We start from the raw sequence: 117183 nt of genomic DNA, 5'->3' as shown, positions 1-117183 counted from the left end.
AGGTTTGTTCCAACACGACCCAGAAACCGTCCATGAACGATCACCGTCCTGCGCAATACCATGGAACGTATTAATTCGTTCCCATGTAACCCATGGAACTGAATATTCTTAAGGTTTGTTCCAACACGACCGAGAACCGTCAGGAAACGGTAACGATCCTGCGCAGTAAAGAAAATCCGTTCCAACAAAAATATGATCGTCATCGGATCGTCCTTCCCACTGTTCCAACAAAAATTGTGATCTTTCGGTGACGATTTCGTGATGATCATTTCAGTAATCGGGCAAATGCATAATGTGCTGGTTGGACTGATTTGAGCACTAGGATTTAATTCTTTAAATTTTTTGAGCCTTTGATCGACTAAAAGCACACAAGCTGTCACCAACAAAAATGACAAATATATGATTACCGTCATGGGACGATAACTGGGCGATACAATTACGAACATGCGCACAACAAACGGTACAAGCAGTTTCGTGACGGTTTTTGGGCCGTCCAAAAGTTCATGTTGGAACAAACCTTTAATAACTTAATTATCTTGTAACGAAACGGTAATCTGACGGTTCTTGGTCGTGTTGGAACAAACCTGATATAACGATAAACTTGACACAATAATGAAAAAACATAGACAAACATATTTACACAACGATGTGTTGATAAATAAGGGAACTTGAATATATTGGGGTGTTATTTGAGTTTGGGGGTTGCTACCGTTTAGAGCAAAATGATATAATCATCTATCAGCTGAGTACACTTATATTAGGTTTGTTCCAACATGAACTTTTGGACGGTCAAGAAACCATTACGAAATTACTTGTACCGTTTGTTGTGCGCATGTTCGTAATTGTATCGCCCAGTTATAGTCCCATGACGGTAATTTGGAAACCGATGTTGGAACGGTTACCTGACTGATAACTGATTTATCTATCAATATGTATATTGTTGTTGGTATATCCTAGATAAAAACCAATGACGTATGCCGTAGATATATTAATATTATGTGACACATGACAGAAGCTCGAAACAAATGAAAATCAATTGAAAAACCCTATTGCCCGATTACTGAAATGATCATCACGAAGCCGTCACTAAAAGATCACAATTCTTGTTGGAACAGTGGAAAGGACGATCCGATGACGATCATATTTTTGTTGGAACGGATTTTGTTTACTGCGCAGGAGCGTTACCGTTTCGTGACGGTTCTCGGTCGTGTTGGAACAAACCTATTGTATTTGTTAACTTAAAAAACAAGATATGAGTATTTGAGTATATTCCTGCTATCCAATCCCATACCAAGAGTAATTCACACTTATTTCTTTATAGAGGTTGGCTATGAAAATTGCAAACTCTTCTCTGTCTTCAGCTGTTTTTATTAGCTGTTCAAAATTTAGCCCATGCCCCGCGCACTCTAATAAAAAACATGTAATCGTATTTATTTTCCTTCCATTTTGTCAGAGGCGCTGATGTCTGCATTGTGATTGGTGGAACATGACTTTTGACAAATCCTACGCTATCTGTGAATCTGTGTTCAGTGTTCGTGTTCGTTCGTTCGTTGTCGTTCAGTTATTTTATATGATCGGTTATGTGATGTGTTTTTTGTGTCACCATAGAAAGCTGATATTCAGTCGTGTTTTTTGATATTTTTGTTATTTTGTAATCGAGTACCTTTTTAAAGGTAAGTTTTTCTGATTGTAAGGTAGAGATTTTCTGATTGTAGGTACTGTTTATCCAACAGTTTTAAAATCCACATTTTATTTCGCGTTTTGTTGTTAGGTCTAATGGCTCCCATCAGGTGTTGTGTGCAGACGGTGGAAAATTCAACGAGTAAACAAATATATTTAATCCAAATTAAATACTCATATTTCTATGTAAAATGTCACATTATTGTATAAATAAATAATTAAGAAACAAAAGTTGTTTGTGTTGTACCTTTATTGTCCACTTGAATAAAATATTGGAAGTACCCTATGGAGGCTATGATGTACCTAGCATTGAGGCTAGATTACGCCACTCTTCCTATCCAATCAACAACAAGAACGTTTAAAATTTCACACCGTTATCATGTCGAAGCTACAGACCACTTATGTGGAGGCCAGATTTATAGTACCCTTCCATTTAACCAGGTGCTGAGATGGCGCTGAAATACGTGACATATTTTTTAAAGAGTAAGATCGCATTCTACCAAATCACACAACACTTTTTTCTATGATTTAGCCCTGTCCATTGTCGGATGTTTCTGAGCCACGATAGTCTTTTCCTTACTAGTTCTCTCTTTCCCTCGATCTTTCCTTTTACTATTAGTTGAGCATATTGGCACTTAAAAGCATTTTCAGTAAGTGATTTATTGCATATGTAAATCGTTTTATTTGGCATAAACGGCAAATTACTATTCAACCTTACCCGGTATACCAGTAAAAACTTGGATAATTACTATTACATGATTACTTCTAATCCGGTGTGAGTTGAAGATAATTTAGTATGGAAATTGACCAGAGAGGGAATTTCCTGTAATCCAAAATTGCTGTTACCAAATTATTCATCAAATCTAAATTGTATATTGGTAAAATTGAGTGAATAAATAAGTAATTAGTAAAATTATTGGGCGAATAAACAGCTAGAGAGTGTTGAATGAATATTTCGTTAATTTTAAATTAGAATATGTAATAGCTTTAGGAAGTTGTGGTTTTTAAACAGGTTGTTAAAGTTACAAAATTTAAATATACAAATTTTAGAAAAGGGAATGGGATACATTTTCACGAGAAAAAGGACGATATGTAAAGTTAGCATGGATTATAAACCAGGAACTGTAAACTTTAAACCTTCATTGCATGACTGAGAAGATAAATGTTGGGGAAGGGGTGCGGCAGGGAGATACTTTGTCTCCAAAACTAATTATAATAATCATGGGCTACACATTTAATCCGTTAGAGTGGGACTCAAAGGATATTAACATCTATGGAAAGATGTTAAATCATCTCCGAAAAAACGAAAGGAGATAAATGCAGTAAGAGATAGATCAATGCAAATTCAAATAAACCCAGAACAAATAGCTAAATACATGGGAGAAGAGGAAATAAATTGGCTATGACAATATATAAAGAAGCGTGGGAAAAACAAGCAATCCCTAGAGACTGGCAGAATAACATAATCGTACCAATATACAAAAAAGAAGAACATATAGACTGCGAAAACTACCAAGCTATATGTCTGTCATCGGTATGCTTTAAAATGTAGGTATACGAAAATAATAGAGAAGGGACTAAGGTAAGAAATATAAATGAAATTGGGAGAAGAACAAGCTGCCTTTAGACCAGGAAGACAAACAAATGACAACATATATATAATCAGGAACCTAATCGAAAGAAGCTTAGACAAGGGGGAAAACTGGTATTAGCATTCATAGACCTAAGAGCAGCATTTGAAACTATAGAAAGACAAATTATAGGGGAATGCTTGAGGAAAATAAATGTACCGAACAGATTGATACAAATTATAGAAAGTACTTACAAAGAGGTTAAAGGAAGAGTACAAATAACAGGGGAACGATCAGAAGAATTTAATTGGAAGAGAGGTATTAAACGAGGAGATAGTCTAAGCCCTCTGCTATTCATAATCGTAATGAACGAATTAATAAGAAAAACTAAAGCAAGAACCAACCTACTACAGACAATAATAGGATACCCTAGATTGCAACGGATAACAATAGAGTCCTTAATGTATGCGGACGACACAGTACTAATAGTAGATTCCGAGAACAAAATGCAGAAACTAATGGATATATGGGTAGAGGAAATAGAAGAACTAAAATGGAAATAAACGAGGGAAAAAGTAAGATAACGACAAAGAAGATAATGAAATAAAGATAAAATGCAAAAACTCAGAACTGGAAATAGTTGCAACTTACGAATACCTGGGAAGTATCATTACTAACGACGGAAAATAGACTGGGAAATAACAAATAGAGCAAAGAAATCAAACAAGTTATACTATGCCTTAGCCCCAATACAGGGAAAAAGAGAACTTGCAAGAGAGGCAAAAATAAACACATATATTATAACACAATAGTGATACCGACTGTGCTCTATGCAAGTGAAAACTGAACAATTCTGGAAAAACATAAGAGAAGAATAAATGCAATGGAGATGAGACATTTAAGAAGGATAGTTGGAAAGACAAAATGGGATAGATTAAGCAACGAGACTATTAGGAGAATGGCCAACCAAGAACCAATAATGAATAAACTGAAAAAGAGACAAATTAATTGGTATGGGCATTTGATGAGGATATAATTACAAGAAAGGTACACGAAGCAAAGAACATCGTAAAAAGAAAAAGAGGCAGACCAAGAAAAAAATAAATACCTACAGCAAGTAGTAGAGGCGGGAAAAGTTAAAAAAAATCACTCGAGGAATTGAAAATAATGGCAGAAAACAGAAAAGAATGGAAGAGATGGGTGAATGTAAATTAAAATAGCGATCCCAAATCCGACACCCTGATAGGGTACAATGAAGGGGAGAAAGAAAGAATTGGTTTGAACATATATAACTAGAATGAACGAGAACAGACTAGTAAAGAAGGTGACAGATGCCAACAACAGGGGAAAAGAAGAAAAGGCAGACCTAAAAAGGGGAGGATGGAAAAAATCCAGGAAATCGGAACCAAGAGAGGAAAAACAGTGCAAAAGATGAAAGATAAGGCAGGAGACCGGAAGGCGTGTAAGAAATGGGTAAAAGATGGATAGGTGATATCAAAGTCCGACGCTCTTATAGGGTATAAGGACAACGAGAAGAAGAAGAAGATTAATATTTCGATTTTTAAATGCTACGTTTTCTGGGGCATTACTTGATTATTGAAATCACTCGGCCCTGTAGATAGCTGCAAATGCTTTTCTTTGGTACCTTTAGCAACGTAAAATCTATAAATAATTGAAAACCTTTCGACATCCTAAATTACTAAACTATTTAAATAATAGGTAAATTAATGGGTAATGCATAGCCAATGATGCAAATTGTCTAACTTTCGACATATTTAATGTACCGTTTATAAATAGAAAAACCAAGCACAAAATCATTTTATTTGGATGAAACTTCACGATTACTAAATGTTGGAATAAATGAATATTAATATAATTGACGAAATCGACCGTTACTTGATGGAAATATATTTTGAATAACAATAAAACACTGAATTCCACAACATTTATTATAAAATTGATTCACTACAGCTGTTTCGGCAGAGTGCCTTTCTCAAGTGATATGTGTTTTTACTATGCGTCTACACTTTAAAGTCTCTAAATGAATAGGTTGAGGAGTGGGGAGCTGTTTGTCTTAAGTTCTCTCTCTCTTGTCGTTTTCCCATTACTGAGGATCGTGATTTCTTCCAATATTCCTAACAATGTTTCTCCATTGGTCTCTATCTTCAGCTGCTCTAAGAGCTTCGCATAATGAGTATCCAGCTGAATTCTTAATTTGGTCAGACCATCTGGTTGATGATCGTCCTCTTGATCATCTCCCCGGAACGTTTCCAGAAACAATTAATCTCTCCAAACTGTCGTCACCTCTGCGAAGCACGTAACCGAAGAATTACAGAATTCCTTGCAGATATATTGTGGACAACCTTTTTTTAGTATTGAGTTGGTTTAGAATGGAAACGTTTATCCTATGATCTGTCCAAGGTATGCGCAGCATTCTTCTCCAGCGCCACATCTCAAAGGCATCAACTTTGTGGCGCTCGCATGCGCGAAGAGTCCAAGTCTCTGCTCCGTATAGAAATATTGAGAATACAAGGGCATTCACCAGTCTCATCTTGATATTTTGAGAGATAGATCTGTCTTTCCAAACTTTAGTTAGGCGACTCATCCCATTTTTTCCATACCAATACGTCTCCGAACTTCTGCTTCACAGTTACCATCGTTAGTTATAATAGACCCGAGATAGACAAAGGTGTTTACTATCTGGTATTCCTGTAACAAGTTAGTCGGTTGAATAATGTCGAATCTGTAGACCACCATTATTTTTGTCTTAGCTTTATTGATTTTCAGACCAACTTTATTGCTTTCGTACTCAACTCTTCGCAGAAGATCAAACATTTCTTGCTCATTTGCTGCTATAAGTGTAGTGTCATCAGCAAATCTTAAATTGGAGATTTTCCTACCAGCTACTGTTACTCCACCGGCCCATCCTTCTAAAACCATCCTCATGACATGTTCACCATAAATGTTCAATAAGTCAGGTGACAACACCCATCCTTGTCTAACACCTCTCACGGTCTTAATTGGTTTGAGAACTTACGACTGTCGCTATATTGGACTGGTACAGATTTTTAATAAGTGTCATCAGGTGCATTGGTGCCCCCATTTCTATTAAAATTAACCACATATTTATCCAGCTTACACAATCAAATGCCTTTTGGTAGTCAACGAAGCATATAATCATAGGTACTTGAAATTCTCTAGACTTTTCAATGAGTTGTCTCAGGTTCAGGATTTGTTCCCTTGTACCTTTACCCTTTACAAACCCCGCTTGTTCCTGAGGTATTTGGTAATGTAGATAAGTTTTTAATCTGTTTTTGAGTTTGATAATTGGTCAAGTTGGTCATTCAGAATTATATCTGTATTTTTAATTTATTAATTTTTATAGATTCCAATAAAGATAAATTAATGCCTTTATTTTGAATATGAAGAATTTGATACTGTTCAATAACAGAATGATTATGATCTAGAAGGTTCTTCTTCTTCTTCAGGTGCCATCTCCGCTACGGAGGTTGGCAATCATCATAGCTATTTTACTTTTTGATGTTGTTCTGAAGCTATTTCCTTGTGGCATTTTTATGATTAATTATTTATATGGGAAATAAGCCACAATTAAAATGAAAAAAATAATTTTATTAACGTTTCGACGCCCAAATCGGGTGCCGTTGTCAAAATACAAAATACTACTAATGGAAACAAATTTTTGTTTCCATTAGTAGTATTTTGTATTTTGACAACGGCACCCGATTTGGGCGTCGAAACGTTAATAAAATTATTTTTTTCATTTTAATTGTGGCTTATTTACTTTTTGTGTCAGTAGCTCTAAATAGTTGTTTTGACCTGCATCCAAACCATTCTCTCAGGTTCTTCAGCCATGAAATTCGTCTTCTTCCGATGCTTCTTCTACCATCTATCTTTCCTTGCATTATGAGTCGCAGGGTGCCATACTTCTCGCCCCGCATCACATGCCCGAAATACTGTAGTTTTCTTTCTTTAATTGTAAGTTCAACTTCCTTCTCTTTACCTATTCTTCTCAGTACTTCGTTGTTCGTAACTCTATCTACCCAGGAAACCCTCATAATTCTTCTATATGTCCACATTTCAAAGGCGTTAAGTCGTCTCATTGTCTCTACATTTAACGTCCATGATTCCACTCCATAGTATAGTACACTGTAGACGTAACATTTTGTTAGGCGTACTTTAAGAGCTAATGTTAAATCTTTGCTGCATAGGACCTTTTTCATTTTCATAAAATTAGAACGTGTTTTTTCAAATCTGACTTTGATTTCTAGAAGGTTAAATGTCTACAAAGAATCTGTTTTTCTATTATTGAAAGTCCTTTTCTGTTCTACTATGCGTTTGTTATAGGTTATAGGTGTGGTGTCCACATCTAAGAATATTAAACAATTTAGACGGCATGAAAACCTTTATTCATTATACTAAATGAACATATGCTAATATCTGAATTACATATTGTAGGTTATCTGTGAAGTTGGTCATAGATAGATTTGTAGAGGTGGGAAGTAACATAACTGTTACAGGTAGCATACATTACATCCCTCCACACCAAGATCCGAATATAAAAACCACATTGTCATAGTCTTAATTATAAATCTAAACGATCAGGCGGTCTGATGGTTCTTCTCAATCTTTCCTTAATATTAGGTGACTGCAACCCAACGGTTGATTGTGATGCACTGTCTTTAATTGACGAAGGAACCGCACTGATATCTTCACTCGAAAATTCGGTTTCAACACTACCGGACACTCCTTGGGTCTCACTGGTATTTTTTAAGGTTACCAAAGCTTCAGTTTCACTTATTAAAGGTAATGGCAAACTTACAGAAGTACTTGGAACTGAACTTAGCGGATCACACGTATCTCTATCCTTGTCATCAGAAATTTTAGATATTTCTTCATCGTAAAAATGACCACATTTAACAATTTGGTCCAAATGTCTTTTCCATTCAAGACTTGGATTATCTAAAGGCTGACATAGAAATGTTTGATGTCCTAATTTTCTAACTATTTTACTCTTTGCCCATTTAGGCTTTTGTGCATTTACCCTGTAATCCCTAACATAAACATCTTCTCCTTCTATAAATTCTACCACCCTATTACCTTTATGGTATTTTATCTGTTGTTCTCTAGCTCTCAATGTCTTATCGTTAAATGTCAAAAAGTCAAATCTGGTTTTAATTTTACGCCTAAACATGAGATAGGCAGGAGTTTGAAATGTCACTGAATGAGGGGTAGTTCTGTAAGAAAATAAATATTTTGAAATCAACTCAGATATACTCTTGCTCTGGGAGCCTGTTAACATTTTGTTTATTGCATATTTTAGGGTTTTAACTGAGTTTTCGGCCGCTCCGTTTGTCGCTGGATGATAAGGAGCTGAAGTTTTATGAATAATGCCATTATTTTTACAAAATCGCTGAAACTCCTCTGAATTAAACTGTGGACCATTATCTGAAATAATTTGATTTGGCAACCCAAATCGGGCAAAACAGTCTCGAAGTTTACCGATGGTATGTTCTGAGTCAGTCTTTGACATCTCATATACCTCGGGCCACTTCGAGTATGCATCTGTAATAACAAGATAGTTCTTCCCATGATACGGTCCTAAAAAATCAATGTAAATTCTATCAAACACATGAGCTCCTTCTTGGAACTTAATTAAATAACCGTAAATAAATTTCTAATTGATGTCAAGCATCCATTGCCAAGAGTGGAGGAGTTATTTGCAGCCCTCCAGGGTGGGCACCTTTTTACAAAACTTGATTTCAAAAATGCTTACAACCAATTGGAGCTAACGGAGGAGACAAAAAAACTTTTAAGTTGGAGCACACACAGAGGTATTTATCAGGTAAACAGGCTACCATATGGTACAAGACCGGCCTGTAGCATTTTTCAAAAAATTGTAGAAAAAGTTTTGTTAGGTATTCCAAATGTTATTAATTTCTTAGATGATATTGTGGTAACAGGTCCTAATAGAGAGGAGCATCTAAAAAATTTGGAAAATGTCTTTAATAGACTTCAGAAGGCAGGCTTTAAATTAAATTTAGATAAGTGCATGTTTTTCCGGCCTGAAATAAGGTATCTGGGGCATATTATTGATAAGGAAGGGTTACATAAAGATCCAGGAAAAATTAAAGCCATTATTGAGTGCCCCAGACCCCAAAATATCTCTGAAGTTAGGGCATATGTCGGGATGATCAATTATTATGGTCGTTTTGTGGCCAACTTATCAACAGTACTGGAGCCATTGTATAGGTTATTAAGAAGAGATGAACGTTTTAAGTGGACTTCAGAGTGTGAGAATGCATTTTTAAAGGCAAAGAGGGAAATTTCTTCAGGTGCGGGCCTTGCACACTATGATCCACAGATGGACTTAAAATTGGTTTGTGATGCTTCCAGCGTGGGCTTAGGTGCTGTTTTAATGCATGTGTATCCAGATGGGTCAGAGAAGCCAATCAGTTTTGCTTCAAGAGTGTTAAGCAAACATGAAACTAAGTATTCCGTTATACACCAAGAGGCTTTGGCAATATATTGGGGTGTACAAAAATTTTATCAATATTTATTAGGGAAGCATTTCTTTTTATGTTCTGATCACAAACCACTGATGGCCATATTCGGAGAGATAAAGGGCATTCCGCAAATGGCAGCAGGGAGACTGCAGAGGTGGGCACTATTTTTAAGTGGATTTCATTACACCTTTAAACATATTAAGGGAGTAGAGAATAAAACAGCTGATGGACTTTCACGCTTGCCTCTTTCCATACCTAAGGAGGTACAAAGTGATGTTGAGTTTGATTATTTTAATTTTCTGGTAGAGGATAAATTACCAGTTACCGCTGTAGAAATAATTAAAGGAATACGGTCAGACATCTGTTTGAGCAAAGTTTTTAAGTATGTAAGAGATGGCTGGCCAAAAACAGTTCCAGATGAATTGAAAGCATATGCTAACAGGGCTAATGAGCTTACCATTGATAATAATTTAATTATGTGGGGGTATAGGGTAGTGGTACCTTCCAAGTTTCATAAACAAATCTTACAGGAATTGCATAGTACTCATAGCGGAATAGTTCGAATGAAGACAGTAGCAAGGCAATATTTTTGGTGGCCTGGCTTAGATGGAGATATTGAATTGTTTGTAAAATCTTGTGAAGCATGTTTAAAGAATACTACAACTCCACGGAAGGCACCTTTAATTAAGTTCCAAGAAGGAGCTCATGTGTTTGATAGAATTCACATTGATTTTTTAGGACCGTATCATGGGAAGAATTATCTTGTTATTACAGATGCATACTCGAAGTGGCCCGAGGTATATGAGATGTCAAAGACTGACTCAGAACATACCATCGGTAAACTTCGAGTATGCATCTGTAATAACAAGATAATTCTTCCCATGATACGGACCTAAAAAATCCATGTGAATTCTATCAAACACATGAGCTCCTTCTCGTGCTTCTCTATTTCTGCCTTGGTTAACACTGGTGCTTGATATCTTATTTACTGGAACTGAAGTGTTGGCTTCTACTGCTGCAGCTTCTTTTCTCAACGCCAACTCATATAGATGTTCTAAGGTTGTTTTATGATCCTCCTCACATAAGCGATCCAGGACTGGTCCCTTTCTCACACCACAAACGAATTTGTCTTTTAAAACATTGTTTAATGTAGTCCCAAACTTGCAATCTATTGCTTTATTTTTAATTCTTACGTAAAAGTCTGCCACGGACTCCTTTTCAGCTTGTCTCAAAGAATAAAATTCTATTCGTTCCTTAAAAACAGAAACTTTTTTAGTGAATTGCTTTTGTAGAAGGATACATAGTTCATCGAAAGTCTTATTCTTAGGTAAAACTGGGTCACACAATCCTTTTAATATTTCATAGGCCTTATCACCAATTATTGTCAATAATACTGGAACCATTCTATCATTCTCTACATAATTTGCAATAAAATATTGCTCTAACCTCTCCTGGTATATATTCCAATCAGTACCTATCCGGTACTCTTGTAAGATGCCCATTGCGCCCCTTAGAACACTCACTTGAGTTGAAGGAAATACTGCACCTTCCATTTTGCACCTTGCAAATACTAAATAAAACGTTTATTCAAGCGCCTTGCTTGTAAAATTGTCTACTGCTTATTTATCCTCGTCGCCATATTATGTGGTGTCCACATCTAAGAATATTAAACAATTTAGACGGCATGAAAACCTTTATTCATTATACTAAATGAACATATGCTAATATCTGAATTACATATTGTAGGTTATCTGTGAAGTTGGTCATAGATAGATTTGTAGAGGTGGGAAGTAACATAACTGTTACAGGTAGCATACATTACAATAGGTTCTGCCAGTTTGACAAATGTAAGTTTTTGAACAGTCACCACATTTCAGTTTGTATACATCACTCTGTAGTTGCTTTCAACTACAACACCAGCTTTCAGAACTAACAACAACTTAGGTAAATAAGTACAAAAGAAAAAACAGAAGAGAGATACAGCGATAACGTTATGTAAGACAGTTACACTAATCACACAAAATATCTCATAATTTTTTAAACAGAAAAAAAGTTTAAAAATAATTTTTAATTTTTAGCAGAATGTTATAATACTCGTCTATCGTCTTCTTTCTTCTTCTTCTTCACGTGCCATCTCCGCGACGGAGGTTGGCAATCATCATGGCTATTCTGATTTTAGATGCTGCTGCTCTGAATAGTTCGGTTGATGTGCATTCGTACCATTCCCTCAAGTTACGCAACCACGAGTTTCGTCTCCTTCCTACAGACACTTCTCTTGCCCTGGATTTTCCCCTGTATAATTAACTGAAGTATGTTGTATCTCTCATTACGCATAACATACCCCAGGTACTGCAGCTTTCGTGTCTTGATGGTTTCCAATATTTCCAGTCTTTTGTTGACTCTTCTTATGACTTCGTTGTTTGTTATATGCTCGGTCCATGATATCTTCAGGATTCTTCTATACACCCACAGGTCAAATGCTTCCAACTTTTTAGTAGTCGATGCGTTAAGTGTCCATGCTTCTATCCCGTAAAGCAGAGTCGAGAAAATATAACACCTTGCCAGCCTAACTCTCAAGTCTAATTTAATTTCTCTTGCACAAAGTACCTTTCTCATTTTATTGAAGTTTGTTCTTGCTTTCTCTAATCGAACTTTGATTTCTTTGGAGTAATCGTTTGTGTGATTAATTATTGTGCCAAGATAGTTGTAGTTTTCTACTTGTTCTAAAGTTTTACCTTTAATTGTCAGGTTTTCATCATTATTTTGGCTTTTTGATATCCTCATAAATTTAGTTTTCTTGATGTTTATTGATAATCCATATTCTTCTCCATACTCAACTATCTTGTTCATTAGCTTTTGGAGGTCTTTAAGGTTGTCTGTTATTATGATAGTATCGTCCGCATATCTAATGTTGTTAATTGGCGTTCCATTTACCTTTATTCCTGCTGTTTCTCCCTCAAGAGCTCTTTTCATAATTTCTTCAGAGTATGCATTGAATAGTAGTGGTGATAATACACACCCCTCTCGCACTCCTCTTTTAATTTCGAACTCTTCTGATGTGTGTTCGTTAATGCGTATGTGTGCTTGCTGTTTATAATATCATCATCCAACCAACCAATTCACGTCCACTGCTGGACATAGGTCTCCCCCAATTGTTTCCACACTTCACGGTTTTGTGCTGATTTTTGCCAGTTTTTACTAATCCGCCTGATATCATATGTCCATCGTGTAGGCGGCCTTCCTCTACTTCGTTTATCTTCTCTTGGTCTCCACTCCATCAGCTTTCGTGCCCATCTTGAATCTTTCAGCCTGGCGACGTGTCCTGCCCAGTTCCATTTGAGCCTGGTAATACGTTCTACAACATCTGCGATACCGGTTGTTTGTCTGAGATCTTCATTTCTTATTTTATCCCGTAGAGTTACGCTCAGCATGGATCTTTCCATGCGCCTTTGAGCAACCCGCATTTTCGACGCTGTTGCCTTGGTTAGAGTCAGTGTCTCTGCTCCATATGTCATTACCGGTAGCACACATTGGTCAAACACTTGTCTTTTTAAACCGATCGGTATACTGCTCCTAAATATGTCTCTCAGAGCTCCGTAGGCTGCCCAAGCAAGAGTTAATCTTCTAAGATATAGATAGCTAAGAGTTAGTAAGAGTTAATAAGCCAAGAGTTTATAATATAGATTTGTTATAATTCGAAGGTCATTGTATTGTAATTGTTTTGCTTTGAGGACGTCCATTAGCTGTTTGTGGCGGACTTTATCGAAAGCCTTGTTGTAATCTATGAAACAGACGTACATATCTTGGTTCACGTCCAAGCATCCAAGGATTAGTACGTTGAATGCAAAGAGAGCTTCACGGGTATCTACGCCTCTACGGAATCCAAATTGGGTTTCTTCAATATCCATATCAAGTGTTTGGTAAATGCGTTTATGAATGATCTTTAAAAACATTTCTTTACATTTTTCCTCATAGTAAGTTTGTTTTGTCTCTCGTATCTTTTTTCTGATTTCATTGTTAATTATTTTGTAATTGTGATTGTCTTTGTTCTTGGCTTGTCTTCGTTGGTCCATCATGCCGAGTATCTCGTTGGTCATCCAGTTGTCTCTCTTTCTTATCGGTTCTTTTAATATGCATGGAACAAGTAGGCAGTTTTTTAGTGTTTCCCGTTGATGGTTTATCTCATAGGTGTTATAGTATCTAATTTATCAAAGTTTTCGCATATTTTCTGTTGAAGTTTGTTTTTATATCAACTTCTTTCAGTTTTCCTTTATATCAACTTCTATCGTCTTCTTTAGGTGTCTACAAATTCAGAACATTTCAAGTTGAAGCGTGTTTTTGCAGAAAAAAAAACAGTAAACAAAACGTTGTTAAAAAGAGAATATTTCTTTTGGACAATTGTGCTCGAGAATTTGATCTGTGCGCTATGTCTGCTTGATTTTGTCAATGAGGAGGTGCGATCTTACAAAAAATGTGTAATATAACGCCAGAACAAGCAGCCCAAATTGTAGGTTTAAATGGGGATGGCTGATAGCAGCAATATTTTGCTGATATTATGGGAATCTACCAATCCAGCGTTTCAAGAGCTTTAAAAAGGTGCACTTCCCAGGTGCACGAACGTCACGGATGAACGTTATTTACATCTGCAGACTTTGCCTATAACATCATGTTGCAGCTACACAACTGCGCAATGATCTTTCCACAGCCCGTGGAACGAGGCAAAGTTGCAAGAAGTGGCTGTCGACACTCTCGTACTTGCTTAACTTTGATCGACTTCGTTGAGAGTGTAGACGGAGTTTAAAAATTAAAAATTATCTTTACACTTTTTTTTTGTTTCAATAATTATGCGATACCTACTTTTTGTGATTAGTGTTCCTAAAACTTGGCAGCAGAAAAGAAAAATAGTATCTATAATAGACTAAGAGCCGCTATAGGTGAAATTTCTTAATCATTTTAGGCACGATGGGACCCTATAAATTAAATAGTAGAACCTAAAAGAAAACGTTTGAACACTGTGCCGTCACTTTTCAGTGGCACATGCGTCGACAGTGGCGCATCAAACTTTCCACTTATGGACGGGATAAATAAATTAAAAGTTACCCTCCATTACTAACAGAATTAATTTTTTTTTATTTTTTTTAAGTTTTATGTGATTAACACATACGATTCAGCGTAATTTTAACCCACCACCCCCTTCCTCCTGCCCCCACCATCAAAAACTTCATTTTTCGTTTTTATTTTTTTTTGGTGGCATGCAATCAATTTTAAAATTTCAAAAAATTCACACGCATAGCTGCGGCTTTTATAAAACATGCCTATTTTTTATAGACCCATAAGTAGAGTGTACATAACCTCAAAAAATTAAAAGAAATTTATTTTTTCAAAAAAGCGTATAACTTTTTTTGAGGAATAGTTGCAGGTCTAATTTTTTCTTAATCTTATGTGTTTTATAAAACACTATATTTTTAATTTTTTTCAGATTTTTCCGTAAGGCTCCCCACCTTAAAAAATCCGTAAAACTGTTTTTGGGGGGGTTTTGAGGGATTTTCCCTATTTTATAGACTTCATAATATATCAAATCAATTTTGTTTTTATAGAATATATGTAACTTGAAGTAACTGAGTCCTTTAGAATATTTAGAAATCAGAAAAACACGTTCAAACCCCCCAAACCCCCTTAAAAAACAGTTTTTTGAATTTTTTAAGGTGACCAGCGTTACAGAAAAATCTGAAAAAAATCAGAAATATAGTGTTTGATAAAATACATAAGACTAAGAAAAAATTAGATCTGCAGCAATCCCCAAAAAAAAGTTATACACTCTTTTCCAAAAAACAAATTTTAAAAATTTTTTGAGGTTATGTACATTCAACCTACAGGTCTATAAAAAATAGACGTGTTTTATAAAAGCCTTAAATATGCGTGTGAATTTTTTGAAATTTTAAAATTGATTGCATCCCACCAAAAAAAATAAAATCGAAAAATAAAGTTTTTGATGGTGGGGGCAGGGAGAAGGGGGTGGTGGGTTAAAATTACGACGAATTACGATGTCTTAATCACATAGAACTTAAAAAAATGAAAAAAATTAAATTCTGGTAATGAGGGAGGGTATTTTTTAATTTATGTATCCCGTCCATAAGTGGAAAGTTTGATGCGCCACTGTAGACGCATGTGGCACTGAAAAGTGACGGCACAGTGCTCAAACGTTTTCTTTTAGGTTCTACTATTTAAGCTATAGGGTCCCGTCGTGCCTAAAATGATTAAGAAATTTCACCTATAGCGGCTCTTAGTCTATAATAATTTAATAATAATACGTAAAGATCTAGATAGAAGAATTTCTAATATATATTTCTGTTTTATATAAAAATGATTTGCTACCTAGTTGTGTTGTCATTGAAGCGTTCATTATTTCTTTCTAGTAAAAGATCAATGTATCTCGGTAGATATCATAATAGAATAATTTGTTGAATCATTTATGGGCCAGTGATTCGAGATGAAAAACGATCAATTTCCTTTTTTATTGTAAAATTATAATATACAGAGTGAAAAATACAGGAATAAAGAAACAAATGCTCATATGGTATTAATTTGCCTTGACAAAGCATGTGATAGAGTTCCACGAGATATTATGTGGTGGGCACTCAATAAGAAAGGAATCCCTGGCGACTATGTAAAGATTGTGAGAGATATGTATGAGGGAGTGACGATTAGTGTTAGGACAGGTGTGGGACAGACTGATAAATTTCATTTGAAAGTGGGAATGCACCAAGGATCGGTGCTTAGTCCAACAGCGAAACTACAGGGTGACATTCCATGGTGCTTAATGTATGCTGATGATGTCGTGTTAGTAGGAAATAGTGAAAGAAACTTAGAACAAAAACTGGAACAGTGGAGGCAAGCTCTGTAGGAGAAAGGTTTAAAACTTTGTAGGATAAAAACGGAGTATTTGGAATGTTAATTTAAAGATGGTGTTACTACAAATAAAATTGTAAGTATCTTTGGATGGTGAAATAATTGTGAAAAGCAATAGTTTTAAGTACCTAGGATCGGTATTACAGAGTAATGAAGAAATAGATAGAGATGCATGCAGTAGAATTAGGGCTGGATGGATGAAGTGGAAGGAACCGAGTGGTGTGTTGTGTGACAGAAAAATTTCAATGAAGCTAAAGGGAAAATTCTATAAAACAGCTATAAGACCTATGATGTACGAAACTGAATGTTGGGCAGTGAAAAAGAAGGAGAAACAACGAATACATGTGGCGGAAATGAGAATGCTTAGATGGATGAGTGGAGTGACAAATAAAGATAAAATTAAAAATGAATATATTAAGGGAATCTAGGTGTGGCACCAAATGATACCAAAATGAGAGAGAATGGGTTAAGATGGTTTGGTCATGTTTAACGTCGAGACGCTAATCACACAATACGAAGAATAGCTGAAGTGCAGATTCCTGGAAGTAGTAGGAGGGGAAGATCAGGCATAGGCGTAACCAGGGGGGGTTTTGGGGGTTGTAACCGCCCCCCATTGGGATGTACTTTGAGCTCTCTACGCTTAACACCATAGCCCTCAGAGACCTTCCAGTAGTTGTAACCCCCCCCTTTCAGGTAGTTGTAACCCCCCCCTTAGGATCATCCTGGTTACGCCTATGAGATCAGGAGACCTGGGGAGAGTCGATTAGGCAGGACATGTTGGTAAAGGGGATTAATATTGATATGACTCATGATAGAATTGTGTGAAGAAATGCAATTAGGGTAGCCCGCATAGGGATAAGGCAAAGAGAATGATGATGATATAATATACAGAGTGAATTTTATATGAAACGCCTCAATTATCTTGGAGACGGCTTTATATTTTAAACTAACATTCCAAATATTCCGAATTTGTCCTACTAAGTTTTAAACCTTTTTCCTCAAGAGTTTGTCTACAATATTCCAGTTTTTGTTCTAAGTCGCCTTCACTATTTCCCACCTATACATTAAGCACCAGGGGATGTTATGCTTCTTTTCATGAGCATTTTTCAGTGCGTCACAAATGATAGAAAAAAAGGTAAGTCCGTGATAATACCAGAAACATGTTAAAGATAGACTTGGTTAGGGATATGCCACTCAATGCATCGGGGTGTAACGTCGACATAGGATTGAGTGGTCTAGTCATCTTTGTCGGTCACATGCGCGGGGATCATTTCGTTAAAAGAGATAGATAGATCACTGATCGACTGTTTCCGCGTTACGCTTCTTTGGTGAGTATGCCGAGTCTACGTTTAATATGTCAATGGATAATACACATTTATAACATTTATTTTATGACATTTTAGTTAAATCTCACAGTTGTCACATTTTATTTGCAATTTGGCATAAAAACAAATCAATTGTGTTTATTGCATTTATAAAATGGTATTATCTTTGATTTGTATAGTCTTATAAATTGTACAGATTATATTCGTAGATATATTATATAATTCGTAAATAATTTTTTCAATTATAGCGCCATCTATCGACAACTAGAATAAATGTTATAAATGTCTGTAATCACAGACGTGCCTTTTTTCTGTCACATACAATCTAATACGTTAGAAAGAAATCGAACAACTGTGACGCACTGACTGAAAGATGTCTATGAGAAAAAGTTTACCTTGTAGTTTCGCTGTTATCTAATCTAAAACTAATGAGAGTAAATAAGGACTAAGCAACGAGCCTTGGTGCAATCCTACTTTCACATGAAATTTATCAGTCTCTCCCACACCTGTCCTAACACTAGTCGTTACTGCCTCATACATATCCCTCACAATCTTTACATATTCATCAGGGACTCCTTTCTTATTGAGTGCCCACCACAGAATCTGTCGAGGAACTCTATCATACGCTTTCTCAAGATCAATAATACCATATGAGCGTTTGTTTCTTTATTCCTGTATTTTTCCATCAGTTGCCTTACAATGAAAATTGCATCTGTTGTTGATCTGCCCTGCATAAAGCCAAATTGATTATCGGATATTTCAGTTTCTTCACGTATCGACTTCAATGTTTTGTGTATTCAATGCAATCGCTGATTGTAGATCCTTGGGAGTGTATTAGTTGCCTACCTTCCGTGGATACTTCCTTAATTCTCGCGTATTTAACCCTATGGGAGAGTTGGTGTAGAAGTGAAAACAAAAACACTTTTTATTTAAGGATATATATTTCCAAATTAAAAATAACAAAAAAAAACATTATAACATCTACTCCGTAGTCTTAAAAATACATAACATTAAATGAAACCTTGACGATATAAAAATAAATAAATGTTTAATTTCCAATGAATACTAAATTACCCTTTAAAATGAAGTACATTTTTAAAACAAAATATACAACAACGCTGCCTTAAGTCAGTAATCGGGGTTCAGACAAATAATACTGGACAAAAAATCCCCACAAATTATCCCTGGACAAAAAATTTCGGACAAATAATCCTCATAAGTTTTTTTGGACAAAATATCCCTAAGAAATATTTGCTGCCGAGTAGTTCTCTAAAAGTTTTCCAATCGCCATGAAACCTGTTTTCGTCACGCAAATAATGATTAGCAATTAAGATTAAGCATGAATTGTAATTTCGAGTTCCAATTCCATGCCGAAAACTTCAAATTTTACATGACAAAAAAGTGGGAATTTTTTCAAAAATCGTGGAATGTGCCAAGGCATTGGAAGATATGGGGAATGTGCAAGGAATCATGCTGTAATTATTCGCGTAAATCTTTTGCTCACTCTGTTTTGAAGAACTATCTTCAAAACAATGCCTATTTGTGATGATAACTACTAGTCCTGAAAACGATAATCTTGATTGTAATGCAAAAAAACCTCTTCCGTTTTGTAAATTTAACGTCAAAAATATTTAGTCATCATCATCATCAATGACGTTATAACTCTTCGAGAGTCTTTGCCGCGTTTACTATTGCCTTCCATGTTTGTCGGTCCTGCACCACTATTTCCCATTGTCTCACTCCCATTTTCTCTAGATCTTCTCTGACTGCCTCTTTCCACCTTTTGCTAGGCCGTCCTACAGACCTTCTCCCATCTGGCCTCTCCCTGAGCAGCTATGTCCGGTTTGATTTAGGGATAAATTTGATAATGAATAATTACAACATGATTCCCACAGCCTTATAGCCCGGGAGGTAGTGTCAAATTTGACCGGAGCATTTTAGCATGGCTGCTTTCTTTTTATTTAGTTATGTATTCCGAAGCTTATTAACAAATGATGTGTCAGCTGGCCCAAAACCGGGGAATTTAATCAAGAAAAGGTAAAATATAAAACTTGATGGAAAAACGCTACAATTTATATGTCAAAAAATTATCTCGATTTTATATCACGATTTTATTATGTCATTTTACGTTATAATACCACGATTTTATTATTTATACGACACAATATAAAAAGTCTGTAGGTATGTCTTTTATAGAATCGTAAACTATGCATTTGATCATAAAAATATTATTATTGACCTTAATAAGCAAAGTTGTTGTACATGAACCCCTGAAGCTTCCTGAGTTAGTACGACCAATCTAAGTGAAAAAAGGGGTTGCCCTCCTTACCCCCTCCGACATTTTTTTTATTTTTTTTTTGACAAACTGTTTTTTCTTAATTTTATATGGTGTAGAACCAAAAGATACATACAACTCTAATTTTTCACTTTTCTATCACCAACCCCCATTTTTTAATAGCAATCTAAATATTTCCCTGTTCTCTATATATATAAAAATGAATGTTTGTCTGTATGTCCCTTATAGAATCGTAAACTATGCGTTTAATCATATGATGACCACAAGCAAAGTTGTTGTACATGAACCCGGGAAGGTTTCTGAGTTAATACGACCAACCTAAGTAATCATTATTTACGCAGACGGCAGACACCACAAAAACAATATTGTTTATTAGAAAAAAGTATACTCAATATTTTTGAGTATTTTTTGGCTTTCTGGTAATTTTTAGATAGGTATTTAACTTTTAAACATTATTTAGTTCTGAGGCGGTACGAAGTTTATCGGGTCAACTAGTTAACATGTAATAAAAAAATATTCTTGAACTAGTTTGGCAAAGATTAAAAACAGTTTGTCCCAAAAAATAAAAAAAGAATGTGTGTGTACTTTGTACGCACGTAAGAAGTTATACTTCTATTATATGATTTCTTAAAAACAAAAATATACTTTGTTTTAATTTTTTTTTTAAATACCAAACTAATTTTGTTTCTGCTTTCAAAAAAAATAATAAAAAAAAAGTATAGGATTGCTCCGGATTCGAACTCAAGACCTCTCGATCTCTGGCCGAATGCTATACCAAATACGCTACGAGGACTGTGTCTTTAATGGTTCGGACGTACCTAACGACAATTCACGGTAACAAACAGACAAGGTGAAGTATAATAAATATAAAATAAAATGTTTTAATAATACTCATCTTACTCCTGAGGAAGACAAATCCAAAGACACAAAAATTATAATAAATATATTTACTAAAAACACTAATATATTATTTTCACACTTTTTCTTGCACTGATATATTTATACATAACTTGAAACATTCAGCAACTAAACGCCATACTGTCTGTGTGTATTATGAAATTTTACTCTCAATCGCGCCTAAAGAAGTATAACTTCAAAAATAATGTCGGGGGGGGCACCCCCCTTTTCACTTAGATTGGTCGTACCATTTCGGGAACCTTCAGGGGTACAACAAATTTGTTTTTTGTTTATTAAGGTCAATCATAATATGATCAAATGCATAGTTTACGATTCTATGAAGACATACAGACATTTTTTTTATTGTCTAGTATAAATAATAAAAACGTGGTATTTTAAAAATAATTATTTTTCAAAATAAAATGTTAATTTTAAAAACAAAAAAAAATGTGCAACGGCAGGAATTGAACCCGAGCCGCCTGAGTGAAAGCTAGGAGCCAAGTACTCTACAATAGCCACCTTTACTTAACAAGCCATGAAGTTGAAACTTGGCAACATCTATTGGTAGACCGAATAATTCTGACAGTTCTCATTTGTTTTTAAATAATTTTCACTTTATTTACAGAGAAACTGAAATATTTTACAATATTTCGTGCTCCAAATTATAAAGAACATTAAAAGGTATGTTATTAAGATGATTTTAGTTCAATATAATATATTTTTATATAAACTTGCGTGCATATAGAAATCCGTCCACTTAAAAATTTTGTCATTTTTAATGTCTCATATTTCCTAAACCTGTTGGCAGATTTAAGTGATTTTTATAATATGTTATAGCCTAATTCTTTAACAATACCGCTGTAATAATATTGTTGCTAAATAGTTAAATTTTTATGGTGTACCGGGCATTTAAAAAATACTGAAATTAAAACCCAACTATAGACTCCGGTTTTCTTAATATTCTGTTTTTTTTTATTAATTCGCTTATGTTTAACAACTAGATTTGTTCTTTATCAATTCAGGGTGTTTCTAAATAAGTGCGACAAACTTTAAGGGGAAAGGAACAAAATGAAAAATTTTGACGCCTGTATTTTAAAGGTAATCATTTTTTTCGAATTCTGAGAAAACTAATAAGTATTTTTGAAAAATTTAAACGCAGAATAAAAGATTACTTTATTACCGAGGGTCAAAAATCCCTTAGAATAAATAAAAAGTTTTTTTTAATGACATATTTGAAACTAAAAATCACACTAAATTTTCTTAGTTTTTTACCCCTGTAACTTATTAAAATAAACATAGAAGTTTTCAGGGACTTTAGGTCCTTGGTCCTAACGTAATCTTTCACTCTGCGTTTAAATTTTTGAAAAATACTTATTAGTTTTCTTAGGATTTGAAAAAAATGAATCCCGTTTATATTCTTGTTATTGATTTTTTTTTTGTATAATAAACGTTACTTACAAGGAATTACTTTTAATATTATTTTGTACAAACTTCCAATTAATAATATTTTCTTGTTCGACTCAAAAAATACTATAAATTTTACCAGAATTTGTACTTTAAAATCGTAGTTTCGAAAGCGGTAGTCCGAAAGTCAGACTACGGACGTCATCAATTGCGACGTTGCCTTTTTCTCTTCATGGCTTGTAAAGTAAAGGTGGCTATGACTCTACGCTATTAATAGATATAAGTCACGGAGATAAATATTTGACATATAAGTTGTAGCGTTTTTCCATCAAGTTTCATATTTTACCTTTTCTTGCCTAAAATCCCCGGTTTTGGGCCAGCTGACACATCATTTGTTAATAAGCTTCGGAATACTTAACTAAATAAAAAGAAAACAGCCATGCTAAAATGCTCCGGTCAAATTTGACACTACCTCCCGGGCTATTACCTCATTCCTCATATCTTCCACGATTTTTGAAAAAAGTCACATTCCTTTGTCACGTAAAATTTGAAGTTTTCGGCATGCAATTGGAATTCGAAATTACAATTCAGGCTTGATCTTAATTATTGCTGATCATTATTTTCGTGCCGGAAATCGGTTTCATGGCGATGGCTATAAGTCTCATGCGCTGAGGCTGAAAAACATTTGAGTCGATTGCATTCACGGGAAAACTTTCATAGAACGATTTGGCAGCAAATATTTCTTGGGAAATTTTTGTCTGGAATTTTTGTGGGGATATTTTGTCCAAAAAAAATTTGCAGGGATTATTTGTCCGGGATTTTTTGTCCGGGGATTATTTGTATGGGAATTATTTGTAAGAATTTTTTGTGGGAATTTTTTGTCCGGGATTATTTATCCGGGTATTATTTGTCCTAGCGTCCAGTAATCATTTCATCTCTTCATTATCGACTACCAGAAACTCTTACATTTAGCGTATTAAAAACAGTGAAAATGGGTCATTTGTTAAAAAAAGGAGAAACAATATAATACAGGATCCGTTCAGTAAAAATAAAACGTGCATTACTCTGGGCTAATTAGCAAAATACAAGGAAAAGTTATTTACCAGCAATTTTATTGATGGAATCGAATCCTATGATTGTATATATTAATAATATAGGTATGCAAGGTCCGCAGACAGTGTGCTACTTTTTTTATAAACAAAATCGCGCCCGAAAATTGTGTTTTTTTCAATTTTTGCTCTATAACTCCAAATATTTTCACTGTACACCAAAAACACCCAAATAAAAGTTCACCGTAATTAAATTCTGCATAAAGACTTGTTCCCCCCGATTTACTTTGACAAAAATTTTCCCCGAAAAATGCAGATTTTTCCAACAAAATCTTTAATTTTCAAATAAAATTTTAGATAAGTAATTGTTTATCAATAATTAAATAACTTAGTAGTATAAAAGGTCTTTTTGTATATATTATAATTCCAGAAGCCGATGGAAATTGAATGAACAGTTTAGCAACAATTAAATTGTTGATTAAAAATTTACAATAATTGTGATACATACATAAGAATAACTATGATTTTTGTATAAAAATCCACTGTACCTATCTAATGTACTTTACAGAATTGAAATTGGACTATTTAAGCGGCCTCGGAAATATTTTAAAATTATAAACAATTTTTTGGCTTATAAACAAATAGAATATCTCGGGAAATATTAAATTAAATTAAATCATGAAAACGGTATTGGAAAAAAAAGCGGCAGGACCCCTCTTTTAAAAGAAAAAAACGTTTAATTATGATGAGTGGTTCCTGAGATACAACCGGTTGAATTTGACCGGCAATTACGGCAAAGATATAAACAATAGGATCATAATTTTCGAACCATCACCTTTTTATTTTTATCCTCTTTTTTCACACCAATTTACATATCTTTAAAATAATCATAACATATATTATTATAATAAAAACTATCGATATTACGGTGAAAATTGCCAAAAATAGCAAAATTCTAATCAAAAATCAGGTTGGAGAAAATGTAATCTCAAAGTTCAAAATCGGTATACGTTAAAAATAAATGCATTTTCTCGGCTTCCCTTGGAGCAATTTTCTTTATTCTTTTTTTGCTCCCAAGTAACTCGAGTATAGCCATCTAACTAACGCATTACTAAATGTCAAACTTTGATTTTGTTTTGTTATAATAGATTAATTTATTTATAAGAGAAAGAAAACTACATATTTTTTCCAGTTGTAGACTTTTTTTAGATAAACTTACTACAAGTGCACCTTTTATCGTTAAAAACACAAATATTCTCATTTGAAAGCTGTATAATTATTTAAACAATATTTATTTAAACAAATTAATTTATTATAACAAAACAAAAGCAACTTTGGCATTTAATAATGCGTTAGTTAGATAGCTCTTCTCGAGTTATTTGGAAACAAAAAAATAATGAAATTGCTCCATGGGAAGCCGCGAAAATGCATTTTTTTAACGTATACCGATTTTAAACTTTGAGATTACATTTTCTCCAACCTAATTTTTGATTGGAATTTTGCTATTTTTGGCAATTTTCACTTGTTATATCGATAGCTTTTATTATACTAATATATTATATTATGATTATTTTAAAGATATGAAAATTGGTGTGAAGAAATAGGATAAAAATAAAAAGGCGATGGTTTGAAAATTATGATCCTATTGTTTATATCTTGGCCGTAAATGCCGGTCAAATTTGGCCGGCTGTATCTCAGGAACCACTTATCACAATTAAATGTTTTTTCTCTTAAAAGAAGCGTCCTGCCGCTTTTTTTCCAACACCGTTTTCATGATTTAATTTAATATTTCCCGAGATATTCTATTTGTTTATAAGCCAAAAAATTGTTTATAATTTTAAAATATTCCTGAGGCCGGTTAAATAGTCCAATTTCAATTCTGTAAAGTACATTAGATAGGTACAGTGTCTTTTTATACAAAAATCATAGTTATTCTTATGTATCATAATTATTGTGGTTATTATAGCGACCGTAAATTTTTAATTAACAATTGAATTGTTGCTAAACTGTTCATTAAGTTTCCATCGGCTTCTGGAATTATAATCTATACGAAAAGAGCTTTTATGCTACTAAGTTATTTAATTATTGATAAACAATTACTTATCTAAAATTTTAGTTGAAAATTAAAGATTTTGTTGGAAAATCCGGCATTTTCCGGGAATAATTTTCGTCAAAGTAAATCGGGAATAACAAGTCTCTATGCAGAATTTAATTACGGTGAATTTTTATTTTGGTGTTTTTGGTGTAAAGTTAAAATCTTTGGAGTTATAGAGCAAAAATTAAAAAAAAAACACGATTTTCGGGCGCCATTTTGTTTATAAAAAAAGTAGCACACTATCTGCGGATTTTGCATACCTATATTATTAATATATACAATCATAAGGTTCGATTCCAGCAATAAAATTGCTGGTAAATAACTTTTCCCAAAAATGGCCTATTCTCCGATAATCTGGCCAGACTGCATCCTTAATTCCAAATAGGCAAAACATCAGTGAAGCAATTAAATCGTCAATATCACATTCAACGCCTATTTACACTAACTAAGAGATCATATGATGGCTTTGGGTGCGGATCTTCTTGTGCACCGCCGACAGTCCAGAATGATGTCTTTGCGTCGGCTGCATAGAGGGCGTTCGGTTCGTTTTTCGCAACAACGTCGAATTCGGCGACTCCACCCATAACTCGAGAGAATATAAAGCGGCCAATTGGCCTAACTTGTCTCTCTCAGCTCCGTACAGTCTCAGTTCTGATTTGGAAGTGTCTTGTAGAAATTTTGATACTCTTTCATTGGCACTCGTGTTTATGCTGAATCCAGGTCGTTCTTCCCTTAATCTTCTGCAACCTAAAGATATTGTTATGTAAATAAAACTATTCAAGCTACTGGCAATTTAAGATGCAGACAATATCATAACTATAATTCGAGAAGAATATGTTACCCTCGGATAAGTGAAGCATAGTATAAGACTCGAGAAGGATGAATACTGGGAGAGAATGCGCAGAGACATGGATAATACGATAGGATATAATAGATCAATGGAAGCATGGAAAAAAATAAAAAAACATCAGAAGTAATAAACTAAGTAAAAATATACAGATAATTACATCAAAGACTGAACAAACATTACACAAAATTATTGCAGGAGAATAGACTGAAGTATATCTTAGAAGACCTTGTGACAATAATAACGGAGGAAGCCAAAATCACAAAGTGTCTTTATACGAGTGTTGTTTAATAAAAACGAAGCAGGAGAGGAGATTCCAGATGAGTGGAATCTATCATACATGTCAAAAAAGGTGACAAAAGGTACACAAATAACTATAGAAGGATCAGTGTAATGCCTTCAATAGCAAGAATTATTTACACAGTTATAAAAGAAAAATAAGAAAACACATAAACCATTATGGCGAAGAACAAGCCAGATTCTGAAAAGCCAGATCATGTCTAGAAAATATATTCATCATGAGACAAGTGATAGAAAAGAACAAACAGAAAAATATTGAAACACATAATATGACCTTTATAGACTTAGAGAAAGCATATGATAGTATGACCAGAAAACAACTATGGGAAGCAATCAAAAGAATACATGCTAGAGAGAAATGGGTGAATATAACACAAATACTATACAGCGTGTCTACTTGAGTTGGAAACATATGGAAAACTTTTTTATTATTAATTTTACGAAAAAAAGTTATTCTTTATAAAAAGTTCTGCATGCCCCAAAACCTAAGATTCAATTATCAGATATCAAATTTTCTCAATATTATACGAGATATGTCAAAAAATATGAATTTCGGTCAAGGGTAAAGTACCTTTATTTCTCTCAATATCGAAAATTCTTATTATGAAAAGTTGTTTGGAAATAAAGACCAAGCTCAAATATGTAATTACATGCTTCTAATTGGAAAAAAATATTTTCCAAATTTTTCTCAAATTTATTGATACTAACTTCGTTTTTATTCATTACACATACGATAACTCTTTTATTATTACTTTTACGAAAAAAAGGTATTCTTTATAAAAATCTCTGTATGTCCTAAGACCGAAGATTCAACCAACAGATATGACATTTTATTAATTTTATACGAGTTATGTCAAAAAATATGAATTTCACTCAAGAGTAAAGTACCTTTATTTTTCACAATATTGAAAACGGTTATTAAAAAAGTTGTTTAGAATTAAAAACTATGTGTCAATATGCAATTACATCCTTCTAATTGAAATACTGTGAAATATAAAGGTGCTATAATATTGAGCGAATTTCATATTTTTTGACACACCTCGTATAAAATTAATAAAAGTTGATATATCATGGTTGTGTCTTAGATTTTAGACCATGCAAAGTTTTTTATGAAGAATAACTTTTTTTCGTAAAATGAATAATAAACGAGTTATGATATTTGTAATAATTAAAAACGATGTTGGGTATCCATAAATTTGAGAAAAATATTTTTTTTTCAATAAGAAGCATGTAATTGCATATTTCATCTTAGTTTTTAATTCCAAACAACTTTTTATCATAAGAATTTTCGATATTGAGAGAAATAAAGGTACTTTACCCTTAGCCGAAATTCATATTTTTTGACATACCTCGTATAATATTGAGAAAATTTGATATCTGATAATTGAATCTTAGGTTTTGGGGCATGCAGAACTTTTTATAAAGAATAACTTTTTTTCGTAAAATTAATAATAAAAAAGTTTCCCATATGTTTCCAACTCAAGTAGACACGCTGTATAAAGCAACAGAGGTGCAAATAACACTTTTTTACAAATACATGGATCAGACTTTGAAAATATGGTATAGAAAATGTGAAACAATGGGCATACCAGTACAAAAGAATATAATATTACATTCACTACTTTTTGCAGATGATCAAGTGATTTTTGCATAAGACAGGGAGCACATGGAATATCATAAGGAAGAATATGAGCTATGGGGACTCAAGATAAATATATGTAAAACAGAACACTTATTTACTGGATCTGAAGTTGCAGAATTGAACTTAAGTTTAGAAGAAGAAATTATAAATATTTAGGATCCATGATAAGCCGAGATGGTACTTGTATGAAATATATACAAATGAAAAAGCATGGAAAAACATGTCAGAAAAGCACTCCATGGAGTGCATATGGAACAACATTCTAACAAAAGAAAACAAAAAAAAAGGATCTTTCAGAGCACAGTGGCATACTACACTATGTGGAGAGGAAACTTGGCCAATGATAACTAGACCAGGGCGCATCTGTAAAAATATTAGTACATTTGGACGTTGAGAGGTGACTCAAATTTTTTTGCAGAAATTGCTTAAAAATGAATCAAATAATAATATTTGAGTTATCCTCCCTCTCAAAAAGGTTCGGAACATTGTTTAAATAATCAAAATGTCAAAATATTAAGGAAAAATTCGATTTTTTTCTTCGTTTTTTGATTATAACTTTAAAAGTATTCATTTCCGAGAAAAGTTGTACTAACATAAAAGTTGCATAATTAAATTTCCTACAACATAGAATTGGTTAAAGATTTAAAAAATGGTTATCCTTGTTGCAAAATAGCAATAATTGCGAAAAAACCATACAAAAACAAGTATTCGCATTTTACATTTTTCAACCATTTATACTACAATTAGGACCTTCATATTTTACCCAGAAAAACTTTATGATACAGTAAAACAAGACTGTAAATTTAATTAAGATCGGTTTAATAGATTTTGCAAAATAAATTTTGCAATCCAGCTTTCGTAAAAAATATTCATTTTTTCAAAATGTTACAGGACTGAAAATAAAGCAGATAGCAAGTTGAAATTTTTTTTGCGTATAGAAGTGTACTTTACCTTTCATTTTGCCATTTTGTAAAATTAAAATCTATTAACACCACGGCGTCAGGAATTTTTTTAGATAACATTAATTATTGGTGCTACGCGCAGGACAGCGGATAGTTTGTTCTGATTGGGCATTCCAATGACCTTTGATAATGATTGATACATTTTAATTTTTATTACATTTCGATATAAATAAATAATTTTTTTTATCGCAAAATAAAAACACATACTCTATCCTTTGAAATAACACTTTTATTAGGAAAAACTTTCTTTGTTAATTTGTTTTAACTTAAAAAAATAAATGTTTATTATTTTTAAACATATGCAATTGTTCAAACAATATTTCACAAACAATAATAAAATTAGTTTGATTTTTGTGGAATTAAAATATAACAAAATATAGAGTAAAAATAATGTATTAGATAAAGATTGGAAGAAATTTTGGTGGAAATCAACTTGTGTGAAACGAACACCGCTGTCCTGCGCGTAACACCAAAAATTATTGTTTATTTAAAAAATTTTCTGCCGCCGTGGTAATTAATCGATTTTAATTTTGATTGCAAATGAAAGGTACAGTACACTTCTATAAGCAAAAAAAAATTCAACTTGCTATTTGTTTATTTTCAGTTCTGTAACATTTTGAAAAACATGTGTAACATTTTTTGCGAAAGCTGGATTACAAAATTTATTTTGCAAAATCTATTGAACCGATCGTAATGAAATTTACAGTGTTGTTTTACTGTATCATAAAGTTTTTCTGGGTAAAATATGAAGGTCCTAAGTGTAGCATAAATGGTTGAAAAACGTAAAATGCGAATACTTGTTTTTGTATGGTTTTTTCGCAATTATTGCTATTTTGCAACTAGGGTAACTATTTTTTAAATTATTAACCAATTCTATATTGTAGGAAATTTAATTACGCAACTTTTATGTTAGTACAACTTTTCTCGGAAATGAATACTTTTAAAGTTATAATCAAAAAACGAAGAAAAAAATCGAATTTTTCCTTCATTTTTTGACATTTTGATTATTTAAACAATGTTCCGGACCTTTTTGAGAGGGAGGATAACTCAAATATTATTATTTGATTTATTTTCAAGCAATTTCTGCAAAAAAATTTGAGTCACCTCTCAACGTCCATCTCAAAACAGATGAGCCCTGGACTAAACAACAATACGAAATAAAATAACAGTTGAATTGGACTTTATGAGGAGATGTCTAAAAATCATCAGAGAGAATTGAATAAGAACGGAAGAAATATGGAACAGAGTGGAAGTAGAATGCTCAATTACAATAGAGCTTGAAAACAGAGCTCTGCAGTGGTACAGACATGTACAAAAATGCCAGAGGACAGGTGGCCAAAAAGAATATTGGACTGTGGGGACCCACCGGGAAGAAGGCAGAGAGGAAGGCTTGCTATGCGATGGAAAACATATATAGGAAATGCTATAATAAATTGAGACCTCAGAGAAGGTAACTGAGAGAATAGAGTGCCGTGGAGGACAAAAACAGCGAACATCTTTCTTTCTTTCTTTCTTTCTCCCCTTCCTTATACCCTTTCATGTGTCGGATTTGGGTTTAGTTTAGCTACATATTCACCCATCTCTTTCATTCTTTTCTGTATTGTGCTATTAGTTTCATTTCTTCTAGCGTTTTCTGTTTAATTTTTCCTGCTTCTACTATTTGCTGTATCCATTTTTTCCTCGGTCTGCCTTTTTTCTTTTTTGTAATATTCCTTGTTTCGTAAATTTTCCTTGTTAGTCTACTAGGTTTCATTCTCATCAGATGTCCATACCAGTTTAATTGTCTCTTTATTATTTTATTCATTATTGGTTCCTGTTTAGTTATCCCTCTTATTACCTCATTTCTTATTCTATTCCATTTGGTCTTTCCGGCTATAGCTCATAGATGTCTCATCTCAATTGCATTTATCCTACTATTATGCTTTTTCTGTAAAGTCCAATTTTCGCTCGTATACAGTATCGTCGGTATCACAATCGTATTATATATTTTAATTTTTGTTTTGTGGGACAATTCTTTTTTCCTCAGGACTGGCGCTAGTGTGTAGTACAATTTGTTTGATTTTTTTAGTTCTGTTTGTTATTTCGAGGTCTATTTTCCCATCATTGGTAATTATACTTCCAAGATAATCATATGCGGTAACTATTTCCAGTTGAGTATTTTTGCATTTTATATTTACTTCATTTTCTTCCTTTTCGCCGATGACCATTATTTTACTTTTCTCGATGTTTATTTCCATTTTTAATTTCTCTATTTCTTCTGTCCATATGTTTATAAGTTTTTGCATTTTTGTCACGGAATCTGCTATAAGTACGATGTCATCCGCATACAATAAGGCTTCTATTTTTATTGGCTGTAATCTTTGGTATCCTATTGTTGTCTGTATTTGGTTCGTTCTTTCTCCAGTATTTCTAGTCAATTCATTTATGACTATTATGAATAGTAGCGGACTAAGACTGTCTCCTTGTTTGATACCTCTTTCCCAATTGAATTCTTCAGATATTTCGCCTGCTATCTGTACACGTCATTTTACTACTCTGTATATACTTTCAATTATTTTTATCAGTGTAATTGGTGCTTTCATGTTCTGCAAGCATTTCCATATAATTTGTCTTTCTATAGAGTCGAATGGTGCCCTTAGATCTATGAATCAGTGGCGGATCCAGAGGGGGGGCGCGGGGGGCGCGCGCCCCCCCCCCCTCAGTTAAAGAAAGTTATAGCCTATACCATATTTTTAAGTTTAAACGAAAAATTTGATTTGGAAAAGTCGTTAACAACACAAGTTTAGTTTAATAATGTTTTGATAGTATGATGATTTTAAAAACCAACAATGATGTATATTTCTCGCGGTAAGAGGTAACGGATAGTCATGTGATGAGCGATGCAGCGGTGTAAACGGGAGTTAACCAGCCGTCTGGACGCTGACGGTGACGGACTGGCGGGTAGAGATGGAAAATACCGCTACTTTCTGGTATTAGGTGACGGCGTTCCGTGACTCAGCTGTAATAGGTGACGGTATTATATTATTTTTGTCACCTATTACCTGACAGCAGGAGACTGCTATCCCCTCCCCAGCCCTTCGGTATTATGGGTCCTGTCTGAGTATTTCAGCATTATTTATACAAATACCAAAATAATAATAAATACATTTGATATTTTATCATTAATAAAAATGTAATTTTCAATCTGCTTTCAATCAGCTTTTAATAGGTAAACTAATTTAATACCTTATTCTAACCATAAATTGTGGCCGGTAAAATTGATATTTTATAATCAATATAGTTTTATTTTTCAGTAAAAAGTATCCTTTTATAGTCTCTATACTCTTAAAAATAGTTAGGTAGTTTTAGCGTGATTGGCCGTAAAGACAGACAGGAAGAAACCACTTCATCTTAATAATAGTATAGATCAATATTACAACTACTATGACAAATACCCATGAATACGGTGACAGAAAAGGGTGACAGCGAGACAGCGTCCTAATACCTCACCGAGTATGGATATGGTGACAGAAAAGAGTGACAGCGCCCTAATACCAAGTCGCTTCCACATCGAATATATCGTATCGTATTACGTCTAGCCTTAGCAGCCTAGCCAGAACGATACGCGTATTCGTATTGTCTATACCTAGTGACGGGTGACGCGTTACCTCTGGCCGTGACAGATACAATATTGCTCCGACAAAAGCGATATTCGACGACGGCAGACGGAGACGGTTACAGAAATATTAGGGATATTGCCGTAACGTATTACCTTTGTCACGAATACCTGGTGGTAATAGGGTGACTTATCCTAATACGATATATAACGCCCATCTCTACTGGCGGGACGATCGCAGCGCGGCTGCGGTGCTGGTGCCTGCGGGGCGCTTGAGTACTAAGCTGGAAGCAGAGAGTAGCCTAGAAGCTGTCTGCTAGTTTATTAGTAGTTCCTAGTGTTCCTAGTGTTTGTGTCCGGTCCGTCATGAGCACAGTAGCTAATGCGTGATCGCAGCTTGTATCATACCAAAGTGTTTCAGCTAATTGCATAGTTGCGATATTTTTGTTAAGTGTGAGTTGTTTGTGATATTTGGTATACCGTTGGTGTTGGAAAATGGATCGTTTCTTAGTTAAAAAGAGAAGAATAAGTTATCAAGAGGAACAAGATGTTGAGGAACACCCATGTGTGGGTGTAAAAACCATGCATTGAACTTAAGCATATCCAAATGTAATAAGGTCCAACACGTAAGAAATGCTCTAGGATCCATCAAAGAAGTAACAAGCTTTTTCAACTCATCAGGAAAAAGAAATTCAGTTTTGAAAAAGGTGTTGGGACATCAGATGAGAGGCTATTGTGAGACGCGTTGGGTAGAGCGTCACGAGGCTGTTTTAGAATTCACAGAAGACATGCCTAAAATTGCGGAAGCTCTCAAATGCATATCACAGTGGAGGGACAGCACAGTGGAGTCTAAATGTACCACAGGACTACAGTGTCTACTACCAGTCACTACACGTATCATCCTAAATCATTTCTATCTGCTAGAGTAGAGAGTTGAAAATAGCTGAGTTTATTTGTCAATTTCAAGGTTATTTTTTTGTAAACGCAGTGTGAACAGAGTAAAAAAATGTGTTTTAAAACGTCAATTTTCAAAACTCAAAAAAGGGTATTCCATACCCCCAAACCCCCCGGTATTGGGCCCATGTTGACAAGGTTACGCCCCCCCCTCAAGAAATCTCTGGATCCGCCCCTGCTATGAATGCTAGAATGAGCTTTCCCCCCGAATCAATGCTTCTTTCTATTATATTTCTAATGATGTAAATGTTATCGTTTGTCTGTCTTTCTGGTCTAAACGCTAATTGTTCTTCTCCCAGTTCTTTTTCTACCTCTTGTCTTAGCCTCTTCTCTACTATTTTCGTGTATATTTTAAAACATACCGATGATAAACATATTGCTCTATAATTTTCGCAGTTGACGTGTTCTCCCTTTTTGTATATTGGCACTATAAGGTTACTTTGCCAGTCTTTTGTGATTTGCTGCTTTTACCGTGCCTCTTTGTATATTTTCAACAACCAGTTTATCCCTTCTTCTTCCATGTACTTGACCATTTCCGGGTCTATGTCATCATCCCCTCCAGCTTTACCTATTTTTACGTTTGATACTTCATGTATTACTTCTTCTCTACTTATTTGCTCTAATTCTTTGTTCTCGTTATCTTGATATGTTTCATTTCTATCATCTATTGTTTCATCTAAATTTTTTTTCATAGTATTCTTTCCATACTTTAGCTATCTGTTCTGGATTTGTTTGGATTTGGTTTGTTGTATCCCTTGCGGCTGTTATTTCTTTATGTTTTCCTTTCTTCATATGTCTGATTGTTGTCCAGAAGCCTCTATTGTTGGTTACATAATTTTCCTGTAATTCTTCTCCAAACTCTTCCCACGTCTTTGTTTTTGCTTGTCTTATGGTGTTTTTCGCTAATCGTCTCAGCCTTTTGTATTCTTCTTTATCTTCTTCCAGCTCGGTTTCAATGTATTTTTTCCATGCTATTTTCTTTTTCTTCACTGCTGTTTTAACTTCATTGTTCCACCATCTCGTTCTTTTATGGTGTTTGTTATGTTTTCTGATTCCACATATTTCTGTTGCTGTAGACTTTATGACTATATACTTTGAAGGCGTTCCATCTTTCCTCCATCAACAGCGAACATATAATGGGAAAAGCTAAAGAAGAATGTAAAAAATATGTAAATTGTGTAAAAAATATGTAATTTGGTAAAATTGTGTACAATTTTACTAATATTGTTAATTATGAATTTACCTGCTCTTATCTCTCGTGGATCAGAGTCATTAAAAGGTGGTTCCATTGCTGAAGAACTCTCCATAGATGGAGCCCAATCTGTAAGCTCATCATCGCCTTCGTGGCCCTCTCCCCCACTCCAGCTGATACTACTTTCGCTGGCTATTTCACAATTTTCATCATAACTTTGTATTTCCATGGAATTGGTCTAGAAAAACAAACATCATAATGTACTAATTGAAGAATCACTTTACAAGAAATCATCTTATACAGAGTGATTGATTAGTAGGGTAAAGCTCAATAGCTCCGCTATAGCAATAGATAGCAATAAAAGTTAATATCAAAAATTTTAGCTACCTTTGAGCTTCACATTACAAAATTAGTTGAATGTTACAGGGTGTTCGATAACACCCTATATTTTATTTTAAACTCGAACTCCTGTTAACTTCTCCATCACAAAAATATAAAGGTTTGTTATGTTATACACGGTATTTACAAAGTTATAACCAATTTTATATGAAAATCGTAACAAGTTCAACTCCCTGTATAAATAAACATAAGCAAAACAACAATGGTTTATTAATGCCATATTTTTTAACGTATTGTCAAAATTTTCAAGAATGGTTGATATTGCTAATTTTCTTTATATCAAATACAGGGTGAGTCAAAACGCAAATACATTATTTTCTCAGTAATTTTAAATGGAACACCCTATATTTTATATCACTATTGAAAAGTACCATTACCGTACTTTAATTTTTAGATAACATTCCCTATGTCTAAATTTATTAGTTTTCGAGATATTTTCATTTTTCAATGGACCAGTAGCGTGGCCACCCAAATCACCAGAATTTAATAAACTGGACTGATTTTTTTGGGGTTACGTTAATAATGAAGTTTATAAAATACCTCCAACAACAAGGGATGAGATGAAAAATAGAATACAAAGTGTATTTCGATGTGTTAATTTACAAATGCTCCGTAGAGTAAGTAGCTCATTCAATGATCGTTTTTAGGCGTACATAAAGGTGCTAGGAGATAATTTTGAACACCTTATGTAATTAAATATTAAAAATATTTTATTAAAAGTAGCTTCTAATTTTTTCAAACATGTTTTATTGCAAAATGTATTACTGATAAATTATGTTTCGTTCTTTATTTGTTACATTGTTACATTTACATACAAAAGTAGTGTTTAATTGTCTTCACAAAATATTGTATTTTGTGTTTGTGTGTTTTTTTGTAAAATTTATTACTAATTTTCTTTGTTTATTTGTTGCATTTACATAAAAAGATAGTTTTTAATTGTTTCAAAAAGGTTGCATGTAGTGGTTGTGTTTTTGTTTGTAAAATGTATTACTAATAAATTATTTTTATTTCTTTATTTACTACAGTGTTACATTGATTACCGGATTGATAATCGGTAATCTTCAATTGTAAATTCAGTCCTGGCTTACTTAAAATTTAGATAAATTTAAACACCTAAAATAATTTTCTCTGAAAAATGAAAATATCTCGAAAACTAATAAATTTGGGCATAGGGAATGTTATATAAAAATTAAAGTACGTTAATGTTACTTTTCAATAATGATATAAAATATAGGGTGTTCCATTTAACATTACTGAGAAAATAATGTACTTGCGTTTTGACTCACCCTGTATTTGATATGAAGAAAATTAGCAATATCAATAATTCTTAAAAATTTTGACAATAAATAAAAAAATATGGCATTAATAAACCATTGTTGTTTTGCTTATTTTTATTTATACAGGGAGTTGAACTTGTTACGATTTTCATATAAAATTGGTTATAACTTTGTAAATACATTCCGTCAAAATAACTGTCAAAGTCGTGTTCGTTTTTTGGAGTTCGTCCCAAAGAATTATTAATTTTGGCAGTTTTTTGGTACATTCCGGCCTTGTTTCCACGTGCAGAGTTTTATCAATAGTTTCTGTTTTGTGGTACTTTGCGGAAAACTAGAGTTTTGAAGACAGATTTGCTGTACAGAAAATGTCACGTAACGGGGGCGGTCCTGGTCCGCCCTCGGTTAATTTAAATACTAATATTCAAATAATTAATAATGATAATCAAATTAATGTTTCTTCAATGGATACAGTATCCTCAGGTTTCGAAAAATATGACTTTGATAATAAATATCAACCAACGGATGCAGGTCCGTATCAGGTATTTTTGGAACATACCGATAAGAATCTTGGTCGTCTTTTTCCTATCAGAATTGGCTTTTATTTACAACAAGTAATTGAATTTAGAAATGATGTTATTGATATTCATTCTGTAGGTTTAAAACGTGTTAAGGTAATTTTTAGAACATACAAAATCGCTAATTTATTAATTAATCACGAAATACTAACAAAAAATAAGTTGATTGCTTATATTCCAAAATTTTTCACGCATAAACGAGGCATAATACGTGGCGTTGATACCTTTTTTACTGAAGAATACTTGAAAAAAGCAATTAATTCCATAGTTCCAGTGGCGGAAGTGCGAAGAATGAAACGAAAAATTATAAACCCTGAAACCAAACAAGAAGAATTTGTCAATAGACAATTGGTAGTAATAAATTTTAAAGGTAATAAAATTCCGTCCTTTATTAATATAAATATGGTTAATTTCCCTGTAGAACCATACATCCATCCAGTTGTCCAATGTGGAAAATGTTTACGTTACGGACACAATATCGTTCAATGTAAAGGCAAATCTCGTTGTTCTCGATGTGCAAATGAGCATTCTTCCGCTGAATGTAATTCCGAGTTGCAAATGTGCGTTCACTGTAAATCTTCTGATCATCCTTCAATTTCAAGAGATTGCCCAATGTACAAAAAACAACACGACATAAAAAAAGTAATGGCTTTCGAAAATAAAAGTTTTAAGGATGCCGAATTATCGATTAACAATCCAGCTTATGCCAAAATTAATACCAACAATAGGTTTGATATATTAAATAATCTTGAAAATTTTCCCGATTTAGCACCAGCAAACAAAACAATTTATTATGCTCCTTTAAATAAACCAAAATCAAATTCAACCGCATTAGAATCAAAAACAATTAAAAGGCGAAGAACTGACACTTCTTCTCAGATTCCAAGCACTAGTAATTCAGATTTAGAAAATTCCCATCAAAAAAGACAAATTTCTCTTCCTCCATATACACCCGCTCCACAACAGAATAATTTCATGTTTTGTCGAGATAAACTTATCTCACAGATATATTCATTAATTACAAATATAATTAATAATCAAGGAAAATTTGAATTAAATAAAATCAGGGACAATATCATTACAATATTCGATAATAATGAAGATAATTTAGAATCCATTCTCACAGATAGTGAAAATGGCTACTAAAAATATTACAGAAAAACTAACTATATTACAATGGAATTGTAGATCCATTTATAGTAACAAAGGCAGTCTGATGCATCATATTAACAACTACCATACAGATATAATAGTTCTATCAGAAATATGGCTCACATCCGGTTATCATTTTAGATTTAACGGATATAACTTTATCAATAAATGTCGTGAAGATGGTTACGGTGGCGTAGGTATTTTCATCAGACAGGGAATAGATTACCAAGAATCCGAAATTAATAATAATTTCGATGACAGTATAGAAGCATGCGCAGTTTTTTTGAACAAAATTAATCTCTCATTAGTATCAATCTATAGATCATCAGATGTTAGAATAGAAATAAATGACTGGATCAACCTATTCCTTCAGTTTAATATTGCAAAAACTATTTTTCTGGGAGATTTTAATGCTCACCACGGTATGTGGGGGCCAATTGCAGACGACAGAAATGGTAGAATATTAGTGGAGGCCATGGATTATTGTGAAATAATTACATTGAATGACGGAACACCAACAAGAATATCCCCAACTAGTAATCATTCAGCCGTTGACTTAACTCTAACATCTCCCCTTTTAGCCGACCGTATAGCTTGGTCAGTAGATTCAGATTCATTAGGTTCAGATCACTACCCAATCAATATAGAAATTCAAATCAATCCCTCCTCGTTTGTCATCAACCCATCAACAAAATGGAATGACTCTCGTGCTGACTGGTCTGTTTTTGGAAATCTTTTTGAATTAGAAATTAGTAAGCTCAATAATTTAGATAGGAATTTAACTTCGGTAGACAAAATCGAATTTTTCCTCAATGCAATCACGGTCGCAGCATCGAAATCTATGCCTATTAAGAAATCTTTCACACCTTCTGTACCAAGACCTTATTGGTGGGATGAGGAATGTTCTGCGATTGTTAAAAAACGAAAAGAAGCTCTCAGCGAGTTTAAAAAACAAGGTAATTTTATCAATTATCTACAATATCAAGACATTTCTGCTAATGTCAAACGTACGTTCAAACTTAAACAAAAAAACAGTTGGAAAATGTTTTTGAATAAATTAAATAAAAACACTCCTCTGACTGAGATATGGAACACTGTAAGATCTATTTGCAATAAACACCATCAAAAAAGAAAACCACAATTAGACGAAAGCCTTATTCAAAAAGTTCTTGATACATTGGCTCCTTCATCTGCTGCAGGTCCAATTTTTAACGACAACATTAATCAATTTCACTTCCATCAAGACTCAGACACCTTCTCAAAAAATTTTAGCTTTTCAGAATTAGAATTAGCCTTAAAAAAATCAAAAAATACTGCACCTGGACTTGACGGGTTTACTTATACGATAATAAATAAATTGCCTGAAAGTGGTAAACTTCTTCTCTTAGAAATTTTTAATGATTGGTGGTTGAAACAAAAGTATTCAGATAGTCTTAAAAATATAATTGTGTGTCTTCTAGCGAAACCTAAGAAACCACCTGACTTACCTTCGTCCTACCGACCTATTTCATTGTTATCGTGTATTACAAAAACTTTCGAAAGGCTTATAAAATTTAGACTCGAACGTTTTGCCGAAAACAGATCAATTTTACCAAAAAATCAGTATGGATTTCGTAGAGGTATAGGCACAATAGTGTCTATCAAAAAATAATTACATGTTGTGTCTTTTTGTGGACCTTAAAGGGGCTTATGATGTGGTAGATTTGGAAATATTATATTCAAAAATGGTAACGTTTGGCATCAATAAAAGAGTCTCTATAAATATTTTAAATTTGTTTGCTAATAGAAAAGTATTTTTGCGAGATAGTCATAACGTTTTACATGGTCCAAGAGTACTTTACAACGGGCTTCCGCAAGGCTCTATTTTAAGTCCCCTTTTGTTTAACTTATACACTGCAGACTTGCATGATTTGATGAGCGATGGCATACAAATTATTCAATACGCGGACGATTTATGCATTTATGTCACCCATAATACCTACGATCGCTGCATGATAGACTTAAGACGTACTTTTGACAGGTTACAAAACTGGTTCGACGATATGGGTTTTAGTGTTTCACCAGAAAAGACAGCTGTGATGTGATTCACAAGGCACAGATATCAGTTAGTCGATAATTTCTCTATAGGTAAATACACTATTCCTATCGTAAAAGAATATAAATATTTAGGTATAATTATAGATAGTAAACTTCTATGGACCAGTCACATTAAGTATGTCAAACAAAGATGTGAAAAGGGGATTAATCTTCTGCGCTTCCTCTCCAAACAGAGCTGGGGCGCGGATCAACAAATTTCCTTAATGTTCTACAAGTCTTATATTCGCTCGATTTTGGATTATGGGTGTACTCTCTATGGTTCTACCTCCAATACCAACCAACTTACCCTTGATAGAATACAATATAGAGCTCTGAAAATATGTTTGGGAGCAATGGCATCTTCACCAAATCATGCCATTCTGGCAGAGTCTCAAGAACTTCCTCTTAGTTTTCGAAGACAGTTTTTAGCAAATAAAAGTCTATTAAAATATAGATGTTACAACAGTGATTTGATCGCAAAAATTAACTTTCTTGTAATTGAGAATTTGACAAATCATTATTGGAAAAAGAAAAACTCTCCTCCTTTGGCAGATGCATTTATTGATACAAACTTATTTCAAAATGATATTGTTAAACTTAATAAAATACCATTGTATGCACACAGTTTCGATTCTATAATTGACAAACCTATCACCATATTCCCTCGGTATTCAGATTGTAATATCTTAAACCAAGCCATGATAAAATCCATTGTAAATGGTCTCGGGTCGAACTTAACTAAAATATATACAGATGGGTCAAAAACGAAGCTAAACACAGGTTCGGCATTTTTTGTTTCAAACATAAATCATATTGAAAAGTACAGAATCTCAAATTATTGTTCCATTTTTACCGCCGAGTCCTTTGCTATTGAAAAGGCACTAAAATGGTGTGCAACTCAAACATGCACGAATGTGGCAATAATTTCAGACTCAAAATCAGCATTACAAGCTATTAGCGGTCACCCAATAAACCAATTCCGAAATGCCTTAATTTTGAACATTAAAAAATTAATTATGGATCTTAAACAAAATAATGTAACTGTTTCGTTTATTTGGACGAAAGGACATTGCGGAGTCGAAGGTAATGAAATTGCGGATACAGCCGCAAAAAGTAGTCACAGTTGCCACCATATGGACAAAGTATTTAATTTAAAAGATTTGAATAATGCTCTCCAACCTAATATCAGAAGGAAATGGGAAACTGATTACAAAAGAATTGCAAATAAATCTACAAACCCTTATTTCAGAATTCACCCTACACTTCCAAAAGACATTCCTCATTTCACCTTTAATTATAATAGAGCACAAATGTCAGTATTGACTCGTTTAAAATTGAATCATGCTCGCTTTCCATCTCACTTATATAAAATTGGAATACTTAACTCTCCTGTCTGTAGTTGTGACAATGTATCCATTGGTGATCTAAATCATATATTTCTAGAATGTTCTCTGAACTCTCAATCTTCTTCAATTCTGTATCAAGAACTAATTCATCACGAGTGTCCATTGCCACTAAATATTACAGCTCTCCTTTCTTCCCCAGATAAAGCGGTACTAGATTCCATCATTAATTTTATCAGAAATTCAAAAATAGCGGTATAATTTAGAAATAGACAATATGAAATCATTTAATGTAATTAAGAATTTACATGTTTTGTGGCAAATAGATTTTGTCTGATGCCAGGATCTCTCTCACACACACACACACAACTTTGTAAATACCCTGTATAACATTACACACCTTTATATTTTTGTGATGGAGAAGTTAACAGGATTTCGAATATAAAATAAAATATAGGGTGTTCCATTTAAAAAAACATAAGTTAGGTCTGCCACTGTGTTATCGAACACCCTGTAACAATCTAACTAATTTTGTAATGTGAAGCTCAAAGGTGGCTAAAATTTTGGTTATTAACTTTTATTGCTATCTATTACTGTAACGGAGCTATTGAGCTTTACCCTACTAATCAATCATCCTGTATACCTCTATAGTTATATAGATCAGTTATAAATAAAAGACTTACCAGAAGGTTGGGTTGGTAACAGAACTTTTCTATCTTGTCAACTAAGCTCTGGTGAAGTGGTTTAATTTTTGTACTGTGTCTAAGAGATTTTCCATTGTCAACAATTTCCAATCTTTGTGGTCTCTTTCTCTTTCCGCATGGTGGCATAGGCGCTTCGTCTATGCTCATCCTCTTAAACTTTCGTTTCCTTCTTATATTGGGTCTTGCTGGAGAATGTTCATTAACAGAGTCACTTTCTAGACAATGGCTTACACCTAGAAGACCAAAATGCGCTATTAACATATTATACTATCAAAAAATTACTTCACACCATTTTCAACTGGAATATCTGAAGGAAGTCAATAAAAGAAGTGGTACCATCTCCTAAGTATCGAAATTTTTACTGCGTCATGTTTTTTTATTAACATTTAAGCAAAAAGCAAGTTTTTTCATTCATTTCAACATTGTAAAAAAACCTTTTTTGAAAAAATTTTTTTTAAAATACTCTTTAAAATAAGGTTTTCTACATTAAAAAATTTTTATAAATAAAAATTGAAAATTAAAGCCAAAAAAAGAAAAAAAGACCAAAAAAAGAGAAAAAAAAAATAAAAAAAAAGACAAATTAAAAATATAATAAAAAAAATATACAAAAAAAATAAACAGGGTGGTTCATCTTATTCGCCTCGGTCTCTGTACGGAAAACCACTTGATATTAAAAAAAATTTCACAGAAATATACAGGGTCTTTAATACTACAATCTAAAAATAATGTGAATTATACAGGGTGCTCCAAAAAAGAGTGGTATATCAAAGTTATATTTTTTCTTATGGAATGCCCTATATCTGATGACATTATTGAATTGACCTTAAAAAATAAGCTATACTTTCATAAGGGTTCCCTATACCTAAATACAGGGTGTTTTGATTTATTTCGATTTTTATAAAAATGGAAGGTTTTAGAAAAAAATAAATATCTACGAATCTAAGAATCAGTTACAAATTCTTTCTTGGATCTTAATAATAGACTATTTATTATATTTAAACAGATGCTTATTGCAACAAAATTTCTTAAAGGTTGGTCAAAATATGAGATTGTTCTATTAACAAATTCAGGCTGTAATAACTTACTTATTTTAAATGGAACTCTGTATCTTACTAGTCCATTGCGTAGAAAATTAACTTAGCTTTCAATTTGTGTTAGGGTTTCCTATACTAATCTTTTTACAGGGTGGTCAAAATTTTAGATTGTTGGATTAACAAATTCAAGCTGTAATAACTTACTTATTTTAAATGAAACACCCTGTATCTTACTAGTCTATCGTGTAGAAAATTTAATTAGCTTTCAATTCTTATTAGGATTTCCTATACCTATCTCCCTTCATTTTTTAAATATTTAAAGGTTTTCTAATTTGTAAGCTTTAAAAATTAGAATTAAGTACCTATGGCGTGGTTATGTACAACACATCACCAACACCGGCAATATACTTAAATATCTTAGTCAAGATACTTTCATAAATAAAATTCACATTTTTATCATTTAATCACACAGAGTGTTCTTATTTTAAATGACATACTAGATATTCTATTCTTTGTAATGGAAGATATTTAAAATCTCTTCAATTCCATGTAAACATTCTCAATACACATGTTATTCTGTAAATATAAATTCCCATGTTATTCTGTAAATACCCATTTTTACATATTTTTGTACAATAGGCTCGTTTTCGTCATAGTAGCCATTGCATTTAATTGTTTGTAATTGCGATTCAAAGATTCAAACAAAAAGTGGTGTTCTTAAATTTACTTAATAACCGTCGGTTTAAGATATTATGGAAAATACTTATACGAAATGAAATATAATAATTTAAATATCTTCCAGAATACGGCATCTAATATAGGGTATGCAGTTTAATATAAACACTATTCAATGTCACATGTAGGCCAAAATCAACTAAAATAATACAACACTCTGTGTGATTACATGATAACAAATGAAAATTGTATTAATGACAGTATCTTGTCCAAGTATATTGCCGGTGTTGGTGATGTGTTGTACATAACCACGACATGGGTACTTAATTCTAATTTTTAAAGCTTACAAATTAGGAAATCTTTAAATATTTAAAAAATGAAGGGAGATAGGTATAGGAAACTCTAATAAAAATTGAAAGCTAATTAAATTTTTTACGCGATAGACTAGTAAGATACAGGGTGTTCCATTTAAAATAAGTAAGTTATTACAGCTTGAATTTGTTAATAGAACAATCTAATATTTTGACCACCCTGTAAAAAGATAGGTATAGGAAACTCTAATACAAATTGAAAGCTAAGTAAATTTTCTACGCGATAGACTAGTAAGATACAGGGTGTTCCGTTTAAAATAAGTAAGTTATTACAGTTTAAATTTGTTAATGGCACAATCTCATATTTTGACCACCCTGTAAGAAACTTTGTTACAATAAGCATCTGTTTAAGTATGCTATATAGTCTATTATTAAGATCCAAGAAAGAATTTGTTACTAATTCTTAGATTCGTAGATATTTATTTTTTTCTAAAACTTTACATTTTTATAAAAATCGAAATAAATCAAAACATCCTGTATTTAGGTATAGGGAGCCCTTATGAAAGTATAGCTTATTTTTTAAGTTCAACTTTTAAGAAAAAATATAACTTCGATATACCACTCTTTTTTGGAGCACCCTAGTATAATTCACATTATTTTTAGATTGTAGTATTAATGGCCCTGTATATTTATGTGAAGAATTTTTTTGAAGATATTCTTCTTTAGCGGCTAATCGATTGAGGGTAAAATTTGATTGATCCCCGCGCATGCGCACACAGACAGTATGGTATTAGTTGTTATACGGGCTCTGATTGGGTGTTGAAATTTTGCAATGATCTGTCAATAATTGTTCAATATGGAGGTTATCGGTAAACAAAAATATTGTATCCATGGTGTGCAAGTACTTGGAAGGGAAACGAGGAATGACCGTGCGCGAGTCGCGGAGAAATATTGCAACTATCTTAAATAATTCATATTGTCAATTGAAATTGTCAAATTGACGTATATTTCATACCTTCTGTCATTGAAGAAGAAAAATTATATATTGCTCCACAATATCGATATGATATGCAATTATTATATAAAGGTAAATTTAATTAATTGTATTTTGCTTGCAGTACTGCATTTTAATAACTAATTTTATTTACACGTTTGCATAATATAACCTGCATCTTATTTTTCTTCTTATTATTTTTTTGGACTATGGCCTTGACAATTATCCAGTAACCAGGACTAATATAATTTGCCAATATAATTAAAAGTGCGAATAAAAGTACAGAGCGTAGAAATAGGGGTCGCTTTGCCGAACTTGCACGGTCCCAATAATATTAGTTTTTATTGATGTGTGGACAGAAATAAAATCAAATTTATAATTATAGTGACTTTTTAAATAGTTTTGAAAAGCCGCAGGTACGTAATTCTAAATGTTTCAGTTGGAAAAACCTAATAGTTTCAATACCTATCTATTTGGAAAAAGTAAACAAAATAATGTAGTTACCTTTTAGTAGGCAATGCTGTAATTTACATAATCTGATTACGAACAAACTTTCTACAAATCTTCATCTCATATATCGTTTTCTTACTCTATATTTTGTTGTATTTTATTTCGACAAAAATCAAACTAATAATTTTATTAAATTCATATAAATTTATGGTGTAAACGTTTAGTTTGTGTAGATTCCCACATGACGTACACGTGAATGTGGTGCAGTTTGAAATGCCGTCAACTTTCGTACGACGCGGTAGACGTGAAGTGGGTTCGAGCCCCAAGCAAGTTATTATTTTTTTATTTTTTTTACAGATTTTTTGATTGTAAGTATATTATTATATAATTTTTGAAGATATTCTTCTTTTTTGAAAGTGGTAGATAAGAAAGTTAGTTTGATTTTTAAATAAAATAAGTACAAATAACCTTTTAAGTATATTTACTTCGTTTAAATTACCTATTATATAATAGAAGAATATCTTCTTACGTGCGTACAAAGTACAAACACATTCTTTTTTTAAAATATCAAGTGGTTTTCCGTACAGACACCGAAGCGAATAAGATGAACCACCCTGAATATATGGACGGCGTTATGCATAACTCGACCAAGAGCCAAATCATAGTTTTGAGATAAATGGCTTCAAAGTTTTCCGTTTCTTAAAAATACATTTATTAATAAATTTTCATGAAATTGTAACAAAAGAATGATCACCTACAACTCTTTTTGATTGCAAAATTTCAATATAATCGCACCTACCATATTTTAGAAAAACAATAAAATGGCACTTGGTCTACTTACGCTTTAAATATATGTTGGGAAGTTTAGTTGTTATACATTACTAGACCAACTACCATTTATGTCGTTTGGTCTATTAATGCAAAACAAAAAACTGCGATAGGCCTATTGTAATCACTAATATTAAACTAGTATTTTTTTAATTTCTTATGTTAAACATATATTGCGGCAACATAATTCAAAAATCATTGAATGACGATACCATTCAGTAGCGTTAATTCTAATGAAGTTAAAATTATATCAATAAAAAAATTGAAGCAGACAGAAATTTTAAACAGAGAGAAACTAAAGAAAACCAGTTTAAATAAAAAAAATCATTTTTAATCTACACATTGGAAAGAATCATCACAAAAAATACTAAGAAAAATGTCCAGTGTGTTAGATTTCTCTTTATGGTTATCTATTGAAAAATCAAGTTTACCACTAAATCCTCCAATGGCTTCTTCAACATTATTTTTTACTCAACAATATACTACTAGATCTATATACTGGTTTTGCATCCAATGGTATAAATTGGCTGCAAGCATATCTTATTTTGTTTTATTTTATGCTTTTTCTACTGATTCCAACTGCAAATCTTTTTCTTTTCTCAAAATCAGTAGTTTATCATTATCCACACAATGTTTTATTTTACTTTCTAAATGATCACACACATTACAAGTATCTTTCTTAAGTTTTTTTCCTGCGAAGATTGAATTTTGTCCAAAAAATGTGTTTATATAAAGAAACACTCATTGGATTTTTCACTTCTTACCAAACAGCTTCATTTAGCATAACTAGACCAAAGACCAATAATAATGGCGCTTAGTCTACTCTTGCAAAACTAAGAATGGCAGTTAAGCATATAGTCTTGTTACGCAAAACAAAAAATCCTTCATAGACAGAATGTCGCTTGGTTTAAATTTGTTTTTATTAGCGACTGTTAACGTGACAATAACAGGGATTTTTTCCAAGATAGTCTTAGCTATTTGCCACCCGAATTCGTTGCAATCTCGATTTTAAAGAAATGGCGCTTGGTCGAGTTATGCATAACGCCATCCATATACAAAAAATATTTACATCTAAAACAATGTATTTTTTTAGATACTAGTATGTTAGTTTGTTATGTACATATATTTAGAGTTAGAAATATAGAAAACATTCCTCTGATTGAAAAAAGAATTGTTTGTTTTTAAAATAAAATGTCTAGCTAATTGGCTCGGCCAAGGCCATCAAATTCACACAAAAAAAGAAGCATTTTTCAATTGTTTACTATTATTAAAATAAACAATAAAAATATTTAAAACTCATTTTACAATGTGAGTTCTTATTTAGTTACTATACAGTGATGAAAGTGCTAATAACCGGCAACATAACGCAAAAGATGGAAAACATATTAAGTTGTGAGATAAAAAGAAATGAAACTAGTAGAGGTGGGAAGTTTAGCGATAAAAACTTATAAATTTACTTTCTATTTATTATTTCCCACCTTCAAATATATCGGACGAGTTTGGCAACTGCCAATATGATAGTGGCAGTTTTAGGTGACATACTCCTCTGATACGTCTAAAGGTGGGAAACAATAAATAGAATGTAAATTTATGTTTTTATAGCTAAATTTCCCAACTCTACCAGTTTCATTTCTTTTTATCTCACAACTTAATATGTTTTTCATCTTTTGTTTTATTTTGCTGGTTATTAACACACTCATCTGTATATGAAAAATATGGGCCTGATCAGTCAAGTAGTTTTTAAACAACTCTACTTGTTTATCCCATTTGAGAGAAAAAGGTCATTTTAAAACAGAGGGTAAAGCTGAACGAAAAAGAGCAGGTGAAACATCTATAAGCCGTTAGGTGGATCATTAACAAAACAGTGATCACACTAGAAATTCAAGAGGCTGAACAGAGCGTAGAACAGAGAACAATAGAAAGAAATGATAAAACTTTGATGGTATCACCACATCCCTATAATGCTGGGGCCACTGTAGCCCCAGCATAAGAGATTAAGGACTGAGGAAGAGATTACTTGTTATATATTTTCAAATACACTCACGTGCAAAAAAATTGATCAACTTAAAAATTTGGTCAATTTGATGTCACGAATTTCCTAAACCCGTTGTATGATTTAAGTGATTTTTTTACCATGTTATAGCCTTATTCATTAACAATATTGCTGTAATCATATTGTTGTTAGACAGGTAGACTGTCATGTATACTGGGTGTACGAATCAAACTGTGTTTTTTCTCAAAGTTCACATCACCCTGTGGACTATTCTAGCATTTATAAAATACTGAAATTAAAACCCAACTATAGCCTAAGGTCTTCTTAACATTCCGTTTTTAGATTCATTGTCTTACGTTGGATAATAAAAAAAATTAGGTCCTTTAACAACTGGCCATGTTCGTCATCAGTACAGGTTGTTTTTAAATAAGTGCAACAAACTTTACGGGGTAATTTTACATGAGAAAATAAGGACAGTTTGCTTTATAATCATATGTCTGCAAACGCTTCGTTTCTGAGTTATGGGATGTTCATTTTTTTTACAAAGTGACGATTTATTTATTGCTTTAAAACCAGTTGAGATATGCAAATCAAATTTGGTGGGTGTTAAGACGTAGTTATTGCACATTTTTTGACATACAATTAAGAATTTAATATTCACCATTGGTGTGCAAACGGGTATTATGACCGATCATATTACCCGTATGCACGCCAATGGTGAATATTAAATTCTTAATTGTATGTCAAAAAATGTGCAATAACTTTGTCTTAAAACCCACCAAATTTGATTTGCATATCTCAACTGGTTTTAAAGCAATAAATAAATCGTCAGTTTGTAAAAAAAAAGAATGTGTGTGTACTTTGTACGCACAAAAGAAGATATTCTTCTATTATAGGTAATTTAAACGAAGTAAATATACTTAAAAGGTTATTTGTACTTATTTTATTTAAAAATCAAATTAACTTTCTTATCTACCACTTTCAAAAAAGAAGAATATCTTCAAAAATTATATAATAATATATTACTTACAATCATAAAATCTATAAAAAAAAATAAAAAAATAATAACTTGCTTGGGGCTCGAACTCACTTCACTTCTACCGCGCTGTACGAAAGCTGACGGCATGACGCGGCATTTCAAACTAGACCACATACGCATGTACGTCATATGGGAATATACACAAACTAAACGTTTACACCATAAATTTATATGAATATAATAAAATCATTAGTTTGATTTTTGTCGAAATAAAATACAACAAAGTATAGTGTAAGAAAACAATATATGAGATAAAGATTTTTAGAAAGTTTGTTCGTAGTCAGATTATGTAAATTAAAGCATTGCCTACTAATAGGTAACTACATTATTTTGTTTACATTTTCCTAATAGATAGGTATTGAAACTATTAGGTATTTCCAACTGAAACATTTAAAATTACGTACCTGCGGCTTTTCAAAACTATTTAAAAACTCACTATAATTATAAATTTTATTTTATTTCTGTCCACACATCAATAAAAACTAATATTATACAATATTTTTGTTTACCATAATCTCCATATTGAACAATTATTGACAGATCATTTCAAAATTTCAACACCCAATCAGAGCCCGTATAACCACTAATACCATACTGTCGGTGTGCGCATGCGCGTGGTAAATCAAATTTTACCCTCAATAGATTCGCCGCTAAAGAAGAATATCTTCAAAAATTGAACATCCCGTATCTCAGAAACGAAGCGTTTGCGGACATATGATTATAAAGCAAACTGTCCTTATTTTTTCATGTAAAATTACCCCTTAAAGTTTGTCGCACTTATCTAGAAACACCCTGTATTGATGACGAACATGGCCAGTAGTTAAAGGACCTAACTTTTTTATTATCCAACATAAGGGAATGAATCTAAAAACAGAATGTTAAGAAGACCTGAAGCTATAGTTGGGTTTTAATTTCAGTATTTTATAAATGCTAGAATAGTCCACAGTGTGATGCGAACTTTGAGAAAAAACACAGTTTGATTCGTACACCTAGTATACAATGACAGTTTACCTATCTAACAACAATATTATTACAGCAATATTGTTAATGAATAAGGCTATAACATGGTAAAAAAATCACTTAAATTGGACAACATGTTTAGGAAATTCGATCATCAAAAATGACCAAATTTTTAAGTGGATCAATTTTTTTGCACCCGAGTGTATTATAATTTTAAATAGATTTCTATTTAACCCAGAGACTAAATGAAAAATGAGTCAATTTCTATGATCAAAGTTCTATGTACTTGATTCAATAAATAATACCTATAGACAATAGACTTCTAAAAAAGAAGGCATAAAAAGTCATATTAGTATTACCTTTTAGAAAGTTGTACATTGGGTGTCTCATTCGTAAAGTTCTCTGATTAAATGTTTTATCTACCGTCATGCTAAACGTCATATCGTCAGAGTCAGACTGGTGGAAACTGACCAACTTACTACGATGTTTTTCGCTTCTAATCTCTGAATTACTGCTGGAACTATCATCAGAACGATTCTCACCAGCTTTATTTGTGTACAAATCTGAAATTCAAGGATGAACTACAAGGTAAAGGAATGTTTAAAGACTTACGTAGATTTCCTGCAGATCTGGTCCTTCGTCTCATGCCCCATTTCCCAACATTAATAATGTTAAGGGATCCACAACTTTCTGTTTCTTCTAGAGCAATTGACAAATCTTGAGCTAAATGATCCATTTTTTATTGAGATTTAACACAGTCTTTATATCAATAGAAAGCACATTATGTTAAAAAATAAACAGTTTAATATTCAACACAATCTAAAAAACACTATTTACTATTATGTATTTATCAAATTCACGTCAAAGACAAATAATAATACAGTTTCTTAACTATTATCTGTCAAAAGGTCGTTGTATGGTCGTTGTATATAAACCTGTCATAAGTGTCATGTCAACCAAATATGGAAATGTCAACAAGTTTTACAAGTTGTCACAAATTTGTCCAACGTTGCCAGATCATCAAATAAATTGTCAGTATTTACAGGAATGAAAATATTTTGAACAGGAAAAGGAAAAGACTTATCATTTTGAAGAAAAAAAGTTTATTTGCGGTTGAGCCACAACTATAAGTGTAATGAATATATGTACATTTTTAATTACCTAACATTTGACGTTTCGTTTTCCTAGGTCGAAGTCCTAGGTTTTCACCCAAAGTAATCGAAAGTAGAACTGGAAGTCGATATTTGAACGCTTCGTGTATAACTTTGCGTCGATCGATATACGATTTTACTAATTTTGAGTCATTTTCACTAAACTTTGGATCATCATTGTTTAAACAGAAATGACTTCAAAAAAGTAACTAAAGATTAAAACTCAACTTTTCAATACGCTTCGATTGATGTGTTACATGTACATACATACTATTTCTGCGGCTATAACAGCACTTCTGGTTAGAACTTTTTAAGCGGTAATGACATATAAAAACCAAAACCAAAATTTTTCTCATCTTGCTAAAGCACGTCGAATGATATATCGCGTATACTATTTCCGTGACTCAAGATACAGTTCATACGGTTGCAACTCTAAAACCGGAAGTCCGATGTCAAATTTGTCATCTTTAATACCATCCTTGGGTTATAAGCTTTCGTTTGACACTGTATTAATAATGTAGGAGTTGTATTCGTGGACGGAAAGACAGATGAACAGACAGTCATGAAACCGGAAGTATATATTTGTTCTCTTCTTGCGAAGTAGCGTCGAGTAATATATCACGTGTACTATTCCGGTGACTTTAAAAAAGTACTTCTGGTTACATTTCTAAAACCGGAAGTCCAAGGTCAAATTTCGCAAATTTAGTACCATCCTTGAATTATAAGCTTTCATTCGACACCTCAATTATTGTTATTCTACCTGGTATAGTGACGGAGGCAGAGTTATATTAGCAGTCTTACGGACAGATAGCCTAGGTCAAATTTCTCACATTTAGTACCATCCTTGCATTATAAGCTTTCATTTGACACCTCATTTGTCATTATACCTGGTATAATGACGGAGGATAGTTGTATTCGCGGTCGGACGGACAGACAGCCTAGGTCAAATATCTCACCTTTAGTACCATCCTTGGATTATATGCTTTTATTTGACACATTTTGTCATTCTACTTGGTATAATGACGGAGGAGTTATATTCGCGGTCGGACGGACCGACGTACAGACAGCACAGTTCAAATATCTCACCTTTAGTACCATTCTTGGATTATAAGTTGAGGACAATTGACACCTCATTTTACAAACATTTGACACAGTTGTTCATTTGACACCTCATTTGTCATTCTACCTAGTATAATGACGGAGAAGTTATGTTCGCGGTCGGACAGACCGACGGACAGACAGCCTAGATCAAATTTATCACCTTTAGTACCATCCTTGGATTATAAGCTTTCGTTTTTGACACCTCATTTGTCATTCTACCTGGTACAATGACGGAGGAGATATATTCACGGTCGTACGGACCGACGTACAGACAGCCTAGTTCAAATATCTCACCTTTAGTACCATCCTTGGATTATAAGTTTTCATTTGACACCTCATTTGTCATTCTACCTGGTATAATGACGGAGAAGTTATATTCGCGGTCGGACAGACAGCCTAGATGAAATATATCACCTTTAGTACCATCCTTGGATTATAAGCTTTCATTTGACACCTCATTTGTCATTCTACCTAGTATAATGACGGAGAAGTTATATTCGCGGTCGGACAGACAGACGGACAGATATCCTAGGTCAAATATTTCACCTTTAGTACCATCCTTGGATTATAAGCTTTCATTTGACACCTCATTTGTCATTCTAGCTGGTATATTGACGGAGGAGTTGTGATTACAGACAGACAGACAGACGGACAGACAGACGTGGATATAATTCACATATAAGTTTTCACAATTTTTCAAAATTGGGTGAAGACAATATTCTAAAAATTCTGGGATGATTGTATTGTATAGCCTTGATTTGTTATTAAATTCGACGATGAATCCTAGATTCAACGATGTAAATACTCCCTAGATTTATGTATGTCTTTTCAAAACTTGACATGTTTGGCCTAGGTCTTATAGGCCACAGCATGTATGTGGTTGAAAAAATGTTTGAAGGTGATGTTATTAAGCTAGGGTTAACAAATTCTTACTGTTTTTGTGTTAATTTGAGGGCTGCTTCTTTGACTTTTCTCTTTTTCCTGTCTGTTTTATTTCATGAATATTGATGCACCTTTTCATTGTAGTCAGATAAATGATTAGTCCCAAGTATGTTTGCATATCTGGGATTTCTCGAAGTCCCTTGATGTAGGTTTGAAGTAGGTATATGTGCGTCATGCTCGTTTACACTGACACTTAGTGGTCTTGAAGTTTATCCCGTGTAGAAATTGTTTGCTCTCACAGTTGTGTTGTTTGGCTTTCAGCAGAATATATATATATATATATATATATATATATATATATATATATATATATATATATATATATATATATATATATATATATATATATATATATATATATATATCAGAATGTTATTGGTTGTTTTGAATGTTGTTGTGATATTGTACTTGTTTCCTCTATTCTTTTTAATTTTTCTTTTAATTTTACTATGGTATTGTTATCATCTTTGAATCACTTTTTGTGAGGGTCTCTGGAATACTTGTGGTGTTTTGTTGTTTCTAGTCTTCAATCCTGTGGAATTCCTTGTTTAAAAATGACAACAGGTAGTCATTTTTAGACAAAACCTTTATTCTCTCTCCTATGATGGCACTATATAGGTACAGCCCAAGTCGGGCCCTAGCCTGCCCTAGAATCTGCCTCCAAGTATTCCTATCACAATAGCGGCTCTCCTCCAGTTATCCACCCTCAATATCTCCAAATATCTCCTTTTTTGGGAGATAGAGGTTAGAGGAGAAAAGGTTTTCTCTTCCTGCAAAGCAGTTTCATTGGAGCAGGTCTTCGCAGTGGCGGCTGATCAGAGGTGGCAAGGGAGGCTTAGCCTCCCCATCAATTTTTTACACATGCTACACATGTACTGTTTTGTTTACTTTGCTATTTTGCTTCGCGCTAGAGATATCGGAAAAAGCTAGTTGAACAAGTTGTTCCAAATAATGTTCTAACCCTACATACCAAATTTCATCACAGCATTCGCACTTTTATTTTTTTCATTACTTGTAGTCAGGATCCTAAAATTGGAGAGGAGGCTGCTGGCCGGAAAATCTCACTTGCTAATGCTCCACGAAGCCCAGCAGCGTTTACGGAGACCCGGTCTCCTTAGAGCTGCATTATAGTTTAACGCACACGCTGCCCGGAGATTGGGCAAGGGCAGCTAATCGTCCAGCAGCCTCCTCTGCAATTTTAGGATCCTGACTACAAATAATGAAAAAACTAAAAGTGCGAATTTTGTGATGAAATTTGGTATGTGGAGTTAGAATAATATTTGGAACAACATGTTCAAATAACTTTTTCCTATATCTGTAATGCGAAGCAAAATATCGGTAATTTACCGTTTTTGGATTCGCAGTAGGCCGCTTTTAGAATTAAAAAAATTGAGTTGAGTATCTTAAAAAATGTGAACCTTCAATCTGTATGGACTGCAAAAGTTTAAATCTGTATGTATTTATTTTGATATGCATATCTACTTATAGAGATAGAATTGTTAACAAATAAACGACACAAACTTTGGTAATACACTTTTACAATTTGACTACCTAAATATTTTTAAAATGATTTGATATTATGAAATTATGAATTATGATGATATTATAAAATGTAAATAAAAAAAGAATGTGTGTGTACTTTGTACGCACGTAAGAAGTTATACTTCTATTATATGATTTAAACAAAATTAATATACTTTTTATTTATATTTTGTTTAAATATTAAACTAATTTATACTTACTACTTCTCAAACATTTTTATTAGAACAGTGCCAAAAATTAAAATAATAAAAGAATAAAACACACACAAACACATTAAACAAGCCACAAATGATGTCTGAACATTATTGTCGAAATTTTTTTTAACTAAATACGTATTTTCTGAAAATACAATATAATATACTTACTGTATAATAAATATACTTACAATCATAAAATGTATTAAAAAAAAACAAAAAAGAAAGTTTCTATTGGGACTCGAACCAGCGCTGATAAGAGCGGTTGGTATTGGAATTCATTTGCCTTCTCCGCTTAGCCACGGACACTATGTGTCATTATTTACGAAGATCGACTAACTAAACGGATTAAACTTGTGATATTTTGATATTTTGAAAATTGATCAAATTATTTTAATTTTGAATTGAAATGATTTAGAATTGAAAAAATACAACAAAACATAGAGTAAAAAAACAATATATTAGGTGAATATTGATAGAAATTTTGATGGTAATCAAATTATATAAATAAAAGTATTACATACTATGTATTTTGGCAGATCAAATAGGTAGGTTTATACCCATGATACATTAACAATTATTACGTACCTGTTGCTTTTAAAAACTATTTAAAAGTCACTACAATATTATAAACTTTTTTGTTTCTGTCCTCACAACAATAAAACTAATATATTATACATTTGTTTACCTTTACCTTTACCTCCAAACCACAGCTGCCATATCGGCTAATTTTTGACATGTCATTTGAACATCCAATCAGAACAAAGTTATAATGCGCATGCGCCGGGCTGATAGGTTTTAACATATAAAAAAATCACCCTCTATCGCCGGTAAAGAAGTATAACTTCAAAAAATGGTAAAAAAAGGGGCCTTACATTAGATTTTATATGGCGGATTTTTTTTGCTAGTGTAAATTTGTCTAGATATTTTACAGTTAGGTATAGCCTCCCTATGGTAAAAATCACGAGCCGCCACTGGGTATTCGGGTCCTAGCATAGATATAAGGATGGGATATAATTCCTGTCTTGATGTTTACGTTGTGGTCGGAGAATTTCTTCCTGGAAGAAGAAAACCTGCTAACAAACGTTTTGACTAAAAATGACTAGGTACCTACTGTACTAAAAATCGAAACATTAGTTTTTAATACACAACAATTGTGGCTCAATACCATCTAAAGATGATACTTAAATTTAAACATGCCACAAGAAAACAGTTTCAGAACATCACAAGGAAAAATTCCTGTAGGTACTGGCTGTATACCATAAATCACAAAAAATAAAAACCTTATTTTATAAAAGGTATATGCGGTATATGTATTTAAAATCCCTAAAAGGGCTGTATCACAAATAGTGATGTGAGTCGAGAATATTTCCAAGCGAATATTCGCGAACATTGGAAAGTTTCCGAGAATATTCGCCTATAAAAAATGGAAATATTCTCCTGACCGCGAATATTCCCGGAAACTTTCAATTGAAAATTCGAGTCCGAGAAGTTTCCAGAATGTTTTCGAGAACTTTCCGTAATATTTCCGAGAACTTTTGAGAATATTTTCAAGAGAATTTTGGACATAAGAATCAGTGAGGTAATTTGAATTTACATGGAAGTAGCTATATTAGTAGCTATTTAATTCACACGGCGGCGAAACTATAACACTGCTAATAGTACAAAAGGAACATTGTTTTGAATTACCTATATTAAAAATGCATTGAATATATGATTATTTTTATACCTACTAAAAATGACTAAAGCTATATTAAAATCACAATAAAGATGCACTAGAAATAAACAAACCAAGATACGTTGAATGATACGATGAGTAATCCCGAATCATGATTTACAATGTATAAACTTTGCAAATCATGATTTGGAATTTACAATATAGGATAAATTGTAAATCATGATTTGAGAGTCCTCCTCGAATATTCAATGTGTCTTGGCTTGTTTATTTCTAGTGCATCTTTATGGTGATTGCAGTATAAATATAATGCATGCGAATATTTCAAATGTGAAATAATAAATAAAAAGAAAAAATTAAAAACAACAATAAAGTTTTATTATTACAACTTCCTGTAAAAACTGGATGTGGTTCAATCCTTAATAAATTATATAAATAACATTATTGCGTCTAAAAGTGATTTACCAAGGCTTAGGTCATAGAGGCAGAAAATTTTAAATTTTCACGGAATTTTAAACATAACTGTTTGGATGATCAAATGCAAAAACTTGCAAAAAGTAGCAGTTGTGCTAACACCAATTATTGCGAAATGGATTAGGTACTTTATTGGAAGTATGTTTAAATATCCCAGGTTGTCGAGGCATTTAAGATACAGAAAATATTTTTACCGAGAATATTCCATTACTTCCAATCAGTAAGCCTGAGGAAAAGGAATGCTTATCTAAATTAGAAAAAAGAAAAAAATGGCAGTGAAGCTGTGCACTATGCTGCAAACTAACTTATCCTTCTTTCACAGGACAAAGCCTCACTGGTGAAGAGCATATTGGCTATGCGGTGTATAGACAAGATAATAACCAATCATCCCAAGTTTATTGACAAAAAAGAAATCATTTTTACAAAACTAACAACGTTCTGTGCAAAAGCGGAACTTTGGTCAATGGAGTTTATTTGGCTAACTACTGATTTGATACAAATTCAGCTACATCTTGGATCTAAAGTTTTTGATGTATGCATTATTTCGATATTAACATATCGGAACAAACACGTACAATCACAAAAAAAAAATGAATACCGTTGCCTAGTTCTAACAGTGAATATCTCATTTTTCGCAACATTTGAGGAGATCATATTAACTGTTGCTCCGTATTCCCAAAAGTTATTCAATTTCTGTTTTTAGATTTTATTTATTATAAATATTACTGTTATGTTATGCAATGATCATATATACTGGAATTGAAAAGCTTTTGGGGTTGCAGAGCAACAGTTACAAGGATCTCTTCCAAAGTTGCGAAAAGTGAAATATTCACTATTAGAACTTATAGGCAACGATATACTCAGAGTCACTCAACACACGACGGAAAGAGCAATGCTAGGCATATCAATTAAGGACAGGAAAACAAACACATTGATAAGACAGAAAACCAAATTCACCGATGTGGTACAAAATTCATTAAAATTGAAATGGGAAATACGCTGGACATGTAACTAGGAGCGATCTAAACAAATGGCACAGAACAATTCTAACCTGGATACCATACCAACACAAAAGACCCAGAGGCATGACATGGACAGATGAGCTGAAACATACTGCCGAGAAAAATTGGCTACAAGTAGCGTAAAATAAAAAACAATGGAAAGGAAGACTTGAAGAGGCTTATGTTCAGATGTGGACGTGCTAGACAAACAAGAAGAAGAAGAACTAATGATTTGTATAATTTATTACAATAATTTTAATAAAAATGCAATATTTCCATAAGTTTCCGAAAATTTCCAATATTCCCGGAAAGTTTCCGGAAACTTTCCGGCGTTCGAATCTTCCCGGAAATATTACATCACTAATCACAAATCACTTTTAGGGATTTTAAATACATACACATACCTTTTACAAAATAAGGTTTTTATTTTTTTAGTTTCAGAACCTTATTTTTAAGAAACTCTCATACTTATTTTTGATCTTATATGTAATATATGATGTACCGGGTGTCCCAATAAGAATGGCTCTCGGCCATATCTCAGGAACCGTTTATAGTAGAGCTTTGAAATAAAAAATTTTATAACAAAAGTAGCCTCAGGAAAAGCCTGGAAATTATTTTCATAATTGTGGGACCACCGCTAGAGGTCGTAATTGAATAACAAAAATTAAAAAATCTAAATTTTACAAAATTTTCCTAATGAAGGGGCACTGGAAATCCGATCGTCGTATTCCTCATAAAATTCTACGCATATTTGATTTGACAAGTTTAGGTCTACCTTTGGAAATAAGAGGTGGGGGTGAGTGGGAACCTTGTTATGAAAAACTGGCTGTGAGTCCGGTTCTGCTTAATCAAATTTTGCAAACTTGGTCTTGTTGAAGACAGATCTTTTTCGTCAATGTAAAAGTTATGATTTCGAACCAACTTACTGAGTAATATGCCAGCTAGAAGGCGTTATTTAATTTTTTTCAGAAATCTAGTGTTCCTTGGAAAATATTAAATACAAACATGCATTTGTAATACCATATTACAAAATTAGACAAAATTAGCAACAGAATAGCGAAAACCGCATGTTAATACCTTTTTTCTATCTCGAGATATCTTACAAAACGTGTAAATTTAAAAACATAACTGTTACTGTCGCCGGTAAACGAAATAATTCATTAAAAGTAGTGTGCTATGGAGACAACAAAGAAACATTTTCCAGCTGTCAACGTATATTAGGTCTTTTCAACGCTTCTCATTTGTTTCGAGCCTCGTTCATATCTCGTATATTAATATTATACATGGATTATACGGCATATATGACAGAGGCTCGAAACAAATGAGAAGCGTTGAAAAGCCCTATTACAAAGAAATAAAAACAACTATTTAGTGATGACATAAACGTTCAAATTTTTGCCCATCATTTTCGTTGCAAACATTTACTCTTTCAAGAATAGATTGAACAGCAGTCTCAATTTCTGCTCTCGATATGCTTTGAATGGCGTTTAGTATTCTCTGGATAATGTATTCTAGAGTAGTGTATGATGGACAACAATTTGAATATTTAGGTCGTCACTAAGTACTTCTTTTTGTTCTGTTATATTTAATTTTAATAGTATTGTTTCTCTTTATATTGTTGTTTTAATTAATTATATTTTTATACCTTGACATCTGGAAAATGTTATTTTGTTTTTTTCTACAGCACACTACTTTTCATTAACTTAGTTTACCGGTGATGGTAACAGTTATGTATAAAATTTACACGTTTCTCGAGATATCTTGAGATAGACAAAAGGTATCGACATGCGGTTTTCGCTATTCTATTGCTAATTTAATCTAATTTTATAAAGTATGATTAAAAATGCATACTTGTATTTAATATTTTCCAAAGAAAACTAGATTTCTGAAAAAAATTAAATAACGCCTCCCAGCTGGCTTATTACTTATTAGGATGGTTCAAAATTATCACGCTTACATTGAAGAAAAAGATCTGTCTTCAACAAGACCCAGTTTTCAAAATTTGATTTAGCAGAACTGGACTTAAAGCCATTTTTTCATAACAAGGTTCCCACTCACCCCCACCTCTTATTTGCAAAGGTAGAGTTAAACTTGTTAAATCAAATATGCGCAGAATTTGATGAAGAATACAATAATCGGATTTCCAGTGCCCCTTTATTGGGAAAATTTTGTAAAATTTAGATTTTTTTATTTTTGATATTCAATTACGCCCTCTAGCGGTGGACCCACAATTACGAAAATAATTTCCAGGCTTTTCCTGAGGCAACTTTTGTTATAAAATTTTTTATTTCAAAGCTCTACTATTAACCGTTCCTGAGATATGGCCGAGAGCCATTCTTATTGGGACACCCGGTACAGTTGAGTCCGCGAATCTTTACCCGTGAGTCATCATTTAAAGCATACGAAATCAGTCGATGATAAGTCGGAAATTTAAATTTACTAAACGCAACAGCATGACAGTGTGACTTGCTGTTGCGTTTAATAAATTTCAATTTTCGACTTATCATCGCCCAAGTAGCAATTTGTCGACGCGACAACGTTGTCTACCGCGTGGCAACGTTTTGTTACAACGTTGTTATTGCCTAGAAGACGACCCTATTCTGCACTAATTTGGTGGACGATTTTTGAGTTGTCTTGACGTTGCCTAGGCAACCTCCTATGAAGCAACATCGTTTCGTAAGCGTTGCATAAGACAACTGAAGCGACTATAAAAAGAACCTGCGCGTGCAATGGTTGCTCAAGGAGTCAGACTAGTTATGTTTTTTTACCTATATTTTTAACACCTGTATGGTGAATGCGAAAACCAAAATGGTAACTATTTTGACATCGTATTAGGTATTTAAATTTATATCAATACATAAAGGACTTAAACAAAATTACCTGATCTGAAAATTTATAAACGCATCTCAGATTACCGTCAAATATGGATATTTCACCTTTAAAAAACACACGCGCTACTTTTTTACGACATTTTTGACAAAAAATATGCAAATTTAAAAAAATCAAATTTTAATATAAAAGTTAAAATTTATGTTAAAGATGTTCTGTATAAATTTAATGTATTGATGGTGCTTTTAAAGGTATCAGAAAAAGGTATCATTTTTTATATTCTGTATTTTCATTTTCTTTGCATCCCAAAAATCTCAAGTAAAACCAAAATGGTGCATTAAACAATATTACCTTATTACTAAAAAAATACCTTATTACCAACCCTAGACCGATAAGACAACTTAGAAGTCCAATCGCCAACCAAGCCCGGCCGCGCTGACTATCCCAACCATTTTAGAACGCACCCTCTTATTGGGTGACAGAGAGGTCATGTGACCAGTGTCAAAAGTGTAGCATTCTCCTTAACAGCGTTGCCACATTTTGGAGATTTCTACTTTTTTGGTAGATTTTTGATATTTTTTAAAATATTCTAGTAGGTAATATTGTTTAGTAGATTTTTGTTATATTTCAACATTTTGTTATGACTAAAATAAAATTTGCTTTTTAATAGTATTTACCCCATTTCTAAATTAATTTTCACACATTTGGTTACAATTTCCCAATCCGAAAATAAGACCGAAAATAAGATTCAGAATAATTAGGTCATTACCGAAAATAAGATTCAGGACGTAGATGATGAATATTACAGAGAAATGAAACTGGAAACTAGATTCTTGTGTAACAAACTTGCAGATTTCAAGTAACAGTGCAAGCAGTATTTCAGGTGTTATTGAAGAGTTCTGGCATTCGGTGAGCCTATTAGAAGCTAACGATGGAAAACTAAAATATCTAAACATATGTAACTTTGCAAAACACAAAATGTTGTGTTCACGTGTTTCTAATGTTAAATGCGAAACAATTGTTTGAAGAATTTGATCCAGACATGCAGCTGTTAAAATTAGTGGATGACAAAATATTCTAGTTGTTAAATGTACCTATTCATTTTTTTCGAATCATGAGGAAACTATAATAAGTATTTTTGAAAAATTTAAACGCAGAATGAAAGACTGCATTATTTAGAAAAACCAAAACGTTTCTTTTGAATGAGATATTTGGAATTAAAATGACACTACATTTTGTCTTTTTTTCACCCCTGTAACTTATTAAAATAAACATTATAGAAGTTTTCAGTGACTTTCGGTCCTCGGTAATAACGTAATATTTCTTTCTGCGTTTAAATTTTTCAAAATACTTATTAGTTTTCTCAGGATTCGCAAAAAATGAAAACATTTAAAATACATTGAACGTTTTAACGGGCGACATTTTGCGCCTATCCCCTTAAGTTAACTGTTGTTTTTATTATCAAAAATCCCAAATATATCCCAAAAATCCTTAAGTATATTTTAGTTTATGATTTAGTAGATTTTAGCTAAAAAATGGTAATTACCAGTTGTTGTTTTGGAATAATTAGGTTTCCAATTTTTTGGAATTCCTCTTGGACAGTTAAGACGGATATGCAGATTACTGTATAAGTATACTGTATTTACATGGCCTAAAAAGAATCTACTGATTTTGTGAAAGCAAAACTAATGAAAGAGTAAAAACTGACCTGGCAACCCCGTCTAGCAGGCAACCCCGTCTAGCAAAGCTGATACAAAGATTGAAAGATTAAGGTTATCAAATCTACTGATAAAACAGTGGACAATGGAATGGAAACCAGCTATTAAAAAAACAAACGAACAGGTTGTTAAATAAATCGAAAATTTCCAGCAAAATAAAACATATAATAATAAGAAAAAAATAAGGTTATAAAGTAAATTCTTTTTCTCCTTCTGAAGTTGCCGCAAAGGTGTCACACACCTAGAACAACACCTAGGGTCGTGACAGACAACTTCAGAGTCGGACAGGGCGTAAATTAGTTTAGCATTATAACGTTTTTAAGTCGTTGCGATTGTTGAAAAAACTGAACTGTGATATGTAGTTGTCACAATGGTAATAAATTAGTTGCCCGTGTAACTAAAGGTATTACTTAAAGTTTTAACATCGCAATGTCAGTCGGGATAGGGGCATAGAGGTATATATTAACATAGAGGGAGCCTACCTTTCGCGCTTCCTGACGACAAGATCTCATGGACTGGTTTGCTGCATCTCTTTCTAACACATTGTATGGAAAATCTATGATGACATTCAGTGTGAACATAGGCACGGAAGAGTAGGACAACTGTAGCAGCTTTACTATGCGTAAGAGTGAAACAACACTAATCCAAATAAAAAAGATGGTGTCGTCACTTCGCTCTGAATGACACTCTCTCTATGCTAATATATAACTCTATGGATAGGGGACGTTGGCCGAAACAACTTAAAATGCTCTCGGGCAACGTTATATACAGTGCATTTGTTTGTACTGACAACCAATGCGTCGAAAAATTGCTACTTGGGCGACTTTTTCGTATGCTTTAAATGATGACGCACGGGTAAAGATTAGCGGACTCAACTGTACAAAGTTTTGTGTTTGTTAAATATTTTTTACAAATACCTTTTTTTATGTTCTCATAAAAATTGAGAAAAAATTCAAAACTGGCAACTAGCATCCAAATTTTGTGACCTCCTTCGAGATCGTTTCGAATTCAACCAATCAGTGTTCAGCATTTTCATAACAGAATTTATTTATTTTATTTAAATGTCGGAATGTGAACTAGCCTTAACCTATTGTAGTATTTTTGATTACGTCTGTCATGTCATCGTCATCCCTTTAATAAACAGTTGAATTTTTCAATTTTCATTTTTTCATTGCACAATTTTGAAGGCAAAGGGATTCAAAAGTACAAACTACTTGGAAAATTATTATTATCGTTATATTCTTATATGTACAAGCACGAAATGAAGTATTTTAAGAATTTTCTTTGTCCTTTGTAAACAAAATGAAATAAACCAACTTAATTTATAAATAACTCAAAAAACAAAAAAATATGGGTAGTAGTTTCCACAATTTCTGATCTGCGAAGGTTAAGATTTATGCGTCTGTTTTCATTGTCTGTCCGTCAGTGCCAAGCTGGTATTTTGGAATAAAATGGACTATTTACCTACTGAGATTATTGAAAGAATTTTAAGATATTGTGATGGGAAAACGTTATTAAATGCTAGGAAAACTGATGAAAAATTTAAGGCTGTAGTGGATTATTTAACGCAGGTACGTTTTTGTTTAATAGCTAAATATAAAGGCTAAAATAAAATGGTTGTAGTATTTTGTGTATACAGGTAGACATTAGGTACTTATTATCTCATTTACTAATATCTTTTGCCAACTAGACTTGTTAAGAGCCTACATAATCAAGCCAGTATAGTATTTAAGTATAGAATTGTTGTGACTACCTTAACACGTTCAGTGCACATCTTGAACAAGTGCATCTTGACTGGTACCACATACTTAGATTATATTAGATTATGTGAGGTTGTTAAGGCTATGCAGCCTCTCTGCACTTCGACCTATAGAGAACAGTGCTATGCAGTTACATAGTATATGTTCTGCCGTTTCTTCTTCATTGTCATAGAAACGACAATCTCACTATCTGATTTGCCCATTTTTTTGAGATGATATTTCAGAGGGCAGTAACCAGTGAGAAGGCCAGCAACCATTTTTAAATCTTTTTTACGCATTTTAAGAAGGCAGTTTGTTCATTTGTCCGGGGGTGTTAGACCAGTGTACTTGTAGTTGATTGAGTTTCCAGGTCTGGAGTTCTTCTCTGATGTGGCTTTTTGATAGTCCACAGAAGGGTTCTGGAACTTGGAATGGGGTATTAGCCCCTTCTTTTGTGAGGCTGTCATCTTTCTCATTGCCTGCAATTTCTTTGTGACCTGGCACCCACATTAAAGTTACTTTGTTGCATTCCTCCAGCTTCTTGAGGGATTGTTTACAGTCCCAAACCAACTTTGACTCACAAGTAAATAACTTAGAGCCTTTAATCCTTAAACGCCCAACCTTTTTTAGGTTCCATGTACGCTCAAGGGTGGGTAAAAAATGTCCACCTCGAAAATAGCTAATATACTTATTGAGAGCTGTTAGCATCTTGTAAAATATTGATATAAACAATTTACAAACCTTACAACAAAATTACAATGTACATTAAAATTAACATACCAGTAAAAGCCAGTAATTCAAATTTGTCGATTTTCTCCATATTCTTCCTTTCAGCCTCCTCATTGGCAGATAATTATGTCGATTATGTAATTATACGTCGATAATTATATGGATTATGTTCCTACCAACGAGAAATTATATAGAAACCTTTAGTAACAAGTTTTACCAAGGGTGTACTTTTTATGCCCACCCATATTTAACTCAAGCTACTACTTTTATTTTCAAAAATATCGGTAGAAACAATTTAACATTTGACAAAAGGCTGTCTTTTTGACAATAAAAATTTTTTCAAAAATGTTTAAACACGTAATAAATATGTTACAAGGGAATACGCAATAGGTGGACATTTTTTACCCACCCTTGGGCGTTTAGGGGTTAAGGAGGCTTGACTGTCTGATAAAATAAATACTTTTGCCCTAGGAGTGTCTCGATTGAGACATTCTTGGGCACTAATGTCTATGACATCTATTTCTGCCTGAATGATAGTTGGGGTGTTTCCAAGAGATTTCAACCTTCTTCCAGTTGTGCTTCAACTTCTTCACCCATTTGGTGGTTTTTTATGACCACTTCAAAGGGTGTTTCGAAGTTGAATTTTAAAGTCGAAGTAGAATTCGAATATTGTTTTTGGCCTAAATGGTCTGTGTGCTGTTCTATTTTTTCTTTTATAACTATGGAAAAGATTATTGTTATTAAAGACATAGCATTTATCCCTTTATAGTTATTTGATATCCTTTTGTCACTTTTTTTGAAAATTGAGGGATATTTTAGCTCTTGTTCTTCTGCTGTAAAAGCAGTAAAGATGATCATATCATTCCAGGCTTGATCAGTCAGATGATCAGTCATCTGATCTTTTGTCTGTTACAAGCCCCATTTTGTTTATTCTTTAATCAGCTTTCAAATGCACTTAATTCCTGTATTATATTATTAACTAGTGATTACTTGTCGATGATGGGATGATTAGGCTACTTTTGATTTTGAAATATTTGTAGAAGTCTAAGGAAGAACATCTTATACAATATCCCATCAGATATCAAATGTTGTTAGTTGTATAGGAAGTGTGTAAAAAATGTGTTCCTTGCTCAAGAATATCTCCATTTTTGACAATATCGAAAATTAATATAAGTACAGAAAATATGTTTATAATTAAAAATAATTTTAAAACATTGTTTACTTACAATAATAAAAACTATTTTTAAACATTTTCTTTGCGATAAAATTAAAAAGTCAAGGTTTTGCATTAAGTAATGCAATATACACTCACCGGCACAAAATTCCGCCACCCAAAATTTTTGATGAATTGGTGCATGTATTGATATCGTTTGTTATTATTCTGGTAACAAAAAATGTTTGCTTAGATGGCATTATATGGGGGTGAATGGAAGCGTTGTGTTTTCTCCTAACTTTAAAAAATTCTGTGGAAAAATTGGAATGCTGATTTTATTTCATACTCCTTTTGTATTATCCTGGAGGTATCACTAATAGGTCTGGATCCCGCGTATGAAAAAAAAGTTAATGAATAGCAAGCTGAAAATTTGTTATTAGCTTAAGGGTGTCTAGTCGGACAAACTTTGATATATGGGAACACTGGAGCAGGGGAAGTTTTAATTGTGGAACAGGTTAAAAATTTGGAACGGTCAGACAACGAAAACGGCACATTTATTTTGTCCGACAGAATAGACTTAAACTCTTCGAACAGAGATTAAACTCTCATGCAAAAATCAGACTGGTATTTATCACCAAATGGGCGTTTTAATGAGTGGAACATCTAGAATATGTCAAATGATAGGAATTATGACAGGTGATAAATAGCAGTCTGATTTTTGCATGAGAGTTTAATCTCTGTTCGAAAAGTTTAACTCTATTCTGTCGGACAAAATAAATGTGCCGTTTTCGTGGTCTGACCGTTCCAAATTTTTAACCTGTTCCACAACTAAAACTGCCCCTTTTCCAGTGTTCCCATATATCAAAGTTTATCTGACTAGACACCCTTAAGCTATTAACAAATTTTCAGCTTGCTATTAATCAACTTTTTTTTCATACGCGGGATCCAGACCTATAAGGTTTTGTTTTTTGAATTATGCGAATATCTCTTTTCTTGTAAGAGCTGTAAATAAAAATACTGCTTTGAAGGTTTATTTAATTAAAAATATCAAACGCACTAAAATTAACAAAACAAAACAAATTTAACAACAAAACAAAACAATTCAATAGTGGGTATGTCCACCTCTTGCAGCAACGACTGCTCGTAATCTGTTTAGCATCGAATAAAGATGTGTTATCCTTGCCTGGGGAATAGCCCGATATTCCTCTACCAGGGCCATAACTGTACCAAATTTTCTGGAGGCCTAGGATAACGGCGAATAGCTTTTTTTAATTCATTCCATAAATGCTCAATAGGATTGAGATCTGGGCTGCATGCGGACCATTCTAATCTTATCAATTTAACCTCTATTTTATGAACCAATCTGTGTTTTTATTTACAAAAAATGGTACAGTTCTTACAAGAAAAGAGATATTCGGATAATTCAGAAAACAAAATTTTTGTGATGCATCCGGGATAATATGACAAGACTATGAAACAAAATCAGCTATTCCATTTTTCTACAGAATTTTTTAAGGTTAGGAGAAAATACAACGCTGCCATTCACTCCTGCATAATGCCATGCAAGCAAAATTTCTTTGTTACCGGAATGATACCAAACAATATCAATAGATGTACCTACAAACTGGTGCAAAAATCTTGAAAATCGGAGCAAAAATAATAAAGTTATAAATTGTCAAATTTAATCAAAAATTTTGGGTGGCGGAATTTTGTGCCGGTGAGTGTACTTTAATAATTCTAAAGGTAAAGCCAGAGGTAAAGGGCACTATGTCCATTTTTGGATTATACTGCAGTTATAATGAACTTTTAATTCTCCACACAGAGGTATAAAGCACTACGTCCTACATTATAAAATAACAAAGATAAGCACTTTATAAAAAGTAGGTATCATGTCACATTTTGTTTAGGGCAGAGGGCACCATGTGGACATGAAATCCTATACAAAAGCAATGTACACAGAGGTATAGGGTTTCATGTCCACATAAATGAAGGAAGTTACAAAATAAATCCAGTATTAAACAAGCAGGGTAAATTATTATCCTTTACCCTGTAATGTTTGTTATGAAGGAGAAACAAGTTAAAGTTTAACATTGTATAATGCATTTTTAGTAAACATCCATTGTATTAGTACCATGACCCAAAAGATCGTGATGAGGTAAACAGAACTATGTCCACTACATTGTGTTTTATTATTTTTTAAATAAATCAAGGTTAGTATCACAATATGTGTTTTAAATAATACAATTTTGAAAGTTAATAATCTGAAGAATAAAGAAACACAAAAATAAACTTAAAACGCGTCTGTAAAATTACAAATTTGTGACATAGTGTTGTGACATAGTGCCTTTTACCTCCGGCCATTCCGGCATACAGAATTATTAATTTAATGAAACAATTCTAAATACCATATTTAGATCAAACAAAGTGCCAAAAGCATGGATTTCACAGGAAACTTAAAAAAGGAAATAGACCTGATGTTAGCCGCAGTCTTAGTGACACCAATCTAAAGGAGTATAATATAACTGTGTGTATATGACAATAACATTGTTGTTTTTAATGGTTTACTCTCACCTTTTAAACCATGTGGTTTTTTCACCTTTTAAACCTTCCTTGAACTTCTACAAATGTTTTAAAATCGAAATTAGCTAATTCGATTCAGTCATTCTGAAGCTGTTATAAAAAAGAAATAACAAAATAAAATGACATTTATTAAACCTCATTCAATGTTTTTTTTTTGTAAGCATTTATTAGCAATCAGAATTACATATTCTATAAGCTAATTTGATAACAAGTACAATAACATATATCAATGTATTATTGTACACTAAAATGGCGTTATGAGGTACATCACCCAGCGGTTTCACCTCAGTTTCAGCGAAGATCTATGGGCCATAATCTTCGCAATCTTCTGTTGTTTAGTGGCTGCAGTAATGGTAATATTAATCGGTTGGGGTGGTCTTCCAATTTCTCGTGATGTCTGTTGGCTCTTTCTTGAATTACTGTGCTGACTAACGGGATGTTTAGGTCTGTATGAAGGGTTTGGTTGGAAATGTACCACGGGGCATTTGCGATGGTGCGTAGTTTATGAAAACATTTATGAAAACATTCAATGTTTTCATATCGAAATCGTACCGGACGCATCTAAACATTCCGTATATGTATTTGGAACATAGGAGTTTTCTATTGCTGGTTCGTTGCAGCACGCGGTAATATTTTAACCAATAGGCGGCGAGGTTCCAGATGCATATACGGAATGTTGGTCGGTCCCAAATTCATATACGGATTGTTACAATATCGTACACCGAAAAAGATAAGTCTTTTAAAAGGAGATTGATTTTAAAATACTTGTTACTGTCTTATTAAATAAAAATAAAACAATTATAGTATTTCGAATGTTATTTGGTGCGAAATTCATATGCGGAATGTTAATTATTCGTAGACCAAAAATGGGACTTTTTATTAATCAGTTAAAGGAGACTGATTTTAGAATACCTATCTTATTGATGTATTATTAAAGCAAAATATAACAATGATTAGGTACCTATTTGGTGCAAAATTCATAAATGGGATGGTATAGATTTGAGATACATACATATTTCTTTATTTGACTATTTCTCACAATTTTTAATGACTTGCACGTGTTGTTAAGTATGTTTAGATCTGTTTCAGCTATTCAATTCAATTCTGTTGAAGTTTAGGGCTGTGTGCTATCAGACGAAAATAAATGTTAACTTGGTTATAACGTTTGCGGTTGTGTTTTAAATATTATATTCTGGTTTATATACAGAGAGAGTCTGTAATTTGGAATAATTTCAATATCTCAAATACTAATCGTTTTTTTGAAAATTGCTCAGACCAGTCGATTAGTATTTCAAATTGTCCTTTTTGACATACAATAATAATGTATACAGGGTGTTCCAATTTAGAGATATGACGTCATCGTTGATTTTCTTAAATGGCAACACTATCATTTTGATAGCCATTTTGATTGGGTGTATAAAGTTATACATAAATGCAAAATTTCAAATTGTTATTCCCTACCATATACAAGATAATAAAAAATAACAAAGTTATGTCTGTAATTTGGAATAAATTCAATAATTCAAATATTATTTGTTTTTTTGAAAAATGCTTAAACCCGTCGATTTGTATTTCAAATTGTCATTTTTGACATAAAATAATAATGTATAAAGGGTGTCCCAATTTAGAGATTTGACGTCATCGTTGATTTTCTTAAATGGCAACACTGTTATTTTGATAGCTATTTTGATAGGGTGTGTAAAGTTATACATAACTGCAAAATTTCAAATTTTTATTCCCTACCATATACAAGATAATAAAAAATAACAAAGTAATAAAAAATAAGTAATCAAATAATAATTGAATTTAATTATTTCAATTAAGCAAATGCTCATAATGTTGCCCTCAATTATTGTAGTCGGAGAGATAGAAGCGGATTTTGTGCGTGATAAGTAATATGGAAAAACTATACGGGAATATGTTGAATTAGTTGTGTACATGACTTTCACCAACGGCCGGAAACCAGAGTTGGGGCCGAGGGTAGTTATAAGGGGTCAAAGTCGCGGAATTTATTATTTTTTTTTATGACGCGCATGATCGAGATAGTGCACCAAAATTTGGGAATAAGTAGGTCATGACATAACTAAGTAAAATCTCTAGGGGCAGAACGCTGCGTGGCCGACAAAGGGGTGGGGGTAGGGGTGAATTTAAAAAATATAAAGGGTTTTTTGCGACGTTCGTGATTGAGATAGTGGACCAAAATTTGGGAATAAGTAGATCATGACATTACTAAGTAAAATCCCCAGAGCCGGAAACTAGAGTTGGGGATGAGGGTAGTTATAAGGGGTCAAATTCGCCGTTTTCATTATTTTTTTTGTGACGCTCATGATCGAGAGAGTGCACCAAAATTAGGGAATAAGTAGGTCATGACGCAACTAAGTAAAATCTCCAGGGGTGGCACTCTGCGTGGCAGACAAAGGGGTGGGGCAGGGGTGAATACAAAATATATAAGGCGTTTTTTTGCGACGTTAGTGATTGACAGAGTGCACCAAAATTTGGGAATAAGTAGACCATGACATAACTAAGTAAAATCCTCAGAGCCGGAAACCAGAGTTGGGCATGAGGGTAGTTATATGGGGTCAAATTCGCCGTTTTTATTATTTTTTTTGTGACGCTCATGATCGAGACCAAAATTTGGGAATAAATAGGTCATGAGGTAACTAAGTACAATCTCCAGGGGTGGAACGCTGCGTGGCCGATAAAGGGTTGGGGGTAGGTGTGAATATAAAAAATATAAGGGTTTTTTGCGACGTGCTAGATTGAGATAGTGCACCAAAATTTGGGAATAAGTAGACCATGACTTAGCTAAGTAAAATCCCCAGAGCCGGAAACCAGAGTTGGGGATGAGGGTAGTTTTAAGGGGTCAAAGTCGCAGTGTGTATTATTTTTTTTGTGACCCCTCACAATATTTGTCCCCCACACAGCGTTCCGCCCCTGGAGATTTTAATTAGTAATGTCATGATCTACTCATTCCCAAATTTTGGTGCACTATCTCGATCACGAACGGCAAAAAAACCCCCATATATTTTTATACTCACCACTGCCTACCACCCCTTTGTACCCCAAGCAGCGTTCCGCCCCTGAAGATTTTACTTAGTTACGTCATAACCTACATACTCCCAAATTTTGGTGCACTATCTCCATCATGAGCGCCACAAAAAAAATAATAAAAACCGCGACTTTTACCCCTTATAACTACCCTCGTCCGCCACTCTGGTTTCCGCCTCTGGAGATATTACTTAGTTGTGTCATGGTCTACTTATTACCAAATTTTGGTGCACTATCTCTATCACGAACGTCTCAAAAAAACCCTTTCATTTTTTTATATTCACCCCTGCCCCACCCCTTTGTCGACCACGCAGCGTTCCACTCCTGGAGATTTTACTTAGCTACGTCATGACCTACTTATTCCCAAATTTTGGCGCGCTATCTCGATCATGAGCGTCACAAAAAAATAATAAAGAACATAATTTTTGACCCCTTATAACTACCTTCCTTCCCCACTCTGGTTTCCGGCTATGGGGATTTTATTTACTTATGTCATGGTCTACTTATACCCAAATTTTGGTGCACTATTTCAATCACGAACGTCGCGAAAAACCCGTTATATTTTTTATATTCACCCCTACCCCCACCCCTTTGTCGGCCACGCAGCGTTAAGCCCCTAGAGATTTGACTTAGGTACGTCATGACCTACTTATTCCCAAATTTTGGTGCACTATCTCGATCATGAGCGTCATAAAAAAAATAATAAAATCCGCGATTTTGACCCCTTATAACTACCCTCGGCCCCAACTCTGGTTTCCGGCCGTTGGTGAAAGTCATGTACACAACTAATTCAACATATCCCCGTATAGTTTTTCCATATTACTTATCACGCACAAAATCCGCTCCCAGCTCTTAGACTATTGTCAAATGGTCAGTGGGCAATATTATGAGCATTTGCTTAATTGAAATAATTAAATTTCATTATTATTTGATTACTTGTTTTTCATAACTGTTATTTTTTATTATCTTATAAATGGTAGGGAATAAAAATTTTGAAATTTTGAAGTTATGTATAACTTTACACACCCTGTCAAAATAGCTATCAAAATGCTAGTGTTGCCATTTAAAAAAATTAACGATGCCGTCTATCTCTAAATTGGGACACCTTGTATACATTATTATTTTATGTCAAAAATGACAATTTGAAATACAAATCGACGGGTCTGAGCATTTTTCAAAAAAACAATTATTATTTGAATTATTGAATTTATTCCAAATTACAGACATAACTTTGTTATTTTTTATTATCTTGTAAATGGCAGAGCATAAAAATTTGATATTTTGCAGTGATGTATAACTTTACACACCCTATCAAAATGACAGTGTTGCCATTTAAGAAAATCAACGATGACGTCATATCTCTAAATTGGGACACCCTATATACATTATTATTGTATGTAAAAAAGGAAAATTTGAAATACTAATCCACGGGTCTGAGCAATTTTCAAAAAAACAATTAGTATTTGAGATATTGAATTTATTTCAAATTACAGACTCTCTCTGTATTTATTTTGGTCTACGAATAATTAACATTCCGCATATGCATTTCGCACCAAATAACATTCGAAATACTATAATTGTTTTATTTTTATTTAATAATATAGTAACAAGTATTTTAAAATCAATCTCCTTTTAAAAGACTCTAAAAAAACTTATCTTTTTTGGTGTACGATATTGTAACAATCCGTATATGAATTTGGGACCGACCAACATTCCGTATATGCATCTGGAACCTCGCCGCCTATTGGTTAAAATATTACCGCGTGCTGCAACGAACCAATAGAAAACTCCTATGGTCCAAATACATATACGGAATGTTTAGATGCGTACCGGACCGACTGTGTGACTTGTTCCATTAGGATTTTATAACATTAGATAATTTTTTGAAGATGATTTTAGCTCTGTTTGAGGTATATACTTTGTTATCGACAGTTTTTTTAACAAAAATCACTATTTTTTAGAAAACAGAAATCTGGAAATGCTGTTGCAATGAAGATATACCAAAGAATCAACTTATAGAGTATTTGCAACGTTACAATGAAGAGAGCTATGATAAATGGCTAAATATTTACATAAATTGGAGTTCTTGGGAAAACCCCAAACAAGTAGTGTGTGATATTATTTTAAGTCCTGTAGAAGTACCTAAAATATCATGTATGGCTGTTTCTCGCCATTTTATAGCCGTAGGATCCCAAGATGGGCGACTTAGGATATTTACAAATCAGTGGAAAATTGTATTTTCTGCTAGGCTTTTAGCAGTAAGGATAAACAGCCTTACTTTTATCGAAAGTAAATAAATTTTGTTTATATGTAACATAAAATGCGAAAGTTAGAACTCATTTAATATCAAAACCTCAAGTAAAAAACCATATTTCTAGATCTCGGAGGTTAACTACACTATGTCATTTCGACCAACTGTGTTTAGCGTGTGTTTGCAACAAAATTTGGAGCACTTAGAATGTTATAAAAATTTGAACATTGTTTGATAGACAATATGTCCATATTTTAATGATAATATATACAGGGTTTCCCAGACTAATTTAGCCACGCTATATCTCTTAAACGAATAGAGATTTTCGAATGGGACAAAAGTGATATATATTCTACTTGTAATACACTTTAATATGGCGTACAAAAAAATCATCCCTTAAATATTCATCCCTTAGTTACAACCCCTAACTTTAATTTTTTTAATAGCACCCTGTATATTTTTTTCTAGTTTTGGATGTTGTCTTCTATCGTCTATTCAACACATTTTTTAAAAATAAAATCGGTTCGTAAATTACCAAGAAAATATCAGTTTAGTTTTGTTAATTATGTGTCCCAGACTAATTTATCCAGGCTATATTTCTTAAACGAATAGAGATTTTCGAATGAGACAAAAACTGATCTATTCCATTTGTAATACACTTTCATATGGCGTAGAAAAAATTCATCTATTAAATATTCCTCCCTAACTTACAGGGTGCTATTAAAAAAATAAGTTAGGGGTTGTAACTAAGGGATGAATATTTGGGGGATAATTTTTTTTATTAAAGTGTATTACAAATATAATAGATCAGTTTTTGTCCCATTCGAAAATCTCTATTCGTTTAAGAAATATAGCCTGGATAAATTAGTCTGGGACACATAATTAACAAAACTAAACTGATATTTTCTTGGTAATTTACGAACCGATTTTATTTTCAAAAAATGTGTTGAATAGACGATAGAAGACCACATCCAAAACTATAAAAAATATACAGGGTGCTATTAAAAAAATTAAAGTTAGGGGTTGTAACTAAGGGATGAATATTTAGGGGATGATTTTTTTCTACGTCATATTAAAGTGTATTACAAGTAGAATAGATCACTTTCTGTCCCATTCGAAAATCTCTATTCGTTTAAGAGATATAGCGTGGCTAAATTAGTCTGGGACACCCTGTATAGTCGAGGAAATGAAGCATTTTGGCTCGCAATTTTTTCGTCCAGCATGGATTTACTTGAAATTTTCACAGAAGGTAGGGAATAGTCCAAGGATCATTTTCTATATCATGCCGCTGTACGCTAAAACCTTGGGGGTGGTTGCCACCCCATCTCGGGGGCGGGAATTTTTTATTACATTTTAACTATGTAAATCGATTTAAAAAGTGATTATAAGAAAAAAATGTTTTTTACATTTTCTTCGTAAAACTAATATTTTTCGAGTTATTCGCGCTTGAAAGTAACAGTTTTTCGATGAAAAAATCGACTTTTTTAGAAGGTTTTTTGAGAATACCTCGAAAAATATGCATTTAATCAAAAAAACTGTAGATATCAAAATTGTATCTTTTAGTAACACAAACCAAATTATTTTTCTGTAATATCGCTAAGACCAATACAAACCGAGATACGGCATGTTAAAAGTTAGCTTTTTTCGTCAAATGCATAATTTGAAATATTCAAAGTAAAATAACGGAAAAACTTTTGTATTTTGCGATGAAAGCTTAAATAATCTTTTTTAAAGTATACAGTTAGGCCTTTAAAAAAAATAATAAAAATTTCTAGTCTGAAAAGTAAGCGACTTATGATTAAAAAAAGTCGGTACCTGTTTTTCTCTATGAAAAAAATCAGTGAAAACAACCCGCTAACTACCCTCCTGATTAATAATTGGTCTTCACCTTCCTGTAATTCCTTTTATATTTGTATTATCAATACATCCAAGAAGTTTGACCTATTTAAAAGGCCTAGTTTTAGAAAAATTGGAGTTTAAAGAAAAATTAATTTTTTGGAATTTCCCATTTTTCACCTTTTACTTCAAAATATCTCCGAAAATACTGGAGATACGAAAAAAATGATACATTACCAAATTGTAACTACTTTAATAACTAAAATTCCCTTGTGCATAGATTTTCATTACAGTGAACAGTTAGCGAGATATAGCTGTTTAAAACTTCTATTTACGAGCAAACACCCCCTTATTCGAGCCCTTTAAACCCACCCTAATTAAAAACTGAGGGATTTTACGGAATTTAGTTGACACAGTCTTATAACTCTTCAAAAATCCTATAAAGTCATTTTTGAAAAATCTTTTCACCGCCAAAAATGAAGGAGCTATGTTTATAAAACGAATTTTCTTTTTCGAAAAATTCGAATAGTTCGCTTATGGATAATTTTCAATGTATGTATAATACCACAGAACCGGTTCTTATACTGGAAGATGACTAAAAAACTTTGTATTTGTACATATTTGTAAATAGGTATTTTTGTGTAAATAAATGTTTTTGTAATTCTTTAATTCATTTTTTTTTCTGTATAGACCTATTAAAATATCTACTTATAAAAACTCTAATGTTATTAAGGGTGGTTTTTAAGGGTTGAAGTATTATGATGTTATATCCTAAAGTATAAAACAATCATTATTTAACCAATCAAAACCAAATTTTACCCATATTAATGTATACAATGTTTTTATATAATTTTTGACAATAAGGGGTTGTTTACACCCCTAAAAATAATCAACGCCCTTAAGCATGATATAGAATATGAAGTACAGGGTGAGATAATCCTAATCCCAAATTTTTATGTAAATCGATGCAAGCCGAAATTATTCTTTTAGGATAAGTAATTTTTTTATATATAGCTCCAACAAGGGTGGTTTTAAGGGTTGAAATATTATGATAGTATAATATCTTAAAGCATAAAACATTCATTATGTAACTCATAAGAACCAAATGTTGACAATATTAAAGTTTAAAATGTTATTTTATGATTTTTTACAACTAGGAGTAGTTTTCACCCTTACAAAAAAAAGCGTACAACGGCTCAATATAGAAAATGAACTAGAGGGTGTAATGAGCCTAATACCAAATTTTTGTACAAATCGATGCTGGACGAAAAAATTGCGAGGTTTTGCCATTTTTTCAGCTTCATTTCCTCGACTAATAACAAATTTATACAGGGTGTCTCGAAAAGATTGGTCATAAATTATACCACAGATTCTGGGGTCAAAAATAGGTTGATTGAACCTCACTTACCTATATACAATAGTGCACACAAAAAAAGTTACAGCCCTTTGAAGTTACAAAATGAAAATCGATTTTTTTTCATATATCGAAAACTCTTGGAGATTTTTTATTAAAAATGGACATATGGCATTCTTATGGCAGCAACATCTTAAATAAAAATTAAAGTGAAATTTGTGCACCCCATAAAAATTTTATGGGGTTTTGTTCCCTTAAACCCTCCCAAACTTTTGTGTACGTTCCAATTAAATTATTATTGTGGCACCATTAATGAAACACAATGTTTTTAAAACTTTTTTGCCTCCTAGTACTTTTTCGATAAGCCACTGGTTATCGAGATATTTTGAATAGTTGTCGAATCCACCACATATTTGTATATGGTTAATAAGTACGAGAGACCTGTCAATAATCTGAAAATTTATTTATAATTTACATTTTTAGGTATATTTTGAAAAAGAAGCCACATCTCGATAAAAGGTAACTTATCAAAAAAAGACTAAGAGGCAAAAAAGTTTTAAAAACACTGTGTTTAACTAATGGTACCAAAACAATAGTTCAATTGGAACGTACACAAACATTTGGGGGGTTTAAAGGAACAAAACCCCCATAAAATTTTTATCTAAATATATTAAAAAATATGCCGCATCTCGATAAAATCTAGCTTATCGAAAAAATACCAAGAGGCAAAAAAGTTTTAAAAACGTTGTGATTAACTAATGGTACCACAATAATGAATTAATTGGTACGTACACAAAAGTTTAGGGGGGTTTAAGGGAACAAAACCCCCATAAAATTTTTATGGGGTGGACAAATTTCACTATAATTTTGTTTTAAGATGTTCCTGCCATAAGAATGATACATGTCCATTTTCAATAAAAAATCTCTAATAGTTTTCGATATATTAAAAAAAAATCAATTTTCATTTTGTAACTTCAAAGGGCTGTAACTTTTTTTATGAGCACATTTGTACTAAGGTAAGTTATGTTCAATCGAACTATTTTTGACCCCAGAATGTGTGGTATAATTTATGACCAATCTTTTCGGGACACCCTGTATAATCCAACTAATAAAATAAGTGGATTAAACGTATTTAAAACAACACCATGTCGACATAGTGTAGTTCACCTCCAAGGTCCAAATATACTATACAATACCTACACCAATAAAATTTTCCTATGAATCAATATAAAATGAGCTCTAGAATTTGCAGTGTTTGCAAAAAATATGTGACGTCACCACAAATATAACATTCAATGATTTTTAGGTGAACATGATGCAAAAGGCATTGATATGTGCCTTGCACTTTCATTTAACAATGGTCTTAATATATTTTGCTTTGATGGACTGTATTCAAATCATCTAGAAGTCCATGATGTAAAATCACACAGGTAAATAACATTTTTTGTACATTTTTTCACAGAAAATGTCTAAATCATTTTGGTACTGTCGATTTTATTGATATGCAGGCTGTTAAGACCTTATGCAGCGGTTCTCAATCTGTGGTACATGTACCACTGGTGGTACATATCATTATTTGCGGTGGTACACAAACGCAAAACTGTCAAAATCACCACTATTACAGTTAATTAGATTACCTATCTAGATAGGTAGTTATTTCAGTTAGGTGGTACCAAAAATATTAAAAAGTATTTTGTGGTACACTTCGCGTCAAAAAAAACTGGTACAACTCTTATAACCGAAAATCGTGTTTTTCAAGTTGTGTAAGTTGATCTTGTCACAAGTGTCATTCTAATTTCTAGGGCAACGTTGCCAGTTCAACGAAAATATTATATCAAATTAGGTAAAAACGGGGCTGTGCGACAGACCGGCGCATTTTTTAATATACTAAAAACTAAAATAATTGTAATTTTCCGTCATCTCAATTAAGTATCCATACATTTATTCGTGTTTTATTATAATTTACGAAAATATTTCAATTCAAAAATAATGATAGATAATAAATCTTGACATGACATTAAATTATTATGTTTAATGTCAAATCGAGAGGTGTGATTGATTTCTCGTAAATTGTAGGACAAAACTGCATTAAGTTGTGTTGAATAAATAAAACACACTGGAAAAATTAAAAATTTAATTTGAAATTAATACAAAATGAATAACTTTTACAGTGAACAAGTGTGGAATTTAAATATATGTATTACGATTCGAAATATATATTTTAAACGTTATTTTTTTTGTATTTAGATTTAGTGCAATTCCGTTATCTGTGATGGCAACAACGAAGTGATTCACGAACAAGAATTGTCAGTCTGAACACAGGTTTACGTTGGAAAAAAAAAGTGTACCAGTTTTATATGACGCGAAGTGTACATGACTCAAAAAGATTAAGAACCACTGACCTAGGGTATTCAAAATTGTCCACCCTTTTAAAACTATAATTTTTCCCACTTACAGAACTCGCACTAAAATTTTTTTCTTTTTTTTTTCTTGTGTCCCTTCTATCATCATATATTTACTTTTGTCTTCATTCCTCCAATCATCCTATCAAAGACCTGAGTAAATAGCCCAATAAATGACCGTTTTGGAGTGTAATTTCCAGGGGCAACTCCGAATTGCATGAAAATTTGGATTTAGGTTCTACTTACCCTCCACTTCAAAGTTGAATTTGTGCCGTTGGTTGCTTTTACTTGGGGGTGACATTTACCCCTTTTCGGGGGGTGAAAAACGCGTGTTTAAAATAAGGCCGGAAATTGATAAATTGACTTATTTTAAGCACCTTTTGTTCTATAAAGTTTTTTACGTAAGTCAATACTTTTCGAGTTATTCGCGATTTAAAATGTTGATTTTTCGACAAAAATACTACGTTTTCAGACCGTTTTTCCCAAATAACTCAAAAAGTAAATATTTTATCGAAAAAAATATTTTTAGCAAGTGTAGCTGTAGCCTATAAAAAAACGAAAAAAATGGTGTACCAGTAAAGTCTACAAATTGAGTAGAAGCAAAGTTGTAGATCATGAAAAATACGTTCTTATTCGTCTAATTCACCGAAGAAAGAAGCATTTTTCGGGAAAACCTTATTAACATTTTTAAAGTATCGAAAGAAATCTTATTATTTGTTTTTTACAAAAGTTTACAGCATCAAAAATAAACGAGTTACACTGAAAAAAAAAGTTGGCCCCTTTTTTTGGTAAAAAAAAATCGTGAAAGAATCCCTCTATTTAGCACTCTAAATGAAATTAATCGTTTGGCTTTACCATCTATTTTAACTGTATGTGTATTGTTCATATGGTCTGTAAGTTTGATTGGTTTGAAGTGCTTATTTCTGAAAACATTTGGTTTTATAGTAAAAATCTAAAATTTTTTGAAAAATTTCATTTTTTTAAAATAACTTAAAAAGTATTAGTGATAAGAAAAATCTTAAAGAGTAAAAAAATGTAGGTTTTGCTATTATAAATATGCTAGTTTCATTTTGTTTCCCCGTAAGACAAAAATTGGTTAAGATATGGCTGTTCACAATAGGGAACTTGCACATTTTTTTTATTAGATAATAATGTTCAGTTTTGTTTAAAAATGAGATTTCCAAAATTTCACGCTTCAAAAACTCGTAATAACTTAGAAATACATATTTAAAGTCTTCTGCGGTATAAAGTAGTTCAAACGGCCCGTGACGTCACATAGTTTTGCATTAGTTTTTATTATGGTTATATTTCGCTGTGTCTAGGTACACAATAACGTGTACGCAAATAAAAAAGTTAGGTAGACGCGAATTAAACTTCATCAAGCCAGTGACGTCATTATTTAGCTTGCCCAGTGACTATATATTTTGGTACATGCTATTTTGATATGTTTAGTGTTTGTTTGATAGAAACATATTTGTTAAGGGAAGGGAAGCAGAACTATTCAGATGTTTCAAACTTAATTGTAATAAATCAATGTATAATATAAAAGTATATATTTAGGTTAGCAAAATAATTATATGTATTTAGTTTAAACGACATGTAGGTACAAAATATTGTTAAAATAATTTTTATACGTAAGTGAATTATTATAATCAACTATTCTAAATGCAAAATAAGCCACAATTTAACTAAAAAAATATTTTATTAACGTTTAGACGTCCAAATCGGATGTCATTGTCAAAATACAAAAATTAGTCAGATTAAATAAATTATTAGAAAAAATTTTTTACTAAGCAACAACATTTTTGTTTAATTTAATAATATTTTGTATTTTGACAACGACATCCGGTTTAGAAGTCGAAACGTTAATAAAATCAATTTTTTAGTTAAATTGTGGCTTAGTTCTCATTTAGAATAGTTGATTACAAAAATGCCACAAGGATAATAGCTTCAGAACAAGTTAATTATTATTGTGAAAGCTTTAGGTCGTCCTTATATTTTAATCTTTTACGGTAATACTATTTCATTTATAACTAAAAAAAATATATATTAATTTATAGTCTCTTATCTTTTTCGTACTGTTTTAAAATGTTCTTAAACTCATTAAAAGAACTAAATAATTGTCCACACTCCGTAGTTAATTTAAAAACAAACACTAAACAAATAAAAAATAAGAAATCACTGACACTAACTTTTTTATTTGCGTACACGTTAGCGTATACCTAGACACAACCTTATATTTAGGTATATTCTTCTTTTCCTTCTTTAGTTTATTGGCCTCCACCTACTTGGGTATTTGGCAAGCTCATCGTCGTGGAATAAGTCAAAAATATTTATATTCTAATGACATTTATCGTATATCATTGTAATAATATATACCAGTTTGTTAAAATTGTAGTTTTATACTGTTTTTGAAGGAAAGGAACGAAGGTTTACTATTGAAAATAAAACCATTTTGTAAAAGTACAAATTTTCTATGAATAGGTCTAACGATCAAAAACACTTGTAACGTCACATAAATGTATTTTCTACTGACGTTTATAACGTCTAATTTAAAATTCTGTTTACTTTATTGGAAAAATGTACATGTAAAACCAAGTGACGTCACGACGCATTTTAGACCACCTGTTTTAATTTGAATTTTTAATCGTCTTTAGGAGCCAAACGAAAGACAAACAAAACTTTTTTATCTTTGATACATGTTTTAAATTATGTTCTGTTGTGATTTATAACATTTTTTCGAATTTAAAAATTTATGCAAGTTCCCTATTTGCATACACTCGTGATTAGTGACCCATTCAAGCTTTCTCAATTATAACTCTTTCAAAAATAAACACTTTAAACCGGTGAGGCTGACAGATCATATAAAAAATAGATAGGTAAGTAAATTGTTTGTAAAGCGGAAGCGATTAATTTTATTTGGGGAACTAAAAACGGCGAGATTTTCATGATTTTTTACAAAAAAAAGAGGGCCAACTTTATTTTGAGCGTAACTCGCTTATTTTTAATGCTAAAACTTTTGTTAACAATTAAAACAAATCTTTTTATAAACACAAAAGTTTAAATGGGTTTTTCCCTAAAAATGCTTAATTGGTCAATTTATCCATTTTTCGGCGATTTCACCTTGAAATATTCGATTTGGAATTACACGAATAAGAACGTATTTTTCATGAGCTACAACTTAGTTTTTATTTGATTGATAGACTTTACGGATACACCATTTTTTTTGGGTTTTTTATAAGCTACACTTTTGCTAAGGATTTTTTTTTCGATAAAATATTTACTTTTTGAGTTATTTGCGAAAAACCGTCTGAAAGCGTAGTTTTTTGTCGAAAAATCAACATTTTCAATGGCAAATAACTCAAAAAGTATTGACTTAAGTAAAAAACTCTACCGAGCAAAAGTTGCTTAAAATCTGTCAATTTATCCATTTTCGGTCTTATCTTGAACGTATGTTTTTTCACCCCCGAGAAGGGGTGACTGTCACCCCCTAAGTAAAAGCAACCAACGGCACAATTTCAACTTTGAAGTGGAGGGTAAGTAGAACCTAAATCCAAATTTTCATGCAATTTGGAGTTGCCCCTGAAAATTACACGGTATCGCCGAATTTCCGTTCATTTACTGGGCTAAAAAGCTATTACTTTGTCCTTGATACAGTTAGCTACCAAAAACCTTATATTTTCTTTCTATTATATTTCTAAATTATAAAACTTAACGAGGAAAACCAAACAGCAGAGATCAAAACGACTTAGACTGGCATGGGCGGCATTTGGAAAACTAAGCTACATCCTTAAAAACAAAAGATATCCACAACATCTTAAGACAAGACAAGGTATACAATCAATGCGTACTCCCTGTTCTCACTTACGGTTCCCAAACGTGGACGTTTACGAAAGCAAACATGGACAAGATCATAAAAACGCAAAGAGCAATGGAAAGGCAAATGTTGCACATAAGACTAATGGATAAAAAGAGAAACTAGTGGATAAGAGAGAAAACCAAAGTTAGGTTTGTTAGACAAGAAGTTGCAAAGTTGAAATGGAGATTTGCCAGACACACTATAAGACAAAAAGAAGACCGATGGAACAAAATTCTCATAAATTGGAGACTGTGGGAATATAGACGAAGCAGACCTATGTCCAAAGATGGACCGAAGAAGGCTAATTAGATAGGTAGATAGATTCTATTTTGTGCACATCATTCTTATGGTCGGCATGACAACTATTCTTATGATTTTTATTTATGTTTCCAGTGTTTACAAAAATTTTATTTGCTACGAAAAAATAGGAGGCCGAATCACCATAGCAAAACTAAAAAGCATCGAGGGAGGTAGACGAGAATTGTCTGAAATTTGGTTCTCCAGGATCTATTCGCCATCGAGTTTGTCATGTATGAAGATGTGGGATGGTGTTTGTACGTTCCTAATCAATAACGAAGTAAAAATAATAGAATACGGAACGATAGAAGGGTCCACTATGGATTTGATGAAGAAGAAAACGAAAATTTCGTTTAATTTTCCGTTGAGTGATACTTCCGTGACGCAGATATTAAGAAATGATGTCATAATTAGTTTAAGTAAGTATTCTGTTTTCTTAAAATCGAACTTTCTGAGTTTTTGCCATCACAAAAATAACATTTTAGCAGATCTTCCTTTCTTTTATATAACAGGTTGTTCAATAAGTTTGTTGCTCGATAACAGATGGCGCTATTAATTTTTTTGTTTTATTTTCCATAACGTGCCACAACTATACTTAGTGTATACAGGGTGATTGATTAGTGGGGTAAAACTCAATAGATCCGCTATAGTAATAGATAGCAATAAAAGTTAATAACAAAAATTTTAGCCACCTTTGAGCTTCACATTACAAAATTAGTTAGAATGTGAATGTTACAGGGTGTTCGATAACACAGTGGCAGACCAAACTTAAGTTTTTTTTTAATGGAACACTTAATTTAAAAGTTATTTTAAATTCGCAATCCTGTTAACTTCTCCATCACAAAAATATAAAGGTTTGTTATGTTATACAGGGTATATTTACAAAGTTATATAACCAATTTTATATGAAAATCGTAACAAGTTGAACTCCCTGTATAAATAAAAATAAGCAAAACAGCAATGCTTTATTAATGCCATATTTTTTTACGTATTCTCAAAACTTTCAAGAATTATTGACATTGCTAATTTTCTTTATATCAAATCTAGGGTGAGTCAAAACGCATGTACATTATTTTCTCAGTAATTTTAAATGGAACACCCTGTATTTTATATCACTATTGAAAAGTACCATTACCGTACTTTCATTTTTAGATAACATTCCCTATGTCTAAATTTATTAGTTTTTGAGCTATTTTCATTTTTCAATGGACCAGTAGCGTGGCCATCCAAATCACCAGAATTTAATAAACTGGATTGATTTTTTTGAGGTTACGTTAATAATAAAGTTTATAAAATACCTCCAGCAACAAGGGATTATATGAAAAATACAATGCAAATTGTATTTTGATGTGTTAATTTACAAATGCTTCGTAGAGTAAGTAGCTCATTAAATGATCGTTTTTAGGCGTGCATAAATGTGTTAGGACGTAATTTTGAACACCTTATGTAATTAAATATTAAAAATATTTTATTAAAAGTAGCTTCTAATTTTTCAAACATGTTTTTTTTTGCAAAATGTATTACTGATAAATTATTTTTCGTTCTTTATTTGTTACATTGTTATATTTACATACAAAAGTAGTGTTTAATTGTCTTCACAAAATGTTGTATTTTGTGCTTGTGTGTTTTTTGTAAAATTTATTACTAATTTTCTTTCTTTATTCGTTACATTTACATAAAAAAGTAGTTTTTAATAGTTTCAAAAATGTTGCATGTTGTGGTTGTGTTTTTTTTTTGTAAAATGTATTACTAATAAATTATTTTTATTTCTTTATTTGCTACAGTGTTACATTGATTACCGTATTGATAATCAGTAATCGTCAATTGTCAATTCAGTCATGAATTACTTAAAATTTAGATAAATTTAGACACCTAAAATAATTTGCTCTGAAAAATGAACATATCTCGAAAACTATTAAATTTGGACATAGGGAATGTTATAAAAATTAAAGTACGGTAATGTTACTTTTCAATAATGATATAAAATACAGGGTATTCCATTTAACATTACTGAGAAAATAATGTAGTTGCGTTTTGACTCACCCTGTATTTGATATAAAGAAAATTAGCAATGTCAATAATTCTTGAAAATTTTGACAATAAATAAAAAATATGGCATTAATAAACCATTGCTGTTGTGCTTATTTTTATTTATACAGTGACTTGAACTTGTTACGATTTTCATACAAAATTGGTTATAACTTTGTAAATACCCTGTATAACATAACAAACCTTTATATTTTTGTGATGGAGAAGTTAACAGGATTTCGAATATAAAATAAAATATAGGGTGTTCCATTTTAAAAAACATAAGTTTGGTCTGCCACTGTGTTATCGAACAACCTGTAAGATTCTAACTAATTTTGTAATGTAAAGCTCAAAGTAAATTTTTGTTATTAACTTTTATTGCTATCTATTAACCCTTAAACGCCCAACCTTTTTTAGGTTCCATGTACGCCCAAGGGTGGGTAAAAAATGTCCACCTCGAAAATAGCTAATATATTTATTGAGAGTTGTTGGAAATGGATTAAACTTAAGAATCTGATGCTTAATAAACACAGCAACTTCTAAAATATTAATATAAATAATGTACAAACCTTACAACAAAATTACAATGTATTTCAAAATTAACATACCAGTAAAAGCCAGTAATTAAAATTTGTCGATTTTCTCCACATTTTTCCTTTAAACCTCCTCATTGGCGGATAATTATGTAGATTATGTAATTATACGTCGATAATTATATGGATGATCTTCCTACCAACGAGAAATTATATAGAAACCTTTAGTAACAAGTTTTACCAAGGGTGTATTTTTTATGCCCACCCATATTTAACTCAAGATGCTACTTTTATTTTCAAAAATATCGGTAGAACCAAATTAACATTCGATAAAGGACTGTCTTTTTAACAATAAATAATTTTTAAAAATTTTTTAAACACGTAATAAATATGTAACAAGGGAATACGCATTAGGTGGACATTTTTTACCCACCCTTGGGCGTTTAAGGGTTAATATAGCGTATCTATTGAGCTTTACCACATTAATCAATCATCCTGTATGCTTTAGTGTATACTGTATATGGACTTATTTGGTCGTATAAAAACACATGTGCATTGTGCATACGAATTAGATTTTATTTACACACACTTTTCAAAAAGTTATGTATATACCCTGTAGGGTTATCCAGAAATTTCATTACATTTTGATCTGTAGCCGCTAGGGGCGGGGCTAGCGCGGACATCTTAGCATCGTGGCGTTCCTCCGTTCAGCAGCTGTCCAGTCTTGCCAGCGCGAAGCCACTGCTCTTCTCGTTATTTTACAACAGCTGTTTGAAATGTGTATCGCGATCAAAAACCCCGCCAGTTGTGAGGTGCGATCGGTAATACGGTTCTTGTAGGCTAAAAACAACAAACCAATTGAAATTTATCGCGAAATTTGTGCTGTTAATGGGAACAATGTGATCACTGAAGGTGGAGTGCATCAATGGTGCATTAAATCCAAAAATTGCCGAACCAATGTGCACGATGAAGAACTAAGTTAACGGCCAAGCATTGTGACGGATGAACTTGTCTTTTCAATTCAAGTGGGAGGTGTTTTCTCATCCGCCGTATAGTCCGGATCTTGCACCTAGCGACTACCACCTGTTTAGAGAAATGAAGACCGGACTTGCAACGCAGCGTTTTGATGACGATGCGGGCTACGGAACGGCGTTGAATACCTGGTTGAAGTCTCAGGCGGCAGAATTTTATGACAATGGTATTTCAAAGATAGTTTATCGCTAAGACCCGTGACGGATCCAGGGGAGGGCGACGGGGCCACCGCCCCCCCTCTCAAGCTAAGTTATATATAAAGATTATAAAAACATTCATTTATTCAATGATTTTTCATAGAAATTTAGCCAATCGCCCCCCCTCTTGATGATGCTGGATCCGCCACTGCTCTATGTTAAGTGCCTCCCTCCCTTAATCCCCTCTACTCATCGGCTCACAGCTAATTTCAAATGTATATTATAAAATCTTTTTCTTCTACTTGTTTTTTTTTCTATTCCAAAACGTAACGAACTTTTTGGAGAGCCTGCTTAATACGACTGTTTCGTTTGGTGGTCTTCTCTCTGTCAAATTGAGTTTCGCTATCGCAAGCGGGGATGGGTACTAAGCTGTGTTGCCGTCTCTAACACTTAGTGTCCAAATATTTGTGTTATGAATATGAATTAATAAACTTATTGAACAATCTATTGATATTTTAGGTAAATGTGAGGATTTTCTTAATTGTAATCTTATCGAATTTTTTCTACTTGGAGAGAACGACAAATGCAGCAAGAAAGCGTTCAGTATCTGGGAGATATTTAAATGTTTCATCACTTGCATTTATGTTTACGGAAATACCTTAATTTTAGGTACCGACGTTGGAAGTGTAAGTAAATAACTTGATGCTAAACTATTAATTGCTGTGCTACTCTTTTTATTTGTGTTTTGTAACGGACATCCTTTCAACTCGCTTTCGCGCATTTTTCTAAGCTTCTATTTTAAAAAGTAACAATTGTCACACCACAAATTTTCCCCTCTCCTTTCTAAACTTGTAAACGTACACGTCCACTTCTGAATATAAGTCTCCCTCAGCTCTATCCATCTGCCTCTGTTTTGTGCGGCTTGCATCCAATTACCGATAACATGCTTCAGATCGTCGGCCCATCTGGTTGGTGGGCGTCGTCTGCTCCGTAGTGCTTCTTCTCGTGGCCTCCACTCGACAATACGTTTTGTCCATCGGTTGTCTGACAATCTGGCGACGTGCCCTGCCCAATTCCACTTTAGCGACGCGATTTTTTCGACAGCGTCTGTTGTTTTTGTTCTACGGCGTATTTTTTCGTTTGGGATTCGGTTCAGAATCCCAAATACAGAATTTATTTGTTTATTGTTCAGATAGTCTTACGATAGCCGTTGCCTTTTGGTAGATATATTTGATCATGTTAGTGTAGCGATGGTCTATTCGGCATTCTGTCAATACTTTTAACATGTTCTGCTGGCTTATGGTATCGAATGCTTTCTCGTAGTCCACGAATATTAGTGCTAATGGTTTGTTTTGTGCAAAAACTTTTCTATTAGGTTCAGGTTTTTTCTATTAGGTACCAGTAAGTGGTCGTTAGTGCTATATTTAGATCTAAATCCAGCTTGTTCTCTATGCTGAGAAGTTTAACATAGCCCCCAGTCTTTTGTTGATAATTTTTGTGAAAAGTTTATAATACATATGTGACAGTAAACTGATAGGAAGGTAGTTTTTTAGATCTGTTACGTGTAATCCTTTCCTGTGTAATAAAACAGTGACTGCATTGTTCCATTGAGAATGGGCTTTCCCTTGGTAAATGCATTCGTTGAAAAGTTTGGCCAAAGCCTGGATAATTTTATTTCCCCCTTGTTTGATTGCCTCTTAACTCCAGCTAACAGACTACTATAACAACAATTTTTATAAAACAATACTTCTCAAAAACCTAGCGCTTTTCCATTTAAACTTCCAGCATCCTTAAGAAAAGTGAGCTAGATCACTGCAAAGGACCAAAATATATTGGGCTAAGAATGGAGCGAACTCTTATATTTAAAAGCCACTGTCAAGATACAAAAGCTAAAATTTCCTCTAGAAACATCATTCAAAATTTAATTGTTTAAAAATTTGGGGAGTTCAAGCCACTGTATTAAGGACCTCAATCCTGGCTTTGTGTTTCTCTATATAGTCCAGAGAAATAAGATTTTTCTCGTGACACATCCCCCTCCAGGCCGAAACCAAATTTTTTGAGTAGTATGGACATCTTTATTAATAACCTTTATGTTTCCTGCAGCCGATTTTGATGATATACATAGTTATAAACAAATGAAGATCAAAAAACGGTAAATTTTCGCTTTTTTCGTCTGTAACCAAAAAGTTAAGCATTTGAGAGTAAATTGTAATTGTAAAACAAATTTGAGAGTAAGAAACTCATAAATCGTCTAAAAAATTTCAATATGGCGTTCGCTAAATATGTCTATCCTTATTAGTTGCTTAGAAAATTGCAAAATAAATTATAAATTTTGAGTTTTTTTAAATATTCATAACTTATGTAAATATTAACTTAGAACCTTCTTATTACACGAATTGCCGAGACTTCTGGTGCTTATATTATATTTTAAATTTCAAAGCCATTGGTCAAATAGTTTAAAAGTTATTTAATTTGTTTATCCCAAATTCATTTATTTTGCAACACTATAAGACAGATAATTATGAGGTTACTTATGAGGTAAAATTTCTGTCAATTTATGGAAGAAGAACATTTATACTATCGACACAGTATATAGAGGTTCCACAGTAAAATCACTCTTCTGTCGGCGCTTTGATCTCAAGAAGTAATACCGGCAGGACGCAATTGGTAATTCACCAGTGGTGGATGCGGGTTTTCCCTGTTAAAAGCCGTACGTTTCAATGTGAATAGCAATGCGAGAGTGGGGCAAAAGCGACTGCCAACACTGCGCGGTCGCCATGCGCGACTACAGATTTTACTTCCAATTTTTCGGAGATTGGTTCTACTGCCCCTCCTTATACTGTGCTATCGACTTAATTAAAAAAAAATGACAAAAAGTAATTTTAAACAGTGTAAAATTATTTTGCAAAAACGCGTCGATTTTTTGCTTACTTACAAACAATTAGAATAACTTTTTAACCGTTACCCGTAGAAAAATTATTTTTTCATATTTTGAAAGAATGAATTTTTATACACATTTAGAAAGAAAAACAATTATCCCAGGACAATTAGGGACGAAGTTAGCCCCCCTTTTTTAATTTACATGTTTTTGCAAAATTATTTTGCAGTATTTAGAATTATTTTTTGTCATTTTTTTAATTAAATAAATAGTATAAATCTTCTTCTTTCATAAACTATCCAAAGTATTAGTGTAACTTCATCATTTTCTGACTTATAGCGTTGCAAAAAAAATTAATTTGGGATAAACAAATTAAATACCTTTTAAACTATTTGACCAATTGCTTTGAAATCTAGGGTATCATTTAAGCACCAGAAGTCTCAGCATTCCGTGCAATATGAACGTTCTAAGTTAATTTTTACATAAGTTATGAATATTTATAAAAAACTCAAAATTTATGATTTATTTTGCAATTTTTTAAGCAACCAATAAGGATAGACATATTCAGCGAACGCCATATTGAAGTTTTTTATGCGATTTATGAGTTTCTCACTCTCAAATTTGTTTAAAATACTTAACTTTTTGGTTATAGACGAAAAAAGCGAAAATTTACCGTTTTTTATCTTTATTTGTTTATAACTATATATATCATCAAAATCGGCTGCAGGAAACATATAGGTTATTATTATTATTATAGATGTCCATACTACTCAAAAAATTTGGTTTCGGCCTGGAGAGGGATGTGTCACCAACAGGATATTTTTTTTCCTTATTTCTCTGAACTAATAGTTTGTTACCGCTCTCCGTTCTGCCCACATTCTCTACGTCGATCAAACTATTGGTTAGACCAGCGGCTCTCGATCTTTTTCAGTTATGTATCACCTACAGTTCCTTTTGTTATTTTTGGTACCACCTATATTTTTAGATTGTATTATCAAGACTTAATAAGTACTACTATTTTAATTTTTTTGTGTTTTGTGTACCGCTGTATTGTAAGTATTCTGTATATCGCTTGTCTGAAGTGTAAAATCTTTGCTAACTTGGTCTATTCACGAACTAATCGATTTTTTTGTTGTATAGATATACATATATAGCGTGTCCAGTTGGAAAAATTTGGATTTGCGGAACTACAGCCACAAGTTGTTAATTGGAAAGCATCCCATCACTTGCATGGACGTAAAGGAGATGCAGAACGAACGCAGAATATACGTTGCGACGCGAATAAACATCCACGAAGTGTCTGGATTCTTACCGAACGTTTACTGAGCCTAACACGCTGAAGATTTTTGTATTTTAATATGTTTATTAGATATATATGCATTTGGACTGTTAGATAGTATTTGTTGTATCGGTGTTATCATTGTATCAGTGTTAACCGCCAAAATATCAGTTCTTACATACAGTGAACGTATCTTATGGTGAGGTGCGTGGAGTAACGATAATCGAGTTCAGCATTCTTTCAGTGGCGTATCTGCTATGTATTATGGTTCATTTTTTAAATAGGAGGAGTAATTCAAATTTACCGCGCCTTAATTCTTGTTTGTAATTGGTCCAACTGCTGGCAAGTTTACTCCAATAAATTATTAAATTTTGACACTATTGACATTTATGAAATTTTGACACTAATAGCATTTAAAATTCATAGATTAATTAAGTTATGTCGGCGATTTTTTGTTTTCTGTGATATTTCTTTAATTTTTATTGTGCATTTATATAAAAACAGTTGTTTTTGACCTCTTTGGCAATGTTTTAGTATATTTTATTTATGGATTACCGTCGAAGGCCGACATGATCAACCAAAAAAGAAAATGAATCTGGTTATTTTTCTAGTGACATTATTGGGCCCTGAATCTGTCTGTTGAGTGTACTCCTCCTATTTAAAAAATGAACCATAGTTACTGCTACGTGTTGTAGATTTGAGATGAAGGAGTCACTTGGTCTTGTACACCTTGCTTGAAAGTTTTCTTTTACATACTCTCTAGCTATGTCAAGCTTCTTTTGGATCGAGACCTTGCTTCAGCGGATTTTCAGCAGATGTCCTTTCCTGCGTTGGATTTTTACGGTTCTTACTGAGCTTTTTCGCTGTTTTGCTGACCAATTCTCTGTAATGAACGTCTGGTTTGTAAGGGGATCCAGTTTAATAGTTTTTTTTTGTCGATTCTTAGTCTATTCTAGGAATATTAACATGCCTGATAGGGCTAATAAAACTTGGAGGTTCCCTGATACTGGAGTTGAGGCATTTTAGCTTTCATGACAAGATTTTAATGTTCTCGGAGAGATTGATAAGCATTAGTTAGCATTATCTGGGCTGCGGTGGGATTATTGGGTTCTTACTGAGCTGCTTCGCGGTTTTGCTGAACAATTATCTGTAATGAACGTCTGGTTTCTAACGGGATCCAGTTTAATAGTTTCGTTATCGATTCTTAGTCTATTCAAGGAATATGAACAAGCTCGATAGGGCTAATGAAACTTGGAGGTTCCCTGATACTGGAGATGAGGCATTTTAGCTTTCATGACAAGATTTTAATGTTCTCGAAGAGATTAATAAACATTAGTTAGCATTATCTGGGCTGCGGTGGGATTATCGGGTTCTTACTGAGCTTCTTCGGCGGTTTTGCTGACCAAGTCTCATTAATGAACGTCTGATCAGTAACGGGAACCAGTCTAATAGTTTCTTTCTCGATTCTTAGTTTTTTCTGGGGCTAGGAACATGCCTGATAGGGCTAACGAAGCTTGGAGGTTTCCTGATAAGGAGTTGAAGCATTTTATCTTCCACGACCAGATTTTAATGTTCTCGGAGAGATTGATAAGCATGAGTTAGTGTTATCAGCGCTGCGTTGGACTTTGAGACATTTTAGCTTTCATGACAAGATTTTAATGTTCTCGGAGAGATTGATAAGCATTAGTTAGCATTATCTGGGCTGCGTTGGGCTTATTGGGTTCTTACTGAGCTTCTTCGGCAGTTTTGCTGACCGATTCTCAGTAACGAACGTCTAATTTGTAACGAGAACCAGTCTAATAGTTTCTTTGTCGATGCTTAGTCTTTTCTGGGGCTAGGAACATGCCTGATAGGGCTAATGAAGCTGGGAGGTTTCCTGATAAGGAGTTGAAGCATTTTAGCTTCCACGACCAGATTTTAGTGTTCTCGGAGAGATTAATAAGCATTAGTTAGTGCTATCAGCGCTGCCTTGGACTTTTTCGGTTCTTACTGAGCTTCTTCGGCGGTTTTGCTGACCAATTCTCATTAATGAACGTCTGGTTTGTAGCGGGATCCAGTTTAATAGTTTTTTTTTGTCGATTATTAGTCTATTCTAGGAATAGGAACATGCCTGATAGGGCTAATAAAACTTGGAGGTTCCCTGATACTGGAGTTGAGGCATTTTAGCTTTCATGACAAGATTTTAGATTAATAAGCATTAGTTAGTGTTATCAGCGCTGCCTTGGACTTTTTCAGTTCTTTCAGTTTAATAGTTTTTTTGTCGATTCTTAGTCTATTCTAGGAATAGGAACATGCCTGATAGGGCTAATGAAACTTGTAGGTTCCCTGATACTGGAGTTGAGGAATTTTAACTTTCATGACAAGATTTTAATGTTCTCGAAGAGATTAATAAGCATTAGTTAGTGTTATCAGCGCTGCCTTGGACTTTTTCTGTTTTTACTGAGCTTCTTCGGCGGTTTTGCTGACCAATTCTCATGGTCATTTCGCTGACCAATGAACATCTGGTTTGTAGGGGGATCCAGTTTAATAGTTTTTTTGTCGATTATTAGTCTATTCTAGGAATAGGAACATGCCTGATAGGGCGAATAAAACTTGGAGGTTCCCTGATACTGGAGTTGAGGCATTTTAGCTTTCATGAGAAGATTTTAATGTTCTGGAAGAGATTAATAAGCATTAGTTAGTGTTATCAGCGCTGCGTTGGGCTTATTGGGTTCTTACTGAGCTTCTTCGCGGTTTTGCTGACCAATTCTCTGTAATGAACGTCTGGTTTCTAACCGGATCCAGTTTAATAATTTCTTTATCGATTCTTAGTCTATTCTAGGAATAGGAACATGCCTGATAGGGCCAATGAAACTTGGAGGTTCTTGATACCGGAGTTGAGGCATTTAGCTTCTACGACAAGATTTTAATGTTCTCGGAGAGATTAATAAGCATTATTATATTTAGTATTATCAGCGCTGCGTTGGACTTTTTCGGATTTTACTGAGCTTCTTCGCGGTTATGCCGACTCTCAGTAATGAACGTCTGGTTTGTGACGAGATCCACTTTAATAGTTTGTTTATCTATTCTTAGTCTATTCTAGGACTATACTCATGCCTGAAAGGACTAATGAAACTTAGAGGTTCCCTAATACCTGAGTTGAGGCCATTTAGCTTCCACGACAAGATTTTAATGTTCTGGGAGAGATTGATAAGCATTAGTTAGCATTATCTGCGCCGCGTTGGATCTTCTCGCTTCTTACTGAGTTTGGTCTCGGTTTTGCTGATCAATTCTCAGTAATGAACGTCTGGTTTGTAAAGGGATCCAGTTTAATAGTTTCTTTGTCTATTCTAGAACTAGGAACATGCCTGATACAGCTAATGAAACTTGGAGTAACGTGATACGGACTTAAGTCCTTTTATATTCAAGGACAAGATTTTAATGTTCTCTGAGAGGTTGCTATTAGTTACTTTTATCTCGCGGGTTCTTAAAGGCGGTCCTTTTAAAATTTTGACAACAAAACCTCACCGTAATTTGCGTTTGTTGTAAACTGTACTATACAGCTACGATAAATTGTATATTTACTGTGCTATTTCACCCCTAGTTGCCGTTTTTGCGATTAATAGATCATTGCTTTTGCTATATAAAAAGTCACAAGAATAGGTGAAATGGAGGAACTCCAAATCAAAAAAGAAGTTATATTAGTATCAAATTTTATAATATATAATTATATTAGTATCAAAAACTAATTGTAATGGTATTAAAGTACGACCGTCAATTGAAATATAATATGTAATTCACAAGGACGTTTGTCGGAGGGTTATCAATCACAAAATTGGAGAAGTAATCAGAAAGATCTTGCTACTTCACCTTTATTTGAATACGTTTCGATACATATCATCATCAACCCGTACACGTCCACTGCTGGATATAGGCCTCCCTCAGCTCTTTCCATCTGTCTGTTTTGTGCGGCTTGCATCCAGTTACCGATAACATGTTTCAGAGCGTCGGCCCATCTGGTTGGTGGGCGTACTCTGCTCCGTAGTGCTCGTGGTCTTCACTCGACAATACGTTTTGTCCATCCGTTGTCTGACAATCTGGCGACGTGTCCTGCCCAATTCCATTTTAACGATGCGATTTTTTCGACACCTTCTGTTGTTTTTGTTCTACGGCGTATTTTTTCGTTTGGGATTCGGTCTCTCAGGGAGACACCCAACATCTGGCGCTCTATAGCCCTCTGAGTTACACGAATCTTGTTTACTATCTTTTTGTGAGTGTTAATGTTTCGGCTCCATAAGTGAGTACAGGCCACACACTGGCCAAAGATTTTCCTTTTGAGGCATATGGGCAAGTCCGATTTAAATACATATGTAGTTCAGTTTACCAAATGCTGCCCAGGCTAATCCTATGCGACGTGGGAGCTCGCACGTTTGGTTATCTCTTCCCAACCGAATTTCATGTCTCAAGTACTTATAAGTTTTCATACACAGTTCTTCTAAAAGTAATAACATAACTGACAAGAATTTGCAGCTCTACAAAGGTAGAAGCGAAGCATAAGTTCAACACAGGAACCATGGAATTAAACTTTCAGCTGCAAGTTCTGGTAAGTTATTTTTTGTAACTTTCATTATGGATGTAAGCTCATTGAATTATAGAATGAACTGATGATGTATATGAATTCATGTCCTAAACGTCTTCAATAAAGGATAAAGCAGCAAGATCCTTTTGTTTTCTTCTCCAATCCTCCCACTAGGATACTTGTGGTAGGTTTATCGGTCAAAAAATTGAATGTGTTAAGACGCATGGAATGTGGTAAACAAGATTAATTTGTTTAAGAGAAGACAAAGGAGTTTTAGTTTTGGAAAATAAGTTCCTGACAGTTTTAGCGTTCTTAATCGCTACTTTGAATGCTATTCGCTCCGTGCATGACTGACGCGACACCTAGCGTAGCCTCCTGAAATTTTTGGCGAACACAATTTGACGTTAAACATATTATAAGATACACATATGACATATTTGACGTTAATGTAATATTTTATTTATCATTTTTGATAAAATTTATTATACAAACAATAAGTTCGAGTGTCGAATAAACGTCAAATTAAAAAGCGGATATTTGGAAGTTTTCTGAAGAAAATATCAATTTTAAGGGTTTTTCTTCACTTTTTCGTTATAGTTTAGCTGTCGGTGTTAACATTAATTACAGTTGAGTTCCCGAGTCTTTACCCGTACGTCATCATTTAAAGTATACGAAATAAGTCGGAAATTTATTAAACGCAACAGTAAGTGACAGAAAGTGGCTATTATTCCGATCACGGGATATAGTATAAAATTTGACGTTATCAAGTAAATAGAATATCAAATTTAAGTTTTGCTTTAAAATTTTGGTGCATAATTACAGCTACATTTGAAGTAGCTTAATAAATTCTTTTATTATCATTGCTTAATAAATAAATAAACAATTTATAAAAAAATTCGATAACATACTTTCTTTTAGTTATTTTATTCACTTTGGCGGAACATTAAACACAAGCATTCCTTAACTTTTTCAACAATGAGGTTATTTGTACGTTGTCAAAATTTGTCGTAAAATAACATAAACTTTCTAACTCCAATAATAAATTAGTTGTGAAAACAACTGTTTGTATACTATAAAAAACTTCAAAACGCAAAAATTCGGCAAAATAACAGCAAAAAATTTAACAAACTGACAGCCACAAAAGTAAACAAACCAAAACGTCAGAAATTGTACTTAAAATATGTGAAAACTTCCCCAATTGTCTTTCTTTGTACTTACCTCTTTTCAATGCACTGAGTCTAGATCGTTCATAAAAATAACATGTGTTTTTACTTAATAACAAACGGCAGCTGGTTTGTCATGAATTTCATGCGTGGAAGAGAATGATGCTAGATAAAAAGTATGTGTTTTATCTCGCCAGGTATTAATGACGCACGGGTAAAGACTCGCGGACTCAACTGTAAGTGTACATCGAAAACAATTAGACAGTGTGAATTATGATTACCAGATTTTAACATTAGCTGGGTCTATTGAACTATTAATTTTGTGGTGTGTGTGTAACACAAAATGGAAATAGCTGACGATTGGAATATACCACCAGATCGGGGAAGGAAAGAAAGTCAGTATGAAAATATAAATATAAATAATAAAAATCAAAACGGCAATAATATGGTAAGCGAAGTATCTATTGAAAAAAATTATTATTCAATCATTATTCGCCAAAGTTGTCATATTTCGCCACTACGGGCGCTGTCATAGTTTCGTGTGTCCCTATCATGGTCACGCACGGATCGAATATTTCTACACAATTTAATAAGTTTATCTGTACCTTGAGGAAAGTACGGTAATGCTGAATAATGGAATGTTGATAAAGTCAATTGAGTCCCATGTGTTGTAGTTTGTAGTTCTTAATCGCTAAGCGCTTAATCTTGTTTACGGTAATGTATAAGACCGTTAGCGTAGACATTTCAAACACTGTTCTATATTTAGCCAAAGAATGTTTTGTATCTTTATTATTTTGATAATAAAATGATTTTAATTGTCTACCTGTTATTATACGTAACCTTTTACCTATACCAATGAAGAAAAGCGAATAAAAGGAAAGTACAGATTAAGTCCCGGCGCATATTGAACCTAAGCGAGTCACAACCTGCGCCGGTGGGACGGGTGACCTGTGCAGTTATTTTTCTAGCGTGCCGCATATTAAACACAAGCTAACCCGACCGTCGGCTGTCGCCGTAACGAATAGAGACGGGCAAAATAAGTGCAAACGTGTAACGGTTACTATTGATACCGGTTCTCAGTGGTACTGAGTACAAATACTGATTACAAAATACTGATGTATCTGATCCTTGTACTGAATTGAGTAGGCAACTAAAAAACGGTAGTTCCGTACATGTAACTAGTAACGTTTTAAAAATATCTTACACGTCCCTAGTAGTCGTAGCGGTATGACTTTCGAAAACATCGAATTTGATCATAAGCGGGGTGCATAAAAAGATATCTTACACTGAGTATTCTATTTCTACATACCTTTATAATAACAAGCATAAGTTAAACACTGCATTGATTGTGATTGCAAAAACGGTTCGCATGTTTTAAATAAGATTTTTGCTGATTATGTTTTTGCTAAAATATTAAATAACACAAAAAATACAATTGACAACCATCATTTAATTTTTAACGATAAACAAAAGTCTAATACCTAAATATATGATGACAAGTTTAAAATTGATCGACTTTGTCGATAACAGTGTCATTAATAGATATTTTTTACCATGAATCATTTTCCAATGATTGTGTGGATTTAGAAATACATACTAAACAATTTTTTGATCTGTATAAAGGAGATTATAATTATGACACATTATGTACTCCTTATTTTTCAAATAATATGCTCTTGTAAAAATAGAACGGGGGGTTAGACAAGGAGACCCAATGTCACCTAAACTTTTTAATACGGTCTTAGAACATGCTTTCAAGAGTTTGGATTGGATGACAAAGGGAATAAAAATAGATGGAGAATACCTAAACAACTTACGTTTCGCCGATGATATAGTCATAGTAGCTGAGGATCTAGGTATGGCAAGAGAGATGGTACAAGAACTCGTTGTAGCTACAGAAAATGTAGGTTTAAATATAAACATCTCAAAAACAAAAATAATGACAAATTTGGTACCCAACCAGAACATCAGTATTGGTGGGAAGGAAATAGAACTCGTAGATAGATATAAATACCTGGGACATGAAATTACGATTGGCAGGGATAACCAGACTCATGAGCTGAAGAGAAGAATCGGTCTTGGGTGGGCAGCATTTGGAAAACTGAGAGAAACTTTTAAAAGTGAGTTACCCACATGTCTAAAGAGAAAGGTATTCGATCAGTGCGTCCTCCCAGTCTTGACGTACGGATCAGAAACACTTACCTTAACTAAAGCCTCGGCTACCAAACTAAGAGTCACGCAGAGAAGAATGGAGCGGTCAATGTTAGGAATAACTCTGCGAGACAAAATCAGAAACGAAGAAATCAGGAGAAGAACAAAGGTGACTGACGTCATCGAGAGGATAGCCAGGTTGAAGTGGAGATGGGCAGGACACGTAGCCAGAATGATAGATGGGCGATGGACGAAGAGGTTATTGGAATGGAGGCCAAGAGAAGACAAGAGAAGCGTCGGTCGACCGCCTACAAGATGGACTGACGACTTGAGAAAGGTAAATAAAAACTGGATGAGGGCGGCGCAGGATAGATGGGGTTGGAAACGAGGGGAGGAGGCCTATGTTCAGCAGTGGACTTTTGAGGCTGGATGATGATGATGATGCTCTTGTAAACGCATAACTTTGATTTATTGGCAAAAGTCACACTAACTACAGAGCCGTGCGGTACATCTTTTCAATATGATGCAAGTCTTCGAAATACCGCCTCTTAAGTATTACAGAAACTTAACTTTTATTTTTATTAAATGAACCTACACAAAATGAAGGACACCTTTTATTTTAAAAGCAAAACATACTTTATAGACCTGGATCCGGCAAACTGAAAATTTATTAGTAGCTTAACGGTGTCTATTCGGACAAACTTTGATGTACAGGAACACTGGAACAGGGGAAGGTTTAATAGTGGAACAGTTTAAAAATTTGGAACGTCACATTACGAAAACGTCCCATGTATTTTGTCGGACAGAACAACCAATCGATTTGTTACCCTATCATTAAACTCTCATTCAAAAATCAGACTGCTATTACTAACCAACATGATTCCTGTTATTTGACATGTTCTTCCTGTTACACTCATTAAAATGCCCAGTTAGTGATAAACACCAGTCTAATTTTTCCATGAGAGTTTAATGAAATGAAGTTTTTTGTAGTCTGACGTTCCAAATTTATAACCTGTTCCACAATTAAAACTTCCCCTGTTTCAGTGTTCCCGTACATCAAAGTTTGTCTGACGAGACACCGTTAAGCTATTAACAAATTTTCAGCGTGCTATTAATCAACTTTTTGTTGGTACGCGGGATCCAGGCCTAGAAATACAATGTCACAAATGATGGCGTAATCCCTTTTCTATAGGTATAAAAATTTTGTAAATATCATTCATTTCTTAAATCTACACAACATTATCATTAAAAACCGTTAAGCATATCTGTGAATATCGCACAACCCTCAAATAAAATGTGTCATCATACCGGGCTTGTTCATGCTTAAAAATAAAATATGTAGACAAGATATAAATATATCAACGTAGAATGAAGTAAACACTTCTGTTGTATGTAGGTATATTAATTTAATATAAATATATGTAATAGGTAAGCAGTTTTTGCAACGACAATCCAATCACAATCGGTGTTGTTTATAATAATAGTAATTCCGAACGAGTTCTATTAGCTTTTCTACGTCCATCTCGAAAACAAAACCGCAACTGAGAATTGAGTCACGCGTCCCACGACACCAGAAAACTGTACGCCGATGACAAACGTTCGTATGCTAGACCTGGCACTGTATTCACTGATATTAGGATGCGCAGAACTCTCTACGCACCTCGCCGGTGCCAGGTTGTGTTCGCTTAGGATCAATTTGCGCCGGCACTAAGCAGGGACTGGGTAGTACACATAGGAAGAATGGAAGACAACCGTTGGAGGAAGCGAATTCTCGAATGGCGACTAGGGGCAGGCAAAAGAAGTAGAAGCAGACCTCAAACAGGATGGACTGATGCCAGCATGCGATTGGCTGGCCACGAACGGATGCAAAAAAAAACAGCAAACACATAATGAATGGGCACACCGAAGGGATTACATCCGACGATGAATAAAATCGTTGTTGATGATGATGCCATATTAAGAGAAGCAACTATAGTTAAAATGTTTTTTGGATGTCCGTACGGACTGGGTCTGGATTAGAGAACACAAGCATTGACTTTTTACCTTTATGAAACACATACACATACATACTGTAAACCATTTAGGGATTCTGCAAATTCCATTTCAGTAGACGTGACCAAATACTGTACGGAAAAAATCAAATAGCTGAATCCAAATCCAGAAAAGGTTAAAAAGTAAATGCGATACAATGATACTATGAGTCAATTTTGCCTCCAATGTAGTTACAAAAAAGAGTGGTTCCTTGTAGTTCAATTACAATTTTTAAACTTGTATTAATTTGTGTAGTGTCTTATTTACACAATTATGTTCCACAGTATATTAATAACACGTGGTTTTAATAATTTTAATTATTTTATTTCTTTACAAAGCCACCACACTATCCACATCTGAATTTTTCTTTTCGACTAAGTCATCCCATATTACATCACGGTCAGTTACAAACATTTTTAGTTAATAAATAACACATATCCCTCAAATAGACTTCTACAAAAAATAAAAATATTTAAATTTGGTTTCTCAATCACCTCGTCAAAGTACACCTCATTTTATCATCTGATTTTACATATTGTTGTTCTGAAGCTGTTTTCTTGAGGCATTTATGCAATTATTCTTTTTCTCATGATCATCTTTCAGTGCGTCACAGTTTTTCGATTTCTCTCTAACGCATTAAATTGTATGTGACAGAAAAAAAGGCACGTCTGGGAATACTTCGGTAATTATTCTAGTTCGGTGATTATTCTAGTTGTCGATAGATGGCGCCATAATCAAAAAAGAATTATTTATTAAATAAAATAATAATATTATCAATATAATCTGTACAATTTATAAGACTATACAAATGAAAGAAAATACCATTTTATAAATGCAATAGACACAATTGATTTGGTTTTATTCCAAATTGAAAATAAAATTTGACAACTGTCAGATTTAACTAAAATGTCACGTTAGAATAAATGTCATAAATGTGTATTATCACGGACTTACCTTTTTTTCTATAATTTGTGACGCACTGAAAAATGTTCATGAAAAGGAGAATAACTAGTTTTGATGGGAAATAAGCCACAATTTTACTAAAAAAAATGATTTTATTAAAATACAAAAAATATTAATGAATTAAACAAAAATTTTGTTGCTTAGTAAAAAAATTCTTCTAAGAATTTATTTATTCTGATTCATTTATATCGGCAATTCAGACATATATTATACATTTTAAAGTAGAAGACTTTAAAATGATATTGCCAATAATTATGAGTTGCGTGCCTGTGACGACTTTACTGAAAGATAGTTCATTCGATTACATGAAATCAACCCCAACTCAAGAATATCCGTCACAAAAAAATCATAACATGTGATCTGTCTTTAAAAAGAACCTGCAGTAAAATTATCGCGCTAGAGATTCCATAGTAAATCACGAGGGAAAACCAGGAAAAAACCTCGTGATACTATCCCGACATCGTAAGTATTAAGTCTCACTTTATTTATAATTTAAAATAACATGTACATATTAAGGTCAGAATTTGGTATTAGTTTTGAGAGTAAACTAAAGTGAGACTTAATACTTACGAAATCTACGAAAATCTACCTACCAAAGCAATTAAAATGCTAACTCAATTGTGTAATGCGGTACTAAGGCTAAAACACTTCCCAATGCAATGGAAAATTGCGGAAATTATCCTTATACAAAAATCAGGAAAACCTCCAAATGAGCCCACTTCATATCGGCCAATTAGTTTAATGCCAGTAATGTCTAAGATCATGGAAAAAATAATAGAAAAAAGACTTCTACAAATACTAACCGACAGAAATATGATACCCGACCACTAATTTGGCTTTAGGAAAGAGCATGGCACCGTTGAACAAGTTCACAGAGTGGTCAACGTTATAAATAAAACATTTGAAGAAAAAAGTTACTGTTCAGCAGCATTCCTCGATGTTAGCCAGGCTTTTGATAAAGTTTGGCATCAAGGACTGTTGTATAAACTGAAAAAGATTTTACCAGAGGAACTATATACACTCCTTAAGTCGTATTTATCGGAAAGATACTTTTGAGTGAAGTTTGAGTCAGCCTATACAAAACTATATCCCATCAGATCAGGGGTACCGCAAGGAAGTGTTCTGGGACCGCAACTGTATCTGATTTACACAGCCGACTTACCCACAAATCGTGATATAACGACCACCACCTTTGCAGACGATACTGCAATCTTAGCAGTACACAAAAATCTCGTCGAAGCTGCTGCAAAACTCCAGAGAGTATTAAATCAAATAAATACATGGGCACAAAATTGGAGAATTAAATTGAATGAACAAAAATCAAACCATACTGTTTTTACAAAATGTCACGGTGAATCACCTACAGTAACAATAAATAATAAGGTAATTCCCTCAGTTACCTCTGTAAAATATCTGGGAATGCACTTGGACAGGGGATTAACCTGGAGAACCCATACATGGAACAAACGGAAACAACTGGGCATAAAATTTAGTAAGCATTATTGGCTTCTAGGGCGTAAGTCTAAGCACACGACAAGAAATAAACTGCTAGTCTACAACACAATATTCAAATCAGTCTGGGCATATGGTCTGCAGCTCTGGGGAACAGCATCCAAGTCGAATGTATCCATAATTGAGAGATTCCAGTCCAAGGTGTTACGTTCAATAATCGATGCTCCCTGGTTTGTTACTAACTCGGAAATTTACAATGATCTGGAAACCTAAACCGTCAGTGAAGTGATAGTGGAGTTAAGTGCAAAATACATCGTACGTCTTGAAAGCCACGCGAATCTGCTTGCAATTAATTTGTTAGACAACAGTCAGGAAACAAAACGGTTAAAGAGACAGACACCATTAGATTTACCGCACAGACATTAATATTGTTACAGTAGCTAAGTTAATATATGTAATACAGTAATTTAATATTATCTCTATAGAGATGTGTGGCGCTGGTCACAATCTCTTCATGTCATTATTTCTCAGATAAAATGTGCCTATTGTTATATGTTATAACAGATTGCCTAATAAACATTAAAAAAAATACTTACGATGTCGGGATAGTATCACGAGGTTTTTTTCTGGTTTTCCCTCGTGATTTACTATGGAATCTATAGCGCGAGAATTTTACTGTCACCGTTGCATGTGGTTGTCTTTATAAAGAGAGATCACATGTTATGATTTTTTTGTGACGGATATTCTTGAGTTGGGGTTGATTTCATGTAATCGAATGAACTACTTCTTCTACTTAAAAATGTATAATATATGTTTGAATTGCCGACATAAATGGGTCAGATTAAATAAATTATTAGAAGAATGTTTTTACTAAGTAATAACATTTTTGTTTAATTCATTAATATTTTTTGTATTTTGACAACGACACCCGATTTGGGCGTCGAAACGTTAATAAAATCATTTTTTTAGTAAAATTGTGGCTTATTTCCCATCAAAACTAGTTGATTTTACATAAATCTTACGATCGTTTGATAAGAGCACACTTTACCAATTTCCAGTGTTTCAGTTTTGGTGTTGAAGACACCAATTTACTTGATCAATCTTGTGCTGCCTGATTAACTCGACATTCCGTAACTTCCTCCTGTTAGGTAGTCCTTGGGCACAGCAACTCTTCTTCTTATAGTTTCAACTAAAATACTTACCAGTTACTTAAAGACTTTCGAGCCACAGGGATCAGGGACCACAGCAGAAGCCGCTTCCTCTGGGTACCTCCCGGTAGAACCCAAACTCATTACTAGGGAGCGGATTTATATGCGATCAATTTTTATGAAATATGCGCATATATATGCAGTAAAAAATTACGAAATATGCGCAAAATATGCACAAAAATTCAAAAAATGCGCATTTCAAAAAACCACAAATTTTCTGTTCTATTCTATTCTAGGGGGTTCTTTTATAGGGGGGCGGCTATCTTATTTATTATCTTTCAAATAAAATCATTGTTTTTTATATATGCAATTTATTCACATTTTTTATAAAAACTGATACCAATAGTTACCTATTTAAAATAAAATAACAATATTATATATATACACAAAGCATCAAAATTAACGCACCACCTTTAAAATGGGACATTTTGATGTCTCGTAATTCCTAAACCTGTTGTCCGATATGAGAGATTTTTTTAGTACATTATAGCTTTATTCTTTAAGAATATCGATGTAATAATATTATTGCTAAACAGATAAGTGTCATTGTATACCGGGTGTAACAATGATAGTGTGTTTTTTTCTCAAAGTTTGGAACACCCTGTGGAATATTCTAGCGTATACAATATATTTAAATTAAAACTTAACTGTAGCCTTAGGATTTTTTAACATTTTGATTTTTGGTTCATTCGCTAATGTTGAATAATAAAAAAGTTAGGTACGTTAACAACTGGCCATGTTCGTCAACAGTACAGGGTGATTCTAAATAGGTGCGACAAACTTTAAGGGGTAATTTTACATAAGAAAATAGTGACAGTTTGCTTTATAAACATATGTCCGCAAATGCTTTGTTTCCGAGATACGGGATGTTGAATCTTTTCTGACAAACTGACCATTTATTTATTTCTCTAAAACTGGTCGAGCTATGCAAATAAAATTTGATAGGTTTTAAGAGGTATCTATAGCGCATTTTTGGCATACAATTAAAAATTTTATTTTCACCATTGGCGTGCATACTGGTATAAAATTTTTAGATACATCCCGTATGCACGGCAATGGTGAATATAAAATTCTTAATTGTACGTCAAAAAATGCGCAATAACTACCTCTTAAAACCTACCAAATTTCATTTGCATATCTCAACTGGTTTTACAGCAATAAATAAATAGTCAGTTTGTAAGAAAAAATTCAACATCCCGTATCTCGGAAACGAAGCATTCACTTTAAGCATCCCTTAAAGTTTGTCGCACTTATTTAGAAACACCCTGTATTGATGAATAACATAGCTAGTTGTTAAAGTACATAACTTTTTTATTATCCCACATAAGCGAATAAATCAAAAAGCAAAATGTAGACCTAAGGCTACTACACTTGAGTTTTAATTTCAATATTTTATATACCCTGTGAGCTCGTACGTAGAGGGGATATTTACAAATTCGCGAGCGCCAGTAGTGGCAAGTCTGTAAACGTTTACCGGAAATTTGACATAAATGTCAAAGTGATTAATTTAAAATCAAAAGTAAGAACAATAATTATAAAAAATATTAGTTGATCAAAGCTGTGGTATATATTTTTACCTTTATTTAAGTTTTTTTAATGTTCCGTAATATCGTTGATTGAAATAAACGGTAATCTTAGCGCCATCTACATGATAATTGTGAAAGTATCCGAAGTAAGAAATTCATATTTTATCAATAGAACGTCAAAATGATTAGCAAAATCTTAAAAAAATCGAGTACAATTTAATTAATTTTTTGCGTTGTAAATAGCGATAACAATTAAATAATAAATTTAAAAATTACCGGTGAAAGTTGAATTAGTAATCCGCCAGGAGCGAAACCAGCGAAGCTCAGAGCGTATACGCTAGAATATTCCACAGGGTGTTCCAAACTTTGAGGAGAAAACACACTATCATTTTTACACCCAGTATACAATGACACTTACTTGTTTAGCAATAATATTATTAAATCAATATTCTTGAAGAATAAAGCTGTAATATACTGAAAAAATCACAGAAATTTACGACAACAGGTTTAGGAAATACGAGACATCAAAAATGTCCAATTTTTAAGGTGGTGCGTTAATTTTGATGGTTAGATCTTCGATTATAATTCACTACAATGTGTTTTTCCAAATGTTTTATAAGGAAACATTTTCTTTGACCAGATAAAATATTTTTATAACTTGAAAAACTCCTTTCAACATCAACAAAAGAAATTTGGGCGTATTTAAAATAACTTGTTAAAGCCGAAAATTCTGCACCAAAATCAATTTCAAAATTTCTATTAAAAATTTCGCATATGTCCTCCAAAGTTGTAAAGCCGTTTAAAGATGGGATCTGATCTAAAGCATGAATATTGCAATTTCTGTTAGAAAATCGTAAAACTATGGTTAAAGGTGTATATTCTCTTAATAGGAGATTTAAAAGAATCGCCAGAATTATAGGTACCTACTAAATTGGCATACAATTTGTACTAAATGTAATAAAAGTAAATAAAATTCAGTTTTCCCGGTAAACCATCCTCCATCATTTTAACATCCTACAATCATTTTATAACGGCGTTATATGCACTATAAGTACTTTGTGTAAAGATTGGATATTTTCTAAGAAAAAATGAAAAGGCAGTGAATGAGCCATCTCTCTTCAGGTAGTTTTCGAATTGATACAACAGCTTGTGCGGGGAAATATTTTGTGTCGAATTAAAAAATTTAAATTTTTTTTGGACTTAAATGTTTTTAAATTTGCACAAAATATGCATGTTTCTTTAAAAATATGCAAAATTTAGTAAAGTTCTCAAATATGCGAAATATGCATGCAATATGCATTTAGCATAAAATCCGCTCCCTACTCATTACGTAATGAGAGCTGGTCGCTAAACGTCCCGTCGTCGTTCGAAAGACGCGCCTTCGCCGGAGCTGCTGACCTGCAGGTTCTCGACAACCCAATGAAGATGACGTTCTGATATCCCGGTCAACCAACTAATGGTGAGTGATATAATATTTTCTTTAACAATTGATAACAATGTATGAACAAAGCCAAATGATTACTTTTTTTATCATTGTTTCTTTATACATATTTATTCTTGCATACTGTATTGACTATCTTCATCTACTTTACTCAACTGCTTGTAATTTAATTAATATGTTCTAATGACGGAGGAGTTGTGTTCACGGATAGACACAGGCATGAAACCGGAAGTATACATTTGTTCTCGTCTTCCCAAGACGCGTCGAATAATAAATTGCATGCACTATTTCTGCAACTTACATTACTTCCGGCTGCAACTCTGGAACCGGAAGTTCGAGGTAAAATTTCTCACCTCTAATATCATCTTTGGGTTATAAGCTCTTTTTCGACAACTAATTCGTTATTCTATCTGTTTTAATTACAGCGTAGTTATATTCGCGGACAAACAGGCATGAAACCGGAAGTATATATTTGTTCTCGTCTTGCTAAGGCGAGTCGAATAATATATCGCTTGTAGTATGTATATCGGTGACTTTAAAAAAGTACTTCCGGTTGCAACTCTAAAACCGGAAGTCCGAGATCAAATTTCTCACCTTTAATACCATCCTTCAGTTAGGTATTGTAACGTTTCAATCAGCCGATTGAACGCTACACCAAGCTACTATATATTTCTACAAGCGACCTTACTATCGTCAAATTAATTTCTTCAATTCTTTTAATTGAGCTCGCAAACCAAAGCAATATCCCTACATCGCATAACATACATTGCGGAAAGATCATCTGGTTTTCGGTGAACGAAATTCCATCGAAAGTCACCGAAGATTCACCGAAAACCAGATGTGACACTCATGCATGCCACATGCGATGTAGGATATTGCTTCGGTATGCGAGCTCGCTAAGGTATTTAAGCCGATACAAATTTGTACTCGTTTTTTTTTCCATTTCCACGTAAAGGAGTGTCAATATCGCATAAATTATTGTGTTTTTGCTTAGGCCGTTAAACATACGGGTAAGCTTGATTATCTAGTTTTAAGTCTCAGTTTTTGAAGTTATACTTCTTTACGCGCGATATGAGGGTGAATTTTTATATGTTAAAACCTACGATCCAGGCGCATGCGCATTATAACTTTGTGCTGATTGGATGTTCAAATGACATGTCAAAAATTATTCAATATGGCGGCTGTGGCATAGCTGTGGTTTCATAGAGAAATAAAAAGAATGTTGTTTTTATTTCTCTATGTGTGATTTGATTATTTATGGTTGTTGCGTTTTAAAACTTGTGGGAAAAGAAACAACAAACAAAAGTTAGTTAATAGTTATACTGCCTTTTTAAATAGTTTTCATATATATTTTTGAACTTTTGGACAAGGAAAACTCATTCTAATTTGGTAAGTAGTTTTTATTATAATCATATTGTAATTATACATTTGGATTAGGTTGGAATAAATTTATTTTCTTAAGAATGGGGATTTTAGAGAGAAATCCGAAATTAGGTCCGATTTTTATTTTTAAATTATGATTTTTGGCGTAGATTTATTTATCTAGTAGGTATGTAATGCTTTGATTTACATACTTAATTTGATTACCAACAAAAGTTCTACCAATCTTCATCTAATATATTGTTTTCTTACTGCTTAGTCATATTTTAATATTTTCTTCCACAAAAATCAAACTACATAATTTGATTAGGTAAATTCAGAACAACTGTCAAACAGTAAAACTTTCAGTTGCCCTATTTTTCCACATGACAAATAATGTGTAATTGGATGAATGAGTCTAGGCTTCGATTACGAATCAAAGCGTCCCCAAATTCGCGGGTTCGAATCCCGATGAAAGTTTTTATTTTTTATTTTTTTATGCATTTTATGATTGTAAGTATATTTGTTATATAATTTTTTTCAGAAAATGCGTATTTAAAAATTTTGCCAACAATTATTATCGATCAGAAATCAGTTTTTCTTTGTGGCATTTTTCAATGTGTTTGTGTGCGTTTTATTCTTTTATTTTTTAAAATTTTTGGTACTGTCTTAATAAAAATTTTTGGAAAGTATCATCAGTATTAAAATTCGTTTAATATTTAAATGAAATATAAATAAACTGTTTAAAGTACATTATATCAATTTCGTTAAAATCACATAATATGTAATAGAAGTATAACTTCTTACGTGCGTACAAAGTACACACACATTCTTTTTTTATACTGATTTCTTTTGCACAGCAGATACCTACTTTCCTCCTTGAAATAAAGCATACAAACTTTTCTAATTTTATTTCTTTTTACTGGTAAATAATATATTACTTTTATTTCTTGTACATAGTTATAATATTTTATTTCTTTCTGTCTCTATTTATTTTTTTACAATGCCATGCTGTGGTCAGAGATTTTGTTGAGATCGTATTTCTTTGGATACTCAACTTTATTTCTGATCAGGCTTTTCTTTTGGGAGAAAACTGTTCTTTGTATGAATTTTTCTAGCCCCTACCTTGGGAATAAAGCTGCAGGCGAACACTGCATGGAGAAGCAAACTGTAGCTGGAGAAAACTACCTTGGAGAGCAGAACGCGACAGCGACATCTCGCAACAGCCCACAGTATCCTGGATCCAACTACTGATCTACTGATGCATCAGAAGAATGGCTTCAACAAGATAGCCCTAGAATTCCCACAACTACCGACAGCAACAGAAAGTTCTGCAGAGATTGGAGACCTCCCATAAGAACTGTGTGACTCCGACAAGAGTACTTAAAGCTGAGTACCTTTTTTTACCTTTATAACATTTATACCGGTGACCAGCAGGTCTCGGTCACAGTTTCAGAAAATTAATTTGGTTGCCTGTACATAATAGAATGATTTTTGTTAATTTTTTTTATCTGAATAAATAGTGTATATAGAATGATATGGCAAACTTTTTATTTCCTGTACCTTTCTGGGATGGGTGTGAGGGAAGAATGAACAGGGAACGAATCCAGGGCTAAGCAGTCGGGCAGAGCACCATTCTGATGGATGGAACGGTGGATGTTTTTCTTTTGAATATCCTAAGGGATGTTCTCATAACATGTCCCAGATACTGAAGTTTTATGCGTTTGATGGTAAACACAATCTACGGTTCCTTCTTCATTCTTCCTAGGACTTCCTTGCTCGTGATCCTTGCTGTCCATGATATTCTCAGCATTCTTCTATTAAGCCACATCTCAAATGCTTTAAGTTTTTTAATAGTGGTGTCTGTAAGCGTCCATGCCTCCGCCCCGTACAATAACACAGAGAAAACATAACATCCCAAATGTCTTATTTTTGTATACCTATAAGGATATGTTGTAGCTTTTGTAGATGGTGCTCATTTTGTTAAAGACCGCTCTTGCTTTTCCTATGCGGTACTTTATTTCCTATACATTGCTCCACTGCTCATTCATAAATAGTTCCCAGGTAGAAATACTGTTTTACGCTCTCTATATGCGTTCCACTAATGTATAGGCAACGTTTTCACATGTTTTTAAAATGGATGAAAACAGAATAGGAAGAATATGTCCCAACTTAATAATCGTTGCATTTGTGTAAAGTCGGATTAATACAATAATTGTCATAATTATCAACTCAGCCTCCTATTGTTTTTTGCAGTCTCAGACGATTACACAAATAAAATAAATAGACAAGGCGAAAACGGCGGGTTCGTTAGAAAAAATATTCCCATGAGATTTTTTTTGCATAATCACATTCGTGAGACATCCTAGAATAATGTTCAAGAAGTCGCCGACGTGAAAAATGGTCCAATTTTTTTTAACAATTTTTTTAATCAAATTGCAAAAATCAATATTTTTGGCCCGTACAAATTATGTTAGGTTTTTGGACCATTCTGGACAAAAAAGGTCTCTTGTAATTTTTCTCTAAAGTTGATCGTTTTCGAGTTATAATTTAAAATTGAAAAAACGAAAAATGGCGATTTTCAAGGCTTAATAAATTGATTAAAAGTTATTATTATGAAAATCAGAAAGTGACTAAATCAAAGTTTAAAGTCCCCCCTACAAGATCGTGAAGAAATTTTTGTCATAATTTTATTACTAAGCTGTTATTTTTAAGTAATAATAATGAGCGCCAGCACGTATTAGGCGGCCGTCTATGGTAAGTGCGAGAGAGATGCCATTCCGGCAGTCCAATGGGGCATCTTACTCGCACTCACATTTACAGCCGCGTCAATACGCTCTTACGGCTTATTGTTAATAATTAAAAACAACAGCTTAGTAATACAATAATGACACAAATTTCTTCAGGATCATGTAGAGGGGGCTTTAAACTTTGATTTAGCCACTTTCTGACTTTCATAATAATCATTTTTAACCGAGTTATTACGTCTTAAAAATAGCCATTTTTGCGTTTTTTAAATTTTAAATTCCTTATAACTCGAAAACCATCAACTTTAGAGAAAAATTACAAGAGACCTTGTATGTCCAGAATGGTCTAAAAAATCTAAAAAAAATTGTCCAGACCAAAAATAATAACTTTTGCAATTTGGTTAAAAAAATTATTAAAAAAAGAATGTGTGTGTACTTTGTACGCACGTAAGAAGTTATACTTCTATTATATGATTTTAACGAAATAAATATACTTTCAACAGGTTATTTGTATTTAAAGATTAAACTAATTTTTACTTACTACTTTCCAAAAACTTTTACTAAAGCAATACTAAAAATAAAAAAAAGTTATATAACACACGGAATTGAATCAGGGACCTCTCGATCTCCGGCCGAACGCGCTACCACCGAGCCAAACTCCTTTTGCTTTGTCAGCTTACAAGATTTCTCATACATACTGACAAATTCAATAGATCACGTAATTGAGGTATAAAAATACTTTAAAATTTAAAGTAAATACCTATACTTACTTACTATTATTATAAAATATTTTATTCCTGAGGAAGACAAATCCAAAGACACGAAAATTATTATAAATAATACATTTACTAAAAAAACACTAATACATTCTTTTAATGACTTATTTGCGCTGTTACATACATAATTTGAAAGATTAGCAACGAACTACATACTGTCTGTCTGCGCATGCGCCAGGCAAGTATAAAATTTCACCCTCGATAGTAAAGAAGTATAACTTCAAAAAATTTGGACCACTTTCTTGTGGGCGACTTCTTGAACCTTATTCTGGGGTGTATTACAAATGTGACTATGCAAAAAAATCTCATGGGAATATTTTTTCCAACGAACCCGCCATTTTCGCCTTGTCTAAAAGGCTTTCCCAACATAGTTAAAGTTGTTTAGGTTATTGTTACGGTTACATATAAAAAAATATGAACAAAAAATAAAAATGTGTGTATTTTCACGTGAACTTAATTAACCGTGATAAATAAATTTTTATAACAATAAACTGGTTTTGCATTAAAATGCACATAAATGTGTTTATTGACAATAAATCATGATAATAAAGATTATTGTAAATCTGGAAATATTCAAACAGTCTGAATAAGTATTGAATATGAACCTACATTTCTACCTACATTTAAAAGCGGACTATTTTACTACGTAGATGATGCAACACTAATAGCTAGAACAAAATAACTCTGAAGGCCAATTTTTATCGATTCTAATAGAGTTGGTGGAGCAGTGGAATATGAACAATCTAGATTGAAAATTTGTCATCTTACAAGCTTTCCAAACGAGGAATATCAAACAAGATTGCTATAAGGAAGATGTACAACTGCCCAAGAGCTATTCACATTAAAACAAGTTTTATACAAATCGTGGGGAATGCGACACTGATGTCCACGACATATTCATAGATTTCAAACAGGCCTACGATGCAATTAATAGACAAAAGTTATATCAAATATTGCATAGCTTTAACTTCTTCTTCTTCTTCTTAGCCTTCTATCGTCCACGTTTGGACATAGGCCTCTCCCAACTCCTTCCATCGGTCTCTATCCTGAGCAACATATTTCCAATTCGTTCCGGCTACTCTTTTAATATCATCAACCCATCTCATCTGTGGTCTTCCTCTCGGTCGTTTACTTTGGTAAGGTCTCCAATGTTGTATCGTGGCATTCCAACGTTGGTCTTTTTGTCTAACAGTGTGGCCTGCAAAGCTCCATTTAAGTTTGGCAACTTTTGTTGTTATGTCCTCGACTTTTGTTTTTGATCTTACCCAGTCGCTCCTCTTTTTATCTGACAGTCGTATACCTAACATTGCTCTTTCCATAGCTCTTTCTGTTGTAGCTAGTTTATTCATATTTGCCTTGGTTAGGGTCCAGGTTTGACACCCATATGTCATGATAGGAAGGATGCACTGGTTGAACACTTTGGTCCTCAAATATTGATGTATTTTGCGGTTCTTAAGTATCCAACCAAGTTTTCCAAATCCTGCCCATGCTAGTCTTGCTCTCCTATTAATTTCCGCACTTTGGTTTTCTTTGTCAAGTTTCAGGATTTGGCCTAGGTAGATATATTCCTGGACTTTTTCTATCTCACTGCCATTTATAGTTATGCGTCTGGGGTCATCTGTGTTTGTCATTATTTTTGTTTTCTTCATGTTCATTTTTAGACCGACGTATTGGGAGCTGCCTGCGAGTTCCTCTATCATAATTTGCAGTTCCTCGAATGAGCTCGCTATAATCACAATGTCGTCAGCGAATCTGAGGTGATTTAGCTTCTTGCCATTAACGTTAATGCCATAGGTTGACCAATTTGTCGTTTAGAAGACGTCTTCTAGTGCTAGGTTGAAAAGCTTTGGCGATATTACGTCTCCTTGTCTCACGCCTCTCTTAATAGGGATGGGATTTGTATTTTCGTCTAGTTGTACTATCATAGTTGCATTTTCATATATATTATGTATTAGTTGTCTATATCTCGAATCTATTCTACAATTATTAATAGCTTGTTCTATGGCCCACATCTCGATACTATCAAACGCCTTTTCATAGTCTACGAAGGCAAGAAATACGGGTAGTTGGTATTCATTTGCCTTCTCTATCAATGTTCTCATTGTCAGCAGATGGTCTGATGTACTATATCCTTTGCGGAAGCCAGCCTGTTCCACTGGTTGGTAATTGTCCATTTTGTAGGTCAACCGGTTGTTAATAATTCTCATGAATAGTTTGTATACTTGACTGAGCAACGATATCGGTCTGTAATTCTGTAGGTCACATTTGTCCCCTTTTTTGTGTAAAAGTATTACTAGACTTTCGTTCCAGTCTTTAGGGATCTTGCTATTATGGAGACATTTATTAAATAGCTCTGTTAGTATAGGGATTGTTACTGTCTTGCTTGTTTTCAAGAGCTCGGCAATTATACCGTCCTGTCCTGGAGCTTTATTATTTTTTAGTTCTTTTAAAGCTCTTTCTATTTCGAATCCCTTTATATTTGGTAGTACTTCTGATCCCACGTTTTTTATTTTTCTTTTGACGTTCTCCTTTGTTGATTCATTAGGCTGGATAGCTTTAACATCTTCCAAAATACATCTGACTAATAAAAGCAATGATAGCACACGCATTAAAAACAATGAAGAACGGAAAAAGCCCTGGACTTGACATGCTTCCTATTGAATTAATAAAAATTATAGATGAACAGCACATTGATGTTCTAGTGATACTCTTGAATCAAATTTATAGCTCAGGCGTATTAATTACTCAAAGAATGGTTAACATCGATTTTTGTTTGTCTCCCAAAAAAGAAAAACGCCAGAGAATGCGCTGATTACCGCACCATTAGCTTGATGTCCCATGTGCTGAAGTCATCCATAACCGAATATATCATAAACTGGACATAGATTGACATTTATAAACTGGACTAGGAACGCGTGAAGCTCTTTCTCACTCATTATCCTAATACAAAGGTGCCTAGATGTCAATCAAGATATGGATGCGTCAGAAGTCAAA

At 33.1% G+C, this 117183-nt stretch overlaps 2 protein-coding genes across 8 annotated transcripts; one reads left to right on the top strand and one right to left on the bottom strand.

Annotated features, from left to right (window-relative positions):
• Window positions 1–18931: 18931 nt before the first annotated feature.
• On the bottom strand, window positions 18932–51998 carry LOC126888420 (G patch domain-containing protein 2). 2 transcript variants are annotated; one of them, XM_050656671.1, is made up of 5 exons: window positions 51665–51991; window positions 51412–51615; window positions 42748–43001; window positions 35294–35480; window positions 18932–26497 (listed from the first exon to the last, which is right to left on the bottom strand). In XM_050656671.1, exons 1-5 carry the CDS (start codon window positions 51786–51788, stop codon window positions 26196–26198), a joined length of 1071 nt encoding a protein of 356 aa, XP_050512628.1. In that variant the 5' UTR covers window positions 51789–51991; the 3' UTR covers window positions 18932–26195. The 2 variants fall into 2 exon arrangements, with proteins under 2 accessions (XP_050512628.1, XP_050512629.1); XM_050656672.1 differs by lacking the exon at window positions 51412–51615 and having other exon boundaries at window positions 51665–51998.
• Window positions 51999–64771: 12773 nt separating this feature from the next.
• On the top strand, window positions 64772–99355 carry LOC126888417 (uncharacterized). 6 transcript variants are annotated; one of them, XR_007699547.1, is made up of 7 exons: window positions 64772–65250; window positions 74890–75217; window positions 79676–79799; window positions 85024–85346; window positions 89177–89343; window positions 92676–94071; window positions 95135–99355. XR_007699547.1 is itself a non-coding variant. In XM_050656668.1 (6 exons), exons 1-6 carry the CDS (start codon window positions 65131–65133, stop codon window positions 92859–92861), a joined length of 1248 nt encoding a protein of 415 aa, XP_050512625.1. In that variant the 5' UTR covers window positions 64772–65130; the 3' UTR covers window positions 92862–99355. The 6 variants fall into 6 exon arrangements, 1 of the variants encoding a protein (XP_050512625.1); XR_007699543.1 differs by having other exon boundaries at window positions 92676–94334; window positions 94686–99355; XR_007699546.1 differs by having other exon boundaries at window positions 92676–94949; window positions 95413–99355.
• The last annotated feature ends 17828 nt before the right edge of the window (window positions 99356–117183 follow it).

The sequence above is a fragment of the Diabrotica virgifera genome, chromosome 7 (assembly GCF_917563875.1).
Source record: "Diabrotica virgifera virgifera chromosome 7, PGI_DIABVI_V3a".
Lineage (NCBI taxonomy): Eukaryota > Metazoa > Arthropoda > Insecta > Coleoptera > Chrysomelidae > Diabrotica > Diabrotica virgifera.
This window is presented reverse-complemented; position numbering and strand designations above follow the sequence as displayed.

Bases quoted from the DNA above. Each gene is read 5' to 3' on its own strand.
- LOC126888420 (XM_050656671.1), bottom strand. From the start codon at position 51,788: ATGGATCATTTAGCTCAAGATTTGTCAATTGCTCTAGAAGAAACAGAA. The intron at 51,616-51,664 runs GTAAGTCTTTAA...CTTGAATTTCAG, and splicing joins CAGATCTGCAGGAAATCTAC to ATTTGTACACAAATAAAGCT. The intron at 43,002-51,411 runs GTAATACTAATA...TTGGTCTTCTAG, and splicing joins AATGTACAACTTTCTAAAAG to GTGTAAGCCATTGTCTAGAA.
- LOC126888417 (XM_050656668.1), top strand. From the start codon at position 65,131: ATGGACTATTTACCTACTGAGATTATTGAAAGAATTTTAAGATATTGT. The intron at 75,218-79,675 runs GTAAATAAATTT...AATGATTTTTAG, and splicing joins CAGCCTTACTTTTATCGAAA to GTGAACATGATGCAAAAGGC. The intron at 79,800-85,023 runs GTAAATAACATT...TTATGTTTCCAG, and splicing joins CATGATGTAAAATCACACAG to TGTTTACAAAAATTTTATTT.